Source organism: Sorex fumeus, unplaced genomic scaffold, assembly GCF_029834395.1.
Source record: "Sorex fumeus unplaced genomic scaffold, SorFum_2.1 ptg000054l, whole genome shotgun sequence".
NCBI classification, from domain to species: domain Eukaryota; kingdom Metazoa; phylum Chordata; class Mammalia; order Eulipotyphla; family Soricidae; genus Sorex; species Sorex fumeus.
Genome location: NW_026606111.1, coordinates 7,867,484 through 8,011,662, shown reverse-complemented (window position 1 = coordinate 8,011,662; position 144,179 = coordinate 7,867,484). Strand labels below are relative to the sequence as shown.

The following is a 144,179-nucleotide window of genomic DNA, read 5'->3' as shown; positions in this document are numbered from 1 at the left end:
TTTTTTTTTTTTTTTTATTGAATCACTGTGGGAAAGGTTACAAAGCTTTCAGGTTTAGGTCTCAGTCATGCAAATATCAAACACATTTCCCTTTACCAATACTTATTTTTTACCATGAAGAACCCCAATAAAACCCCACCCCCAACCCCTCCCAGTCCCTGTGAGGCAGATGAATTCTAGTTAACACTCTATCTGCTTTGATTAGATTCACTGTTTCAATAAAAGATTCACCACTATTATTTAGAGTTTATCCCCCCCAAATCAGACATGCTGAAAAAGCATTGTGAAGTGATTTGCTTTCTACAGCTGGGTTCAAGAAGTAAATGTTGGTTTTGGATTTCCGCTATTTTACCTACTGACCCTGGAAGTATTTCTACTGAAAGTCAGATAGTTAAGAAATTGGTTTCTGTGTTCTGGAGTCGTGGCCGTGCTGGAGAGCCGCTCGTGGGGGGCAACTGGTGGCCTTGGTAGGGCGTGAAGGGCGGAGCGAAAGGCCCCCCTTCCCATGAGGTTTTAGTCGCCCCCACACCCCCAGCTCATACCTGCTGTCCACAAGGCTCCCATGCAGTCGCCATCTTTCTTTCCAGAGGGAGGAGGGCGGAAGGGAGCAACACCCTTTCCCCTCCAGGCAGACAAGATGGCCTGGATTAATGCATAGTCCTTACACTTTTCTGCTCCAAGCTGCTGGGTTCTGCATTAGGTCCTTGTGCTTCTGGGGCTGTGGCTGTGCTGGAGAGCCGCTCGTGGGGGGCAACTGGTGACCTCGGTAGGGCGTGAAGGACGGACCGGAACGCCCCCCTTCCCATGAGGTTTTAGTCGCCCCCACACCCCCAGCTCATACCTGCTGTCCACAAGGCTCCCATGCGGTCGCCATCTTTCTTTCCAGAGAAGAGAGGGCGAATGGGACAACACCCTTTCCCCTCTGGGCAGACATGATGGCCTGCTGTCCACAAGGCTCCCATGCGGCTGCCATCCTTCTTTCCAGAGAAGAGAGGGCGAATGGGGCAACACCTTTTCCCCTTCGGGCGGACATGATGGCCTGGATTAACGCATAGTCCGTTCACTTTTCTGCTCCAAGCTGCTGGGTTCTGCATTAAGTCCTTGTGTTTCTGGGGCTGTGGCCGTGCTCCAAACTTAACTCTGATTTTCAGGGAGAAAGGTTGGGTGGTTTACTTCCCATTGATCACTTTGTATATAGAGAGATGTCGCGCGGCCGCTTATGCGGCCACGTGGTTTTGAGAAAAAGTCCTAGTTCCCGCATACTCGAGCTGTGCTTGTAGAGGCTTCTGGTCACCGGGGTTCCATCTGGGGGAGGCGGGATGCGGTACCTACCCCATCTGGGACTTCCCGGTGATCTCGGCTCTTTTTGGAACCTGTTTTTTTTTTTCCTCTGGGGTCTGTGGTTCCCGCCCTCCATGTGGTCCTTCTCTTTGGCTGTATGTTGTAAAGATGGCGCTGGGGGGCGGGTTGTGGGCATGACTTCCGGAATCAGAGGTTACCTGGGAGCTGTAGTCAAGGCAGATTTGAGAAAAAGTCCTAGTTCCCGCATACTCGAGCTGTGCTTGTAGAGGCTTCTGGTCACTGGGGTTCCATCTGGGGGAGGCGGGATGCGGTACCTACCCCATCTGGGACTTCCCGGTGATCTCGGCTCTTTTTGGAACCTGTTTTTTTTTTCCCTCTGGGATCTGTGGTTCCCGCCCTCCATGTGGTCCTTCTCTTTGGACAGATATTCTTTTCAATAAATCATAAATGACACCTCAGCATGGTACAGGGTCTAACCAATGAACAGTAATTCTTCTGTTGTACTACAGAGCCCTATGGAAACTGACAGGCCTATGCTACGTTAACTCATCTGCTGGGTTAAGCTGGGAACCCAAAATCTTCCTGGAAAAAGTTGGCCAAAAGAAGAAACTCTTCAAGTTTTATGAGACAGTAGTGAAGGGGCTACCTTTACTCCTAAAAGGTGCTCACAGAGGGCTAGAGCAATACCACAGTGGGCAGGGTGTTTGCCTTGCACACAGTAGACCCGGGTTTGATTTCCAGCATCCCATATGTTCGCCCAAGCACAGTTAGGAGTAATTCCTGAGTGCAGAGCCAGGAGTAACCCTGTGCACCACCGGGTGTGACTCAAAAAGAAAAAAATAGTATTCACAGAGGGCTGAATATATAGTACAGTGGCCAACCTGGGTTCAATTTTCAACACCCTATAGGTTCTCCTGAACCTACCAGGTGTGATCGCTGAGTGCAGAGCCGGGATTAAACCCTGAGCACCATAGGGTATGGCCCCAAAATAAAAGAAGCAAATAAACAAAAAGGTGGTTACAGTCAGAAGTGGGCTGGAGCGATAGCACAGCGGTAGGGCGTTTGCCTTGCACGCAGCCAACATGGCCGACCCGAGTTCGATTCCTCCGCCCCTCTTGGAGAGCCTGGCAAGCTACCCAGAGTATCTTGCCTGCACAGCAGAGCCTGGCAAGCTCCCCGTGACGTATTCGATATGCCAGACACAGTAACAACAAAGTCTCCAATGGAGACGTTACTGGGCCCGCTCCAGCAAATCGACGAACAACGGGAGGGCCTTCACCTTTACCTTTACAGTCAGATGTGATAGCAGATAGGGAAAACCCTGGAAGGTCTGAATTTGCCTCACTCTTACCTTCCTCTACTCTTTTTCTAGCTCATCTAGACAACTTGGCAGAGAAAAATCAAAAGTGTAACCACACAGAGACAAAAGCTTTGCAAAGACTTCAATTTTGGTAGTTTGATGAACGTGACTTCCTTGTACTCTCTGACCTGACCACTTTGGTTGGTATATCAGACATATGATGATGGATTATATCCTTTACCTACTGTCCAGCTTTTCTTCAGAACTTTATTTTTCCAGTTTCACCCTCATTTATATCAGCCTTAATTCTTCTAAGAAATTTAGGGTTGCCAAATATTCGTAATGGCCCTTCTTTCTCACTAAACCCTGACTGGTACAGTCTCTGGTAAGCGATCTTTATAGAGGACAAACTCCACACAGACAGAAGACTGCAGTGTACATGTTTCAAAACCACAAACGTGTGAAAACTTGACTGTTACCAAGTACCATAATTAAACCTAAATCTACATCTTCTGCCTGAGCCTCTGATTTTGTGTTGTGCATGCGAGATGTAATTTACAATTCATTTTTAAAGTTTTTATCATTTTTAGAGCTGAGCCTGATTTTCAATATGTAGTATCTACGCATGAGTTAAGTTAATGAGGTTACAGACTCCAGTTTTAAAAAGTAAATTAGTAATGGAGTGATCATCAACAACCTTCTTAAAACTTCAAGTTAGATCATATTACATCCTCTTAAACAAGGGCATTAGGTCATGAATATTTATAGTTTCCCATCAATGTTAGTCTCAAGTCAAAGTTTAAAATGCTCTAGATCTCATGGTACAGAATACTCGGGACAAATGTAGATCCCAGATTGGGCTCTGTGTAAGAATTCAAAAAAGTGGGCTTTGGTTTGGTTTGGGTTAGTTTGGTTTATCATGGTAACATCAAATAACATGAGATCTCTCCTCTTAACAGACTTTTAAGTGCAAAATATTATACTGTCCCTATAAACACAATGTGAGATCCTGAGTTCAATCCCCACCCTTTCATTGCACTTACTAAAAATATATATAATAAAATTTATTTACATATAATTTCATCTATCCACAATGAAATTATAGCTAATATTTTTATGCCAAGTGAAATGAAAGTTATTAGTAATTGATCATAAAATGTAAAATGTCTAGATCACGGTCATGGTCCTCCCGTTGTTCATCAATTTGCTCGAGCGGGCCCAGTAACGTCTCCATCATGAGACTTGTTACTGTGTTTGGCATATCGAGTACATCACGGGTAGCTTGCCAGGCTCTGCCGTTCGTGCGAGATACTGATTTCTATATGTTTGTGCTTATGATTTAAAACAAAAATGAGTTTAAGAAAGTGGAAGGCAGCCAAGATAGAAGGAGCCAAAGAATGGGGCTGCAGGTAGGGTGCTTGTCTTGCACATAGCTGACCCAGGTTCCACCCAAGAACCCAATATGATCCATCAAGGCTCCAAGAAGTGAGCCCTGAGTGTGGAGCACTGTCACGTGTAGCATTAAAACAAATAAAATAAAGAATACAAAAAAAATTTACAAAGAGAAGTAGAAAAAAAATGAAGATGTTGTGGAATATAAAATTACATAATATGAGACTGGCACCCAACGACAGTAGAGACAAGGGCAGGAATTTTGCTCCATAGTTGGAAGCCTGCCTCAGGAGCTGGGGGAGAAGACAGCTGGAATTGAGAAGGAATCACTAAGTCAATGATGGTTGGAGGGATCATTTGGGATGGGAGATGTGTGCTGAAAGTAGACAAAGGATCAAACATGATAGCCTGTCAGTATCTATATTGCAAACCATAATGCCCAAAAGTAGAGAGAGAGAGTAAGGGCGAATTGTGTCCCATAGAGGCAGGGGGAGGATTGGGATGGTGAGGGGGGGGGGGGATGCTGGGGAAATTGGTGGTAGAAATATGCACTGGTGGAAGGATGGGTGTTCGATCATTGTATGACTGAAACGCCGAAAGTTTTGTAACTGTATCCCACAGCAATTCAGTAAAAAGGAAAGAAAGAAAGAAGAAAAATGGAAATGAGCAATAAGTAGGTAAATGGAGATGCAAAGAGCTAACAATAAAAGCTTGCATATAGCAAAAAAGCAAGCTTGTGAATGTGTGTGTGCATGCACATACATGTGCATGCACGTATGTGTGTCTGCAAGTATGCACATGTTGATTATAAAGCACACATATCAGGGGAATTGGAGGATAAACATTAAAAGAGATAGACTCTTCAACCTACAAATGCTATCTTTTGCTCTGATGCTCATAAACAGACCAATCATATTTGGACAAGACCTGGAATACACATTGCAGGGAAAGGATTACCACTCACAAGAAAACTGTGATGGTGACAGGTGCTCTATGACACCTCTTACAGGAATCTTTCATATCCTATTTAATGTAAATAGGATTGAAGGGGAAAAACAAAGAAATGCATCATTGTGTTTCTGCAGTCAGAGAACTCCAGTCACAATTTCTTCTTTAGAGTGGACTAATTTTTAAAATTCCATCTTTACAATCTTTGATGCTAGAAAAATAACTATAATACGCAGAGCTTTTGTTGTTTGCCATTAATATCAGGTGCTGATGGAATGCTCAAAATTGCAGAAGTTATATAAGCAAGTACAATTTCTGCCTTTGAAAAGCAAAAAGCATTTCTCAAGACAAAGCTAAATAGCATAAGCAAAAGAAGCATGCATTTCTGAAGTTGTTCTGGTGTCAGATTACACCTACAAAATCAAAATGATATCACAATATTCTTGTCTGCTTTTTTAATTTAAGTCAAATAAACATAAATAATGACAAAGAAATCACAGCCAAGAGCTTATAACACCATAAACTATATAAAGGACACTTGGTTGGGTTCTGTCATAAAATTCCATCATAAAATCACACCTGCATGAAAAAAGTTTTTGCCAGTTTCTCTTTTTTCTCTTCAAAATAGCCATCCCTTCCAAAGGACATTCAGTTCAATGTCTGGGACTATCAGTTATTAGGACTTCTCAGCAGTCAGAAATCATCCAAATATATTTCCTGCTCTCTTCCAAAACTATAAATAAAATTTGTACACTAGCACCTACTGAACAAAAAAAAATGGGCTTAAATGACAGCCCTCAGGATTTAGGTAAATAGAATAAATATTTTGAAATATTTTGTGAGATAAATACTTTGTGGTAAGGGAAATTAAGATATTAGAAAGGTCATATTGAGAAATACTTAAGCCCCTTCTCTGAAACTATATAAACTAATTATTTTTCTCCATGATCCTAAAATCATGTAAAGTATGTAAAAGTACAGGCCCTCCCGTTGATCGTCAATTTGCTCGAGCGGGCCCAGTAACGTCTCCATTGGAGACTTTGTTGTTACTGTGTTTGGCATATCGAATACTCTCGGTAGCTTGCTGGGCTCTCCGAGAGGGGCGGAGGAATCGAACTCAGGTAGGCCATGTTGGCCGCTTGTAAGGCGGACGCCCTACCCGCTGTGCTATCGCTCCAGCCCCTAAAATCATGAGCTTGGTTAATTTTAGGGCTTCATGCATATAAAAATATTTAGCCAATTCAATGTTTATTAAATACCAAATCCTTCAATTCTTAATTAAATAAAAGAGGCATCATGCAAGAACTCAGTTCTTGTCCTCACCCTTCCAAGAAATGTGAATCTTTTATCACCATTGTTTAATTTATCAAACTCACCCATAAATATAATAATTAACAAAACCCAAAATAATTTAAAGATCTTCAAACTTTAGGTTGAGATCCAGATTCTAGTTACAACACCATTTTATTAGCTGTGTGATTTTGTCAGAAAATCAATTAACTGCTGTGAGTTTCATAGTACTCATGAGTAAAATAATTTTCCTCCCTATCTACATCACAGGCATGTCATCAAGATGATAGCAATAATGCTTGGAAAAGTGCTTTGTAAACTGTAAAACATAAATCTCATGATGGTGTCATTATCATTATATTATGACAAGTGGCTGTACAATCACATCCAAATCACAGAAAAGTAGATTATTCTCAGTTAATAAGAATATATAATGCAGTTTCAGTGACTAGCAGGCAAACACCAGCAGAATGCAGGCAGGGAATGGGAACCAACTGAAATGTTTACCCAAGTTGCTCTTGAACAGATGGAAACCACAAGGTCTCTGCCATACTTTATATTCTCTAAGTCTCCTGTGTTTCAGGAGACAACTTTGTCCCCTTCAGCTTTTCAGTTCTTGATATTGTTTTTTCACCTCTTTTGCTACTTTGAGAATCACTGTGTTAAAGTCTGCTGACACCTAACTCTCAAGAGTCTGGACACTTTTCAACCTTTGAGAGCACAGAATATGAATCATGATGCTTTTTAGTATCCTGTCTTGGGCCCATGAGGGTTTCTATGTAAATTCTGAATGTAGAATAGCCTATTTTGCCCTGTGGTGCATTGTTAATCTGGGAATCTTTAAATATTTTTAAAGGTAGTAGCATAACAAAATAAACTCTCACATATTTCTCCAATATTCCAGTTACAGTAATTGAAATTGTTTCAAAGTGTCTTGCAGGGGCTAGAGATAATATAGTGGATAAGGCATGTGCTTTGCGCATGGTTGGCCCTGGTTTGATCCTCATTATCATATATGGTTCCCTGAGCACTTTCAGGAGTTATTTCTGTGCATCACAGGTGTAGCAAAAAAAAAAAAGTTGGTACTGAAGAAATAGTACTGTGTAGGTAGGGCGGTACTGGAGAAATAGTACAGTGGGTAGGGCTCTTACCTGGGTTCAATCCCCAGTATCCCATATGGTTCCTGTGCACTGCCCAGAGCAATTCCTAAATGCAGAAGCAGGAGTTACACCTGAGCACTTTCAGGTGTGGCCCACAGTCCCCCGCCCCCACCAACATCAAAAAAATTTTGCAAAATATAAAATTTAAAAAAATAATTGCAAAAAAGCAGGTACATATTTTTATAACATATCTGGAGTGGGGGGAATGATGTATAGCAGGTAAATTTCTCTCTTTTCTTAATTGAATGCAATACAAATAAATTTTGAAGTACAAAAAAGATATACAAATTTCAAAACTCAACTAAATATTAACTAGGAGCATATATTACTAAGAACCTTAAATCCACTTTGTAACTATTATTTTTCACAATATTCATGAAATCTAATTTTAAATTTTGACTTTTTAAAATAATATTCAACTTAGGATTTCACTCGAGCAGGCCCAGTAACGTCTCCATTGGATTTCACTAAATTTTTCCACAGTTAAAAGTTGAATTCTTAAAACTAAAAAGCTTTTATATTAGTATGGATACTTAATTTATGAGTGTATACTTCTAATGAGTATAACTGAATCCATGATATCCAAAATGGCAGATATAAGCAAAAGGACCAAAAATAATTTGAGTTAATTTTCTATACACTATTATATTATAATACACTAGTTAGTTTCTTTAATTACCAATGTCTATTTAATGTATTATATTTTTAATTATCTAAGAGAAATCCCCCAGTGACTTTGCTATTTTTATTTGATATTTTAAGCACTTACATTGTAGTCTGTTCTTTATTTTAAAAACATGTGTTCTTGAAAGCTAACAAACCCATATGCATTTATGGCATGTTCACTTTATATTTTGTTAGACTGGTGCAGAAAATATTAGATAAATAAGAATAAGTTTTTTTTTTAAGGAAAGTCTAATGGAAAGTAATGATTGTGCCACAAAATACAAATGCTCTTGAAAAATCATATAAACGAGAATCCTCAGAACTGGAATGATTTAGAATATCCTCCCCAGAGAAAAGGACTTAAGTTGATCTTTAAAAATGATTTAGAGGGCCAGAGTGATTGTATAGCTGGTAGGGTATATGCTTTGCACAAGGCCAACCTGGGTTCAATCCCTGGCACCACATATGGTTTCCTGAGTCCTCCAGGAGTGACTCATGAAGCCAGCCTAACACTCAGGATGGGAGATGTGTGTTGAAAGTAGACTATGGACTGAAGAACATGATGACCACTTAGTACCCATATTGCAAACCATAACACTGAGAAGGGGAGGGAGAGAGAGAGACAGAGAGAGAGAGAGACAGAGAGACAGAGAGTAAAAGGGAATATGCCTGCCACAGAGGCAGTGTAGGGGGCGGGGGGTGGCAAGAGTGGCAGGAGGGACACTGGGAACATTGGTTGTGGAAAATGGGCACTGATGGAGGGATGGGTACTAAATCATTGTATGAATGAAACATAATCATGAAAGTTTGTAAATCTGTAACTGTATCTGACAGTGATTCATTAAAAAAATTTTAAGTCTGCATTTAAAAAAAATTAATTTTTAAGTGGATAAAGGACCAAACATGATAACCTCTCAGTATCTGTATTGCAAACCATAATGCCCAAAAGTAGAGAGAGTTTATGGAGAATCATGTCTGCCATGGCGGCAGGAGGAGGATGGGAAAGGGGGGGGGGGGGTATACCGGGGATATTGGTGGTGGGGATGGGTGTTTGATCATTGTGTGATTGTAACCCAAACATGAAAGCTTGTAACTATCTCACGATGATTCAAAAACATTTTTTTTAATTAAGTTTTTTTAAAAAAAGGAGTGATTCATGAGTGCTCAGCTAGGAGTAAACCCTAAGTACTCCTGGGAGTGGTAAACAAATAATAATTAATAATAATAATAATTTAGAGGCTACAATTTGTACAGCTATAATATATCATATGTGTGGCATGTTTCTGAAGGTCTAAATTTGATTTTTAGAAATTTGATAATTTCGAATCCAGAATAAAGGGTACTGGATGCAAAAGACGAAAAGGTCATTATCAAATTCTTGGATGAAATGTCAGCAGTCCAAATTTACTGGTGATAAGAGATTATTTTAGAAGATAATAAAGGATACTTTTGGCCTTGCTAAGAACAATTTTTATAAACTTGTAGCAAAGCATGTGAAAGGGAACCATTAGGAACCAAAGCCAAGGACAGACACGAAAGATTAGTGTTTAAGAAGTTTTATATGACAGATGCATGGGACTGAATAGGAATCACACTTAAGTGGGGTCAACAGTTTGGATGCAGTTATATAAACCTAATTGACTGCACTGAATATTCATTGAATATTCACTGAAAATTCACTGAGATATCTAATTGAAAGTCTTCCTTTTGTTCATCTATGGAAATTAGGACTTAGGTGGGTTTGTGTTGATAATTTTCCCAGTTAGCAGCATGTCAGGACTAAATTCCTATTTTCTAGGTATCTGGAAAATTACACTAGCCAAAGTTTGACAATAGAAATTGTAGGATTTTTTTGATGATAGAAATTGTAGGATTTGATAAAAGACAGGTTTATTGCAACAGCAATAAAGTTGAAAACCATTCAGCTCACCTGTGTGAGTTGAAATATAAAAGTGAATGGTTTAACAGTGCCACAATTAGCCACGAAGGACTTTTTTAAAACTAGGCTGGGAAAAAAAGGTTAAAAAGTGGAATTTCTTTGTTGAATTTCATATGATAGCAGAATATCTAGTAGACATGTCCCACAACAATTGAAACTGCTCAGAACTGACAGTGAGTAAAATTCTATGGCTCCCATTCAGACCTCTCTCCCGATTTCCATTATTATTAAACTTCTGAACACTTACTGGACATAAGAACCTACCATTTAGACAGATCCAAACTATTATCTCAATTCTTTGTCTTGATTCACATCATTATTCAGAATGATCATTCACTGAACAAATACTAATTGTCTCTGAAGTCAGAAATCTGTGACTCATTGCTATCCCATTCTTTGAGCCCATTGACCAAATCAGTGACCAAATCATGACTGATTTCTCTTCTTTACTATTTTCCCATTCTTATTACTACCACTTTGATTTAGATTTTTGTCTCCTCATAAGTGTTTTGGGCTGGAGCAATAGCACAGAGGGTAAGGTGTTTGCCTTGCACGCAGCAGACCCGGGTTCGATTTCTCCATCCCTCTCAGAGAGCCCGGCAAGCTACCGAGAGTATCTTACCCTCATGGCAAAGCGTAGCAAGCTACCCATGACATATTTGGTATGCCAAAAAACAGTAATGAGTCTGACAATGGAGACGTTACCGATGCCCGCTCGAGCAAAATCAGATCACAATGTTACTCCTGTACTTATTTCTTTATTACTTTTCTCATAGTCTATATAGAACTTAAGATCCTCACAGTATTATCTTAGGTCCTTATTAAAAGTTTTCAACAATGAAAAGATAGAGAAGTTAGAATAGAGGAGGACCACTATGACAATGATAGTTGGAAATGATCACTCTGTGCAAAAATTGAGTGCTGAAAGTAGATAAAGGGATTTACATAATAACTTTTCAGTACCTGTATTGTAAGCAGTAATTTTCAAAAGGAGAGATAAAGAGAGAGCAAGAGAGACAGAGACAGAGACAGAAAAGAAAAGTGCCTACCATGGAGGCAGACTTGGGGAGGGAGGTAGAAGGAAGGAAACTGGGAACATGGGTGGTGAGAAATGTACATTGGTTAGGGGAAGGGTACTGGAACATTATATGACAGAAACCCAGTCATGAACAACTTTGTAATTGTGTTTCTCACAGTGATTTAATAAAAAAAATAAAATAGTGAAAAAGTAGGGAATTATCTGGATGGTTAATTTGTATCTTGGTGTCTTCCATTAGATTAATTTGATCTTCTTGGAATGCCTGTTTTCCACATGAAAAGAGTCATATATTTTCAACCCCTTCTATCTAACAATTATTTTAATTCTGAACTTAAACATGACTTTATATTATTTTTCTGATCTTTCCTTTCCAGTAGAACTGATGTACTTCTCCTTTGTGTTATTCTTTAAAATCAGAAGTCAAGTCCTATTCAACATTGTGTCATTTATTTATTTATTTATTTATTTATTTCCTTTTTGGCAGAGCCTGGCAAGCTCCCCGTGACGTATTCAGTATGCCAAACACAGTAACAACAAAGTCTCCAATGGAGACCTTACTGGGCCCGCTCGAGCAAATCAACGAACAACAGGAGGGCCTTTACCTTACCTTACCTTACTTTTTGTATCACATCCGGCTATGCACAGGGGCTACTCCTGACTCTGCACTCAGGAATTACTTCTCGTGGTTCTCAGGGTACCATATAAGATGCTGGGAATCAAACCCAGGTCAGCCACGTGTAAGGCAAATGCCCCACCCACTGCGCTATTGCTCCAGCCCCACATTGTGTTTTTTAAAAGAAACTGGTTCACAAAAAGTTTCAGAGTGGGAGTAAATCACTGAAAAGATATATAATAATATTTTAAAATAAGTGTATAATATCATTACTTCAACAATGAAAAACTGAAGACAATTTTTTAACATTAATTTGATAGAAGAGACAATGTCAATAAAGGGTCAAATGTGAAAGACAGATAGGTAGATAATATCTTTAAAATGCTACAAGGATAGAAAAAGCTGTACTCCTATGTTTATTGCAGCACTATTCACAGCAGCCAAAATCTAGAAACAATGCAAGTTCCCAAGAACAGATGAGTGGATAAGGAACATCTTTAGTACATCTACACAGTGGAATACAACACAGCCATTGGGAGGGAATGAAGTCATGAAATTTGCTAATAGATAGACGAACATGGAAAGTACCATGCTGACTGTAATGAGTCAAGGAATAGGACAGACATAGAATGATCACACTCATTTGCATTATATAAAGAAACATACTAGTAAAGAATACTCAAAAATAATATAAATGAAGGCCAGGAGGACTGGTTCTTAGTAGAAAGCTTGCCATAAATCAGATAGAAGGGTTATTTCATAGAAGGGACTACTATGTCAATGATAAAGGGAAGTGATCACTCTGGACAAGAACTGGGTGTTGTAAGGAGGTAAAGTGCCATTCCTGATACCCTTTCAGTAACACTTTTGAAAAACCATAGTGCCTAAAGGGGAAAAAGAAAAGTATCTAGGGAAAAAGTAGAGTCAAAGTGACATCTGCACTTGTTTGTTCATTGCAGCACTCTTTACAATAGCTAGAATCTGGAAAAAACCTGAGTGCCTGAGAACAGATGACTGGTTAAAGAAACTTTGGTACATCTACACGATGGAGTTCTATGTAGCCGTTAGAAAAGATGAAGTCATGAAATTCACATACAAGTGGTACTATATGGAAAGTATCATGCTGAGTGAAATGAATCAGAAAGAGAGGGACAGACATAGAAAGACTGCATTCATCTGGGGAACATAAAGTAACAAAAGAGGAGACTAACACCCAAGAACAGCCGAGGTAAGTACCAGGAGGTTTACTCCATAGCTTGGAAGCCAGCCACACAAGCTAGGGGAAAAGGCAGCTCAGATAGAGAAGGGAGCACCAAATAAAGGGTGTTGGGAGGATCCTTCCAGGATGGGAGATGCATGCTGAAAGTAGGCTATAGACCGAACATGATTGCCACTCAATGGCTCTTCTGCAAACCACAGCACCCAAAAGGAGAGAGAGAACAAAAGGGAATACCCTGCTACAGAGGCAGGGTGGAATGAGGGGGCTGGGGGCTGGGAGGGATACTGGGATCAGTGGTGGTGGAGAATGGGTACTGGTGGAGGGATGGGTACTAGATCATTGTATAACTGAAACCCAAGCACAAAAATCTGTAAGTCTTCAACTGTACCTCATGGTGTTTCACTAATAAAAATTTTTTAAAAAGAAAAGAAAAGTATCTAGGGAAGTGGACACTAGTGAAGGGATGGGTGCTGGAACATTGAGTATGAATTGAGCACAGCTGAAACTCAATAGAAAACAACTTTGTAACTTTGTATCTGATAATGATTCAATAAAATAAAATTAAAAATCAAAATGCTGCATTGAAAATAGCGATTCATTATTACAACCATAGAAAGGTATTCAAGGTTAAATCTTAAACACTCAAATAAAAGAAGATGGAAGGAATTTAGTTGCTGTTGTGAAGAAAATTTTGCAAAATTGGACACAGAGATGAATTTTCACAGACTTTGAGCCAGCGAGGGAAACAAAATTAAATAAACCAAAATAAAATATAAACTAAAATACTCTTTCCTTCAGCTATGTAGAACCCTGCAGATTCCTACCCAGATTCCAGCTCCCTGCTGTGGCAACCTGAAGTAACTGATAGAGAAGTCTGTAAAGACTAAACCAAAACAAAACATCCACCCTGAAAGAAAAAAAAAAAACCTTAACCTTACCATAAGTTTTGCCTCTTACTTTGCATTTCCTCACACCTAGTATGGTTTCTGCCTCGGAGATATTGATCAAGATATGCATTAGAAATTACCATATGCCCTCAAAGACAAATGCTTTGTTACTTTAAATGATTACTTTAAGCGAAAAAAATTTTCTCTATTGAGAATAGCTTGCCTGGTCCGTGTGTATAAACTGAAGTCTGCTGTGGGTGAGGTGGGAGGTGAGGGAACTCAGAAGCTGCTACTCAAAATTGTGTGTAAGTTGTGTTTCCTCGGGGCAATCCTCAGTCTAAACTCTGAAAAACCAGGTTCTTCCTTTCTTCCTTAGGGTGATAACTCTTTTTAACAGTTTTACAATTAAGGAATTAGATTTTTTTTCTTCTTATGCCATTATACTTATGCTTCTTTAAATGTTCACTTTTGAAAATTATTGGTATTTCAGCAATTGAGTTTAATAAAAAGCTTGAATAATTATTTATAAATGAAATTATACCTTACCTGGGTTTGATAATTACTAGTTAAAAATATAGAGCTCTTTTTACTTTCACAAAGGAATAAATAACGTAGAACAAAAATTAATCAAACCATAATGTTGCATAGGTGGGGGGTGCTGGTATTGTACTTGGGAAATAATAAAAATTAAGTCCTGAACTAGCCCAAAGATATGAAGGCTACATCCCTTTGACATGAAAATCCTGAGCTCTTTCAAGTGGAGAAACTAAGGCACCATCCAGAAGCATAAATCCAAGGTCCCACCCAGAGAAAAATGGACCCTTCCGAAAAGAAGGTACAGAAAATCTGAGATTATGAAGAAACCAATAATAGTGCAAGGCTTTCCCGGTGACAATGTGTATATTAACTTCTATGTATATAAAATACAGGAAACACTAGTTGTGGAATTGTAGAAAAGTTCCTCAAAAATACTGTTGGGGCTTTCTCTTCAGGTGCTACTGTTCCTTAAACATGAGTTTTGGGGCTGGAGCAATAATACAGTGGCTAAGGCATTTGCTTTGCACGTGGCCGACTGGGGTTCAATCCTTGACATCCCATATAGTCCCCCAAGCACCGCCAGGAGTAATTCCTGAGTACAAAGCCAGGAGTAACTCCTAAGCATCACTGGGTGTGACCCAAAATGAAAAAAAAAAACACAAAAAACATGAGTTTCACTTAGTTGTCTCTATATCTCTTTGATCAAGGGTTTTTCTACTCTGGAGAAGCCCATGCTCTCTCTTGAACATGTACTTCTTCTCTTTCTCTCCCTTCACATCTTTCTAAGCAAGTTTCAATAAATCTATCTTGCTTCACTATTTCTCCTCTTCCTGAAATTCCTATCTGTGAGGGAAGGTGAAGGACCGAGAATCCTTATACTGAGGTGAGGACTGACTTTCCGTTCTGCAAAAAGAAATTCTTTGCTTAGGCCTGAGGCTCCCTGAGAACTCCAGTGGTTGGGAGGTTGGGATCATCTCTCACACCTTGCAGAACATGTGGAATTAAGAAACAGCTTGAAGGCTGCCTCATAAGGTTGGCAAGACATGAACATTTGTGGCATGTAGCTGCATACAGCTGACTTTAACAGTCTGAACCCAAGTGTTGCATTCCCTGGGGTGAAGTGGGGGTGGCCAAAATGGGTTAAGCAGAGAGGTGAAAACACTGTTTTCTCACTCATCCCTCACTCCCCACTTTATTGATCCACTGGCAAGAATGCCTTTGCATTTGGATTTCTAAGTATCATTTGTATCATTTGTCATCCCGTTGTTCATCAATTTGCTCAAGCGGGAGCCAGTAACATCTCCATTCGTCCCAGTCGTGTGATAGTGTAGCCCAAAGGCGTATTGGGGGCTCTTTCAGGATCAGGGTAATGAGACCCATTACTGTTACTGTTTCTGGCATACCGAATACATCATGGGTAGCTTGCCAGGCTCTGCCATGGATTTCTAAATAAGTTTTCTACACTTGATTATTTTGTTTTCTGGTTTTTTTGGGTTCTGGTTTTGGTTTCGATGTTAATAAAGTATGCTCTTATTGAATAATGTGTTATTTTATGTATGGGACGGTCTTCTCTTCAAAATACAGATACAGAAGATTTGACTTACTCCCATCCTACTTCTACTTCTATTCCTAATGTTTGCCCATGTCTCCTAAACATGTTGGTAAAACTTGTCTCTTATCAACAATCCTTTAAATTATAGAAGCTGATGCAACCTGGAATGTACATTCTACCTTATTTCTACAGAGGGCCTATGAGCAGACCTTTTTTATAGGTCCGTGATTCATATCTCCAAGCACTTTCAACAAGAAGTAGTTAGAAGATGACCTCCGTCACCCATAATCCTCTGCACAGTTGGAGTGCCCTTCATAAGAGGGGGAATTATATGATTATATAGGAATAGGAGTAAAATATACAAAGTACGGTTAGAAATAATGGTTCCAGGGAGACTCCATACATACTACTTCAGGGCAGCCTTCCTGTCCTTCTCTTCTCAAATAAAGTTTTTACTGAATTGGCCGTCTTCTCCCTGGTTTCAAGCTTGACAGTGTGAAAACAAGAACCTGGGAATACTGTAACAAAGTCCTTTATACATTACACTGACCATTTTCTTATCTTAATGAAACTAGAGAGTAACTGGGGCATACAGTCCTCGTTTTGACTAATTATATCAGATAATTGAAAACTATAGCTAAGAGACAGATCTTATTTCACCTATGCAGTAGATTTGAAAACACTGAATTCTTAAAGCGGGATCATTAAAGTGCACTGATCAGATAGCATATCCCTAATGTACTCACTCCCCTAAATAAAATTCACAGAGGAAAACAGGGAGGTCATGTCAGAGAAACAAAAGGAGTCTAGCATATCTGTGAGGGAAGGTGAAAGACCCAGAATGCTTATGCTGAGGTGAGGGCTGACTGACTTTCCTGCAAATAAAAGTCAAGGAATCTTAGAATTCTAGTGATTAAGGACTGAACACTGTTGCTAAAATTGGGGAATTAGAAAGATATGTGTGTTGTTATGGAGAGATGTTCTGTTAAGTTTGTGGACACAGGTACAAGAATATAGAATGGGTCTCTTCCTTGCCCAGTCGATTGAATTCCCAGGTAGACTGGTTACTAGCTAAGACTTCTGGGATCTTTTGAAGTAGGGGGTGAGCAGCCCCCCACCCCCCGGCCAACACACAAGCCCTGTTCTGCCAGAATGTCCAGCAGTCCCACCCACAGTCCACATTCTCCAGTATATAAATGGCCCAGCTTCAAGACTAATCTCGGAAAAGATGCAAAGTTACTGAATCATCCTGGTTTTTGATAGTCACATAAACAGTCACGTGACAGCTCCAAATTTTGCAATAGTGACCACCCTAGGAGGCGCATATCAGACAATTAGATCGGAAAGTCCACAGAAGCCCACCGAGCTCAATAACCAAAAACAGTAAAAGCTCAACTGTACCTAACAAACAGATCAGTAAATATTTAATGAGTTTATTAACCCCATTACAAAATGCAACAATTGTCACAAAGTTTCTTCTACTGTACTATATTTTGATAATCCCATTTTTGTCATTTTTTTGTAACAAGCAATGTAGAGTGAATTATTTTGTGCCTGTTAAGAGGCAGGCTTGAGGGGTAGGTGGGAAACTGAGTACATTGGTGAAGGGAAGGTCACACTGGTGGTGGGATTAGTGTTAGAACACTGAATGCCTGAAGCCACTATATTATAAAACACTTAATTTTTTTAATTTAAAGAAAAACAATAGGTCTCTTCCTGTCTGGATGAAAAAAGGGCATCCCACCAGAAAGACACCGGTTCTGCCACCACCTCTTCTATCTTTAGCATCACTACAGTGGGCAAAGTGAAAGGAAAAGGCAGCTCTAGAGACCTATCCATGAAATAAGAGCAGACGGATGACTTTGTGGTAACACTGCAGCACTGTCCTCCCATTGTTCATCAATTTGCTCGAGCGGGCACCAGTAACGTCATTGTGAAACTTCTTGTTACTGTTTTTGGCATACTGAATACGTCACGGAGATCTTGCCAGGCTCTGCCATGCACGCAGGATACTCTCGGTAGCTTGCCAGTCTTTCCGAGAGGGGTGGAGGAGTTGAACCTGGGTTGGCCGCATGCAAGACAAACACCCTACCCGATGTGCTATGGCTCCACAGCCCAACTTTGTGGTAGTGAAGATAATCAGTTATAGTGTTGAAGAAAAACTACCATGGTTTAGGAGTGTTTGGGATCTGCTCAGAGAAAAATATCTTAAAATTACCAACTGTTTTTTTCCCCTCCAGCACAGAAAATACTGACTTTGATGAAGTCCTGTATCAGACGGATATGATGCAAAGCCTTTGTCATGTAAACATTAATAAGCTTCAGGTGAGCCGATAATAGTACACATACTATGGCTCCTTTATCATTGGGTGCTCCTGTATCCTCAGTTAAGTTACCAGCATGCCACTGAAGAATCCATCATTCTCATTTATGGTCCCATAAAAACTACCCAAGGGTGTCTCCCATTGAAGGCATATACACATACTCCTAAAGTGATGAAAGTTTGTGAAGAAAATAATTTTTCTACTGAAGCACTGAAAAAGACAAGTATAATTTAATATATATATAAAGCATAATGATTTTTATTGGTTTACAATACTATACAATTTCTGGGGGATAGTTTTATACCACTACATGTGTATGCTCACCACAGCCACCACCAAATTCCAGTGCCAAGCTACCACCAAAAAGGAGTACATAATTTGAAGAAGTGCTGATTGCAATTAAAATTTCACATCTGATCAATCCTAATTTGCATGCCTGAGAATTCAGCTGTAGCAGAAAAATATGAATTGCTCATTCTTGCTAGGAGTAATCATTTGGGGAAGAAGCTACACTTGCTGATGGACAGGGTAAAGGACATGAGCCCAAGATGGTTAAATAAAACACATTCATGACAAACACAAGTAAACAGCAGCAGCCGAAACATATAGGAAACATTGGCAGTAGAATGATATGCAGCACCAGGGTCAGAAGAATCCCCAGCCCTGAAGAGTATCTGTCTATATCCTTTAATCCACCCCAGCACTCTGCCAGGATGGATTCTCTGCAAACTATAGACCAAATTAACATTCACTGCTTGAGTATCAAGGCATTCACTGTCCAAAAACTTAGGTAAATTTTTTATTGTTAAAGAGCCTGAAATCTTCAACAATACAACCAAGAAAAAATAACTTTCCAAAAAAGAAGCTAACATTGACTCTTGAGCGCACCATGGGAGAGCTCTTAGGAGAAATACTTTCACATATTGAAATGCCTTGCTGGCCAATAATAAAAAATAAAAAGAAAACAAAAGAACATACAGTACAGACAAAATGGGAAGAGAAATGAAAGTCAGGAAATTGCTTTATGAGACATGTGAACAACAAAGAGAAACAGACTGTATAAAAGCTATAAAGTAATAAATGATAAACTTTATTTTATGTATGATAAAAACTAAGAGACAACAGTCATTAGAGGGTTAACATCTGTATATTATACGAACAAACATACAGATGTTAAAGATTCAAGAAATTCAAGAATGTTCTGGAGATGCAAGAGGGACTTTGGCTCAGATGAAAAGAATTGGTTTGAGAAGAATAAGGAAATCCTTGTTTTGTTGTTCTGTTTTGGGACCATACCTCGCAAACTTCTGGGACTACTCTTCGCTCTGTGCTTTTGACTCTTTCCTTGCAGTTCTCAAGGGACTGGGATGGGGCTGAGGATCAACCACATGTAAGGCAAGTACCTTAACTTCTTTATTGTCTCCCTAGCCAAGGAGAAGGGAATTCTTACCCCATAAGAATACAGAAAAGAGCATAGGAATTGGGTAAAAATAGAAAAAAATTATCTACATAGTGGAAAACTACACAGAGCAATCAAATGGTCTCATTTTTTCTTAACATAAAGCTCTTCTCCAGAGAGTTGTGATATAGCCCATGTGAGCCTCAAACACACTTCTCTTTTCATTTAGTCAAAGGCCTGCACATCCCTAACCACTTTCCATTTCCCTTAAGCCCACAGATTCACAAATTGAGGGAAATATCATAGATTTTATTATTTCAATGGTAGAAGAAATTTTAAAGGAGTAAACTTCCATTTTTGGGGAGCATAAAAAGAATCTATTTGACATCAAGGATGTTTTGCTGTTTGTGGTATTGGTGGTAGATTTGGTTTGGCCTTTAGGGAACACCTTGCAGTGCTCAGTGCTGATCCTGATTTCAGTGCTCAGAGGCTACTCCTTGAAGCACTTGGGAGACCATTTGATGTGGGGTATTAAATCTGAGGTTCATACATGAAAAACATGTTCTTCAACACTTTGAGCCTTATACCTGGCCCCAGGGTTTGTTTTTTAATTGAGAATCAAGAATACTACATTTATCCCCAGACAAGTAATCCCCAGGTCCCCATATGCTGTGTGTGAAAAAGGAAAGAGGACATCTTCAGTAGAAAGCTCCCAAAGATATCCAAGCATAGAACTTCTGTCCAATTCCAGCACTTTCTACAGTCTCTAAAAAAAATTCAGATTTTAGTAGGAGAGCTTTAATAGAATTATATGCTTTCAACCCTTCAGAAGATCTCTTCTCTGACAAGAGATTCAGGGTATTACATCTCTACTTCAGTTAGTTCATTTCAAACTAGTTTCTGATATAAAGAGTCCAGCTCTACAGAATCACCTGTCACCTGAATCCAAGGCTCTTCATATACACTTTTTAAAGATCAGCAATGTCATAAAATCAGCAAGAAAACAAATAGTTCCTTAACATTAGTAGGAAATAGAGAATATAGAACATTTTAAATTACCATGAATAGAGAAATAAATATAACATTCCAACAAAGCTCCCACAATAACTGCAAACTTGTGGTTTTGAAGAGTGGGAGGGGGAGGCACTCATTAAAAAGAGGATAGGTAACAGAGGGCAGAAACTAAACACAGATAAAATTACTCCCAAAGGCGCTTGAAGATACACAGCAAAGTAGCAACAAAGGTTCAAAGGCAACATAATGAGGGAAGTTGAGGTGATTTGGGAGTAAAGGGGTTTGGGATCCTCGAAAAAGGGAAGGGGTGCACCGGTGATGGGTGTGGTGTTGGAATTACATGCATGAGAAACCACTACTTTCAATTAAAATTTTTTAATTACACCCAAAAGGAAAATATCAAACACTAAAAGTGATAAAATACTGAAAATAGAACATAGCAATTCAGAGTACAGGTAAGGGGCTAAAAAGGCAAAATAGAAAAAGACAATCTCCAAGAGACATTGTTTTGGGGGTGAATCAGATGGGTGACTCTGATATGTCCTTGAAGCACAATGCTTATTTCTTTAATTAAAATAAAGAAGAAAATATTAAAAGTTCTACAGAAGCAAAAAGAAAATAATAATCGCTCCACCTGCAACAACTCTTACCAACATCATTAAAGAGATTGAACTTTAGGGGCTGGAGCAATAGCACAGTGGGTAGGGTGTTTGCCTTGCACATGGCCAAACCGGGTTCGATTCCCAGCATCCCATATGGTCCCCTGAGCACCGCTGGGGTAATTCCTGAGTGCAGAGCCAGGAGTAACCCTTGTGCATCGCCAGGTGTGACCCAAAAAGCCAAAAAAAAAAAGATTGAACTTTAATACTTCAGGAAATAGCACTCTTGAATCTGAAACCTGTCTCCCCCAACAATCCCCCCTCCACCCCACACACACCAAATGCTTAGGGCTAGGGGAAAAATCTCTTTACAAATCTACTTTATAAATAAAAGAGAAAGTACATCTCAGTTGAACCAAAAAAAAGAGAAAATTCCTTCCTCTCCTTACAAAAATATAGTATCATGGTCACGGTCACGGTCATCCTGTTGTTCATCAATTTCCTCAAGCAGGTACCAGTAACGTCTCCTTCATCCTAGCCCTGAGATTTTAGAAAGTGCCGTATTCAAGGCTCTTTCAGGGTCAGAAGAATGAGACCCATTATTGTTACTGGCTTTTGGCATACTGAGTACGCCATGGGAAGTTTGCCAGACTCTGCCATGCGGGCAGGATACTTACGGTAGCCTGCTGGGTTCTCCAGAGTAAGAACTAGATAATATTTTTTATAATTTAAAAATATAGTAATGAGGAAGAACAAAATCAATACTTTTAACTGGATTAAATAATGTCAAATGAAAAATTTTAAATTAAAAAAGTAGTTTGATTTTTTTGCATTTCTTAATTTTTAAAACTAAGAAATATTTTAGAAAAATAAAGAAAATTAATGTGGGTCAAATAAAGATACTGAAATAAAAGGCAAATCACCTCAGAAAAGAAGAATAAATTCAAAAGTGTCCTAGAGAGAATAAATTCAAATATTCTGTAAAGAATGTTGTAAAGCAAAAACAAAAACCAATAGCATTAAAATGCAATAAGATAAAGAAGTCAAAGTAAAACAGTTAAAATGTAAAACTGGAGAAAAGGCCCAATTTACACGAAATTGGAATCTCAGAAGAAAAAAATTACCCCCCAAAATGTTGATTTTCAATGATGTGCAACTGAAACTTATCTAATATTATAATGCAATGTTACTTAATTAATAAACACTTTTTAAAAAAGAAATAAAAGTCAAAGCATAACCAAGAAAATATGGTTTATTATTTTATAATAAATAAAAGCATAACCAAGAAAGTTTGGTTTGTTTATTTATAATAAAGTCTTATTTATAAAAATAAGAGAAACATTTTATATATTAAAATTATCACTGTGTAAATAAGAAAACTAGATAAGACAATCCTCTTCTAATAAAACAAGTAGACTTCATAAACAAAGAGGAAAAAAATCTCAGGAAATATAGATAAAAATATGAAGTTAGTTATAAGTTTAATAAAATTTGACTGAAATAAGGCCTATCAAGAAAAATAAACACTTATCAAGAACAAAGTAAAGCAACATGAAACAGCAATCTCAAAAAATTTAAAAAGTGAAAGTAATATTTTGTATTTCCACCAAATTTTCTCGCTAAAGCAATAGAAAGTGCTTTATAATGTAGAGAAATTAAAAATTATAGTGTAAATCTGCCCTTCTTAAGGAGTAAAATACAACTAGAGAATTGGAATAAACATTGACAATGATATTACAAACATTTAATATACTTAATTGTACAGCTATAATTAAAACAAAATGGCAGCATTTGACTGAAAAATAACATGTGAGCACAATATTGTTAAAATAAATGAATATAGCTAAATAATGGAAAGATAAAGGATAGGAAAATGACAAAATAGAGTAAAATCATTAAACAGATAAGTGAGTGAGAAAATTCTTTTATAATTTAAAAATGAGAGATAAGATTTTAAATCATTAAGAGAGGGATAAAAGAGGCTATATACGGTACAAAACAAAGAATATCAGGGAAAATAAGGACACATCTCAAATACTAAAAGAGATATTTGATTAAAAACAACCATTTTGGGGGCTGGAGAGATAGGACAGCGGGTAGGGCGTTTGCCTTGCACGCGACCAACCCAGGTTCGATTCCCAGCATCCCATATGGTCCCCTGAGCACCGCCAGGAGTAACTCCTGAGTGCAGAGCCAGGAGTAACCTGTGCATCACCAGGTGTGACCCAAAAAGCAAAATAAATAAATAAATAAATAACCATTTGTGCTCATATTGATAATAATATACATGCAGAGGGCAAAAACAGATAAAAATTGGGCTGTACTGAAAGTCCCCATTTAAAATAAAATAACAAAGAATTCTAATAATACACTTCTGAAATAAGCATAAATATAAGAACTAAATTAAGCCAATTTGAAATGTCTTCTGCATTCTGTAACAGTGGTCCCTAAGCCTTCTGTAGATCTTGGCAAAAACCACTGGGGACTTTTGCTCTGGTAAGTGATTCTCCTTTTCCTCCAAATGGATGTCAGCTCAGAACTCTCAAAAACAGTCACCATCCATCTGTTGGCATGCCAGTCTCCCAAACTGCATCTAAATGAATAGAGTCCCTATTTCTATTACTGCCAATTTAATCATATGCATTTTTATTGCCAGTGAGATTGGCACGCATGAAAAAGAATGAGAACAACCAGTATTGGTGTGGACATGGGGAGAAAGGAGCCCTTATTCCCACATAATGGGAATGTCAACTGGTCCACCCTTTTTGGAAAGCATTATGGACTTCTCAAAAAACTAAGAAATGAACTTTCATATGATATAGCAATTTTGTTTCTTGGTATCTACCTCAAGGGCCCAAGAAAACTTTATGTAAAAAAGATACTTGTCTTTATGTAGCTGTAAGAAAAGATGAATATATGAAAATTTCATGTAAGTGGATTAACATGGAAGGTATCATGTTAAGTAAAATGAGTCAGAAAGAGAGGGACAGACATAGAAAGATTGCACTCATCTATGGAATATAAAGTAACAGAATAGGAGACTAACACCCAAGAATAGTAGAGATAAAGGCCAGGAGGTGTGCCCTATGGCTTGGAAGCCGGCCTCACACGCTGGAGGAAAAGGCAGCTCAGACACAGAAAGGAAAACCAAGTAAAGGGTGCTGGGAGCTGCCAAAAATAGACTATAGACCAAATATGATGGCCACTCAATACCTTTATTGCAAACTACAATGCCCAAAAGGAGAGAGAGAACTTTTGTTCTCTCTGTGGCAGGAAATGCCCTGCCACAGAGGCGGGGGGGGGGGGGGCGAGGGGGGATACTGAGATCATTGGTGGTGGAGAATGGGCTCTGGTAGAGGGATGGGTAACTTATCATTGTATGACTGAACCAGAAACACAAATGTTTGTAAGTATGTAATGGTGCCTGAATAATAAATAATAAATAAATAATATAATAATAAATAAATAAATAAATAAATAAGAAAGATACTTGTGTTCCAATGTTTACTGCAGCACTCTTCACAATGGCCAAAATCTGGAAACAACCCAAAAGTCCAAGAACAGACTGAGTCTGAAGCGATAGTACAGCAAGTAAGGCTCTTGACTTGCAAATGGCTGACCTGGGTTCAAACCCAGCATTCCATATGATCCCCTAAAGCCACAAGGAGTTATCCCTGAGCAGAGAGCCAAGAATACCCCCTAAGCACCACTGTATGTGGCCCCCAAACAACAAAAAACCAAGAAAAGATGACTGCATAAAAATTGTGGCATATACACACAACAGAATATTCCTCCGCTATAAGAAAAGAAAAATCATGCAATTTGTCACTACATGAATCAAACTGGAGGGCATCATGCTGAGTGAAGTCAGCTAGAAGAAATTCAGATACAGAATGAGCTCTCTCATATGTGGGGCAAACAAAAGCATAGTAAGGGAATAACAAATGACCAAAAGTACCAGAACCTAATAAATGGTCTAGGGGCTGTAGCAATAGCACAGTGGGTAGGGCGTTTGCCTTGCACATGGCTGACCCAGGTTCAATTCCCAGCATCCCAAATGGCCCCCCGAGCACCGCCAGGAGTAATTCCTGAGTGCATGAGCCAGGAGTAACCCCTGTGCATCTCTGGGTATGACCAAAAAAGCAAAAAAAAAAAAAAAAAAAGAGCTGGTCTACAGATCAGAGCTCCTCATGGCAAAGAGACTGGGAGTGGGGGTGCGGAGATGGAAGGTGGTACTGAGCGGGGCAGGGTGAAGGGAGAATCCAGGGACAATGGGGGTGGAGAGAAATGGACACTTCTCACACAGAGTGTGATGTTGAAATGTTATAGCCATGAAACCCTACCACTCACACTCTTGTAATATTGCAAAGCACAGTGACTTAAATAAAATATTTTTGTCAAAGAAAATACTTTGGATTGGGGCTTGCAGAGATAACACGACAAGGTTTGAACTCCAGCACCACAAGGTCTCTTGAGCACAAAGCTGGGCAGTACACTTGAGCACTTCCATGCATGGCCCCCAAATAAAGAAAGTTTTCAGAAAATGAACTCTGTTAATTTAGATTAAAGCTAATAAGTATCAGAGTGATACTTGTGTTCTTGTGGTTTCCAATACACACACACACACACACACACACACACACACACACACACACACACACACTTCTGCCTTATATAAGGCCTCAAAAGAATAGACACATAGTATGTCATCTTAGTTTCTAAATACTGTTCACTACTAATAGGAACAGAAACTTGCAAAAATACAGATTCCACGTAAGGGGCAGAAAAATTTTATTTACTTCAAACATCAATTTATGTCAAAAAGGAAGTACTGGGGAAAAAAGATGAAATAATACACACATCCCCAAAGGGGCAGGTCACGGGTCACAGTCCTCCCATTAGTCCTCCCATTATTCATCAATTTGCTCAAGCGGGCCCAGTAACGTCTCCATAGTGAGACTTGTTGTTACTGTGTTTGGCATATTGAATGCATCACGGGTAGCTTGCCAGGCTGTGCGGATGAGATACTCTGGGTAGCTTGCCGGGCTCTCCGTGAGAGGCAGAGCAATCAAACCCAGCTCGGCCGGGCTGAATGCATGCAAGGCAAACGCCCTACCGCTGTGCTATCGCTCCAGCCAAAAGGTCAAATTTGGGACAATTTGAATATGAAAATACAGTAAGAATTGAATTTAACTCCCAATGAATTAAATAGAAACCCATTAATCCATTCTGATGTTTCTTTTTAGACATGTCTGCCCTGTCTTTTCCTCTCATTTTGATTAAAGTTTTGGTGTTTTGTGAGGTTTTAAGTTCTCTCTCACACACACTATATCATGGCAAACCCTTGCCAGATTTATTGCTATTTTTCCTAACTTGTCACTTTTTTATTCATAAATTTATCACATTTATGCGAGTCTTTTTTCCTAATTTGTCCTTTTCCTTTAATAAATAGAAACTCTGCGTTGAAGAAAACACCAGATAATAGATGGACATTGAGAAAAATAACCATTTTTGCATTATGGTCTTTCAAATCTATTCCTTAACTTTTTTTTCTTAGAAAAACAAAAACTGAGTATCTTCCCCAAGCCTCTAGAAGGTCTCACGAAAGCCTAAATGGAAGAGAAAAGGAAAGAGAAAAGTAACAGTGAGGGTTAATGAAAGAGTCAAATTGCCTCCATTATGCCATAAACTATTCAGTTGCAGTAGGGAAGGGCATCAGTTGAGAAAAATGTGATCCTCTTCCACAGAGAAATTAATTACTTTCTTAGATTTGAAACCTTTCCAATGAAAAATTTCCTGTTGCCCTGAAGCACCTTTCTAATTAATGAGCTTTAGTTTCTCAGGTAAGCTCACGCTACACAAATCCCTTCTCAGTTTATAAAAGAAGAGTCATTTAAAGCATGAACTGCGGGCTGAAAGAACACGCGAGCTACACAGAGGAAATGAACTGACAGAAGAGTCCGTGCGTCCCACTCTTATGCCGTGAGCCAGACTGGCTGCGGAGGCGACAGGATCTTTGGCCCCCAGGTTGGCCCGAGAGGAGTGTGCGCTGACTCAAGGTACCAGTGTCTTCTTGAAAAAGCACTGCACAGTTAACTTCTAAATTACTGAGAACAATCATAGAGATCAATAGGAAACACCAACCTGTGAAGACATTTCCTACAGCATAATTTGAAGTCGAATACATGAAGCAGTGAGCCACAGAAAATCAGGTCTTAGCACTAATTAGAAAATTTTCTAAGCTTTCTCTCTCAAGAAAATCAGTTCATCGGTTAAAGGACCAATTTGAAACATGGTTGGTTTGCAAATTCTCATTGGGGCTAAAAAAATACATATCATAGCTCAATATCTGAACCAACAATTTAAAATAAAATTGTGACATTTATTAATTAATATTAACAAAATTATAATAGAGAATCGATTATTCACAAGTAGTTAAAAGCTGTTTTCCACACATCAGAATGAAGACAGCCTATGAGGCATAAAAAAAATGAAACACTCACTTGAGTTTCTCAGTTAATCAGAAAAGGGAGAAAAATCTTAATACAGTACCCAGAAGCATAACTTACTCCCTTAAACTTTGATTATATAACATTTAGTTTAATGTGGGTCCCCAGAAGCATAACTTCATCCCTTGTTCTCTGATTTTATAACATTTATTTGTAACAACGTTTGTCTTGTAATGAGCTATTAATCCCAACTAGCAATCTTTTTCTTTTTGAGCTTGATCATATATGACTAAGAGAGCTATAATATGCTAAAATATGCATATCCAGGCATGTGTTTGGTTTTATTTGGGTTTTTATTCAAATAAATAGTTTAGAGACCATTTCTGTTCTTCTTATCAAAAGATATTCCTGCTTAAATTCCACTCCCAATCAAATGCACCCATCTCCTTTGACTTTTGTATGTGTGGCTGACATTGATGTGACATCTGCAATACATCTGTCAAAAATAGCTCTTTTATGTAGAAATAAGAAAATAAACTCTTTGAGCAGATTGGTTGGATCATGTTTTCTCCTTCCACAAAGCAACAAAACCTTATTAAAATAGGTAGCCAGATTGCTAGCCAAACCATCTTTTTTTAAGGAAAGTCATACCTTTTGTCCTAAGTGACCAGTGAGATTTGTCTATCCTCCTCCTCCTCCCCCTCCCCCTCCCCCTCCTCCTCCTCCTCCTCCTCCTCCTCCTCCTCCTCTTCCTCCTCCTCCTCCTCCTCCTCTTCCTCCTCCTCCTCCCCCTCCTCTTCCTCCTCATCCTCATCCTCATCCTCCTTCTCCTCCTCCTCCACCTCCTTCTTCTCCTCCTCTACCTTCTCTTCTTCCTCCTCCTCCTCCATCTCCTCCACCTTCTCCTCTTCCTCCTCCTCCTCCGTCTCCTCCTCCTTCTCCTCCTTCTCCTCCTTCTCCTCCTCCTCCTTCTCCTCCTTCTCCTCCTCCTCCTCCTTCCCCCTCCCCCTCCTCAACCTCCTCTCTCTTCTCCTCCCTCTGCACACATTGTGATATGATTTGCATCTATTTCTTTTCCTTTCATTCTTCCTATAGATCCTGGTCATATCGTCATAAGTCTTGCACATTACCTTAGTCACTTCTCCTATATTCCCAAAGCTAATATTCTAATCCATTACTCAACTGTCCTTTCTTTAATTTCTAAATTCACTATATCTTCTCATTTGTATGAGACAAAGTTGGCATGGTTTATTTTTATATTAACTAAATTTTAAATACTTGTTACAATAAGATATACACATACAAAAACAGAGGACAAGTTGGTAATTAGGAGTTGTTAAGTATATGTGAGGACCAACTAAAGATCAGTAAGAGTACATCATTGTATTCTAAAGTCATTTTAAGTTTTTCCTGCTAAATACCTGGCAGACTGGAATACTAACATATTTTTATATAATTAAATCTATTTGGTATAGCAAGATTAGGGCAAGAGAGAGAGAGAGAGAGAGAGAGCACAACAGTCAAGTTGCTTATGTTGCATACAGTCGACCCTCTTATTTCCCCAACACAAAGAGGAGTGATCACTGCGAACAGAGCCAGGAGTAAGAGAGGAACATGCTTGGGGGTTCCCCAAACTTTTAAAAAATAAAGAAAAGAAAAATTAGAGAAATATAGACATGCCTAATAAAAATCTCCCATAATTCTACTGCCTAAGATTGGCATTTGAAGTGCTTTCTGAATCAGTCTACTGTTGCATCAAAACACCAGCAATATTGTTAACTCTTAGATAAAAAGAAACCTTGCATCATAATGTGAAATTCAGCTAAATACTTTTTCTACTGAACTACAGCATTAGTTCCTCAGGCACATCTTCTATCAATTAGGGTGATAAGCAGGCACTCAAAAGCTAGCTTTTCAATTATGTTTTCTACCTTTCAACTGAAATGTTCCTGTCATTGCATATCGTGTAGCAATTTTGAAAAGACTTCATCTTAGCAACCAAGTGATAACTTTAAAATCAGGAATCTGAACCAATTAATTCCTAACATTAATTACTTCTTTTAAAACAAAAGGCACTTTAAAGTAAGAGACTGCAAATATACTTTTTATCCCACTAACAGTCCTTATCTCTTTTTCCCCCAGCTCACAATTCTGTTGACAACTCATGCTCAGACTGAAATCATCATTCAAATCATAATTAAAGCATAATTCTGAGCTCTCTTTGTACATGCTAATTCCACAGCCACCAGATGTAAAAGCCACACAGAAATTCCTATAGAGTATTATTAACTTGCAAGGAACAGAATTAAGATGCAAAAAGTATCTTCTATAGCAAGTAAATATTTTGGTTTTAATTACATTATTACCTTGTTTTATGTTACTAATTACTACAATTTATTATATAATTGACTCTCAGAAAAAAGAATATTACCAGAGCAGATTTGCAGCTTTAAACTGAAATAGTATATAATAATTTTGCCTAGCCACTCAGTTCCCTTTAAAATATATTTTGTAATAGATTTGATAAATCTCTTTCTTGCTTGCCTACTAATATATAATGTTACCATATACTACAAGTTATTTGCTGATTTATTTCTATATAAATCACAGGGAAATAAAAATTGCATTTTAAGGCTAAGGACCATACATTAATCTGCCTTTATTCCCTAGCACTAAACCCAGAACTTGAACTTAGTAGGTGTTCAATTAATTTTATTGTGTAAATTAACGGATTAATCACATACTGTATTCCTTTAACTTAATATCATAAAAACATTATTGTTAAAATTAGTTTCTATTTAAGTCTTTACAGATTAAAAACCTGCAGCCTCCAGAGCAAAAAACTGAACATTAAAAATAATAACAGTTTGCCATAGATTGAAAACAAATGAACTCATTCTGAGACTCGGCAGTCATTCATAAGCCACTTGAGCCGCCTGCCCTTTTGCAGTTTATGACCTCAGTCAAGCCTTCCAGTGAAATAAAGCCTTGTGATCACTCTGGGGCCATCTATTGTTCTCTCTGTAATTTGTACCAAATTTTAAAGGTTATAAATACGTATGGTGAAGCATAGTTGCTGAGCTTTATTCATTCACATGTAACTTGCTTGCTTGCTTGCGTTCTAAATTAACTGTGAGACCAGGACTGGCATTTACTTACTTCATAATAACCTAATTTTACCTACCTTTGAACTTATGATGTTTTTCAAAAGGCCATGATTTATTATGTCCTCCCTGGTCACATAACAGTCAAACTCATCAAATTCAACTAAACCAACCCCATTCTCCTAGGAGTAGTAGCTAACAATAAAAGTGAAGAGTTGTTTCTTACACAAAACTACATATACTTGAATTCTTTGCAGATTAAAAAAAACCTGATAAATTACATTACAAATTACAATGAAATGACTGAAAATAAGAGTAGTTAAATACATAAATTTTCTCTGCGTGCCACTTATACAACTATTTCCATTTTTGTTGCTCTGCTTTTAGTTTAATTTTTCTTGAACTAATGTGCCCTCTAATGGTTAAAATAAAAATATAATAAGAATCATCAAAGAATGCCAACACATTAACTGCAAGGATTTTTTAAAAGTACTTCATTAACTTCAATCTATATATTCAGTATTTTAATACATATGTCTCTAATAAATTTAAAAAATATTTTCTGTACAATGCGAATGAGATATAGTATACATATCTTTATCAAACATCTAATATTAGTTTCTATTTTTTACAAATAGTACAAAATATTTTTTAATAATGTCTATAAGTTAAAATGTAGGTCAAGGTTATTCCTATTACAATATTGCAATTTAATTTTTTAAAAAATATATTACTTCGAAATAAATTATTTTAGGTTTTCCTTCATTTTTGTTTCTTTAATCTGAAGTGAAAATTCGACCCAAACCTCTGAAAGATACAAACATACGTACCACTTCAAATTTAAATACCTCTGCTGTTGTTTTACCCTCACAATTCACCCTCAGTGTTCGTGTTCATGCCTTTGGCTTAACTGTAATATCAGGAAATAGTTACCCTGTTAATGAGACCACTGCCAATAGCCCATTGAACTAAGGCGGGGACTTGGAAAGAAACTGCGTGAATGCTTTAGCATAGCTTACTAAATTCAGGACAATTATTGTAGCTCTGCAACACAATTTATTTCTAACAAGAATCTGATCAAAGCATAAAAACACATGCATGAAAACATATTTAATTTTCTTTATCTGTAGTTCAGGACTGAAATAAATAGATATAAAAAGAAAGTTTCAAGCCTAAAAATTGTCTCCCTTATTTAAGCTTTATTGTCAGGACCTTAGGTAATGTTCTAATCAAACTTTGATCATATAAATAGAGAAAAAATAAATTAAAAGTGATGATATAGTAATAACATATAATTGTTAAGTCCCTTTCTATTATTGATGTATATACATTTTTTAAAGAAGGCGGCAGCCTTTTCCCTGCCTCAGAGAGAAGACATTATTTTTCTTACTGCATACATGGGGAAACAGACATTGAGGTGAATGATATTGCACAAAGCACCAAATACTGCACAAAGATAATGACTGAAGCAAGATTAGAATTAAGTTGTATTCATGTGGTCTGCTGATTTTGGCTGGTGCTTTGTGTGGATCACAGGAATGCATGATTTTATTATGGGGGAGACAGGGGAGCACATTCCTAAATTAGCTTCTCTTTCAACAGCTAGTTCTATATGAAGTACGAATTATTTTGTACACTGTATTAATTGTGTTTTATTTCAAGTAAATATAAATCTATTGAAAAGCCTACAAACTAAAAGGTTGAATTCCTGGATTCTGGTTATGTTTATATTTCCAAACAAATTTGAACAAGGTATGAAAGATTTTCATTCTTGACTGCTCACCCTACAGACGAGCTTTCACTAAATAACCTAGGATGTCCCTTCTAATTTAAAACTGAAGAATATTTTCATAGTAAACACCTGTAAAAAACTATAAGTAGGCATTCTATTAATGTGCTTAAATTTATAAGCTGTTATTAGCTTTTTTTAAGATAAGTTTTTCTTTTACATTTTTATTATTGTACTGACCATTTTTAAAAGCATTCAGTAATATTCAAACATATTAAGGTAGGTAAAAATATATGGTGAGTGCACTTTTAAACTATGACCCCTGGGGAGATGGCTCAAAGAGCTGGAGTACATGCCTGGCATGCACAAGACCTCAAGTTTGATCCATGGCACTACATGGTTCACCTCTGAGCAAGGCCAGGTGTGACCCTGGTGACCCCCCCACACACACACAGATTAAGGTCCCCTCAGTATAGAAAAGATTATTTCATCATATGTTTCTACCTCTATATTTTGTAAATCAGAATATTTCTTCCCTATCGGACCATTATTCAAAAAATTGTCCTCACGAAGACTGACCACACAATAAAGACTGTGTTTACCAGTATAATGAATACAAACAACTGAGGTACAGAAGAGTAAATTACTAATAAAAAAGGTGAATGAGTATGTTCAAAAAGCCTTGAAGTAAAATTTAAACACAATATGTCAAAGAGATAAAAAGTGCATGTAATAAATATGTGTTTGTACCAGAATCAATATAATAACAAATTACTAGAGTCAGACAACTCTTGGTCGATGTGACTGAAAATAACTATCTAAAAGACTGACATAACTCACATTAGCATTGACAATATATTTCTTCCAGTTCTAGAGCCTCATAATTTCCTATTAGAAAGAGAGCTTGAAATCAAGCAATACTCAGTTCAATGATTCCTCTGTGATTTCTCGGCATAGAGAAATGTCTAGTAGAATCCTCGCTGAATGGCAGCCTGAATTGGAGATGGTGCCCCAAACCCTCAGTATTGACAAGAAAACCTCCCTTTGTCCCTATTCTCACTAACTTCCTTTCATCCTACAAGTAAAAGTCTTTTCCTTTTCCCAACCAAGGTTTTGCATATATAGCACATGCATGCAGAGGTCAAATAGATAGGCAGAAAGCCCCACTCTCTGCCTTTCCTTCTCATGGTGAGATGTTCCTTTTGTTTTTAACTGCTTGTTCTGGCTTCACCACATGATTATTATTTCTGCTTCCTTGAAATCACATGTAACATCAAAGCCTCAGGAAGCAGACTGAATATCATCAAGAACTGCAATCTAATGCTTTAATTTTTTATTATGATATCAAATTTGTTATGTTGGCCTCTAAGCATCTACTTCACAAGTTCCTTCATAACTCCCACAACCTGAGTTTTCAATTCCCAATTGCCTCTAAGAAAAGCTCTAAGATTTATTCCTTTAACTTGTAGTGCCACTCAATACTAGCCTCCACAACCACCAATGTTAGATGTGAATGGCAGAATAAACGGGTGGTTAAGGGGCTAAAGAGATAGTACAGTTGTTAGGGCTCTTGTTTTGCACATGATCAGTCTATGTTTGATCCCCCTCCCCAAGTGTGATCAGTGCAGAGTCAGAAGTTAGATCTGAGTACTGCCTAGTATGTGCAGCCCTCCCCCCACCCAAAAAAAGATACTCCAAATCTGAAGCAAAAATATGTGGGTGTATATCCCTTCTTTAAGTAACTAGTCTTGTGACATTGAACAAGTAATTTAACCTCTCTAGACCTCAGTTAGTTGATCTTTAAAACAGGAATGAAAGTCAGCGTCATCTTGGGGTCAGAGTGATAGAAAAGCAGGTAGGGCACTTGGCTTGTTTGTGACCACCTGGGTTCAATCCCTGACACGCCATATGGTCGCCCAAGCCCACCAGGGGTGATTCCTGAGTGCAGAGCCAGGAGTAAGCATGGTCTGAGCATGGCCAGGTGTATCCCAAAACAGGAAAGAAGGGAGAGAAGAAAAGAGAAGAAGGAAGGAAGGAAGGAAGGAAGGAAGGAAGGAAGGAAGGAAGGAAGGAAGGAAGGAAGGAAAGAAAGAAAGAAAGAAAGAAAGAAAGAAAGAAAGAAAGAAAGAAAGAAAGAAAGAAAGAAAGAAAGAAAGAAAGAGAGAGGAGCTGGAGCAATAGCACAGCGGGTAGGGCGTTTTCCTTGCATGCAGCCAACCCAGGTTCGATTCCCAGCATCCCATATGGTCCCCTGAGCACCACCAGGGGTAATTCCTGAGCGCAGAGCCAGGAGTAACCCCTGTGCATTGCCAGGTGTGACCCAAAAAGCAAAAAAAAAAAAAGAAGGAAGGGAGGGAGGGAGGGAAGGAGGGAAGGAAGGAAGTCGCCTCATAAATTTATTATGTTTATTGTTTTTAAAATAATACCTGAAAAATACTATCTCTGTTACATATAAGTGATAAAAATAAAACTTCAGAAACTATTTGAATGATAAATTTAACTTTTTCCCTCAGTCAAATGGCAGAACACTAAAAAAGCAATTAAATTAATTTTAATGACATAACCATCTGGCAATCTTAGTTGCCATTTTTTATCATCAAGGTGTTCATAAATCCTAGTTTCCAACTTTATACTTGTTTTCCTGGGTTAATTGCTAATAGAAAGGCTTTTTATTTTCAGTGTCCAGATTTGAAAAATCAAGTAGGAAATCACCCTATTGTACTGTAGAGTACAGAATGGTTCTTCTGTTTAAAAAATGAATTAGATGACCTCTGAGGTTATGTAAACAATAGGATTTTGTTAGAATATTTAGGTCAGTGACAGAAATAAGGATTTGAATGCTTTATAAATAAAATTTAAAATATTATAAAGTGGTATCATCATTGGTCAAAATGACATAATTTGAAGGCTTTTAATTTTTTAATAGAAAGATTCTGAACTCATATGTACAGAGACCTACATATATTTGGTTTGTTCGAAACAAGAATATCTCTGGCAATACTCCTTTACACTGCTTCAGTCCTTCCTCTCTTCACTACCTCTTTTCACTCCCTCTTCTCTTCACTAAATATGAGGTGAGGTGGAGACCAGGCAAGGGGAGAGAGAGCATCTCCCTTTCCCTTTAACTCAACTACTTATCAGAATTCCCCCAAAAAGCTGGCCAGTCTCCAAGCCAAACCTGGTTAGTAATCATAACTAAATAAATGTTAACTGAACCTCTTAAATACAGAAAAATAAGAATATAATAGTTCCCTATCACTACATGATATCTATAGAATGACAATATCAGATCTGAGAAGTAAAAACAATTTAGTACATTACTTATATTTTAAAGTACCGAAAGCTTTAAGATAGTACATCAGGTAAGGCTCTTGCCTGGCATGTGACTGATTATCCATGTTTGATTCCTGGCACCCTATAAGTTCCCTTTGTCTCACCAGGAATGTTTCCTAAGCAAAGAGCCAGGAGTAAGCCCTGAGCAAGGCTAGATATGGACAAAAAAAATTAAGTACTTAAAGCTAGAAATAGCTTATGAAGGATGACAGAACTTTTTAAGATTAGAATAATATATGCCACATTAGGATTGTTTTTATTTCTTGTCACTTTTTCATCATAGAGAGCAGCTTTTGTGAGAATATTATACTATTTATATCCACCTTTAAACTAATCACGTTAACTTATTATAAGTCACTGATTGATAAAATTTGTAAAATTTTGGTCAAATAAATATTATTTATAAAGTATATGATGCAATCAACATTTGCTTTTAAAGCAGATTGTTAGATAACAATTCACAATTATAAAAAAATTAAGATTTTTAAATACCTCAGTAGACACACAAAATTTAATCTTAAATATGAATCACACATAATTACTTGATTGTTGCAATGAGCTGAAAGAAAAAAAAAGGATCCTGCAGAGAACAAGAAATTGTGAAAGCAATCATGGAGGGAAATAATTGTTACATTTATAATTCTTTCAATTATGGATTATGGAGACAACTATACTACAACCTCTTCAGTTTCGAGACAGCATGGTGTTTTATATAATAAGGCTCTGAAGAATGCAGCTATCGCCAATAGTGTTTGCAAGCTAATTGTCTACCTTTGAAGTTAAAAAGGGCCTTTTGCTTTCTAACTTTTATTCCACTATATTTTAAAACATACATATTTTTCCCAGCTGTTTAACTTCCATGTGTGTTCCTAGATCCTTGGGTGTATAGTGAATACACATTTTCTAGAACTGAGCAATGATTTCACAATTTCACAAGAATAAGCACAGAACATGTTAAGTGTCCATTAAGTATATATGTTTATCTACCACTCCACTCTATTATAATTACATTTAACGCCAAAAAGAACTTCACCTTTAACCACAAGAAAAATTTAGTGAGTCCATGAATATAGCTAGCCTCTAATGTCTGGTCCATTTGCCAGAAATAGCATTATGAAGGATATATTGCCTGTTTAAAAATTTCTCTGGAAGAAGCTTGGCCTTATATAAATTTTGTTCTGGTGAGGGCTAATGTTTTCAAAGGTATCAGCCCTCAACATATATCCCAAGCAATGAGACAGTCAGCTTAAAAAATGATAACTTGGGCAAGGTGTTACGGCAATGGTCTTACACACTGATGACCTGAGTTCAATGCCAATGCCTCAAATGGTCCCCTGAACACTGCCAGGAGTGATCCCTAAGCACAGTGCTGGTCAGAAGAAGTCCCAGAGCACCAGCATGTGTGGTTCAAAAAACAAAAAAAGTAAAATAAATAGATGACAGTTTCACTGCTCTGGCCTATTAAAATGCAGAGGAAAAAAAAACAAGATAATGAAAATAAGCATCTGATGCTTAAAAGGGAGAACAAGAGTTAATAGAATCTCAAAAATTTGGCAGATAAAATTGGGGGAGGGAATCATTCATCTCAGGCTAATTTCAATCATCGGTCCCATTTGATTTTCCTAAAGTGAGATGTCAGCTATAATGTGACAACATCCTTTCTCTAATTTCATGCCATAGAAAAGAAGTGTTTATTTGATGTTTGTTAAGTGTCATTTGATGGGTAATATCAACACAGAAAGTGTAAAAGAGAGTCTATTATTAGAGACAACAATATTTGAAGCACAATACACTGATTCATGAAGTGAAATTTCCCACAGTGATATTACCTCAAGTAATTTGGTGTTTTGATTGGTTTCACTAAGACTATTTCTGATTTTTTTTTTCTGAATGATCTGTGCTTATATAAAACCATTTGGAAGGAGACAAATGCATTTCTGGGCTATAAGGTCCCTATCTGGTTCCCATTCCATCAGTGCCTACAGGGAAGTAATCCTTCTGTCCCTCTGAGAGTAAATCCCACTGGTGACCCTATACCCAACCTGTTCTGGACAGAGGTGCATTACAATTTCAGGGATATTTAAGGGCTCCCAGAATGTCTTGCCATGAATGCCAACACAGATAAATTCCCACCTTTATTGCAATTCATGTACATCAGAGATTGATTCCAGAAAGATTCTATTAAAATATGAATATTTAACCTGATGACCTGCTATCATCTATTATGATAGCAATACCAACTTTGCAATTTCATGAGCTTTTTGTTAGGAAAGGCATTGAAAAAAATGAAACTGATTTCCATTCACTCAAACATGTATTGTGATATTCAACTAATTGCCAGGACTCTCAAGATAAATAGGACAATGTTCCTATCTTTAGAGAGTTTGCTACCTGATAGGGAAGATGGGAATGTAAACAATCATATTATTACATATAGTAGATGGGCCTTAATGAGGAATTATTTGATAATAAGGAATAGAAACCATTGGACAACTTAAATAAGATATTACCATAAAGAGTTAAGAATGTTTAAAAAGCAATTTCAATTTCAAGAGAAATTCCAATAGGAACTGACAAGCCAACAAGAACAAAGACAGATCCTCACTGACTCTCTCTTAGTTTAGCTCTCATATAGGCTTTTATCTACAGTGTGTCCTATTTGCTACATAGTGAGGATAGGGAGATACCCAGGAGTGCTCAGGATGCCTGGGGGCCCCTCCCAGTGATTCTTAGCCAACCAGTCTGTAAGTTTGAGTGCCTGAGGATGGAGAGTTCCTTGGACCCTGGGATGCTGGGGATCACCTGGTCCATCACCACCAACCTGAGGGTCTCTTGGCTGCACCCAGCAATCTCTGGGTATCATGTAGTACCAGGAATCAAACCATGCTAGGGCTAGTAAGACTTGCACCTTAACCCCTGTATTCACTCTGTGGCCTTAGGCTCTGTTGGCTCACAGGTAGGACCACATAAATCCTTGTGACAATAAGACCTTATTATCCCAGAACCAGCTAATTCACTTTGCTTCTCTACATCCATATCAATTTCTTGGAATCAGAATCTGATTTAAACCTACTGTAGTCCAAGACCAAATTATATTAAAAGAAAGTACTTTGTAGGGGAAGGAGGGGTGAATCCATAGTACAGCTGGTAGGGTATTTGCCTTGCACATGACCAACCCAGGTTCGATTCCCAGCATCCCAGATGGTCCCCAGAGCACCACCAGGAGTAATTCCTGAGTGCAGAGCCAGGAGTAACCCCTCAGCATTGCCAGGTGTGATCCAAAAAGCCAAAAAAAAAAGGTGGAGGGGAGGAAAATATGGTGATCAAAGGAGATTTATTGTTGTCTTTTACACAGTAAGATTATTTGGAAGATAGGAATCTTCCAGAGAAACACAGGGGGAAATGAAATTCAAGCAGACAAAATGTCATATTCAAAAACATTGATGGAACAAATGAATCTATATAAAGTTGCATACTTTCCATGGCCATATACAAAATCCATAGCCAGGACACAGTTGATGAGCAGGAGAGGATAGCCAGGGAGGAAATGACTAAGTACTTTTTATGCTCTGCTACAGAGCATGATTTTTCTCCAGTAGCTGATGGAGGTGGGGTGTCAAAAATTTTAACCAGAGGAAAGACAAAAGCATACCTGTGTTTTAGGGGGGTGGGATTTCTTCTAACATCAGGATGAATAACGGACTGCAAATAGATTAGGCTGAACACACCACTTAAGAAGCTACTGCAGTCATTCATACAATAGATGGTGCAGTCTCAATGCCATGGCAAAGAGGATATAAAGGAGAGAAACAATTCAAGAATATTAAAAGCATCTAATCCTAAATGGAGTGAAGCCATTTTGGAAAAGCAAAGAAGTACAGGTTTTTATATGGGAAGAAGGAAAACCTCAACCAAATTCAAGAGGCAGACACAGACATAAGTACACACAGGAAGATGGATGTACGCAGAAAACATACTTTGTTACCTTCCATTCTTTCCTTGGGGTGTTTATTTGTATTGTCTCTGAATATTTTAACCCAAATAAATAAAGGCTGACTCCAAATCTTCAGGAGGTGAGCACAGGGGGTAACAAAATAACTGGTAATCAAATCTTAATCAAAGACATACTCTAGTTATCCCGTCATTTTATTAAAATGTCTGTCAGTTCAGCCTATCATACAAAGGGAGACGAATTTCATTCCCAATGAAACCTTAACTTACCGATGTTGGTCCTAGTTTCATTATGTATTTAATTAGAAGTTTCACTGTGTTGTTTTCCTTTCAATTCCAGGAATAAAAAGCAAGAAATGAGAAATGCGAACTTCTCAGATGATCCTATGACTTTGAAGCCACATATCTGAATATATGATCTCTTGCTTTTGCATTTAAAAGCCCTAGGGAGCAACATTATCTGACTGATTATGAATGCATATATTTTCATAAGAATATGCAATCTTAGCCAGCTCAGCACAGGACACTGAAGTGACTAAGTATCAAATTAAAGATTATTCTTTTTGTGTGCGGAATTCACTCCAGCAAGAAATTGAACAAGGGGATTTGAAATCCAAAAACAGTGGGACCACCTCCTGAGACATTATTAATTATTAGTGGGCCCCAGTCTTCCAGTTTCTTATCTCCCTATACACCCAATGTTCCCATTGCTTTAAATTATTATCATTATTTGTCACATGCCTTCAACGTGCTTGGTCTCCTGGAAGGCACAGAATATAAAAAAAAAAAAAGGCACTATACCTGCCCAGGGCTTTCTACCTAAATCACACAGCTATAATTTAAGTTTGAAAGTGGGTTGTAGTTGTCAGTTACAGTATTTTTCTAAAGGCTTAGAAGCAACAAAACAGAGCTGAAAGCCTATATGTTTCTGCGCCTCCTTTTGCCCTCTCGGGTCTTCTTTATATTCCACAACTTGGTCTACAAACTCAGAAAACACTATCACAGAAATACGCCCCAAGTCAGTAATGAAAGGCCATCAAGAGCTCAGAGAAAATGACCAACACTTAGAAACAATCCTGAGTGCAGGTCTGACTTCTCACCCTACTCCCTGCTGTCCCTCGTGGAGCCTAGATGCAAAAGGCAGGCCAAGCGATGAGAGCTGAGTGAGCAGTGAAGTTCTTCTTGCCTGTCACTATTTCATCCAATTCATTGTCCCTGCTCTGGCAGTGCCCAATCTCTAAAACTTCACTGTCCTTTCAGACCCCACACAGCTTCTCCCACTCTTGTGACAACTATCTTAACTATCTTGAAAGCACATATAGCACTGTAGCACTCTCCTCCCATTGTTCATTGATTTGCTCGAGAGGGCACCAGTAACATCTCCATTGTGAGATTTGTTACTGTTTTTTTGCATATTGAATACACCACGGCAGCTTGCCAGGCTCTGCCGTCATATGGGCAGGATACTATCGGTAGCCTGGTTGGCTCTCCGAGAGGGGTGGAGGAATCGAACCCGGTCAGCTATGTGCAAGGCAAACACCCTACCCGCTGTGCTATCTCTCAAGCCCAGAAACCACATATAAGAAAGAAAAATAGGGATACCCTTTTCTGTGTCCCCTGCATTCCCATAATTATGGAGAAAAGCGACACTTTTTTAAAAAAATGATAACTACAGAATAGGAGAGAGCTCAAAAGACTAGAGAAACACATGCTTTCCAGGCAGGATCCTGAGTTCAATCCCTGGCAGCCCATGATCTCCTGAGCACCATCAGGAATGACTCCCCTGAACAATGAACAAGGAGTTGGTCTTCCATACCTCCACGTGTGCACTACACACCAACAATAAATCAACTAAATCAAAGTACAGCCTTTGCTTCAAGGTGACATGGGTGATAGGGCAAACACAATCAGAACTCCACAGGATCAAGGAGATCCCAGACAAAACCCACAGGACACAAATGTGTATGAGAACAGTGTTCCCACCAACACTTGAGCCTATAAAAATATAGAGTATTGGATAAACATGGAATTGGGGTGGGGAAGTCTGTGGAAGGGAAAGAATATTAAGAAATGGGCTCAAGTTTGAGAAGTAAGGCACTTGCCTTTCATGCATTCTGTATGGTTTCATCTGCTGCACCCCATATGGTCTGCCAGATACTGCGAGGAATAAGCCCTGAGCTCAGAACTATGAATAAGCCCTGAGCTCATTCCAGTTGTGACCCAAAAACAAACAACAATAACGACAATAAAACTCAGAGTCAGAGAGATAATACACAGGGAAAGATGCTTTCTTTGCAAGCAGCCGACCCAGGTTTGACCCCAGGCACCCCATATGGTCCTCCAAGCACTGCCAGGAGTAAATCCTGAGTGCAGAGAGTAAGCCCTGAGGACAGTGTGGCCCCAAAGCCAAAAGAACAAGAACAAGAATGGCCTCACAATGAACAGGATTTACTAGAACATTTCCCCACCCTGTAGCTCCACTACCTCTGTAGCCACAAGCAAGCCTAGACTCTATCCCAGCCTCTGCCAGTGACCTTTGGATCAGCAATGATTTGTATTAAGTACAATCCCTGTTTCCACCTCCAAGCAGAGATGAAAAAAGGGAGGCATTCTTCCCAAATACACATAGGGGGAACCATAAGGTACAAACAAAAGCCAATCACTGAAAGTCATTTCCTAATGCAATAATCATTGCACATAGTGAACTATCTAAATAATTCCTGTAGGCATTACATTCACTTTCATTACTGATGAGATGAAAAGATAATTTACTGAGCGCCTACTATGTACAAGACATTGTGCCAAATGCAAGGCATTGTTAAGCTTAGAATTCCTAGAATTTTAGCATTCCATTCATGTCTGCTCTAACCCACCAATTTCTAAAATGTCAACTAGGTCTTAGTCCACTGATGCAATATGAACATAAGTTCTTATTCCTTCTACTTCTGGCATTTGTCTGAAGATTCTTGAATGAATGCATAGTTCTTCCCATACTGATCCTTTTCATTCTTATTGTTTGTACAACCAAAACCCTAGGCCATTTTCTCACAATGATTCTCAGTTGTTCAATCATTCAAATAAATGAAATCACCGTCCGAAGATAACTCAGTGACTCTGTGTTTTGTAGAGATTGTATAAAATTAACTTTCAAATGATTGTGTCCAGAGATAGCTCTGAGGAGATTAAAGAGAGCAAAGAGAGATGAAAACCAGAATAGAAATAAAATAAAATTAAAATAGCTAAAATCCTGAGAGTTAGAGATTCAATAGCTCATGTTTAGTTGAAAATACAGATATTTTGGGATGGGGGAATTGAGATGGGTGAATTTTAACTTAAAAAGATTCACAGGATCACTTTGAAATATGAAAAAACTGTGGTTCAATTAGTAAAAATCGAGCATACATGTTCTTATCTGGTACATATAGATACAGTAAATCTGAAGCTTTTGTACACTAATCGTTCAGTGCAAAATTGTTAAATAATGGACACCCATTTTATCTTCTAACCATTGCAAATATCTATTAAAATTAAGAATAACCAAGTGGGAATCGTATTTTTAGAACAGGTTAAATGATTTAAGATTGGATCAGTCCTCTGTTTTCTCTTAGCCTCCCAGACAAAGGGTAATATATGACTGTCAGATCTGGAATCCATAAATGTCATAAGCACAAAGCAGGATAATCCCTATCTGTGTTGGGGAGTAGGGTATGGCGGAAGATAGAAGAGACCAAAAAATTACATATAAGGAAAACATTTTATAATTTTTTGAATGCTGGTTAAAGGACTTCATCTTATTATATATTCTAGGTTCTGTACTGCCTAAGTTCTTTTCATTCAATTAGTGGTCAGATGTTATTCTTCCTTACAAACAAACCCCCTTTTTCCCCCTTCTTCACTGTTTCTATACATCTTTTACTTATAAGTTTCCAGATTTTCTTATCTTGAACTCTTCTTCCCTATTTACTCATATATGCAATTGTTTTCTTATCCTAAATAGGGTTTGTATACGACTAGATCAATAAACAACAGTAGCAGCTAATACAAGTTGCAAAAAAATAAAAAGCCATATTGGTGTATTTTCAATTTTTTTGAATTGGTTTTTATTTTCCTCAGGTATTTTTCTATCTAACTTTCTTTCTATTGTTTATAAGTATCTTTACTCACTTAAAGGCATATGAATCAACCTTTCCAACAAGAAGCTAAGCCCTGAGTTAGAAGCCCAGCGAATCCAGGATTTGCAAAAACTTACCGTTGCCTCTACTTTTTGATTGAGAGTAAGATTTGGGTCTGGATGAAGTCACCTATATGCCTCTGAAGAAACAAATGTCATCGCGACCTATTAAAGTCAACCTGAGCTAGGTAGCAACAATGAGCTGGGGATTAGCACTGACAGCTCCCTTAATGTGATTCTTTTGGACAGGGATTAATTTAATGTGTTGCTGTCAAATGAAACAAAAAACGAGATGGATTTACTAATGACTCTATTCTATACCACACACTTTTCCATCCCTGATCTATGTCAGGATGAATCTGACAGCAAAAGAAAATAATTTTTTTTTTTTTAATGAAAAGGAAAGGCTTTGCCTTCTCGACAAACTTTTCCAAGAAACGAGTTTTCCACTAGGTTCCCGAGAGAAAGAAGGGGCTAGTGGAGTGCCTGGGCTATATAGGGGGAGACTTTGAGGACAGTAGTGTTCCCCCCACTCTAAAGAACACCTCGAGAAGGGACCAGACAGGGGACACAAGCTTAACCAAAACTTGCACGGCGGCCTTCCCCTGTTAGGGCCTTGTTCTGGTGTGAACATAAAAGGTTGCCTTAGAAGGTTCCTACATGTGCTCTTCAACTCTGCCTCGCTCGGTCTCTCCAGGAGAGGCCCGCAAACCCGTGGGGTGCGGTCGCCTCGCTCAAAGCCAACTCCGCGGCGACGAGACAAGTGACAGAGAGGGGGCGAGTCAAAGAGCGAAGGTTGATCTTCAGCAGAACCGTTTGCCAAGTCAAATCTCCAGCCTCCTTAAAATAATTTGGATTCCTCTTTTGTTCTCCCTAACAAAGAAACCTTAATTCGCAGTTCCCCGCGAAGAAAAAGAAAAAAAAAAAGACAATGCAGACGAGCCATTTTCAAGGTGAAAGGTGGCTCGTCAATTCACCATCCTTGAATAATTACTCAGGATTGGCAGGCGCTCTTCATCGACTGGGGCGCTCACGACACGGAGCCGCGTCGCTCTGCACCCCAGGCCTTGCAGTGTTGTCGCCCGGGACCGTGTCCTTTTTTTTTTTTTTAACGCTCCCTTTAGGGAGGTGCCCGAGGGTGTTGGGGGACTGTGTCGGGTCCTAGGGGTGGACGCGAGTCCCTGAGTGTATACTAGGGACCCCTTCCGACCCGAGTTTGTCTCCGAGACCAGGACGGGCCGCCGGGGAGCTGAGCTCCGCCCCCGGGAAACACTGTCCGCACCTGTCGCCCCCAGCGGCAGCCACCCTCCACCCCCACCCTTCATCCCTCCCCGGGCACTTAGGCGCTGCGGCCGGGACGCGGAGGCTGAGCTCCGCAAAGGGGACCCTCGCGAGTGCGCGGCTGTGGGACCCGAGGGTGGGTGGTGCGGGGTTGGTGATGCTGATGGTGCTGGTGGAAGATGATTCTGGGCGCGATGCGCCGTGGGAATCAGAAGCGCCTCTCGGCTCGCGGGGCCCAGATGCCTGCTTGCTCCTCGCGCCTCCGCCGAAAAAAAAAAAAAAAAAAAAAAAAAACCTCGGGTCCGGGAAGCGACGCAAGAGAGAGACACCCCCACACCCCTAAAAATAAAAAACTCCCGTGCGGGCAGGTGGTGGCGGCTGGTCGCGCGCCCCCTGAGCAGCAGCGGCTGCAGAGCCCAGGTCTTGGTGTCCGAGCAGTGAGATTCTCGGCTCCCGCATTTAGCTCGCGCCTTTGAGCAGGTGCCTAACCTCTGGGGGTTGGCGTTTCCCGTTTGGTGAAACGGGACCCGAAAAAAAGAAAAAGAAAATAAAAACAAACAAACAAACAAAAAAAGACGGCCGCTCGGCCCTCCCGGGTGGTGGATGCACGCACTGAGTCGCAGCCCGCAGCTGCGGGCCCTAGCGGGTCCTCGCGCCTTTGGCCTCCAGCTCTGGGTGTCCCCCTTCTCCGCCTTCGCAGTCAGGCTGGAAGTCGTGTCTGCCCCGTCTTTGGCCTCCCCAGGGCGCTCTCTCCTCTCTCTCTCTCTCTCTCTCTCTCTCTCTCTCTCTCTCTCTCTCTCTCTCTCTCTCTCTCTCTCTCGCACCCACCTTTTCTTCCCTTTTCTCTTTCCTTTCTCCTTTTCCTCCAGTGCTCATAATTACCACCAATTTCACCCAAGACTTATTTTTTCCTCCTTCCTAGGCCCTGGGCTCCCCGATGCAAGCCTTCCTAATCTCCACCGTTCCATTCCGGGGGTCACCCCTAAAGAATCTCGGCAGCCCTGGGAGAAGTTGCTTACTTAAGTGACTGCGGTCTTAAAATAAATCCCTTTGCTTCTAACCAGCAAATTTCTGGAGTGCGGGCCGTAAGACTACCGTCGCGGGGGTGGGCCCTGACCTCGGGTGGTCCTGCCTTCTTTGTCTCTGCGACCCCCAAAGTCCAGAAATCTAGACAACGGTTTAGCAAACGTGGGCCAGTGATGAGCCGGCGAAACAGGGACGCTGAAACCAGAACCCGTTGCAGTTATTTGAGTTCAAGCTACAGAGAAAAACTTATTTTTGATGTTCAGTAATCGTCTGAGGGCACATTTAAATAAAGTCAAACCACTGTATATGGGCTAATGTATGGGATACAAAGACAGAGCGCAAGACCTACTCCAGTCATTCTATAAGAAGGACATCTTGTAATCTGTACCTACAAAACTGAGTTTTGATCAAGTACCTAATTATTGAGGTTGGTTAAAATCTCGGATTGCCTAAAAAGACCAGCTGAATTTATGCTCATTAATTGAAATATAAAGATGCCCGATGTTATTTCTTCATAACCACAAAAGCTACTCCTGTATACACTATTATAGGACATATCACATAAAAATATAAATAAAAAAAAGCAATAAATCCTAACCAAAGTTTGTACAGAACTTTTATCAAGGCAAAAGCTAAAAGAAAAAACTCTCAAGGCTAAAATAGGGAATTCTTAATTGCTTGCCAGTTACCTCAAACCTAAAAGTATCAAGTTTCCTTTGAAATTATTTTTCATTTTTATTAGAATCTAATTGAAGATCACCTGTAAAAGGTTTGGGGAAGGAAAACAAGTGTAGAAATATTAATTCCATGCATAGATTTTTTTTTTAAGAGTAAAAGAACCACAGTACCACCTTGTGGGGAAAAATTTGTTTTCACCTTCTATATTACAGTTGTTTTATTTCCCTTTACTATTGTCATACATAAGTATTAAGTAAAACTTAGAGGCATTTAAGGTATATTACCTTAAATATATCTATATTATATCAACGTAGATCTATATTAATAATTATCAGTACTATGTCTTCCCTTATTTTATAAAACACTAATAAATTCATGTCAAAATAACTCAAGTTTTATTAACTAGTTAAATGTAACAACATGGTATTTAGGAATTATGCTTCCAAAACTACAAATTGTCCCAGAAATCAAATGGCAAGCATAAGACAATAAATATAAATTTATCTGAAATCTTAATATTTAGCTAGGGTATTTAATTCTCTTTAGTATTATTGACATTTCAGTATTTGAGCTTTTTAAAAATGTTTGTTTAATTGTTTGGATCAAGAAAAAGTACATTCTTTGGTGAATACAAAGGGTTTTTTAAATTTGTTTGCTTCATTATCTCTAAGATTGACGTTTGTAAAACTGAATTTGTTATTTTACCAAAACTCTCTTCTCAGAGAGCCCAGCAAGCTACCGAGAGTATCTCACCGGCATGGAAAAGCCTGGCAAGCTACCCGTGACGTATTCAATATGCCAAACACAGTAACAACAAGTCTCACAATGGAGACATTACTGGGCCCGTTCGAGCAAATTGATGAACAACAGGAGGACAGTGTTACAGTGCTACAGAGCTATCAAAACTGTTGAGTCACTTCGAATATAGAAAATGGACATAAACTATAAAATTTGGATTTGAGGATTATAAATCTCCAAAGTCAAGAAATGCAAAACAGAAACTCTTTCTCTTCAGTAGTACATCCGGAAATATCTTTCATGACAGGGATGTTTCCTGCTCTATACGTGTGTTCTATAAGGCAAGCTAGAATTTCAGGGGTTACCTGTAAGCATTCTTTATTCTTTGTGCTATAGAATCACAGAGCTGGTATATCCCTCTGACCTTCAGGAAGGACTAAATCAAAAGCGTCCTGGGAAGAGACCAGTGTATTTCAAACTGTGTTCAGCAGAGCCCTAGGGGCTGTCAAAAGATGATAAGGGGAGGGGAATACAGAGAGGCCCCTCGCTCCCAGCTTCCGCCAAGTGATTCCGCTTTCAACATTTTCCCATACAGGAATCCTAGCTAGGCTCCAGGACTTTCAAAATGTTAGAAAACCATTCATCTCTCCTAACTTACGAATTGCCATAAGAAATAGACTGCTTCCTACTCCTTTGTTAACAAGTGCACTTTAAAAGCAGTCCACTGTGCTTCTACACACCACATTCCTTTCCTCTTTAAAAGTATCCCATTTCAAAATGTATACAAAATGCATAAGAAGAATTTAACTCAAACAGAAGCAGTGAGCAAAAATTATCAAGATTACAATATGAACCCACCCACTTCCTAGGAATGTACTCACACAGACACTATCTAGGAGCAAAAATAAGCAGGTGTTCCCACATGTGTGTGTCTCTGTGTGTCTGTTTGTGCTTTTAAGGAAAAAATGTATCAACTATGTTTCCTCTTTTAATAAATCAAGACATCTTTTTGTGCTCAGTACTTAACCACCTCATTCCCTGTAACTAATGTTCCACCATATATTATCCAAGATAGGAAAGTATATAATTTTTAAATGCTATTTCTATTGTTGGGCTAGAGCTATAGCACAGTGGATAGGGTGTTTGTCTTGCACGTGGCCAACCAGCTGACCCAGGTATATAGTATAATTAAAATTTTAGTTCCTCAATATGACATTATTAACCTACTTTAACACTTTAAGCAAAATAGAACAAGAAAGTTTAAGGTTGAGTTGTCTAATAATTTCCTTATAAAAAAACATGAATTCTTTTTAGATTTTCCCAATACTTGAATAAGGGAATTTATGCTTTTTGGAAAGCAATTTTTTTGCATCTATGAATAGTTAAGAAGTATATATTTTTCTAACATCACAGTAGCTTTCTATGGGAATATGCAGACAAATTTATTAATTCATAGGAGATTCTTATTACATCTAAGTTCTAATCGTTTTGCTAGATTCAGGTATGTATATACATATATATGTAAAGGGGATTCAGACATATATATAGGGGAAATAGTTACAAAATAAAAACACTTAGGGGGTTATAGTCATTTGTGATCAATCTATACTATATAAATAACGACACCATTTGTTTTTCATTACAAGTTATGTTAAACAGCAATAGGAAAATTAAACCATATATTTATGTAAACATTGGATTTTATCCTCAAAGAACTACAAAATTTTCTATCGTTTTAAGCTTTACCATTTAAACTTAATGCTGGAGGATATATTTTTAAACTATGTTCATTTCTTAAGAAGACCTAACATATAGATAAGTTACTTACATCGAATGAACTGTTTATTGATTGTTGAATCACTGCTCTCCGTTCATTAAATAATTTATTAATTTCTTACTAGTGCTTTGGGGTTGCTCTGGGCAGTGCAGCAACCGAATCCTGGGCTCCAGCATGCAAAGTTTGCACTCTAGTCCTCTGAATTATCTCCCTCTACCCTGGAACTTTCACTGCTCTATTGTACAGTCATTTTAAAATAAGCATAAAATATAATAATATATTTGAATAGTAAATAAGTTTTGTTGCTTGAATAGAACCAAGAACATAGGTGAGGCTAATTGTCTCTGATAGGTAAAGAAAATTCTGCATTGTTTCAAAATCATTGCGTATGACTCAGAAGAATCCAAATTTAACATATAGAAGAGAATTTGGGTATGTCACTGTCAAGTGTTTTAATATCTATCCTTTTAATACATATAAAAGGAAATAGGAAAGCTAAAGACAAGCAAGAGTATATTGTATTTTCTGTTGTGTCGAAGGACTAAAGGCTAGGATGAAGATATGGAAGATATGGCCTTTATCAATAGCTTTCTTTCATTTTCAAGGATGTCATTCATTTTATTTCATTTTTGTTTTGTTTTGATTCATTTGGCAGTGGGGTGGATTAAACCAGGCAATGTTTGGGGGCCATTCCCTGCTAATACTCGGGGGACCGCATGGTGCTGTGAATCAAACCCAGAATTACCATATGCAGACCATGTGCTCGAGCTCTTTGAGCCATCTCCCCAGCCCTCCAAGGGTCAAGGATGTCATTTATAACAGCAGCATTAGATATCAAGACTAAGCTAAGCTCTGAACCCCCAGAAAAGTCAGTCATGCCTAAATATGTCTAAAAGACAAATGAGATCTGGTACCAAAAGTCTATTTGAAAGAGAACAGGATGCTTCATAGAAAAATATATTTATAATTTATCTTTAGATTAGCAGGAGCGATAGCACAGTGGGTAGGGCATTTACCTTACATGCCGCCAACGCAGGTTTGATTCCTCTGCCCCTCTCAGAGAGCCTAGCAAGCTACCAAGAGTATCCCACCGTAACAGCAGAATCTGGCAAGCTCCCTGTGGAATATTCAATATGCCAAAAACAGTAACAAAAAGTCTCACAATGGAGACATTCCTGGTGTCCCCTTGAACAACACCTGGAGGACAGTGCTACAGTGCTAGATGAACAGAGACTTTGGGACTACCACTTAGGTACTATAAGTGTTAGTGTCACACAGAAGGATGATGGTGGCTAACTTCCCAAGACACTGGTAAGAATGTAAAAAGACAAGATGATCTGAGTAGGCAAGGAGGTGGGGGCAAAGGTGATAACCAAGGAAACACTGTTTTGTTTCTTGATGCTATTTTTATTCTGTGTCTGGTAACCCTAAGGAAATGTAATTTCAATGATGTAATACTAGGTCCTAACTGGGGTAAGTCATTATCAAGTGCCAAGTTCTTTCCTTCAAGATTTGGTTGACTTTAAATTTGGAAGCAGCATTCTTTTCTATTTGAATCATGAGAAGAGCAGAGAACTAAAGAAAGATATTTGAGGGATCATTAGTGGTGATACTAACTGATATAAATCAATGTCTTAAAACTATGATAAAAAAAACAACAGTGAAGTCCTACCCTCTAGAGATTCTGGAGACAGGAACTGACTAGAAAGATCATAAAGATACTTACTGCGACAATAGTAATCTTTTATATCATAATAGGTTTTGAATTACAATGGTGAAACTTAAGACTAAATGTTTGTGCATTTATTACATGCAAAATTTACCTCAAAAGAAAAAATGTAAAAATATTTAACTGTTTTCATGAATGCTCAAGTACTTAGGAAAAATGAAGATGCACTAATGTTGGATAAATGGCTTAAGTAGTTGTATAGAGATGTGATTAAAAAAAAACAAGAAAATGTTAACAGAATTTAGGTGTGTGGTAAATATTTGGGTATTCACAGCACATTTCTAATTTATAGCAGGTTTTAAAATTCATAATATATAGGGGTTAAAAATTAATTCCTTAGCTCTCAGCAAATACAAAGTCTAAAGGGTATCAGTCTAGGCTAAAATAGAATCTGGTTATACCCCCATTGAAAACCAATAAAGACCCAGAATGGAATGGGAACTGGCAAGAACACCATATCAGTTCATCTCATTTCCCCTACCTTTAATTTCCCTTGCATGTACTTAAATAAAATCTCTGGCCAGTAAGGTCAATTCTGGCCTTGTTAATTCAGCAATTCTGTATTAGGCAGTCAGTATGTAAAGCAATTACATAAATCCACTATATAACCACCCATGAACGCACACGTCACACTCCAAGCAAACAAGCTTAAAAGTTGACACACACTTGCCCATATTCCCAGTCTCATAGCTAGCAATTTTGCTGCCTGAACCTTTTCTGCCCAGTCAGCTTAGGATTCAGTGCCTCAAAGATGGCCAAACTTCAGGGACTTCCCTATTCCTTTCAGCTCCAGCTCCGAGACACTGTAGTTGTAAGAGTGGAGTGTCTGTTTTGGTTCCTGTTATCTCATCAAGTTTCTGTAGTCACTGTCCTGGTTTGATGTCTGAGGCCCAGACTACCACATAAATAGATGATGACTGTTGTACCAAAATGACCCTAAAGTTAGGCATCTAAAGAAGAGGGCTAGAAAGGGTCCCTGACTTGGAAGGCATGAGGCTCAAAAAAAAAAAAAAAGGATGAGACAGTAGAAGCTACATCTAAAAACCAGAACCACATACAACAAATATATTTAAGTACTGACAATGTGCCAGGCACTATGCCAGGCACTGAGTAATTCAGTGATGAACAAAACAAATATAGTCTCTGACTTCAGAGTCTACAGTGGTGGGAGAGGGTGTAAATAAACAACTAAATGACAGATACACATATACATATATTAATGTATTATAAAGTCTATGAAAATAAGGCTCTTGAATAGAATATTAAGGAGCTCTTGCTTGATATAAAGAAGGAAAAGACAGTCTGTCTGAATAAGCATCATGAAGCTGTGATCTTGTGAAATATCAGGAGGAAAAGACAGCCAAGACAGAGGGGAGATGATGCAAAGTTTGTGATACAGACTAATGTTGGCAGAAAACAAAGAAAGCCAAATTGTAGTAGCGGAGCAAAGTGGTGTATAAGTTGACCCATGCAGTCCTGGTAAGGTTGTTGGATTTTATTTAATTACAGCGAGAAACCACTGAAGGTCTTCAGGTGTAAGAGAAAAGTTAGTGTCATCTGCCACAGAAATAGCTATAGTTCTGGGTACCAAGTCTTCTGAAATAATATAAGAATGTCAACTCTAAGAGATCTTTAATTTTTATTTATGATTTTCACTGTTCTATTCCAATGCATAAAACTGTCAGATGCTTAGTAAAAATGCAATCTTTTTTTTTTCTAGTTTTTTTCTCTTTTTGGGTCATACCTGGCGATACACAGAGGTTACTCCTGGCTCTGAACTCGGGAATTGCTCCTGGCGATGTGCAGGGGACCATATGGGATGCTGGGAACCCGGGTTGTCCGCGTGCAAGGCAAACGCCCTACCCTCTGTGCTATCGCTCCAGCCCAAAAATGCAATCTTAAAAGAAAAATGTATCTCTGAGAACAACAGAACTCCTCTGTGATTGTTTTAATGGCTCCATTCTCTCTTAAATAGATTCAAGTTCCCCTGAAACCCAAGCATAGAGAGGGTTCATTCTCTAAAATACAACTCGAGACACTAATATTAATAGAAGAGAAAGCAATTTGCAGGTGTACATATGAAAAAATCACCAACAGGGCCAGGGAGCTAACTCAAAGGGCTGAAGCATATGCTTTGTATGTGGGGTATAAGGTTTGATCCCTGGTACTACATGATCATCACCCAAGCACTGATAAGAGGCAACTCTGAACAACCAGCCAGGAATAGCCTCCACCACTGGGTATGCTCCCCACCCAGCCCCACATACACACAATTCAAGTACAGAGTGTTAGAATCAAATCTATGTCCAAAGACTAAAGGCAGAATATGGTTAATAAATGTTTTATTAAAAGAATATATATTATGTGAAGGCTTAGAAATATATATTTTCTGTTGTGCTTCTTCAACGAGGGTCAAATTTGAGGTAAATAATCTAATTCATACATACACATGAAAATAGCTTTTAATTAAAAAATATTATCTTGACATGATAGGAAGTCAGTGACCATTTGCAAGAATTTTTTTGTTTTTCTAAGAAAGTTTTGACTTAATGTTTTTGAAGTTAAGCTGAAAATCATTGCATTTTGAAAAATAATTGTGGCAATTATTCATACTTATGTTACTATTTTCACAGTATAAAGAACAACTTATTAATAAAAATATTTTGTCTTGAGCATTTTTATATTTAATCTAAAGTTTAAAACAAGTATGAACATATTTGAACCAAATATTAGAATTTCAGCAAATGCAAACTCAATGAGACATTGATAGAATAATATAATGGACTTAAAAAATAAAATTGTATAATAATAAAGTAATTCTTGAAAAAAAAGAACAACCAAAATAGGAGAGAAAAATAAAGGGACTGAATTAAGTAGATGTAGCACATATGCTAAGTCAAATTGAGCTGCAAATCAATATAAAAGGACATACAGCGGTAGGGCGTTTGCTTTACAAGCGGCCAACATGGCCGACCCGAGTTCGATTCCTCCGCCCCTCTCGGAGAGCCCGGCAAGCTACCTAGAGTATTAGATATGCCGGACACAGTAACAACAAAGTCTCCAATGGAGACGTTACTGGGCCCGCTCGAGCTCGAGCAAACAGATAAAATGTATGACAAAGCTGAGTTTTGTAATGCAAGTACTAAGGAAAAATTAAACACATTGTGTAAAACGAATAACTCCTATTGTCACTGTCACTGTCCTCCCATTGTTCATCGATTTGCTCGAGTGGGTTCAGTAACGTCTCCATTGTGACAATTATTACTGTGTTTGGAATATCGAATACGTCATGGGTAGCTTGCCAAACTTTGCCATGAGGGTGAGATACTCTCAGTAGCTTGCCGGGCTCTCCAAGAGGGGCAGAGAACTCGGATCGGCCATGTTGACTGCATGCAAGGCAAATGCCCTACCCTCTGTGCTATCGCTCCAGCCCAATAACTCCTATTAAAAACTACTAAAATTTTCAAGAACAGTGTACTTTGCAAGAACAGAATGCAAATATAACTGGGAACAACAAAAAATGTCAAACTTTTAAATTTCCATAACATCAGAAATTTGAGACTAAAACATTCTAGTGTTATTTAGTATTATATCTTAATACTAGTACAGTGCCTGGCATACAGCTCTGCTGGTCAATGAATTTTTCCAGCAAAGAATGACATGCACAGTCATTCCACCATTATTTAAAGTGCAGAATTGGTGGCTCATTTGAAGAAAAACGTAAAACCAGTTAATCCACTAAAAAATTTATGTAAATGAATTTACAGTCAAATATAACCGACAAGATCCTGCCAGTAATATGTGGAATATATGTTTTCAGGCCTTGAAAAGAAAATGCCTAGCCAGTTTCTGGATATTATAGACTTATATTGCTACAACTAAGAGTCTATCTGAGTTGTCTGAAGAATATCAAAAACTCGTACTTCTGAGTTTCACTTAGAAGCAAACCCTGAGACAAGGATTTAGTGTATATGGTTTATTTGGAACAGTGATCCTGACAGGGAAAGGGGAAGGTGATGCAGAAAAAACAAGGTTGCTAATGCTGGGGACATGATTAACCAACTACTCCAATAAACACCACTGGGATACTCTGGAGTCATTCCAGCCCAGAGCTGGATAGAGTCTAAGTATTTATACCTCGTTACTGGGTTAAAAACTAGTGCCTGAAGGACATTATTTCCCACATACTGCTCTGCCCATGCATATGCACAAAGTAGGTCTTAGGAACTCAAGACAACAAAAAATATCATTGTTGCCTATTGGAAGTCAAGCAGGCATGCATGAAACCGGTAAAAGAATCCAAGTCAATATGGTTGGGTCACTAATAGTGTCTGCCACAGCAAACTAGTAATGATAATTGGTGTGTAAGTGGAAGATGCCCTAGAGTAAAAACAGGATTAAAAAAAAATTAACATCTTAGCACCAGACTAAATAGCCTTTAAAAAACACTAGACAATGGTGGCTATTATTGTCAACTCTCAGTAAATCACTATTGCCTAGTGAGTGAAAAATGATTTATGATTTAGCTATGAAGGAACAAATACACCAGAACATAGCCATAGTAAGGCACTTGCACTTAACTCTAAATTGGGAGGGGAGAGGTTCAACACCATGTGGTGCTTAGGCCTTATACCTAGCTCTGTGCCCAGGGACCCTTCCTAGCTCTGCTCATGCTGTCTGAGACTGAATTGGAGTTGGGCATATAATGAAAGCACCTTAATTCCTGTTCTATTTCTCCAGTCCTGACTTTGAATTTTATTTTATTTCACTTTAAAAACCTAAAAGGGAATAGCATTAACGTATACTTTCTTTTGTAAAAAAAAATTCATTTTGTTCATTTTCTGTTCTTCATTATTAAGAATAGAAATAAAAGTTAGACCCTAACAAATTTCCCTAATATAACCACAACTAAAATGTAAAGTAAAAATAAAATCTTAAGGAAATAGAACCATTTTACATCTAACTCGCTACATATTCTAAATCTCCCACATTCTTTCTCAAAATCCATTGACATTTCAAGGCTAAATTTTTAATCCATATTTCACATCTTATTAGAGTCCTACAGATCAATTTTGTTTCAAAAATCATTTGTATTCCACCTTAATATACTTCAATCAGAGATTAATTATCAAATCTAATGATAATCTATTTTTTAAATAAATTAAGCTAAAGACATAGGAAATAATGTATTCTTTGTTTTCCAAAAGGGATCAATCTGAGGTTTATTAAAGTTGATAATGAGCCCTTTATGAAAAAGGGCAAAAATCAATTCTGAGCAGAAAAGTTAAGGTAAGCAATATTATATGAAATTCAAAACAAAGACTCCATTTTGTTAGTTTAATAAATACCACATGTCAATGCAAATATGCTATTGTTTTTTAATGAAGATGGTTTATATTGATTAATAAACTTTTGAGTTATCTGGATCTATGAGAAATTTCAAACTTACTCTCATTTAAATTGATCAAGAATTGCTTAATTTAATATCAGAATAAAATTTCCCTTTAGGCTGTGAATTTCATCCAGTTTGCTTCAAGATAATGACATACTTTAAGCAATTACCATTCATCATGGAAACCAGAAGTATTTCATAGAAAACTTAAAAATATATAGAGATGTAAAACTTTAACATAAACTAAATTATAATATTTACTATTTCTCATCCTCTGCAAATTACCAATATCTACTTAATTCTGTTTAGTGTGACAATGTCATATTCAATGAACTCATTATAGTGAGATCATTTTCTTAAATAACCTGAGGATTAATACCTAAGGATAAATTGATGTTGTGCTCCTTAGAATGTTTTACTCTGCTGGAATTTCAACTTAAATCTCTTCTCCCTGAAACTAAAGAATATCACCACTCCACACTACCCCCAACTTGTATGAAAAGTTAACCTTAAATTAGTAAATAATCAAAGAAAATAATGGGAATATATAATATTAAAAAATTACAGTGATTTATTCCACCACATCAAATAAATTACATTTTTCAAGGAGAGCGCATATTCAAAAAACATTCTTCAAACAAGTAAGTTTGTTTGAAGAATGTTTAATTTTTAAAGGATTCCAATTCATTTAATCTAAAGGATTCCAATATGACCCAAAGTAATCTGATCATCTGTTTAAAAGAAGTCAAGAACTGGATTGTCTAACAGTTAGAACCAGCAGTAGACTCTAGTTCAATAAAGAACTGGATGGTCTAACAGTTTAAACTAGTAATAGACTCTAGTTCAATAATAATCTAGTCCTAAACTATCAGGTAAATATGCTCTCATAATATTACATAGAACCTTTAGGGTCCATTAAATTAGATGTCTTACTATAGATACAAAGGGAACTATCTTTTCAAAGAGTCTTTAGAGTATTCCTTACAACTATATAAATAGCTTTTGATAAACAACCCCTTCAAGCCCCCTTTTGTACACATTTTCTATATAATTGTCCCCTTCTTAACTATGTTCCTCTTTTCTAGCTCCAAACTCAGAAGAATTAGAATGAAAAACGGACCTTTTAGTTTGTGTGGTCTCTAGCAGTTTTAGCAAGCAGGCATAAAGATCTATCAGTTTGAGAGAGCCAGTAAAATTAGGTTTACTGAGTTTACAAAACCAAAGATTAGTCAAGATAAAAGTGTTCTTACTCAGATATATTGTCTCATGAGCCATAATAAAGGTCTTCAACTTTAGTCAAAGAAATGTGCTCAAAATCAGACAAAATCATTAATATCAACTCTCTTCTGGATAGAAAAATGATCCCAGAATTAAAATGTTATAATTAGTTCTTCAAAATAATTAAGTCACTTATTAAAATATGTTGCTGCTTATATGTGACCTTGGGCTTCTAATTTCCAACTAGTCAGTGAAATAGAAACTAAAGCTGTAGCAATCACATCTGAGACGTAACCAATAAGAATCACCAGGAGAAATACCCACTTGACTCAACTATAAGGTATAGTTAATTATTTCGTCACAAAATATTTTTCTATCTTATTTCATTCACGTTAACATTTTAGAATACCACATATTTTTCTATAAAGCTTACTATGTCCTTTCACATACCATTCACATACATTAAGATTTTGAGATAAATTGGCTTTTAATCTTTGACAAAATTGATGAGATTTGAATTTCTAGTAACACAAAATATTTTATCTTTAAAGGAATGCATGAAGCATAGCTCATTTAGTTCAGTACTGATAGCATGGTTAGGCTTCAAATATTACTATTTTACCAAACTAATTATTTGTTAAAACAATTCAAGCTAAAGTTATCAACATGGGTATAATAGTCTGTGCTAAAATTCTTCTGCAATTCAGGTAAGAGATTCCATTAAGGAATAGTTGTCATAATTTCACATCCTGAATGCCTTCTAATATTTCTTTAAATATCTGAAAACTGCATATTGATTTCTCAAACATTAAATGTGATGGAACAAGTGAACACTAAAGATAAAAACTAAAACACTGTTTGGGAATGATTTTCCATTTAGACTATTTCCCCTAACTTTCTGAATGCCTCTGGGCATAATTGAAAGACCCGGTTACTTTTCCTGTACCATGTGTTAAAGTTTAAGTGTGTTACATAATTGAATTGATTAACAATTTTTAGAAGATTAATTAGCATCCCAACAGAAATTTAAAAGAACTTTTCATTAATACCTTAATCTTGATAGTACCAATTTCCCTCTCAGAGCACTTTGAATTCCCAGAGATGGCTTCTAAATACGGAGCCTCTATTTACTTAATGGAGCTTTGCGCCACTGAGAGTAGCTCTGTGGGGTGCTGGGGAACTCAGAGGAAATGTGAAATGGGCTGCTTACGAATAAGAATGCAAAGTAGGCCCTCTCAGCCTTGCAGGTTTCAAGCACTATATATCCCTTACCCTGATTGCAACTTCAGCAGAGTGGAGTGGTTTGTTTGTTGAAATAATGAATAGTAGATGGCATCCATTTTAGTGGAAAGTTTTAATTTGTGATTCCCTGAGGCTGTGTGAAATGAAACACCCTTATTTATTCCCGTAAATGAAGCCAAAGTGCTTCTGGAATTTCTTCTGAGAAAGAGCATCTAAGAACACTGAGTTGACATATTAGTCTGTGAAATAAAACACTGAATGAATGTGCTATTGTAGTGAAAAAATGATAAATAGTATAGCACTATTTTATAGATTATTTCCAGAATAATGTTCTTGTCTGTTTCAATTTCTGCTTTTAAAAACTGATGCAAAGGTCCTTCACATTTGAATTTGCTCCAGTAGCTCAGAAAATAAAAATCTATTTGATTTTACACTAATTTTTGCTAAGATCAGTTATTTCTGAAAGCAATCATTAATTCCACAATAGTAACTTGTAACTTATTATTAAATTTCAATAACCAAATGATTCAAATTGCAGTGCTTATTTGGAAAGAAGGGAAATAAAACTTATCCTTGAAAAACTTCAAAAATGAAATATACTAAAAATTAACCTTTAAGTTGGAAACTTAAATTAACCAGGAGAATATACTTTCTTCAAACTTTTAAAGACAAAAGAAATCTCCATGACTTAGGGCCACTAGAGAGATAATACAGTGGGTAAGGCACTTGCCTTCCATGCAGCAAACCTGGGTTTATCTTGATCCCTATATATGGTCCCCCAAGCACCACCAGAATGATCCCTCAGCACATAACTATGCCCCCCAAACCCCCCAATAAAGAAAAAAAATAAATCTTGATAATTGATATATTATTAACATATCAATTTATCTATTGATTAAATCTACCCTCACTATGATATAGAAAATATTAACCCATTTTAGAAAATATTAACACATTGCTTACACAAGTATAAAGAAATTTTTTTAAATTTTATAATGTTCTTGTTCATTCCTTACACTCCAAATAAAAATTAAACCATTCCTTACACTTCAAATAAAGTGTTTACTTTAGCACTGTAGATATTATTATTATTATTATTATTAATATTATTTAGAAAAAAGTGTCTACATTTTAGGTCCTGTTGCAAATCCTGAGGAGATGAACATAACACTTACCTATCCCTATCCCAGTAATGTAATGAGCAGAGTTGGAGGAGAGAAAGGCAGAAAATAAGTAGAAAAGCAATAATTAAATAAGACCTGTCAAATGGATAACATGCTAGAAATAAAACATAACTGACTGCAGGTTTCCACCACTATCTGCAAGTTGAATATTACTATTAGATATGATTTGGTAAGTTTGGGGGAAGGAGAAGAGACTTGGGGTTGCTATTGCCATTCATTGATATGGAAAAAAATTTAATATTTTCAGACCCGAAAAATAACATACCAAATCATCTCAAATATAAACCCTTGAGTAGTAAAGGAAGCCTGCAATAGAAATGGAAGGGTGGGAGACCAGAAGAGGGCTATCACAACATCTGGGCTGGAGATTGAGCTGAGACTTAAGTTATTGTTAATCGCTACCAACCCAAGTGATAGAATCAGACATGTGTGGGAAATTTTGTCGGCAATTTTGAATACAGTTTGGATCACCTTTGGACCACAACTAATACTTAGTAGTAGAAATCTAACCTGCCCAAAAAACAAGTTTTATCCTAACACTTGCGAGGGCAAGAATATAAAAGGAAACTCACTTACTATATGTATAAATATTTGTATAAATTCTAACTCAAATACTAAACTGGTAAAGGGAATACATTCCATCTTCTTACCTTGATGTTTCTTCACTAGAATATAGTGGAATAAGCAAAACTACCCTCCAATTCCTCACCTTTCCTCCTAATCTTACCTCAATTATATGCTGTAGGAATCTTACACATGTACGGTTAATCTCATACAATACATAAATCTATCTCTCCAAATACATTCATGCCGGCTCCTTACAAAGCGACACCTCTTATCTAGTCCTCAGCAGAGAAGGCCCAACCTCAATGTGTATTGTGGAGTTTCTCTTACATTTTAATTCCATGAAGTACTCAATACTGAAATATTTTATTTTGGCTTTCTGTAACATCATAAATTTTAGTTTTCACAGACTTCTCTGGCAGTTCCTCCAATTCTACCTTTATATCTATTTTATTACCTATATCTCAGTTTTAACTCCTATTCTTCCTCTACACATCTTCTCCAGATGAACTCTTATTACCATGACAAATAAATTAGCATCACTAGGTCCAGATGTTCTTCTTTGTCCCCATTTTTTCCTAAGATTGCCTATATGCTAATTACAATTGGAAGACTCTCAAGTACCTTTAGCTTCACATGTCTAAAACCAGTTTTTTTTCTTTCCACAACTTCATTCTAGTGTTCTTTGATCTAGTAAATGGCTTGATTTCTATGCTAAATTGCAGAAGCAAAAAATCCTCCATATTGCCCTTTTCTCAATCCTTCCCCTCTCCACATCTGCTCAATAATTAATCCTCTAGTACCATTTCTTTAATATCTTTCAAATCCATTCAGTCATCTCTAACTCCTAAGGCCAGGTCAAAGCAAGAAGGAATATTGTATGATACTCTACAAATGTAAAAATAGCAATATTATAAGACAAAGATGACTAGAAAAGGAACTGAAGGTATCTGTTTGGGCTTAATTTTTTAAATCTCTATGCTTTTTCACATTATGTAATTTTGAAAAATAAATACATAGTATCAGAGGCAATGTCTTTTTTAACTGACAAAAGATATTTTATTTCTGTTTGTCAATATCTCCTTGATTTAAAAGTTTTAGGGGCTGGAGCCATAGTACAGTGGATAGGGAATTTGCCTTGCATGAGGCCGACCCAGGTTTGATTCCCAGCATCCCATATGGTCCCCCGAGCACCTCCAGGAGTAATTCCCTGTGCAACGCTGGGTGTGGCCCAAAAAGCAAAATATAAAAAATAAAAAATAAAAAAATAAAAGTTTTATTCTCTTAGAGGTGTTCACTATCACTGTATCACTGCAATCCCGTTGTTCATCAATTTATTCGACCGGGCACCAGTAATGTCTCCATTCGTCCCAGCCCAGAGATTTTAGTAGCCTCTCGTTACTCGTCTTTCCCAATGACCATATTGAAAGCTCTTTCAGGGTCAGGGAAATGAGACCCATTATTGTTACTGTTTTTGGCATATCGAATACACCACAGGTAGCTTGCCAGGCTCTGCCATGCTTAGAGTTGTTAGGCATTAAATTTGAATAATACAGTTTACCAAACATATGTATATCAATTAATATATTTTCTACATAGACATCAAAATTACATCAAATATATTTTAAATAGAAACTCAATAAGCTTTCTTTTCAAAACATCACTTTTTAATGTAACACTTTATACATTAAAATTCCTGTTTCTTGAAATTTCTATCATCAATTCCTGATCAAAACTTTTTAAAGATGATCTCTTCAAAGTTCTTTTTAAAAAATATGTATTAATGGATATGCACATACAGTGGTGGTCAGGGAACCATGTGATGCCAAGTAACTGAGTGGTGCCCAGGATGGAAACTGATACTCCCACATGCAGCATGTGTTCTAGCTCTTAGAGTCATCTCTCTATTCCCAGATTTCTTCAAATCACTGATAGCTATCATCAAGGAGAAACTTTATTCACCCAAAAAAAGGAAATAAGTGTCAACATTTTTTATAAACTTTTTAAAATTTATTAAGACTGTAGGTTTTTCTTTTTAAGTGGTAAAGGTAAAGGTCCTCCCGTTGATCGTCGATTTGCTCGAGCGGGCCCAGTAACGTCTCCGTTGGAGACTTTGTTGTTACTGTGTCTGGCATATCGAATACTCTTGGTAGCTTGCCGGGCTCTCCGAGAGGGGCGGAGGAATCAAACTCGGGTCGGCCATGTTAGCCGCTTGTAAGGCGAACGCCCTACCCGCTGTGCTATATTTTTTATTTTTAATATTTTATTGATTTATCACTGGGGTTAACAATATTATGAAATTTTAGGGTTTAGCTTCATACTTCTATATCTATAAAATACTCAGCACTCCTGCCACCAGCATTACAGAGCAATTTCACCACAAAAATCTCCCTCTGGTTATTCCTTCCACCCACACTTGCCTTTCCCTCTAATAAGCAACAGAGTTTTCATCAAGTTGAAAAGATAGTTTTTGACTATAATGTTCAAATTTCTTGAGACAGTATGAATGGATTTTGAAACCAGTTGAAAATTTTCATATTAAGTATTTCAGAAACAATGGAGGGATGTACATGCAATACTACAGGAAAACTGATCCACACAACTGAGTTGGTGAACAGGGTTTGGAATTGAGGGGCATTGGGGCTCCTGAAAAATCACGATCATCACGATCACGACCACCCTGTTGTTCGTCGATTGTCTCGAGCAGGTGCCAGTAACGTCTTCTTCGTCCTAGCCCTGAGATTTTTTTTTTTTAAAGTGCCATATTCAAGGCTTTTTCAGGGTTAGGAGAATGAGACCCATCATTGTTACTGGTATTTGGCATATTGGGTATACCACGGGGAGCTTGCCAGACTCTGCCGTGTGGGCATGTTACATTTGGTAGCCTGCCAGTTTGACCGAATTAGGAATGAGATGATAAGATGTCGCGCGGCCGCGAGGAGACTCTGTCTTGTTCTCTCCCAGGAGCTGAGTGTGATGATCTCTGGATCCTGGCCGTTGTTGGAGTTACACGGCAGTTGGTGGGTGTAACTGTCTAGTTACTGGCAGGTCCAGTCCCAAACTGTACAGGCTTGGAGATCTCAGCCCCGGGTCCCACACACCTGGGTTCCTCTGTCAGTTCTTTTATGCGTGAGGCTCATCCAAGTGTGTGGAGAGTGCTCTCAGTATGGCCTTGGCTGGGCCTCGGTGGTCTTCAGCTGTTGGGCCCTGGTGGAGACAGTCAGGCATAGGGTAGAAGACTCTGTTTTGTTCTCTCCCAGGAGCTGAGTGTGATGATCTCTGGATCCTGGCCGTTGTTGGAGTTGCACGGCAGTTGGTGGGTGAGTGAGTAAAATGGTGATGGGTATGGTATTGGAATTGTGTTCATGAGAAACCATTAATAGCAGTATTGTAAACCACATAGTCTCACTCAATAAAAATATTTTTGAGAGAAATTATTATTTTATCTGCAGAACACATCAAAACAACTGTCTTGCACCTGGCTTCATTGGGGAAAGGTAAGAAGATTAGCTACAAATAGAAAGTCAATTTATGTGATGTCAGAGAATTCCAGAAAATTCTATTCTACCTATAGACACACACACACATTAAAAGTTACATTGGAACACACCTGAAATTATCCTTCTAGCACCTCTCTGGGAAGCAAATGGTATGAAAAGAGCTTATGGGGAGTACAAAGTATGGAAAAAACTCAAATATCAAAGAAAAACATTAATCTAGAGCAGCATCTTCTTGAAAATCTCTAGAATGCTAAGGGAGTGGCCATCCTCAGCATACTGCAGATCTGAATACAGTAAAGCAGAAAACTGTTTCTTAACTTCTTGGGGAAAGTAGCATTTTGTTTATTTGAGCTAGTTCCGTTCTGGGAACAGGGAGTAAAGATAGATTCCTAGGTCTCTCTCGGTCTAGAATTGAACCTGAATACGCATACGAACATGAATATTTATTGCTTGTATACCTATTGTTCCCTGGCTTGTGCACCTGTGAATTTTCAGACTATCCTTCAGTTAGCAGAAACTCTAATTCTCAAAGTTCCTGCTTTCCTAAGTACCAGACCTAAGTTAGACAAAAGAGTTTTCAACCCTAAACCTCTTGTTCTCCATTCCTTAAGAATATAATTGCCTAGAGGTTTTTTTGTTTGTTTGTTTTGCTTTTGGGGTCACACCTGGCGATGCACAGGGGTTACTCCTGGCTCTGCACTCAGGAGTTTCTCCTGGTGGTGCTCAGGGGACCATATGGGATGCTGGGAATTGAACCCGGATCGGCCGCATGCAAGGCAAACACCCTACCTGCTGTGCTATCTCTCCAGCCCCAGGATAGGGTTTTCAATAAGAGAAAAGTTCCCTACTCTTCCAAAATAACTATTTAAAAAAATACTCTTGCTATGGTTCACCTTGTTATATGTCATATGGGAAAAGAAGTTGCCAGAACATACATTCCCATTTGGTGATATCCTCTGAGGTGAAATTTCAAAGAAAAACATACATTTTTCTTTTCATGTGCATAAGGTATAAATACATACAGCTTTCATATCATAAATCTCCTTTGAAAAAGTATTAAGAAAATTTACTTAGGGAGTAAGAAATATTAAAAGGGCTAAGAAACAGTTCTAGTAGCAAAGAAAACTAATATTGTGTGTACGTTATCTCATCAAATATATCTTAAAGTGGGGCCAGAGAGATAGTATAGTGGGTAGAGCATTTGCTGATGCAGTGGACCCAGGTTTGATCTCCAGAATGCCATACACTCCCTGGGTCCATGAGGAGTAATTCCGGGGTGAAGAGGCAAGAGTAAGTACTGCCAGCTATGGTCAGAAAACAAAAATAACAACAAAAATCATCTAGTTTGAGTATAAATTTTCTCTCTGGAAATTTGTGAAAACCTACTGATGACTAAAATTGTCATGACACTGTAAGAGTCAAGCTTTTGTCCTTAATTTAAGAAAATTAAAGAAGTTAGAGTACAAAGCGAAAACTGAACTGAAGTGAACTGTGGATTCAGCTCCTCCCTCATTTCTTTGGATTAGATCTGTATACCTCAGGATTCTTTGGAGGTAACAAAGAGGAAACTTGAAATAACCTAAACGAAAGGGAAATTTAGAATTTTTATTCACTGTTCGTAGGAATACAAATTAGTTGATATTCTGAAAACCAATATAAAGATTTCTCATGAAATTAAAAATACAACTACCAAATGATCCAGAAAGTCCATTCACATTTATTCAAAGCACACAAAACACTAACTTAAAAAAATATGTGCATACCTGTGTTCGGCTGGAGCGATAGCACAGCGGCAGAGCATTTGCCTTGCACGTGGCCAACATGGCCGACCCGAGTTCGATTCCTCTGCCCCTCTCGGAGAGCCCGGCAAGCTACCAAGAGTATCTCGCCCGCATGGCAGAGCCTGGCAAGCTCCCCGTGACGTATTTGATATGCCAAACACAGTAACAACAAAGTCTCCAATGGAGATGTTACTGGGCCTGCTCGAGCAAATTGATGAACAACGGGAGGACCTTTACCTATGTTCATTGTAGTATTATTTACAATGGTCAAGATTTGAAAACAGTGCCCCATGACAGACCAGTGGAAAAAGATGTGGTAAATATACACAAAGAAATACTAAGTCATTAGAAAGGATGAAATCTTGCTTTTACTTCAACCTGGAGACAACTGTAGGGTACTATGCCAAACAAAATAAGCCAGAAAAAGGTAAACACTGCACACATACAGAAGTGATGAGTATATAAACAGTAAAGGAATAGATGTCCAGTGAAAACAAACCTGATGACTGACTATAGAATTAAGGTTACAAATAGTGGTGGGAGAAAAGGGCATTAGACTGAAAAGTTCTGTCAACTGTGGAAAAGGGATACTGACTTTTGTGGTGAATGTGGTGTGGTAACACTGTAGCACTATCCTCGCATTGTTCATGGATTTGAGCGGGCACCAGTAACGTCTTCACTGTGAGATTTGTTGTTACTGCTTTTGCCATTTCAAATATACCACAGGGAGCTTGCCAGGCTCTGCCCTGCAGGCAGGATACTCTAGGTAGTTTGCCAGGCTCTCTAAGAGGGATGGAGGAATCGAACCCGGGTTGGCCACATGCAAGGCAAAAACTGTACTTTTGCTCCAGGTAACGCTGCACCCCTAAAAATATGAACAAATATTTACACTTTTGTAAATTAATGTCACCTCAATAAAAAATAAATTCTTATACATGGGGTTGAGGATATGACTCAAGCAGTAGAGCATATGTCTAGTATGTGTTAGGTTCTGGGTTCCTGGCACCTCATGACTACAGAGTAACCTCTACCTCTCCCACAAATGGTCTGCAAACAAATAGGAAAAGAATTTTTTCTAATAAAATTAAAATCAGAAGTTCAAACAAATAAAATATCTAAGTACTGGAATAGACAATGTTCAAAATCATGTATAAAATTCACTTTGAATGGCAGTATGTATGGGTACATGAATAAATGTATAAAGTGCAACATATATAGCAAAATGTTTACCATAAATAAAACATCTCAACTCTTCTGTGTTTAATATGCTTTAAAACAAAATCTTAGGGAGAAAATATGATCAGCATCATGGATAAAGTGATTAACACTTTGCCAGAAGGGTTATAGACTTAAACTGAGGGTACAGGAAACTAATCTTGTACTCCACAGAAAGGGAGCACTATAGCAGTCACTGTCCTCCTGTTGTTCATCGATTTGCTTGAGCGGGTCCAGTAATGTCTCCATTGTGAGACTTGTTGTTACTGTGTTTGGCATATCAAATACGTCATGGGTAGCTTGCTAGGCTCTCCGAGAGGGGCAGAGGAATTGAACCCAGGTGGGCCGGGCCAGCTGCATGTAAGGCAAACGCCGTGCTACTGTGCTATCACTCCAGCCCTTATAGAAAGGGAGAACTGGAAAACATCAGTCATTCATACAGAAGGTGGAACACATTGTTCCTTAATTCAGCAGAATCTCATCACACCTAGTTGCAGAATTCAGGAACCAAGATCAAGTTCTTAAAGAGAAATCAAATGAACACCTACAGTGATGACTATTCTGCTTTGGGAATAAAAAAGGTAAACATGGTTATTCCATTAACATAAATTTGCTTCCTTAAGAGTTGTTTTATATGTTGAAAAAGAGTCCCAATTTCTGACTGGAGAGACAAGGGTGATGAAATCATTCACAAAGACAAAAAAAAAAAGCACACGGAATAATCTATTTGTGGTGAGCAAAAACTTTTTAATTTCGTTCTGGAAATTTATGACTTAAAAGATTTATGGAGGGGCTGGAGCAATGGCACAGCAAACAGGGAGTTTGCCTTCTAAACGGTGAACCCAGGTTCGATTCCCAGCAACCCAGATGGTCCCCTGAGCACCAGCAAGGTTAATTCCTGAGTGTAGAGCCAGAAGTAATCCCTGTACATCGCTGAGTGTGACCCAAAAAGCAAAAAATAAAGTAAGATTTATGGAAATCCTTGAAATTTAAGGATTTATGTCACATTTAAATAGAGGAGCCAAAAGTTCCAGAAATTAGGAAAAGCCTGAGCACTGGGCAAGAATGGGTCATCTCACTCTAAGAATGTTTTATGTTGTGAAGACCCCAGGTACAATCATCTGGAGCCTGTCAAAAAGAAATGATTTAGAAGAAATGATTATTCCTTTCCTTAGATTTTCCATTCGCCAATCACTAAGCCTCACCACAGAATTACAAATTTTAAAATGACAGAATTCAAGAATTTGTAACAATTTTTAAATTAACAAGTCCAATGGCCGATTTGCATTCGCAAACGTGTTTATTAATGTTTCTGTACAGATTTTGGTTTGCTACTTCCTAAGTGGAAATTTTCCCTCTGGACCACATTTCTTTTTACTTTGCCCCTTACCAGTTTTTTCTTTCCTGAAATGCAATTTCACATTGAAATTGACCACTTGCTGAGTTCTGTTCCTAATCCTTAATTCTTAATATTTTGTTATTTTGGTGCCACACTGCTGATAGGGCTTGGGAGACCCTAAGTGTGCTTCTGATGGTACTTTGGTCAGCCAGTAGCAAGGCAAGTTGTATTATTTCACGGCTGCATTCTCTCTCCAAACTCAAATCTCCATCTCAAACCCCACTTTTCTTCAAGTCAACCTGCCTAAACTCTAGAAGCTAATTTCACTGTGTTGACGGCTCACATGGGTAGCAGTAGCCTCCTTTGAGACGTAGAGAGCTGTCGTTTATATGGTTGTTCCCTCTCTGAATCAGTCCCGAAAATGATAGCAAAAACACATTTGTTTGCAAGGCTATTGCTGAAGATCAAATGACGGATGTGGAGTATCTGGCATCAAGTGCCTGCTCCGCACTTGCTCTGTGTACTAACATAAGCGTCAACTTGAGGGAGGAAAAAAAAGAAAAAGAAAAAAACAACGGGGTGAATGAAGTCCTCTTACAAACGCCTCTGTAAGACAAAAAAACTTATTACTCCTTCGGCCAACAGCGCTGGTCCCTTCCTCCCCGCGCTCACTGGCTCTCCCACCGTCTTCGCAATCTGTCAGGGTTGTTGTTGGTCCTGAGGAACAGCGGCACTAGGCGCACTTCCTGGCTCACGAGCTCAGCCGACCCGGCAGAGGCTGAGGCGGAAAGATGACAGAAATTCAGTTCCGCCCTCCCGCTCCCGTCTTCCAGCCTCTCGGATAAAAAGGAGCAGGGCCGCGAAGGACTGAGTCCGCCCAGCCGCGGCGAGCACCCGGGTTTTTATCTTTCCCGCCGCCGCCTCAGGAACCAACCGCAGCGGATATTCCGTCAAGCTCCGCGCCGCTTCCGCTCGCTTTCTAATTACGTCAGAGCTCAGTTATCGCGGGATCCTCCGGCTGCGGCAGCTCTTCCCACAAAGATCTCGCGAAAGTTCTTCCAACCTTTCCAACGCAGCCTCTTCCCTTCCCTCACCCCACCCCAAATCCGTCCTTCCTTTCTCGCTCTCGGTCCCCAGAATTATTTCCCGTTTCCCAGGCCCCTCCCCCCCCAGAACGCACCGCCCCTCCCCACGTCTTCCTAAGAGCTCCCCACCCGCCTCCGGGTTCCGAGTCCAGCCCGGAACCGGAAGCTCGGTGGGCGGGGCCCGGCGGCGGAAAACGCAGCGGAGCCGGAGCCGGGGACTCGGCTGTGGCCGCAGCCTCGGTCCCTTCCGCCGATCGCCGTGGCTCCAGGCTGAAGGTCGGTGCGGAGGCGGGTGGGCGCGGGTCTCCCCGGGAGCGTCGGGGCGGCAGCCTCCCCGGGCCTCCCGGGCTCCGCGAGAGATCATGTCTACAGCCTCCGCCGCCTCCTCTTCCTCCTCCTCTTCTGCGGGTGAGATGATCGAAGCTCCCTCCCAAGTGCTCAACTTTGAAGAGATCGACTACAAGGAGATCGAGGTGGAAGAGGTGAGAGCGACCACCCGACTGCTTCCCGCCTCAGTAACTGGCGGACAGAGAGAGAGAGAGAGAGAGAGAGAGTGTGTGTGTGTGTGTGTGTGTGTGTGTGTGTGTGTTTGGGGGGTTGTCCCGGGGGTCTCTTTTCCCTCCGCCCCTCAGCTCCCCCCACCCCCGAACACGCAAGCACCTCAGGTTGACCCCGCCACAGCGGCGCAGGAGACTCCCCTCTGGTCCCCTCTGGAGTTTTGCCTCAAGTCCGGTGGTGCCCAGGCTTGGCGGGTTCCCCGCTCCCGCAGGAGGATGAGCCGGTGACACGACACGACACGGGGCGACTCTCCCGCTTCTCACAGCGGCAGGCGGCAAAGTCATCCCCGGAGCCCGTGGCCGTCTTGGCGTTTCGGGCTCCCGAGACACCCAGTATTGTGGTTCGGTGGCAGGGGCTGTTGGCTCCGGCCGTTCCCCGCGAGTGCCTACTGGGCTGGTCAAGTCCATCGCTGGGTCGAACCGAGTCAAAGCGGACACCCCCCCCCCCCCGCCCACCTCGGCCCCGGGTGGCTTTGGTCGCTGCCTGTGGTAGTGAGGGGGGCGTACCTGCCGTCATCGGGCAGGTTGAGTTGCCTGAATGATATGCTCGGTGACCCCCTGGGGTTTGTTAAGGAAAGCCGGTTCAGGTTTATGGGTTAATGATTTCGCTGACAACCAGAGTGGAATTTTCGAGCCAAATAGGCAAGGCTGCTTTTCCAAGTGTTACCAAGTAAGCTGTCTCTACGAATCCTGACAGTTCAAAAAGTAAAAAAGTGTGTGTGTGTGTGTGTGTGTGTGTGTGTACATCTCTGTGTCTGTGTTTTAATGACACGCTTGAGAAAGGGTTAAAAGAATTTTGGTTGGAAATGGCATTTTTGTTAACCATTTACCAATGGTGTATCATTTTTAAAAAGAGAGATCATAGCCCTTGGCATGATGTCAGACTCTAATATGTTCTATATTCTAGACTCAAAGAGATGTCTGTATAAAAACCCAAAATTGTTCTTAGCTAGTGGCAAGCAAAAAGTAGAGAACATTATCATTCAACAGATAAACTTTGGAAGAAAAATGGGTTATCAGATTTTGTTTTACTGCATAAAATAATCTCGGAGGGCACTGAGAACCACCTGGTTTTTTTCACCGGAGATATAAGTGTGAAGAAGACCACCTTTGGTAACCCAAAGGTTCATCCCATCAGCTGTGCCACATCCAGGTGATTTCCAAGCACGTTTCCTTTGACCTAAGCTTCCCATAACTGAATTGGGGATATTGATTTCATTTCGTCTCATCAGTATGACAGATTCTATTAGACTCTACCTTGGTGCCTGCACTATTACTAAGAAACCAGTTCCAGAGAGGAACAGTGACCTGCTCTAAGGTCACATTGCTAAAAGAAGTTCCAGAGTTTTGAAAAGGGAGGTGAAGGGGAAAGTGAGAGATTGTGTGTTATGTTTTTTTCTATGTTAAATTCTCTTTGCAGAAGTGGGTAGCTGGTACAACTTTCATGGGTAATTTTCTTATTTAAGAATAAAAATTCAGTGAGTCAGTTTGGAAGAATTGCGGTTTTTAAAATAAATGTTTACGTCTACTTTGTGGAGAGCTGCTATGCTTGTAGACTACAAATTGTTATATAATGATAACTTGTATTTATGATCTACCAAATGTTTTCGCGGACTTACATAATTTCATTATTACCACTTGAGTTTCACACACTACTTTCTAAAACTTTTTGTGATTCTTGTAATTTCAGAGAACTGAAAGTTAGGCAGGAAACCTGTAATCTGGCTGCTCTTCTCCCACAGCAATTTATTTTTTTAAATTAGGTTATTGTTTCCAAAGACCTTTCCGTTTAGTGTTTCATTCTTTCTTACTATATTTAAACTAGGTTTTGAATACAGTGCCATAGATGGGAAAAGGGCACTTAGATGATTTATCTTTGCTTGAAGACTCTTCTCTCAGAATGTCACCTGGCTGGTGCCTTTTTGCTCTTCAAGTACCACTTCAAGTATCACTTTTATAGTTACTTCTGAGCAACCTTGATCTTGTCAGTGCTATTAGTCCTTCAAGGTACTTAACAGTAACTAAAATTGTATATCCCCAGCAAAATGTGCTTTCTATTCATCTGTAACTCTAATGGCTGGCACCTATTACTATTTCATATTACTATTTAAAAAATTCTAGAAATATTTGTTGTCTGTGTAAGTGAAGTTATCATAGCATAAAATTGAGGATTTATTACCTGTCTGAGTCACTTATATTACATGTGATCATACTAGAGGTTCAAGTATTTTAGCTAAAGCAGTTATATTAGAAATAAATTATCCGCTTTCCAAAAGTTGATACCAGTAGACTCCAAATAATTAACTAGCAGGTAGCTTTGTTCAGCAAAGGTGAAAGGTGCTGTAAACCACATTTTTTGAACTTTCATATAACTGCAGCAAGACAAAACCACGTTCACGTAGTTGTTTTTAATTTTTTCATTTACATAGGCAATGCAGCATCCCTAGAGACAAAATGATTTTGTCTTAAAGAGAAAAATAGAAAAAATAGGCAGCTGTCCATTTTTACAGTTTTAGACTATACATATATAAGCAGGTGATAATAAAGAAAAAACTAATTTGTGATGTTTTGAATAAATTGAAGCTATTGATTTTTTTAGCCAGTTTTGGAAACCCAAAACTATTATTGAGGTCTTCTCTATGAAACTTAATGGCCATTGACTTCAGTAGATATCTGGAATGGTTTTCACAATGAAGAGGTGAGATAACACCACAGAGATAACTGTATTGTGTGTGTGTGTGTGTGTGTGTGTGTGTGTGTGTCTTAAAAGGTGACATGGGCATATTATTTTAAAGAACAGACAGTTATTGGGACAGATGTCTTAATGACAACTTTAAAGGACTGCATGAAAGTAATTTTTTTTTTAATATGAATAACCAAAACTTTACTTTCATGTTCTGAAGTCTGTCTTGTCAGCAGATGGCAGTTCTTCTCGGCCACAGTTTATTAATAGATACTGAAGTTCTGAAATAGTTGGAGGCTCAAAGTCATAACTAATAAATGTAAGATCTGTGCTTGTTTTGTCATGTTCCCGTTTTTTTAGCAAGGGCTTTGATAGCATAGCCAGGGTCCATTCACATGCTTCACAGAACAGGGTCAAACCAAACTGACAGCTATAGTCACTAAACTAAAAATAACATGAATTGGGGACAATTATGAGTTTGGGAGCTGGAAAGAAAACTTAATAAGCTGGTCTAGGATCTGCTTTGGTCCCTAGTCCCCTAGTGATCCCCCAAAGCACAGAGCTGTGAGTAGCCTCTGAGCAGTGCTGTTGTGGCCCCCAAACAGAACAACAACAAAAATTATTTCATAGTAAGCCAAAGCACATATGAGTATATCCTTTTCCTTTTTATTTAAGTATGTATTTTCTTTTTTAAAGTAACTTGACCAGGATGAAGGAATAGGAGTCTTTAATCCAAAGGAAATTCATGTTTAAAGAAATTGCGTTCTTTAAAACACACCAAATTCTGGTTTTGATTTTTGTGCCTTTCAACAGTAAACTCTGGAAATATTCTGTACACCATCTCATACTCTTGTTTTACTTTTAATCCAGAAGTTAAATCTTTTACTATATAAAACTAAAGTGATAGACCCAAAACCAAGAAGCCTAACCCATTGGAAAGGGAATGCATATCATAATAGAATTAATCTGGGAACATTTTAATTTAGAAAGCATTCATAAATTTAGAAGTCAATATTTCTAAATTAACTTCCCTTTTAAAACCAAAGTCCTCTTTGCATTCCTCTCTTCTATTTTTATAGATAAGAGATTGTGAAAAATATCTGAAATATTTACTTCTAGTTTCCCATTTTGGTGGATGTATGAGATGCTTTTAAATTTGATAGATAGTTTTTGAATATGCTTTCGGTGAAAATGAATGTGGGTAAAGCAGCCATTCCATATAATTAGAATAATATTGTGTCAAAGAAACTTAACCCTATTGAGACATAAATGCAAGCCTAAAAGCATATTTTCTATATGAACTTAGAAATTGGTATAAGTAAATAGTGGCTTTCTTACAGTGATTCGGAGTTGGAATGCTAGGTTTCTCATTGTTTTCCTCAATTATTGGCGTATCTAAGCTTGCCCTTTATGATGATCTTTCCTACTGACTTAGCCACGGGTCAAGAAAAACATTGGCTGGCTCATAAGGATTATCCTTTCTCCTTGTCCTAAATGGTGCTCCGGAAAGCTTCCACTAGTGTTAGTCACAGGGGAGGGCTCTTTGGTCTGAGACAGGGCTGCTTAAACTTTTTCCACTCATGATCCCTTTTGCCAGAGAAATGCTCTCAGACAAGTCATGTCAAAAACACCTTAGATTCATCACACTTTTGATTTTGAATTCATTTTGGTCAGTGCACATTCAGAAACTTTTTGGTATTGCCAGATTTGTCGCCACCCACAGTTTAAGAAACTGGTCTTAAGATTTCCTCTGAGAATACTTTCTTACTACTTACTGTGTCTTTAATATAACCTAAATACTGTCATACTTAAACATCAAGAATCATTTGAAGGTCTGTCTTGTTGAAGCATTGCTATGCTCTCTGCTTTATTCTTGGCTTCTGGTTTGTTTGCTACCTTACTGACTGTTCCTTGTCAGTTTTTGCCAGTTCCTTCTTTACTGCTAGTGTTCTGGGTGTTGAAGAGACTTCAAATCCCCTCGTGTATAAATAATGTTTGGTGGTCTCATCCAATTGATTGACTAGAAATACCGATTAAATGCTGTGACTCTCCCAGGTTTGTATCTCCTGCCTGATTTTCCCAGCCTCTTGTTTGGACTTTAAAAAAAAAAAAACTGCACTTAAGAAATCTATTTAGCATCTTGAACTTTGTGTGACTAAAGTAGAATTTTTTGTTATTTATTAGGTGAGGGGTGTTGGTCCACACTTTCAGCCATGCTCAGGGCTGTTCCTTGCTCTGTGCTCAGGAGTAACTCCTGGTGATGCTCAGGGTAATCCTAGTCATGTGGAGATAAAGCAAGCGCCATAAAGCCTATATTGCAATCCAAGTCTTCATTATTTTTTTTAACTGCTTGCACCATTTTTAAATCTCTCATTATGCTGTTGTTCAATATAGACTATCTTTGATTCATATCTTTTCTTACCTTATTGTGACAGCATGTAGATCTTTAGCAAACTTTTAATTCTGAAACATTAGATGTGCCCATTTGTCAGGCTTTACCTTGCCGGCGAGATACTCTCGGTAACTTGCCAGGCTCTCCGAGAGGGGCAAAGAAATAGATCTCGGGTCAAGCCGGTCGGCCGCTTGCTAGGCAAACGCCCTACTCACTGCTATCACTCCAGCAGATGTGCCCATTTGTCTATCCCACTACAACCTTGTCCTCACCACTCTTTGCATTTTTTTGCTTGGGCTACTGTTAGAGCCAATGACTTGTTTTCTCTGTGTACTCTTCCCTACAATACGTCCTTCACATAAGAGCTAGAATAATTTTTTTTTTTTATGTAAAGCACATCACACCTTTCTGCAAGTGTCTCTGGTTGCTTTCACTGTACTTAGACTGAAGTCTAAACTCCTTGTGATGCAGGGAGCCATTCAAGATTCAGTCTATGTCTGTCTCTCTTCCCGTATCTCACACTATTTTTCTATTATTCCACTATGTACTGCCCACAGAACACTCTGAGTATTTCTCTAGGTCACTGAAATGTCACTGTTCTGAACAATGCCTTTGCAGAACTATCTAAAATTTGGGAGAGGAGGTGTGCATACATATATGCAAACACACACATACAATACATGCCTTAACACGGCACTTAGTAAACTGCTGTATCCTTTGTAAATTTATATTGCTTCTTTTTGTTTAAAATAATAGACAATGTGTAGACATAGAGATATGTATTCCTTAAAAAATATAAGCAGTAAAAGGATTTGGGCTTGATTCATGATGTCATGGTTTCCTAGGATGCTGCTATAGCCAAATATTAAATACCAAGTTCAAATATTGTTGTATAGGAGAGTCTTTTTTCCCCCTCAGAGTGCCTTATTTTGTTGGTTCTTGTGTCATTCATATATCAGATTAGTAACTTTCTCAAGTGCCCTTCTCATTTAATTTAGCTCGAAGTGTCTACCAGAGTCTTTGTCATCTCATCTTACTGTTTTTCATGTGACTTTTGGGTGTTATCATGCTGCTTGGGATTGAACCCATGGATTCACACTTGCAGTGCATGAGATCTGCTGCTGAGTCATATCTCCAGCCCTGCACATGGTTTTCTTTTAACATTTTTGTCTCCATTATCTTCTCTCCTCCCTCCTGCCCCTCTCACTAGAAAGTAGTTTTTATGTCAACCAAGGCTTTTGTCTTATTTGTTGCTACAGCTCTCGTATCCCCAACAGTAGCTAAATATAGTAGACATTTGAGAAATACTCCTTTAAAGGTGTAAACAAGTGGACGTCATTGTTTTCTTGGCATAAGCCTCACTCTCATGCCTTGAAAGCAGGACACCTTCCCTGTTTTCCTCTGCTTCTGACTAGCCGTCCCCCTTGGAGTGTCATTAATCATCTGAAATTCAACTGGGCGCAGCTAGATCCCTCTACTGAATCCTCAACATAGGCTATAGCACTGCTCTTTAAAATGTTTTAATTCTTTAATTTTTTGTTTTCCATTTCTCTCGGTGTTTGTATTACCATTTTCATGTCCTGTTGGGGCTGTGGAAACCTCTATGTATCTCTACTATCTCTGCTGCCACTGTTTGTATACATTTATAGCTCCCTCTGTTTTATGAGGCTGCCTCTTCAGCAGGATCTCGTGAAGAGTTCTTTCTGCGCTCAAATTCTTAAGCCTAACCTGGAAAGGGGAGGGAGTGACTATGTCTTTAATTACTATCCTGAATTCTCAACTTTGGCCCTCTTCAGCTTATATGTAAAAATTTGTTCAGGTATTGTTCAGTTTATTTTCTACCTTGCTTTCATTTCAAGAAGGCAAAGGAAAAATTTTTTTTTTTTAATTTTTATTAGTGAAACACCATAAGGTACAGTTGTAGACTTACAAATTTTTGTGCTTGGGTTTCAGTTATACAATGATCAAGTACCCATCCCTTCACCAGTGCCCATTTTCCACATCACGGGTCCCAGTATCCCTCCCACCCCCCATCCCTGCCATCCCACGCTGCCTCTGTGGCAGGGCATTCCCTTTTGTTCTCTCTCTCTTTTTGGGTGTTGTGGTTTGCAAAAGAGGCATTGAGTGGCAATCATGTTTTGTCTTTGTTTTTTTTTTTTTTGGTACCCTTAATTGCTCTACATTTATACCATTTGAAAAAATGGGATTTTTTTTATGGGGCCACACCCAGAGGTGCTCAGAGGTTAGTTCTGGCTCTGTGCTCAGTAATTAAACCTGATCAGCTATATGCAAGATGAGCATCCTATCCATTGTACTATCATTCTAGCCCCTGGGAATCCACTTTTTTGATACACAGAACTTTATTCTTTAAACACTGATTCTGTTGTCATCCTTTAAAAAAAAATTCATAGCAAATATCCTATACATGTGATTATTTATGTAATCTTGGGTTCTTGGACTTTATTTGCATTTTAGACCCCTTGCTTTATCATACATATAAAATGCCTAACAGCCCTCATTGGGTGTGGAAGTTTTAAGGTCATAAACTCCCATCTTATTAGAATACACCTGTTTCATATTTCAGAATGTTCAACAGAACTTACTTTCTCAAGCAAAAGGGAAGTTTTTTATATCCTCATTTGCCCATTATTTTGTTTCCCATGTTTTTAAGTAAAAAACTCAAGAGTCACAGGTTGGGAGATGTGTACTGAGAGTAGACTATAGACTGAACATGATCACCACTTAATACCTGCATTGTAGACCACAACACCCTAAAGGAGAGAGTGAGTATAAAGGGAATCCACCTGCCACAGAGGTGGAGGGAGGGGGTGGGGGAGGAATACTGGGAACACTGGTGGTGGAGAATGGGCGCTGCTGAAGGAATGGGTATTCGATCATTGTATGACTGAGACGTGAGCACGAAAGTTTGTTAGTCTGTAACTGTATCTCACAGTGATCCATTAAAAAATTAAAAATTATAAAAACAACAGCTCAGAGTCAAGCATCATCTTATCACTAGGTGGCACTTTTGCTTCACAATTAGTCATATGCACCTAATAATTTTTTGTGGCAGTGTATAATCCACAAGACAGATGTTTGGAATTTCTGTATGGATTTTCTTAAAGATGGGAAAGTGAAACAGGAACACCAGCCTAAGTGCCAGTTGCTTTTATGTGTTTGTAAATACATGGTTACAAATAAAATACTTTGTTATGTCATAGTAATATATCATAGTAATATCATAATGATAGGCTACTGTCCATCCATACTTAGCCTAAAGTTGCCATAAAGTTGAAATTTGTTTTAGGGCCTGTTGTTTCAATTTTGTCTGCTGGGGAGGCATACCTGGTAGTGTTTGTAGCTTACTCTTGACTCTCTGCTGAGACATCACTCTTGGCAAGGGGTATAACCCAGGGTGGCCTGTTCAAAGCAAGTACCCTACCCACTGTACTGCTGCTTCAGCCCTAGTGGTTACTGGTTTTTGTTTTTTTTTTTTTTTTTTTTGCTTTTTGCGTCACACCCGGTGATACACAGGGTTACTCCTGGCTCATGAACTCAGGAATTACTCCTGGTGGTGCTTGGGGGACCATATGGGATGCTGGGAATCGAACCTGGGTCTGCTGCATGCAGACCCTCCCTGCTATGCTATTGCTCCAGTCCCTGTTTACTGTTTTTAAAAGTATTAAACATTAATCGTTTTTTTTTTTTAATGTATTGCAAGTTTCAGACATAAAAACACTATTGTGAGAGCAGTGAAACTCTTGGTACTCATTAGTTAGCTTCAGCAATAACAGTACATGGTCAATCTTTTACTTTTGAATAACTTGACAAAATAAGATCTATTTTACACATAAAATTCACCCTTACCCAACTGTGCATCTGTCACTATAAGCCAGTTTTTAATCATGTTCATCACTTCTTTCATCATTAATATTTACAGTCAACTCCAGTTTCCACTTTCAGCCTGAGGCAACCAGTGATCAATCTTCTCGGTACATATTTGCATTTTCTGGACATATTAATATCACTGTCACTGTTATCCCATTGTTCATCGATTTGCTCCAGTGGGCCCAGTAACATTGTGAGACTAGTTTCTGTGTTTGGCATATCAAATACGTCATGGGTAGCTTGCCAGGCTTTGCCATGTGGGCGAGATACTCTTGGGTAGCTTACCAGGCTCTCCGAGAGGGGTGGAAGAATCAAAGGCAGAGCAATTGAACGTGGGTCGGCCCCGTCGGCCACATGCAAGGCAATCGCTCTACCTGCTGTGCTATCGCTCCAGCCTGGACATACTAATATAAATGAATCATATAATATGTTGTCTCTTGTAGGATAACATTGCCACAGGGAGCTGGGACTTATCGGTTACACCCATCACAGTGCTCCCAGAGTCACTCCTATTCCTCTGTTTATCTGTAAACTCTTCTCTGTGCTCTCCTCCCCAGCCAGTTAATCACCTTTTCTCCCTGATCAGATTCTGTTAACTTGTAAGATCAGATCCTTCTAAGGACACTGAACTTGTATTGTAAATTATGTCTTTTGCATAGTTTACCTTAAAGCAATGTCCTTTCTGTATGGACACAGGAAGACAGTTAATATTATGCTTTGTAAGTTGGGAGTTGATTGACTCCGAATAATATTTACTCCTGGGCATCTGCTTTCTTGACTCAGTTGCCCTTAGTTTCTAGCACCCCCAAAGCAGGGTCCCAACGAGGGACTGAATGGACCCAGGGCAAGTTGTGAGCTACCCTGGCATCAAAATGGGCCAGGCCAACGCGCCACAATACTCAACTCTATGTTGAGGGCATGATCGTGGACAAATGATGTCATGATCCAAAAGTAAGTAATGACGAGACTAGGACCCTACTGGGGCTAGGAAGACTAACCTGGCCTGAGGATGCAGAATATTTAGTGAAATGTCCTCAGGAAGAATGAAACTATAAGTTTATAATCTCTTAATGTGCTTATACAGAATGACATTGCTGGAAATATTGGAAGTTAGATTTACTACAACTATTTAAGTAGATTACTAGCTGAGGAAAGAACACACCTTTGTTAGGATCCTACCCTTGAAGTGATCTCCTAGTAATCTGGAATAATCTCTTTAGATGAGATTTTATCCTTGAGTTAATCTCCTTGAGTGGTTTTACCTCTCTTTGTTGATCCCACCTTTTTTTCACCACCCTACGTGGTTGCTATATAAACTAAGACTGTAGGATCTGAGGTGGAGGCTGAGGCTCGGGCTCAGGCTCAGGCTCGGGCTCGGGCTCGGGCTCGGGCTCGGGCTCGAGCTGTGGCTCCAGAGGGCAGAGTCAGAAGTGAGAGGGACTCAGGCTTGAGAGAGAGAAACAGAAGGGAGTGAAGATTGGAATAAACTACAATTGATACCGACCAGCTTGGCCCTCATTCCTCCCTTCGCCTACCTCACCATCAACCTCCCCGGGGTGAGGGGAGCGATGTGAGACTACCGAATGTAGGCGGCGGGAGAGATAGAGCACCGCTGGACTTTTGAAAACACACATCCTCTGTGTCTGACTTCTTTTACTTAGCACAGTGTTTTTGAGGTTCATCTATTCTGTAACATCTATTATTGTTAGATAAGTTATAATTCCCTTGTTTAACTAATATCACACTTCATTGATTTCACAGTAACCAGTATTTTCTCATCTATATTTTTATCCTTTCTATTTTCTATCCCTGATGAATTATAGAAAAAAAAACCCTGTTTAATTGTGCTGCTTTTTATTGCTCTTAACAAATATAACAAAGAACTATTACCCAAGCCAGTTTTCTAACAAAGGCATGTGCTCTCTTTGTTTTTTGCTAATTAGCAGTAAACTACTTTTCAAATTATGGTATTTAATTGCTTTCTAGATAATACTGTAGCTCATTTAATAGAGTTTACCATATTGTAAATGTAAGCTATGCTTTGGGGAAACAGTTTTACAATTCTTCCAACTTTGTTACCATACTAAACCCTCCTCTCCACCCCTGCCCAGGAACCACTTGCTCTCCACCACAGTTCGTTGACTATCTTAGCCTTTGTCCCTCTAGTGATCTCCCTTCTGAGTAGTTCTGAAGCATGGGTAAACACTTATATGTAGTGAGAAACCAAAAAAAGTCATGACTTCATTTGGGGGAGGGCAAAAGATGGGGGCCACATCTTGTGGTACTCGGTGACTGTTTCTGGCTCTGTGCTCAGGAGTGACTCCTGAGTGGTGCTCCAGGTGCTCTATGAAGTTCTGGGATTTAAACCAGGGCTGGCTGCATGCAAGCCTTATGTCCTGTATTATCTGTCTAGCCCCTGTATGGCTCATTTTATTGAGTTACCCAATTTATAAGTACATTCTGAAACTGAACCTGCATTATATCTGAGGTATACTTTGATTCCAGTGTTTCCTTAAAGAGACAATACTCTGCATACCCCTTCCATTCTGCCCTATCCAAGTTACTGGAATGACCCACAGAGGCCATAATAACTTAAGGTAGTATTACGTTAGTGGGTACTTTGTATTTGTTTGCTTAAGGAAGGTAAGTTTCCCGGGGAGCACTGAGCAGGGAGCAAGGCCAAATAAGTTTGGAAACATCTCCATTCATAAAGCTATTTTTAATTTTATAACTAAGATAGCTTAATATATTCATTAGCTATTGCTGCTTTTTGTTTTTCCAAACCTTCATTTATCGTGCTTGGTTGTTTTTTTTTTTTTTTTTGCTTTATGGGTCACACCCGGCAATGCACAGGGGTTACTCCTGGCTCTGCACTCAGGAATTACTCCTAGCGGTGCTCAGGGGACCATATGGGATGCTGGGAATCGAACCCTGGTCGGCCGCGTGCAAGGCAAACGCCCTACCCACTGTGCTATCTCTCCAGTCCCCTATCTTGCTTGTTTTTACTTTCTGTTTCCAGAATTCTTGATTTTGTTTTTGGTTTTATTTCAGAAAATTGAAAGTGTCTAAACCACCTATTTTTTGTTGTTGTTGTTGGGTCACATCTGGTGGTGCTAGAATTAACTCCTGGCTCTTGTGCTCATGATCAGTCCTGTGAATTCAGGGGAATATACGGGATGCTGGGGATCAAACCTGAAACAGCTGTGTGTAGGATAAGCATTCTACCCGCTCTACTATCACTCTGTCCCAAAAACCATACATTTTGTAAGAAAGAGAAGAATACTTTACTATATCTGTACTATTTCTGCTTTGGGCAGCACCTAGCTGCTTAGTGATCTCTGCTGGAGGGGCTGTGGGGACCCTCTGTGTGCCAGGGATGAAATCCAGGTTGGCCAGAGGCCACAAAGCAAGTCCCTTACAGCTCTTTTATATCTCCAGCCTAGTTTTCATCTCCGTTTATGAAAATACATACTTCTCAGGGGCAAGTGAAAATCCAAATAGTGATTTCTTTGTAAGTCTTTCATATTGACTAATTGCTGTATGTACGGCTGGATCTATTTGTTTTCTGATTTTTTTTTTCTGCTTTTACATAGGTTGTTGGAAGAGGAGCCTTTGGAGTTGTTTGCAAAGCTAAGTGGCGAGCAAAAGATGTTGCAATTAAGCAGATAGAAAGTGAATCTGAGAGGAAAGCTTTCATTGTAGAGGTAAGTTGTGATTTCGTTTCTCATTTCAGGTGTTCTGTGAGTTGGGGGTAAGTGGGGTTTCTGAATGTCATTCTTTATATACCTGAACACCAACAATCTTTTTAAACCAAATTTAATGACAGAAGAACAGTTTTCATTTATGCTCTTAATTCTTATGAAAAATTAGGATTGATGAGACTTAACTACATACAGGAATTCATTTTTGAATTAAAATGTACTCTCATTCATAGTAATTCAGATCTATTTCAGGGCATAGAATTTAAAGTTTAAAATAGAAAAGAAATGGTATTCTCTTATAGTATCTAAAATTACGAGGGAGGATTTTATACTTTGGTTTCTGACTTTTAAAACAGTTGTCTAAATGAAGACTTTGTTGTTTTCTTATTTCCCCTGTTTTCGTTATTGTAGCTGTAGTGGAGCACTGCCTGCATACTTGATCACATGGTACTCTGGCTCTCAGGTGATCCAGGAGTTACTTGACAGTATGAAGTGGTGCTGGGAATCACATATAGAGGGCAGATACTCAGCCACAAAGCCACATTTTCAAGCACTAAACATGGTTATTTTAAAGAAAAATTATTTAAGCTTTTCTCTTTTATATTGAGTTTCTTCACTTGTTTTTTCGTTCATTTAGTGAAGAATTCAGTTATTACCAAATTATTGTATTTTTAGGTTTATTTTAAATACTTTTGTGCTGGCTTATATATTAGGTCACAGTATTTCATTAAATAAGAAAATTTGAGTCACATATCAACCTCACTGATCAATGAGTAAGAAAACTCTTAAATGTTCTGAATTTATATCTGACTTTATTTAATCATAATTTCAATATATATATCATGATATCTTAAAATATATTAACATAGAAAAATAGTTTAATTGTGATATGTAGATTTGTGATTAGGTGGATGGATTTAGAAGTTCTGAGTAATGTCTTAATGTCATATGAAGAAAGAGAACTAGTAGTATATATGTATACATATATATAAACATATACATACACACCTTAGTAATCTGAACTTCGTCTTGCTTACTCAAGATTTTTGTATATAATTTCAATGTAGTCATATTATGTTATAGTTTCAAAAAAATTTAAAAATATGTGTTAAATGTTAGGAATAAAAGCGCTTTCAAAAGATGAGTGAGGAAAAAAAAATCAAGTTTATCCATATATGTAATTTAAAGAGCCTCCTATCAAATTTTTGTTTCCCAGAGAGAACTACTTTGATCTCATCCCTTAATTGTATCTGGCATTCCCCAATCCTGAGACTGTTTACCTTCTTTATAGAGTCAGTCTCTAATTTGGGGGATGAAAAAGAGATAGTTACTGAACTGTTTGAAATCAGGGAAGGGATCTTTTAAAATCCTAACTTTAACCCATGCTCACTCTTTTTTAGCTTTCTTGCATAGGTTCTACCACTACTTCCCAGTCTTCTGGAGCTTCTGTAAGATAAACCAGGTTGCTTTTCCATTTTTGTCATTTCCAGTTTAGGAATTGGCTTTTTTCAATCTGTTGTGTCAGATTTTTGCTTTCTTTTAATATACTGTTTTCTCATTTCATATTCTCTTCATCCTTTCTAATTTATGCCTTGCAAAAAATTCCCCAACTCTTATTAGTGAGGTTTGGGGAGGGAGCAGGAAGAATACTTCAGTAATATACTCCCTGAAGTTTTTTTGACAAAAGTTATAATAAGATGAAATATAAATATATGTAATACATGAGTATAATAGCAATATCCTTCTGTTAAGAGCAAGATTTCAAATGTTGAGTGCAGAAAGAGAAAGCTTTCTGGTAGCAGTAAATAATATGAGCCGGCAATACAGCTTAAGTAATAGAAAAAAGTGAGGAAGGAGCTGGGGGCAGAGGGCAGAAAAGAATAGAGTGGGTTGAGCAGAAAGAAAGCAAAGAGCATTTTGGGGCAGGGGTTGGGGGTACCTTAATAGATATTTAAGATGTTGTGTAAGAGAAAGCCCAGCTCCCTCACAGAACTCAGTATGAATCATTAGATGAAGCACAATTGAAGTTGGAAGTGGAGGAACCATTTAAGAGAGGAATTCTTCTATTCTTTTTAGAACAGTGACTTTGGTCAGACTTACTAAATTCAAGAGATGTAAGTAGGGAGTAGGGAAGAGAGTACAAGTGCATAGGAAGTGTGTAACATTAAATCAGACAGGCTACAATTCAGACCCTGGCTGCCGCACATATCTTCTAAGTTCCAGGACCTGACATTGAATAAGTAGATTAAACGATCGCTATGCAGATGATGATGGCAACAATGACATGGCTTCTTTGGGCATGACAACAGCTTAGTTCACCCCTGGTACAGTCCGAACTTGGCTGGCAAAGTTAATTTCTTCTCTGTATTGTGTGTTGTTCATAAATCCTGTTCTAGGCTCTGCCCATTGTTTTATTTATTTGTTGACGTGTCTGTCACCCAACTAAACTATGAGAACTGGAAGTCAAGTTGCTATTTTGGCTAGGGCTTAAGACAAATGAACCTATCTGATAGTAAATTGTTGAATATCAAACTAATGCTTGGTATAACCAAAAGGTTTTAATGTACTGTGAAAAGTTTCTTGAAAGTTAGCTCTTTTTCAAAGAAATCTTCATTTGTTACAGCTCCGGCAATTATCCCGTGTGAACCATCCTAATATTGTAAAGCTATATGGAGCCTGCTTGAATCCAGTAAGTTAGTTGATTTTTTTCATTGTCATCTGTCAGTAAGAAATGACATAACAGGTTTATGGTTTGTGACGCTGTCTTAATCTGTTATTTAATATGTATTGCTGAACAAAAACTGTAGTACTTTGCATAAAGTTTACATAATATTTGAGGTATGGATCGTCTAGCAATACTATATAAAGGACTTAATAGGCTTTCTTTCTTTTTTTTTTCTTTTTTTGTATGTGGATGTTTGGACCACACCTAGTAGCATGCAAGGCAAGCACTTGACACAACACTATATTATCTCTTTGGCACTTCTTTTGAGGTATTTAATATCATGTGATTATGCCTACTCTTGAGCCTGTAAAAGAAAGTCCCCAAAACATGTGGATCTTGGTTTTTCTGTGCCTTTACTCTGTGAGAGAAGTCATATTCTCTAAGAGAATTTTCTTAGTGAACTCCCAACAAACAGGTTAGAGATCAAGAGATGTCCTTTTCCTCTGTATTTCATTTCGCATAGTAGATGTTCAAAATTATTTTTAGTGCTTTTAATATATCAGCAGTTGATTTTATAAAATCAGAGGTTGAACTTGGTCTCCCCTAAGGTCCTATATCACTGTGGTTAATTATTCTGTCATATATTTCCTTTAGGTGTGCCTTGTGATGGAATACGCAGAAGGGGGCTCTTTGTATAATGGTGAGTGTCATTAGACCTGTCTTTAGTAGAGTGAAATAATTGAAAAGCTTTTAATATAAACCCTAGGTTACTTAGTGTTCTCCACAATTTACCCTCAGAATCCCAATGGATCTAATTAAAAAGAGTAACTGTTAAGTTAAAGATCAAAAGTGAAAAGATAAGAATGCTGCATTAGGATGTGAAACTTAGAAATCTAAGTATATCAGCCTTTTAAATTGATGAAGCTTCTCATAATATTAAATGCATTTAAGTAAACTTGCTTTTCAAATAGATTCTTAAACCTCTTCAAAATTCTAATTTTTAGCTGAGCCTTCTCACCTCAAAACTAACCATATCTATAATTCACTTCCTTAATTTTTTTTCAGAAAATAAAATGATGAAAACTGTAAAACTTTAAACATTTTTGTAATAATGAAAGAAATCTATCATTTAATCTTTATAGAACAAAGAACAAAGCTAACTCCCTAACAAACACCAGCCCTACATGCAAATGTGTTCTTTTGCACCAATTTTATTTACAATTTTTATTGCTGCTCCTAATTGTTAGTGGATATCTAATACCCATGCTTTATTTGATTGATCTATTTCCAAAGTTTTTAGCTATTGCAGAAAGTATAATTAAAAGCATCTTGATGCACATGACTATGTTTCCTTTTGTACTGTTGCTCTTGCTCCTGATATTGTACCATCTCCTTTGTAACTTACATTATATGAAAAATTATCAATCTGAAAAGGTGCTGTAATCTACATAAATTTAACTTAAGTATGTGTATAACATTTAAGGCCTACTATTAAATGTTAAATATGAAGCAATTATCCACTTGAGACTTTTAGATCTTTGTATTTAGAAAAGAATACAGAGCACATTGATAAAGCATATGTGTAGACATGAGCCCAGTCATGTTCTCTGATTATGTTGCAGTCACCTTGTGTCTCCTTTTGTTATAAGCAATAAAGTTCTTTTTAGTTTGTGCCTTTCTTTTGCAGTGCTGCATGGTGCTGAACCATTGCCATACTACACTGCTGCCCATGCAATGAGTTGGTGTTTACAGTGTTCCCAAGGAGTGGCTTATCTTCACAGCATGCAACCCAAAGCTCTAATTCACAGGGACCTGAAGCCACCAAAGTGAGTCCTAAATATTAATTTGATTCCCACCTCTCTTCTCTCTCGCTCATTCATTCACTCTCCCTCTTTCTTGCACTGTCTTCATTCCCTCCCCTACACCCCATTTCCATTTAAGCTGAAAGTTGCAAATGCATTTCCCTTTTGGCTTGGGTCAAGCATGGTAGGGTTGGTGGGGCGGGGAGGTGAGGGGCAGATGTTTCATTTTGGTACGAAATAGTTGGCTCTTGATTTTTATTTATATTTTTAACTTTTGTGGTACTAGCTACTAAGCCCAGCCCTCATATATACAAGGCAGGAACTCTACTGTTCATTTTCATCTCTGGTCCCAGGAGTTGGTTTTTGTTTCAACCTTCATTTTTTCAGTCAGTTATCTAACCTTGCATTTTAAAGTGTTCTCATTAGTAGGATTTTTTTATATAATCTTAATTTTATTTTTAATAATTTTTTAGATTGACTTCTGGTCACTGTTATCTTATAATCTTATTTTGAACTGCATTATATGTATTGCTACTCCTAGACCATTCCATCAGAGCAGAGACAAATCGGTCTTGTTCCCTGCAATGTTCTTCACAGCTAACATATCTACACATAGTAGACATTCTACAGGAATTTACAGAGTGGTTATTATTTGCTCCTTCAGAGCAAGGCGAAAGGCATTTCTGGCATCTTGGTAGGAATTGAAACTATTCTAGATTTTTCCATATTGAGAATTCTGGGACTTTGAAAGAATCCAAATTCCCTAAATAAGTACTTTAAGTGACAGAAACTTTAGGATAGGGGTTTGTTCTTATGGACAGTCAACAGAGGAAAAGCGTGGTATGTATTTTCCCTTTTCTCTCAGTTTTTCCCCTTTTTCCCACTTGTGGCAGTTTTTTTTTTTTTTTAAATTCCCCATATGCCTCCCTCCATACACCACATCAGTCCTCACATAAGAGTTTTGCTCTTAGGAAATCAGTCCCAGTATAGATTTAAGTATTCCATTTTCTTAGTACTAGTTTAAAACATTGAAGCATTCCTCCTGGTTAGAACTTCTCACTTTCCTGTCTAATCTGATGCACTCTTGTAATCAATGTTCTCACTCATATGCCTTATTTCTGCTCCCAGATTGAGACCTTTTCACCTCTTACTAACACAGAGTTATCAGAACAAATCAGAACAGACTCCTAAGAACTGCAACAAACAAACTCCTAAGAACTCAGGAACAAATTGATTCATAATTCAGAGGATACTGGTGAGTGTCAGGCACCAGTATCCTTTTCTCCCAAGGAGCCAGCAGCCAGTAGAAGCAGCTCCCCAGAATATATCTTCAGTATTTGGATACATATATGGGAATAGGAAAAGGAATGTCATATGGGAGATTGTTATGGGCCGGGTTTAGGATTGGCTCCCACCCATATGCCATGGTCAGGCAGTGATATAGCCACATGTAATTCTTCAGAAAGCTGAGAAATAATGCAATCTCCTAAGCCAGAAGGGAGAGCAAATAAGGCATTGACTAGTTCATGTACTAGGCTAAAGAGTCTTATTTTGGTTTACTACAAGGTCAGTAAGACCAAAGCAGATTTGTAAATCTTGAAGCCACAGTATGGAGTATTTTACAATCTAGGATATATATGCATATTCATGCACATAGAACTAAAACAATTTTTAATTGATATTTAATATTAGTAGAGGTGATTCACCTAAATTTGTTCTATTATTTTTCCATTGTCATTTGTGATTTAAGTTTCTAGATCAGTGTTCTCAATTCTGTGGTCTAGATTTAATGACTAGGTTTTTGCATTCATTTTGTCAAACCTTGATTGGTAGATTAAATGCAGGGGCACATAATTTGGGAAGGTATTTGATTATTTGTTGTCTATCCACTCTCAAGACACCATAATGTCAATCTGTAGAGATTTTATTAACCAGTGTTTGTTTAGTCCAAAAAGATAAAAACATTTATGAGAGTTTGGAGAGATAGTACAGTGTGTAAAACTCTTGCCTTGCAGTGACTGACCTGGATTAGATTTCCACATTCCATCTGGTCCCCTGAGCACCAACGGGAGATGATCCCAGAGTGATCCTTAGTGAAGAGTCAGGAGTAAGAACTAAGTACTGCTAGATGTGACCCAAAAAACAAAAACAAATAAGGTAAATACATTTAGGAAAAGTTTAGGGATTTGTAGCAGGAGACAGAAACCTTAGAATCTGGTAAAAGTGTCACAGAAATTGCATAGTAACATTCTGCTCAAGTGTTTCTATTCCTTTGTATATCTTTAATTATGAATGTGATAATGCTCTTAAAGTTTTTTTTTTCTTCTCCTTTTTTTTTAAACAGCTTACTGCTTGTTGCAGGGGGTACAGTTTTAAAAATCTGTGATTTTGGTACAGCCTGTGATATTCAGACACACATGACCAATAACAAAGGAAGTGCTGCTTGGATGGCACCAGAAGTGTTTGAAGGTAAATGGCACAAGCATCACTGATGATCTGCCTTGCCTCCATGGAAACCCATTATGTATTTGTGACGTTGCCATATTGTCAAGCTTTCCTATCTGTAAAATACATAATTATAAAATATTCATGAATGTGTTGGGAGGTATTAAATAAGTATAAATTTAGATCTTAATTTGAGCACAAAATTTAAGTTGTCTAGTACATTCTGTGCAAGATCAAGCATATGTTACAGTTGAGCTTAGTTTCTCTTACATTTACCTTAATTACACAGTCACATTTTTATAACGTCCAAATCAATAATCAATCATGATTGTTTGCAGGCATTTATACAGATTGAGGGGCAGAGTAGGAGGGGAACACAACGACATTTGAATTAGCCACCATACATGTCCTAGTGTTCGAATTCTTATTTGAGCTCTCCTATAATGTACTTTTGACATCGTTTAATTCTACATTTTTCACATTTTTGTTGGCTATTTCATTGGTTTAAATTACTTTCAAATATAGTATTGAAGTGCCTTCTACAAAGTATTGCTAAGAATAAGAAGACTTAACGATGTTCCTTAGAGAAAATATATGCTACCTAATGTTCATTGAGGTATAAGTTACAGTTGCCCAGGAGTTTAATATTAATGAGCCAATATGTTTTACACAGAAATGCATAAATTAAGAGTATTGGTCAGTTGACAAAAATGTTGAGAAGATACTCAAGGCAGACTCGCTGTGAATTTCTGCTAGGAGCAGATGATTCAGTATTCACAATTCAGCATTCACAAAATTAGAGATTAACTGCCAGGAATAACAAGAATCAGTTGTGCTTTTTTTATTGGTTTCCCAGTAATGAAAATTGATAGTATAACATTTAAATGAGTGTGCATTAGTATAAATGCAAGTGATTGGGCAGAAGTTTGTTGCTAAGAAGAACAAATAAATGATATTTACTTTCTTTTCCACTTCCATATGTCTGATGTTCTAAAAAATACAAATTTTCATACTAGACATTTATGTAAATGAACCAAGTTATTTTTGAAATGAGAAAAATTGAAGATATGATACATATATATATTATATATTAGTAAGAATGCCCATAAAATTCGGATGTATTCAATAATCAGATTCTGGTTATAGCAATTTCTTTTATTTTTGATGAATTAAAAAATTTTTGTTTCTTTGCTTTTAGCTACCTCAGAGAGAGAAATTTTCTATGCATCTGGTCACTTGAATGGAGCTTTTTGCAATAAAATTTATTTTTAAAGTTAGTGGACAAGTGAGTGTTAAATTATACAAAATTGGAAAATGTTTTCAAGTTCATAGAACATATATAGTGACATTGTTTTAAAATTATTTCTATACCTTTCTGTGAGTTGAAATGACAGTATTACTATAGTATGGAGAGAGTAAAAGATTTTTTTATATAAAAGAATCCAGAAATAAGAGTTACTGTTACTTATTCATAACAAGGCTTTCACAATTAGGTAGCATCCCAAATATCAGCACCTGTAGTCCAATTTAGATGTAAAGGTCATTATAATGCTACATTATAAAGCACTGCTGAATGGACTTTTAGTACACTTATTAATAATACATCAGTATCAGACACTATAGTAATTGTTCATTCTTATAGAGGGTTATTTCAGGAGAGTGTATATTTATTGTCCCTACTACCTGCTATTTTACTAATCATAAATCTTACTGTTTCATCTATATGCTATAAATTTGTTCCCCATAATTTTTATTGCTTACAGCTTATTTTTAAGTTTGCAAATTAAGAATTTCATCTCACCAGATACTGAAAAATCTTTATACTAAATCAGAAATTTCTTGTGCTTTGATAGAGTAGTGCTATCCATCAAGAAAATGAGGAGGGGAAAAGAAATTACAGAAAGAAATGTACTAGTGTTTGATATTCTCCCCACATAGAAAGTCTTGAAAAGGTAAAAAATGACCAGCTAATGGGCTGCAGAGTTAGCTCAACAGCCAGAGCAAATGCTTTACGTGCAGGAAGCTTAGGTTCCTTGATTCCTGGCACTCTGGTTCCCCCTTAATACCAGAAACAATTTAGAGCACTGAGCTTTGGAGTAACTACTGAGCACCATTAAGAGTAGCCCAAAGACCAACTTTCTAAAATAGATTTTTAGTACATAATTAACACTGCATTTTTTAGAAATTATACTTAAAAACTTAATGGTACTTTAGAGATAGTAATTATCCAGCTACATATATTTTATACAAGATAATTTTTCTTAAAATTTATAAAGCTGTTTCTATAAATCATATGGGAGTATAATTCTTAACATTGTGCCTCTTTTTCTTTAGGTAGCAATTATAGTGAAAAATGTGATGTCTTCAGCTGGGGTATTATCCTTTGGGAAGTAATAACACGACGGAAACCCTTTGATGAGATTGGTGGCCCAGCCTTCCGTATCATGTGGGCCGTTCATAATGGTTCGTGAAAGTTTTTCATACATTTTGTGTGTTTTCTATTTGAAAAAAATTGTATTTATCCCTAATATTAACTCCTCTTGAAATTAGGAACCTTCCTACTAATGTCACCATCTGGGTAATTGCATAAAGCTGACAGTTCTCAGGTCGTGCATGTTTGGTTCACAAATACCAAAGATCTGCTTCTCATAAGACTCATTTGGAAGTCAGTGAATATACCACAGATAACATTTTTTTTTTTAATGAAAGCTGATTTCTCAAGACATTTTGAGAAAATTTTGAAATTAACCATAAGTACCGTTCAGGAAAGATATTGGGAACCTTGGGGCCAGAAAGATAGTACTTGGCCAACCCTATTTTGACTCCAGGCACGGTATTAGTCCCCTGAATACCGCCAAGAATGATCCCTGAGCACGAGACAGGAGTAAGCCCTAAGTACAGCTAAACATGCCCCTAAAACCAAAAATAAAAACAAATAAGATATCAGGGACTAGAGAGTAATTTCAAGTGGTCTTAGTGCATGTTTTAAGCGTAGTACCTGGCACCACATAGTTCAGAAGGCATTTCTGGGCATTCATTTATTTATTCTTTCTTTTTTTTTTAAACTGTATTTTAACTCCATGATTTGCAAAGTTGTTTATAATGCAGTTATTACGGGCATTCAGTGTTTCAGTACCAAACCCAGTATCGGTGTACCCTTTCTTCCACCGTTGTTTCCAATTGGATTCGCCTGAGTACTGCCCGGTGTGGCCCCAAAATAACAAGAATAACAACAATAATAGAGAAAATTCTGAATTTGCTGGATGGACCCAATCACTCATTTTTTCATTATGAGACAGAATTAAAGAAACAGACACTATTCAGAAGAGGTGGGAGAAGGAAGGCGCATAAAAAGCTGATTGGTGCGGAAGGAGCTGGATTCTTGACTTTCTTGGGCATCTCCTTTCCCCCCATTCTTAAAATGGAGAAGGGGTCGTCTGTGCATTCCTAGAGGGCAGGGGCTTATCTGCTTCATCTGTTTTGCCCTAGGACAGCTCAACTTGGAAAAGGTATTAACGCCCCCCCCCCCCCCCCAGCCTGCACCCTTTAGCAGTTTATATTGCTTACCATAATGAAATGGCTAATGACATACATTATCAAAAAATACTTCAATGAAAGAAAAATTGTGAAAATTGTTAAATCTCACCATGGGATCACTAAGTCCTTGTCTGAGAGTTAACTGAGCTGTTAGTTGCTCGTTGAGCCTTCTCTCTTATTAATTTCATTTACTGAGTATAGTTGGCCTCTATGTTACTTTCCCATCTAATCTGGTATGCTCCTATTGAGATGACATTATTCTGGAATTTGGAGGTGTTGTACTCCAGGAACTCAACAATCTGTAGAATTGGGCCGATGAGTTTGCATGGCAGTGGCTGTGTGATATGGGTGTGGTTGCTGGGGCTTCTGGAAGTATGGGGGTTTGCTGGGAGGCTGCCTGACTCTACTAAAAAAAAAAACCCAAAGTTTGCAACCTGAAAACTGGTGTGCCTGTGATTTTCATCAGTCTGGTATCTACAGACATTCGTCATGAAGCAGTAGAGATGGGCTGTTGGCATGATTGCAGCTGTGGGCTGTGGGTGCAGCTGCTGGGACTGCTGCAGGCCAGGGTCTCTGCCCACCCACCTCCCAAGAGCATTCCAGAGTTTTCAGCTGGAAGAACAGTGTAACTGAGAGATTAGTCAAGAATCTGGAAAGCTGGGCCTATGAGATTACATGGCAGAGGCTGTGAAGTCCCATCACTCACATTCTTCTTCATAAGACAACCAGTAAGCCGTTATTGTTAAAATGATACAGCAAATGAATTAATCTCAGCCTGTCACCATACTACAATTAGAATTGTAAGTTAATATTTAATAGCCCAAATGCCCAAGAACAGACGACTGGTTAAAGAAACTTTGGTACATCTACACAATGGAATACTATGCAGCAGTTAGGAAAGATGAAGTCATGAAATTTGCTTATATGTGGATGGTCATAGACAGTATCATGCCAAGTGAAATGAGTCAGAAAGAGAGGGACAGACATAGAATGACTGCGCTTATTTGTGGAATATAAAATAACATAATATGGGACTGACATCCAAGAACAGTAGACAAAAGGGCCAGGAATATTGCACCATAGTTGGAAGCCTGCCTTGTGAGCTGGGGGAGAAGGTAGCTGGGATAGAGAAGGGATCACTAAGTCAATGATGGTTGGAGGGATTGTTTGGGATGGGAGATGTGTCCTGAAAGTAGATAAAGAACTAAATGTCTGTCAGTATCTATATTGCAAACCATAATCCCCCAAAGTAGAGACAGGGTATGGGGGGGAAATTGTCTGCCATAGAGGCAGGGGGAGGGTTGGGAAGGGGATGGATACTGAGGGCATTGGTGGTGAAAAACGTGCACTGGTGGAGGGATGGGAGTTTGATCATTTTATGGCTGAAACTCAAACATGAAAGCTTTGTAACTGTATCTCACAGTGATTCAAAAAAGAAAGAAAAAGTAATACAGAATGGATGAGACGAATTCAGAGCCAAAGAAAATTTGCACTTGCAAATTTTGCAAATTTCACTTGTAAATAAAAAATCAATAAAATGAAAGTATTTATAGTCTTCTCTTTATGGGAAGGTAATATACTTAGTTAACATCATAGATGATGTCATAAAAGACAAGATTTGCTCTTCAAAATCTTAAATTACAAGATTTATAAAATAGATCCATTTTTGGAAATACGTCCGTTCAAAGAAGAACACAAATTTGTGGAACCATTTAGATGGCTCAAAGAGCTGGAATTCATATACTTTCTTTTAACCCTGGCATCACATGGTTTTACCAGTACTACCAGCACTCTAGGTGTGGCCCAGAAATCAAAACCAAACAAAACATATACACCATCTTTAGATAAATATATTCTGCCCTCCCTCTCTAATTCCAATTATAGGTACTCGACCACCATTGATCAGAAATCTACCTAAACCCATCGAGAGCCTGATGACTCGTTGTTGGTCTAAAGATCCTTCTCAGCGTCCTTCAATGGAGGAAATTGTGAAAATAATGACTCACTTGATGCGGGTATAATCCTTCTTTTGAGGGGTTTGGGATTAATGGGAATTTGTTTTAGATTATGTTTTAATGAGGTATCAAAGCAATAGGGTTATTTTCCTATTTCTTCTACTTAGAACTTTTTGGTGTTTTCTGAATTAGAATGGTGTTTATAACTCATGATCAGAGAAAAACATTTTTAAAAGAAAAATCTGGTTCTCTAAAATGGGAATCCACCACCACCACCACCACCCCCACCCCCGGCCAATATCCTTAACTTAGTGGACACGTGTGTTTATTTCCTGGCTTAATGCCTCGTGGTCAGTATGGTAAAAGTTAAATTGTCATCTCTAATGTAACTGTAATACTTGCTAATTTTTTTTTTCATGTATGTAGGGTAATAGAGAAGTTGTATTCTTGAGCACATTTAAATGTTTTTTATCCTTTACTTTTCCCTTGCATATGTTAACCTTTTAATTTGCCAGTTAAACAGTTAGGACTTTGTCCTAGGACTTAAGGTTTTTTAAAAGTAGAAGAACCCTTTTTAAATGATTATTAAAATAAGTCAAACACTTTTAGAATCATATGATAAATTTGGGGCTTCTAATTTTTACCAAACTACAGACTATATCAATTAATACCTTCTATATAGGAATACCTTTTATATAGGAAGGTACCTAAATTTCAAAATCATTTACTCACTAGAAAAATCTTTAAATTTCTTAGATATAGACTAAATAATTTCCGAGATAGCCAAAGACTTAGTTATTCATTCTATTCAGAATAGCTTATGCTAAACATCTTAAATGAATCTGGCTAAAGCTTGCCAGCAAAGTTTGGGTACCAGTTATTATAGAATCCTGAAAAAAAAAAAAACAACTGTGTGTCAGGTGATAGTTGTTCAAATTATAATTGTGCTATAATGTGCTCTAATTTGAGAAAAGCAGCTCTTTTTTATTTTTCCTTCCTTACTTTCTTTGTCCAGCCGATAGCACAGCAGGTAGGGCGTTTGCATTGCACGCCAGCCACCAGGGCGACCCAGGTTCGATTCCTCCTCCCCTCTCAGAAAGCCTGGCAAGCTACTGAGAGTATCTTGCCTGCATGGCAAAACCTGGCAAGCTCCCTGGGACATATCGGATATGCCAAACACAGTAACGATAAATCTCATAATGGAAACATTACTGGGCCCACTTGAGCAAATCGATGAACAACGGGAGAACAGTGCTACAGTGCTACTTTCTTTGGCAGTTATTTTCAAAACTATGTCTCCAAAGTCAGAGGAAAAGCCATGCCAATCCTCTTAATATTCAAAATATCAGAGCTGATGTTGTCTCAGAGACATCTAGTTTTTCCAAATCATTATTTCAGCAATATAGAAATTGACACCACTGCTATGAGAACATAAGTAAGTTTCATGTAATGATAATGTATTATACCATTTCATCCACATTCTGTAGATAAATATTTGCTGTTGCCTTCAAAACTCTCCCAGCCCTGTGTAAAATCGATATTGTAATTGCAGGACATTCATTGGTCATTGTTGAAATTTTGAAGAGAGCACATTATTGTCATCTGCGTAAAATTTTTAAAATGATTAATATAGTATCCCTTAGGGAAAATAAAGCAGCAGTTTTGCACCACAAGGAAATAATTCTAATGTTCTGTGCAAGTGAGTTTTCACATAATTTTTGTGTATCAAATAAATTTTAAATTATAATTTTTCTTTTTATATATATATAGTACTTTCCAGGAGCAGATGAGCCATTACAATATCCTTGTCAGTTTTCAGATGAAGGCCAGAGCAACTCTGCCACCAGTACAGGTAAATAGATAGTTCGGGAGATTTTTATTTTGTTGTTGTCGTTCTCTCCAGTCCTATGAAATTGCAATCAAGAAGCAATGAATGATAACCTCGTTTGCATTTTAATTTCTTCATTTCATATGATTGACTGCAATTTTAGTTTCCAGGTGCATCAGGCTTCATGAAGATACTCAAGATTAGAGAGTTAGTGATGACGTGCTTCTAGGTCTTTGAATTTTTGCATTGTTGGATATTAAAATATTGTATATAGTAAGAGTGTCATTCTTTATTTGAAAAATAATTTTACACAGATAATGCTTGATCTAAATTTATTCAAAATTATTGCATTATATATGTTTTTTATGTCACTGGAGCGATAGCACAGCGGGTAGGGTGTTTGCCTTGCACATGGCCGACCTGGGTTCTATTCCTCCATCCCTCGGAGAGCCCAACAAGCTACCAAGAGTATCCTGCCCGCATCGCAGAGCCTGGCATGCTTCCCATGGCATATTCGATATGCCAAAAACAGTAACAAGAAGTCTCACAATGGAGACGTTACTGGTGCCTGCTCGAGCAAATCATGAACAACGGGAGGATAGTGCTACAGTGCTATAGATGTATTTCATAAACTTACCATGAATACCCTGTTGGGGGTGGGGGGTTATAGAAAAATCCACAGAGTCTTACTTAAGTAGCTATCAAAGTTCTCAGTTTTGGAATTAAGTGATAATGAGATTTGTAATTTCCACCAGTAAAAAAGATTATAGAAATAATACTTAGAAAAAAGTATACTTCTTAAAAATACATTGGATTTTATTCTAAGGAATTGAAAAGGTATATGTGTGTATATACATTTACTCTGTACTTAAAAATAACTATATTGTTAGCTGTTTTAGTGTTCGGCTATGTGGTCCCAATTTCAAACTTAAAAATTTAAAGACTTTCTCTGAAATTTAGAAATTTAAATTTTAAAGTACATTTCTGTTAAATTTTATTTACTTGCTTCTCCTAATCACCTCTAAAATCGCTCTTCATACTGTGACCTCTGTTGTTTCATTTTTGCTGCCTTTTCATTCGCCCTGAGTTCTTAGATTCTTCCCTCATCCTCTCACGCTCTACTGGTCTCAGCAGTTTTCTCTCTATCTCTTGAAGCATCAAGTTAATTTTTGTTTTATTTTGGTTTGGGGTACACCCTGCAGTGCTCAGGGCTTACTCCTCCTGGCTGTGCAGTCAGGGGTCATTCTTGGCAGGTTTTGTAGGACTTTGTGGGGTGTTGGAGATCAGATTCAGGTTAGCTGTATGAAAGGCAAATGTTTTACCTGCTATACTATCTCTCTGACCCCTTGAATCATTAATTTTATCCTAGCTTCTCACTTTTGGCATCATTCCCAGAACATGTGTAGTCAATATCTGCATTCTTTAGCTTTTCTCATCCCATTCTCTTGTGACTTTTACCACAACTCCAGAATTGCTCTACTTTAAAGAGAGAGAGGGGTGGGAGGGAGTGTGGGGAGGTAGGGGTGGTTGACACACAGGACATGACTTCCCCAGGGGTGTTATGAGCCACCAGGATACAACCTGGTACTTGAGGGTTGTGTGCTGCTGGATTGTGTGCTTGTCAACTCAGGGCCTTTGACAAGCAAAGCAAGTGCTCCAGTTTTTTGACGTATTTTCCCAGTCCAGAATTGCTCTATCGAGGTCACCAAGACCTCCTCTTTACTAAATACATATGTATGAACAAATATTAATAAAAGTTCTCTGTTCTTGCTCTCAGTAGCCTTTGACACAGTTTATTACTCTCTCACTGTACTTTTGTATAATGTATCCTAAGAAATAATCATTTTTGACTCTTAGAAGAGTACTTAGATGTTTTGGTTTCTTGGGGGAAGGTGAAGGGAACTCTTTAATTTAAAATGAATTCATTGGAATATGTTAATCTTAAAAATCATATCTATTCTAGTCTTGCTAGATTATAAAAATGTTTAAGTTGCATGTTTTTGGATGAATTCTCAGTTTATAGTCATAAATATTTTTACTTTCTAGGTTCATTCATGGACATCACGTCTACAAATACCAGTAATAAAAGTGACACTAATATGGAACAAGTTCCAGCAACAAATGATACTATCAAACGCTTGGAATCAAAATTATTGAAAAACCAGGCAAAGCAACAGGTTTGTTTTGTTATTTAAATGAAAAGTCGTGTCTCATTAGTGCTCATAATATTAATAACTGAAATTATTACTCTTTTATATACACATTTTGAGTCTTCTCCCTGAAGCATACAGAAAAATTTTAATAAATACAATAAGATGTCTCTTGCCTTTGATACTAGATTGTTTTCTCTTCCAATGATTGTTGTCTTTGATGTTAAAATTATGCAAAGTGGGTGTTTTTTTAACCACACTACCCAGTTGAAGGGCTTTTCCTAAATATGTTATTTTATGCAGTTCAGTTTATTATATTTTCTCTGTTATTGGTTTAAAAGTATCCTGTGGAGTGTTTCATTCACTTGGCCAGAGTTAATAAAAATCACTATTAATTTGGACATACAACTCCTAACTCCAGTAATAAACCATTCCCTAAAGTAAAAATCTGAAACTTGCTCTACCTTCCCCCTTGCAGCTCCCTCTATATGAAAGTTCCCTCATGCAGCCTAGAACAGAATCAATAAGAATCCCAGTTGGTATATCCCTCCTAAGCTGCTCAGGATTTTTGATCTCAAGAAATTCAGTAATTCAAATTGACCTGTAATCTTAACAGAGTGAATCTGGACGTTTAAGCTTGGGAGCTTCCCGTGGGAGCAGCATAGAGAGCTTGCCCCCAACCTCCGAGGGCAAGAGGATGAGTGCTGACATGTCTGAAATAGAAGCCAGGATCGCTGCAACGGCAGGTAAAGAGGAACTAAAAATCTAAGAAACTGAAAATGGTAATATCAGGATTTGGGGTTTTGTTTTTGTTGTAATTTTGTTGCGAGGCTTGGCAGTACTCAGGGCTTACTCCTAGTTTAGGATTGCCCTGGGAGCTTCTGCCGTGCAGGGATTGAACTGGGGTCAGCCACATATAAGGCAAGTTCCTTAACCCCTGTTTTCTTTATCCCCTCTGTATTAAAATTTTTTAAGGGGCAAAGTAGACTTAAGACATATTTTTCATGCTTTTAAGAATTGATAAGTTTCAAATGCCATATAAGGAAAATATGTCATAAAAGTTTTTGGATTGGGACCAGAGCAGTAGATAGCTCAAAGGACTGGAACACATGTGTTACATGCAGGAGCTTCGGAATTGATCTCTGGTACCACATGTCTCATGAGTTCTACCAGGTTTGGTCCAAAGAGAAAACATGAAAAATTATTTAGGTCAGAAAATATACTTTCCAAATTACAGATCTAATCAAATAGAATTTTATTAAGCAAGAACTGGAAATCCAAGTGAGAAATTAAAATTAGGCAAACCTGGAATGTTTTGGAGGATTTTGAGTGACTCTCCTAGAATCTTTTGCTAGACTCAAATATTAGCAAATATTTTGAGGTTAGCAAAAAGTGTTTAGACCCAAATATGATTAGACCTTACTTATTTCTCCCTTTCAAGAGTAGAAGTAACTGAGTTGATTGTAGTTAATTATTTAAAATGTAAGATGAAAGAGCATGGGTATGTTATTCCTTCTTGGAAAAGGCTAACTTTTAAATGCAGTATGTCACTTCATTGAGTGATTCATTATGTAGGAACTGATTGGCACAAAAGAGGTGCGTGCTTTGTTACTTGAGCAAAGTGACAACCTTTCCTAACTAGATTTTATTGCTATAATGGAGCGATAGCACAGCGGTAGGGCGTTCGCCTTACAAGTGGCCAACATGGCCGACCCGAGTTCGATTCCTCCGCCCCTCTCGGAGAGCCCTGCAAGCTACTGAGAGTATTCGATATGCCAGACACAGTAACAACAAAGTCTCCAATGGAGACGTTACTGGGCCCGCTCGAGCAAATCGACGATCAACGGGAGGGCCTTTACCTTACCTTACCTATAATGCTAGTTTAATTTTTTTATAGTTTCTCCAGAAATGGAGGGAGCTGATTATAAAAATAAATGTGTTTCTGTGTATAAAAATTGGGAATATAAATAAACCTCTGAAAAAGTGTCCTATAATTGCCCCACTCAGAGATAACCCAGTTAACATGTTTGTGTGGTCTGTAATTATGTGTGTGTACACTTGTGTATTTGCGTTTATATTTTTTTAACTTAGCTAACCAATTGTCTTAAAGACACTTTGTTGTTATTTGTGTTTTCTCCTAAATAGAACATTCTCCTTTCTGTGAAGTTCTTTTCAGGAAGACGTTGTCCAAAGGATAGAACTTCATACTGTTCTTGGTTCCAACTAGTCATAATCACTGATTTTTATCAGTTGTCATTAGAATCAGTTAAATACAACAAGATCCCAGTTTATAACTTTATTCTTTACTCAAGCAGATCTGGAGGCTTAGAGGTATCCTCCAACTTGGTTTTTATAACTCTTCGTCATCACAGTTAGGCAGCCAAAGGGAAGAATTAGGATATATTTATTCAGGCTATTGTGAAGAGCTCTCTAAGATGTCACTCCTAACAACAACTGCTTTGATGTCATTTACCATAGTAGTATTATGGTCATATGACTCTTAAGATGAGGAAGGATCTCTTGTCTTTTCATCTAGGAGGATTGCTCTTCCACATAAGAGGAAGAATCAAGATTGGCAGGGTTCTAGCAGTCTCTGCCACATAGATTTTTAGGATTGATTAATTTAAATTGTTGCCTACTCTCAAGCTCTTCTTAATAGTGGTCTTTCATGTTCTGTGCACTGAGGGTATCTCAATGAAGTTTCAAAGGAGTAGTACATAAAGGACAGTCCTTTACCCTTTTAAATTCAGGGATATTATTCAGAATAATCCTGCCAAACACTGACTGCTCCTCTAAACCAGAAAGCAGTATAATTTTGTCTTTGCTAGTATTGATTTTTCAATCAAGTAGTGATCCATGATTGATTATAAAATATTTCCTTAGATTAAAGAAACCACACACATTAAATTATCCTGTTTTTATGTTTACATGTGTAGGACAAAGGTTTTTGAACACCTTTTGAACTCTACACAATTCACATATTTAGTGAACTGTCTCACTTTTAAAGGTTCATATTCTGCATGTTCAGTACTATTCACGGTTAACAGAATGTATCCTAAGCTTTGGAAATTATAGTAAATAAAGTCTGCTGGAACTGTGTATAAATGTAATTGTATGCATTGCATATTTTGATTCAGTAATTATTAATCGATGAATTTTACTTTATAGCACACTTCAGGAAACATCTAATTTGAACACGTTACACTATGTGTAATTTTTAAAAGTCATGGCAGCTTATTTCTTATTAACTCATCATTCTTCCCACTTTTACCACCTCATTGTACATCACTGGTTACACTTACAAAGATTGTTTCTACGAAGATGTTTGAACTTTACTTTCTTCATCACTCTGCAGCTTTGTGTGTGTCTGTCCGATTTTCTTTCCTGCTAATTAAAGCCAGTATGTGAAACATTGTGTGTTGGTAGTTTGCTCTTTAATCATGCCTTTCCCAAGCATGGATGAAAAGTTAGATTGTTCTGCATGTCAGTCTGCATGAAGTGTTATTAACATAACTATTTGAAAATTATTCTGTTTTCATAATCGTTTTCTGTGTTACTATTTGTGGTTGTTTGCATGTATACTGTATATATGTGTTTTTGCAGCCTATTCCAAGCCTAAACGGGGCCACCGTAAAACCGCTTCATTTGGCAACATTCTGGATGTCCCTGAGATCGTCATATCAGGTATCATAGACCACCTGAGTTGGTCTAGTAGCTGCGGAACCGGAGTAATGATCCCTGGTACTTGCAAAATGCTTCTTGCTCCAATTTTTTAGGATGTGAAAATAGATACCTTGCATGCAGTAACATGGGAGACAGTTTACGTTTCAGGTCTCCAATGAAAATAAAGTAGGACGCAAAATAAACCTTTCCACAAAACAAACATCATCTCAGAAATCTGATAGAACCTCCTCTCATCTTTAAGTGAGCAGGATACAGATTTTTTTCCTACCCAACAGAAAGAGGAAACACTATTTAAAACTAAAACTATATGTTGTCTTTGGTTCTTTTCCTTCCTTGTTAATACTTTCTGGTTTCTGTCTAGGCTTTCAGCCCCAGACTCTTTCTGTTGGTAGCAAGTAAAATACAAACCTGAGAAAAGAGTTGCTTAATACACTTGGCTTCACCTAGAAAACAGAACAAAGTGAAACTGGTAATATTCAATATTTGCTGTTTTGCATGGTATCTTGTCAAGAAATCATAGTCGGGGCTGGAGCAATAGCACAGCGGGTAGGGCCTTGTACCCAGCTGACCTAGGTTCGATTCCCAGCATCCCATATGGTCCCCCGAGCACCGCCAGGAGTAATTCCTGAGTGCATGAACCAGGAGTAACTCCTGTGCATCGCTTGGTGTGACCCAAAAAGCAACAAAAAAAAAAGAAAAAGAAACAAAAAGAAATCATAGTCAATTCTGATTCTTCTATAAATATGAGATTTTCTGTAAATATAAGTATCTTTTTATACCTCACACTAAGTATTTAGTATCTCAAATTGGTAAATTGCTTTTATTTTTTATGGTGATCATTTCATAGGTGACTCTAAATTACCATTATTTGATCAGAACTGAATGTCATATGTGACCTTCAGATATTTATCAAAATGATCATTCCTTTCTCCCAAATTTTGACATGGAAGTACACCATTTTTCCCACATAAATTAGTTGATGTGATTTGTGTCTTCTTCAGCACTCTATATTCTGTGTATGGTTGTGCTTTTTGGCAGAATATTGTTTGTAGTTAAATACCTAATGTTTCTCTTAGTAAAATGAAAACTGCAGATAAAGACCAAATATATTTTTGTTAATAAGGATTTTATCAGCAGTCTTTGAGTGCTTTACAAATAGTATTTAATAAATCTTCCTTATATTAAGTGAATAAACTGTTGAGGTGTACTAACCAGAAAATAAAATAAAAAATATACACTATACTTGTCTTAGGATCTGTTGTATAGATCAATTTATTTTATATTAGTAATTTTTGTCACTCATCGGAGTAGTTTACTTTATGGCATTGTCATTGTTGCTACTCGGTACAGTTGCTCTATTTCTCACATAATAATTTATTTTATTGAATCATAGCAATTACTGGAATTTTTAAAAGTCTGAGATCATTCTACCATTAAGGTTGAATGGTACAGTGTTTAAAGGAACAATTTGACTAAAGAAGTGGCAACATTAAATTTATAGTGTTGAGGGCCAAAAAGAGTACAACAAATAATAGGTTGCTTGCCTTACATGCAGCTGACCTGGGTCTGATCCCTGTCACCACCCCCATATGTTCATTCCCCCAAGCACTACCAGGAGTGATCTCTGAATTTAGAACCAGGAACAAACCCTGAACACCTCTCAGTGTGGCCATAAGGAACAAAGTAAAGGTACATACTATTAAACTGTTACTACCTTAAATACTTAAGGGAGTCAAGAAAATTTAGCAAATACCTGCATGGTCTCAATCTTGTTCTGATGGCTAAGAATAAAGAAGGCACATACTCAGTGTCATAAAATCAGTACAGTAGAAGAGCGAGGGAGAGAGAAGAGGGAAAAGGATAATTGGTTCTCAACAGCATGGATTTATGCCGCCCCCCCCCCCCCTCCATGCCCAAACATTTGGAATCATTTTTGGTTGTTACTATCACCAGGCACCATTAGCCTGCAGTGGCTATAGTCAGGGATGATGCCAGACTTGCCACAATGTTCCTACTGTATCCCATAACCAACCCCAAATATCAACAGTGCAGATATTGAGAAACTGATTAGGTGTTTTTTTTTGGGGGGGGGGGTTGTTTGTTTGTTTTGTTTTTTGTGTGTGTGGCTTACAAAGTAGTTTAAATTGTATCATCCTGTTTGGCCTTTATAAGTAAGCTAGGTTATCAGCAAGCACTTTATCACTGAGCCACATCCCAGCCACATCCCAGTTCTTCTGACTCCAAATCAAATCTGTTTCCTCCTCTTCTGTTTGAGTCAGAGAAGTGAGGATAATTCTTCCTCATTTCTCAATGCTCCCGTTAGGAGAGCTCTTTAAGCGGATATGCTCTTTTACAATTTTAAGTACATATGGTGTCAGTGAACTCTCATTTTGCACCTAAATGCCTGAGCAACATTGCTCAAACGTAAATAGTACTCAGTAATTTATAAAGTGTTCTTGTTAGATTGTTTTGCTTCTAGATGTCCAAATAGTAACTTAATCAATCTTGTTCTAATAAAAGATTGCAACAGAAATCAAAAAGAACACAGACAATAGATAACTGATGACTTGCTATGTCAAATTAAATATTTCTGGGAATATCTCATGTTGTATGTGGCCATCTTAATTACAAAGGATAACAATTTAGTACATTCTAGAATTTTTTTTCAAAGTGGAATTCTAAAAGTCTGTAAATACCAAGCAGTATTTCTAAACCAAACTGGTATCATTAGCAGTTGATCCCAGTTGCAAATATTTTCCAAGATATGTTGAGAATAACCAATTTTAATGACACTTTCACCAGTAATAATATACTGAGCACTTTAGTATCCAAAAATATTCTATATACTTACTGGCTATGTACACATATAAACCATTAACCTTTTTTAAGGTGTAGCAAATTTTAAAGCACACAAAATATATGCTGTTACTTTAAGGAACTTTAAGAAGTCTTTATAATGACTAAAATGCCTAACTTACTCCTTGGTTGCCAAATTCAAATCTTGTTTCATTTTTGCTCTTCAGCACTATTGTACACTATCCCATTATTCAGATGAATAAAAGCAAGGATTCTATGTATGGCCAACAATATTCATCAGTTTAATATTCTCTTGAGTCATTAAAAATTAACCCTAAATTAGCCCTGGTTTTCCTATGTTTTCAACTACACAATTATCTTCTATGTTTAACCCTGACACAAAAGAGTAGTCCCATTTTGGTATGAAGATGTCCCTCCCTTCTCCTTTCCCTGTCCACTGGCTCTTAAAGAGTTAACTAGGTAGTCTGGCTTGTTCTTATCAGTCAAAACACAGTTAAAGAGCACAATTTACAGTATATCTCTTTTAACTGCTCTAGAGATAACTGCTTTTCACAAACTGGAAGTTTTTGATAACGCCATGTCAGCAATTCTCTCCGGGACCTTTTTTCCAGCAGCACATGTTTTCTTTGTTTTTGTTTTTTTAACAAGTATTCTTTAGTTATGGGGGGGGGGGGGGACGCTGATGTCACACCTGGCTGTGTTCAGGACTTATTCCTGGCTGCTCAGGGATCATTACTCATGGTGCTTGAGGAACCATATGCAATGCTGGGGATTGTACTGGAGTTGGTTACATGAAAGGCAGATGCCTAAACACCTGCTGCCAAGTTTTGGCAGTCGAAGACCTGGTTTTCTGAAAGGCCATTTGGGGTATGATATGTATATTTTTTTTTACTACCAAGAGGAAGCAGTTATTACTGATAAGTTTCTAACCTATTTTTGAAATCCAGTTGTTTAAAATGACTGAAGGAAGCTCTACTAAGAGTATTTTTGAAGAGGCACTTTGTCCTTCTGACATTAATAAACAACTGTATACATCCTTTTTTTTTGTGATGTGATATTTATTGCTGTTACTGCTTTTATTGCTATTTTTAAAGTTTTTTATACATTACAGTTCTGTTATAATAATAAAACTTGCAGAGTTTATTACAGAATAAAATATTCAGAACACCATTTGCAGGTTTCAAATTTTTTGATCAGACATCATTAGACATATTGCCTTTTTGTTATTGTTGTTTTTTATGCTATCATGTGTAATATAGGTATGTACATACCAAAAAACCATAAAAATGTAAAATAAATGAGTTTCAAAATTAGCATTCAGTTGCAGGAAAAATTCAGAATCAATCTAAATTTACTGAGAACACACCCAGTAATTATCATTTGCAATAACAGGAGTTTGATGTATTTTTACATTCATATTTCTAAATGATGACTAAAACTTAATATTGGAGCAACAAGTATTTGTTGATTGCAGTCCTTTTTTGGCTTTGTCTGAACTGTTTGCCAGATGGTTTCTGTGATGGTTATGCTAATTATAATGCATTGCTTAATACTGCTTGCTTTAACTCATGCTGTAGCTAGAATATTTCTTCTCATTTTATGGCATTTGTTAACTGTCAGTTCTTCTTTGATTCCTTAAGGTTTTACTCTTTTTCCCTCCTACACCACCTAGATTTGAATTTTTTGTTGTTGTTATTGCAATGGTGATGTCATGATTTCTAGACACATGTACTGGATGGTTCCCTGGATTCACAAATGTTGCTAATCTGAAAAGAGGATTCCAAACACTTTACAAGTCTGTCTCATCTAACCTAATTTTAGACTGATTGTGTTAAATGAAATGTGCCTCAAATTCTTACTAGTCATGGTTGGTGGGTCTCTGCTCTTTTGTCCTCCAGAAAGTTAAAAGTATTCACAAAAGTATCTTAGTGTTCCTGATTCAGTAGTACTTAGTTTGCTATTAGTTTACTTGTAGTGGAAAGTTGGAATTTGAAATAAAATAAAATTTGTATTGAGTATGCAGAAATTAAAAATCATAACCTAAAATGGATAAAAAGGGAGATGAATATTCAACACTTTCAAGCATGGTCATAAATTTGAATTTTTATATTTACAGCATTAAATATTGTCTGTTGTAAATTATTTGTGGTTTACATGAAAATAATGGAGGGCATGTGTTTTTAGATAGTAAACTATGTTGCTGATTGATTTAAAATAATCAGCATGGTAAGTCTGCAACTGTACCTCATGATGTCACTATTAAAAATTTTTTAAAAAATTAAAAAAAAATAATCAGCATGGGGCTGGAGCAATAGCACAGCGGGTAGGGCGTTTGCCTTGCATGCAGCCAACCCAGGTTCGATTCCCAGCATCCCATATGGTTCCCCGAGCACCGCCAGGAGTGATTCCTGAGTGCAAAGCCAGGAGTAACCCCTGAGCATTGCGGGGTGTGACCCAAAAAGCAAAAAAAAAAAAAAAATCATTATGAAAATATAAAAAAGCGTTTTTGATGTTTCCAGGAATCAAATTCTGGACTTACGCATACAGAGCATGTACTTTGCTATTCAACCTCAGACCCTGAAAATAGAAATTTTTAAGAATGAATTCTTTCTATTCATCATTCCACAGCCATTTAGAGTACATAGTCTGAATGCTGACTAGTAATTGACAAATTACATAATTTAGCCTTCAAAGCCAAAAGAATTTTGAGTATTGTGTCAGCTGTTACTCATAGTATTGTGGTGTTTCCTCTTGAGACAGCTGGTCTCTCATCTTAGAAGATAGTATATAAGCAACCCTCTCTATTCCCACATAGAAGTGCTGAGTTGAAGTTGTTATTTAATTCATTTTGCTAACATTACATTTGTAGAGTTTTTTCATAAACAATCCTTAAATACTACCAACACAGAAGCTTCTAAGAGAAAGAGAATTAACAGGAATTCCTTTCAACAAGTTACCTATTTGTTGGCAAAAGCATTCATCTGATGTAGATTATCAAGAGTTGTTCAAATAAAATCAGCAATAATTAAATAAAATTAGCAAATTCTGACAGTATTTTAATGGGATTAAGTGTGACTTGGTTTTTAAATTAAAACCTAGCATCCTTTTAGGCCCTGAAAAGAATAAGGTGTTGCTGTTGGTTGGTCAGTCATGTCTCACAACCTGTTAGCTGTCTTGATGTAGCAGCTGTAACGTAAGGCCCTTGAAATAGATGCCGTCATCACCCCAGCCCCCAAGCATTCATCTATTTAAATACATGACAGAAGATGGTGGAAGAGCGTTCAGCAGCTATTTGTGTGATAGGAGTGGTTATTGTATTAGGACATATTTTGTTGTAGGCCAGCAACTTTTGAGTTAAAATGCTGCAGCTGTTTCTTTCCTTTTCTTACATCTCTCTTTCTCTCTCTCCCTCTTTTTTTTTTTTTTAACAATAACTCACTCTTTTTCCCACAAATATTTTGTATACAAGCAGGGAGCAACAAATTCCAACTTCCTACTGTAGTCGTGCCACCTTTTATAGACTATTAAACTGTGTTTCACTGTTTCACATTTTTTATTTTTTAAAAGGCAACGGGCAGCCTAGACGTAGATCCATCCAAGACTTGACGATTACTGGAACAGAATCTGGTCAGGTAAGTGTTAACATTTGAATTCTTGTAAATGTTATTTAGAAATAATGAGCATAAAACCAGTAATTAGCTATGTTTTGTCCTTTACAAAAATAATTTTGAGTTAACATTATAATAGAGATTATTAGCACTTGAAATTAAATAGTAGAGAAAATTTAAATGTCTATATATTATTTAAATTTAAAAGTTCTGATAGTACATTGAATAACTCGTGTACTGTATATGGTTTTTACACATGCTTCAATAAGGAAGTTTTCAGCTATGTGATACAACAATCTATCATTGTCAACCAAAGTGAATTATTAGTTATCAGTTGTTTAACTTATTAAAGGATTAAATACTTCCCAAAGAGAGATTACTCCTCTAGAATCATCTAAGGCGCTCACATATTTGGAGGATTCTGACATCTTTAAACTTGTCATTCCACTGGATTTTATATTCACTGGATTTTTATTCTTATGAAATACTCTTAATATTTACTAAGCAGATGAATAAACTCTGAAAGGGTTTCTATCTTGGTTGCTAAGGGTTTTTTTTTTATTTTTCATTTTCTATTTCTGGATGCCCTTTGTTTTTTGCTGTTTTGTAGATTGATTTAGGCAGTGCCAAATTCAAGCCATTTCTTACTAGTACTGTTTTAAATAACTTTATAAAAATCAGTGGTTTTTTGTTATTGAAGTTAATAACCGTGATAACATTCATTTACATCACTTAAAATGAATATGAACTAATTACAATGTCGATTTTGTTATTAATCTGTTTTTAGATAAACTGAAATCCATTAATTTTGTGTGTAGCATACTGCATCTGACATAAAAAATCATCACAGTTTATTTTCATGTAACATTACAGTGTTGAATATTATAAGCAGTGTGATTTAACTTGATTTTTATCCCAGAAGTTTTTATTTATTTTTATAAAAGGTTCTTTGTAATCAGTAAGATTTGAGAGCTCTTTATAAGTCATCAAACTGACTAACTTAATAAAAGCCACTTAAATATCCTTGCTTTTCATTTATGTCTGAAAATATTTTTCTTACACTTCATGTGTATAGTATACAAACACATACATATGCACACACATGCATAAAATAGGTATTATATAGTTTATGTTACTAAGTTACCCACAAATCTTGATTTTGCTTATTAAAGTAGTTCTTCATACATGTTTTTATGAGATCCTGGAAATTCTGAATGGAGGTTCCCACTTTCTCCTCCTCAGATACTTAGTTTTAATCATGGTACTTGGTAATAGTTTGACATCTGGTATTTGCTTTGGTTCCTTAGAGCCTTTATGAGCTCAGCCTTCTTGACTCTTTATTATCATCACTGCATTGATATTTGCAGTTAAGAGACGCACTAGTCAAGTGTTCTCCCTTTGACTCAGACTGAGAAGCGTGCTTTAAGACAATTCAGGAGCGTCTACTAGTTGGAGTGCTTTTCTCTGTACTCCAGAATAAAGCATTGCTTTAATTCAGCATTCACCTCCTCCTAACACATCTTCCTTATTTCCTCAACAAGTTCAATAGTAAGATTGTTACTGTTACCATTTTTGTTTATTTTACATGGTTGTGAGACACCAGAACTAAGGCAGTCCAGGTTGTGGACACGCATTTGTTTATGTTCTCAATGGACTATTCAAAAAGAGTTGGAGTAAGGGTTAGTTTGATATGGAAGTAAAACCTAAGACAGGTGATGTATAAATTTTGTGTGACTAAGTTTAGGCATTGATGTAATGAAGATTACTTAAGTATTATAAAATTTAAAATGCAAAGCACCTAGTTAGGGGTGAGAATAGTGAACAATAATCTTAATGCACTATGGAAATACTTTCTTATGAAAATTTTATAAATACCTAGTAAGTCTTTTAAATTACTCATGAAAAAGTATAAACAATGAGTAAACAGATGCATGGGGGTGGTGTTTATTTAGTCCATGAAGACGGAAAAAGACCATGAAGAAAAGAATCTGTTCGCCTAGACAATCATCAGAGTGAGAGAGAGAATTTACGTATAAAGCTGAACATTTTATCTTTTAGAAGAAAGTAAACTGACTGAAGCTTATACTTTGATGCTCACATTGAGCCAAAATAAAAGGTCATAAGATTTTCCATTTATAAAGTAAAACTAAACTCATTTTTTATCTCCATTTCTTTGTGAGTAATGATCAAAGCAAATTTCTTAAAAGTAGTTATAAATTATACAGTGTAAAAGATTGTATTCTCACTACATAAAAATCACTTTTAAATGAATTGAGGTTTTAACTCAGGAAACTTATTTAGCACTCATAGTACATCTTGACTCCTGATACTTAGAAAAGCTACTGAGGGCCAGAATGATAATACAGCAAGGAGAGTGTTTCCTTGCATAACGGCCGACCTGGGATAGATTCTGGAATTCCGTGTGCCCCTCCCCCCATACACACACCCCATGAGCACCACCAGGAGTAACCTTTGAGCATGCCAGGTTTGACCCAAAAACCAAAACAGAAAGAAATGCTGCTGAGAAGGGAAAGACAGTCCCTGCTGTCCAAGAATTGATCCTACAGTGAGTGTTAGAAGCCGGATGTAGACCCGGAGAGACAGAGATTCCGAAAGGTTAAAGCACCTTAGCCTTGCAATGAGTCAACCCAGGTTCAATCCCTGGCACCACACATTGTCCTGAAGCACCACCAAGAATGATCTCTGAGCAGAGATCTCTGTTCTGATTTCTGTTCCCCCTTCCTTCCCCCAAAAGAAGCTGGACGTAAACATCCTCTTAAAACACCAGCAGGTAAGATTAGACTGAGACTAAGATAAAGTGAGTTCATTGTGCCACCCACAGAAAAACATTGCCCTTTGTTTGCTATTGGAGGATTCCTAAAGATTGGCCCAAGAAGGACTAGTGAGTCGCCATGGTGCTTATCTGGACAGATAAGCCCAGATCAGTTAGAGAACTACAGTAATAACAGCAGCCTCATTTTTAATGTGTACCAACTCTGCCAAGCCTTATTAATATGTATTATTTTAATCTAAACACTATAAATTTGATACACTTATTTGATGGATAAACTGAGCGTTAGGGAAACCTCCCTAAACCTTCTAATTTTCTTACGCTGCAGACAGTTATTATGACCAAGTTTGAAATCCAGATCTGATTCCAAAGACCACAGATCATACTCTTGTAATTTTATCTTGCATATAAACTATATAAACTTAGAAAACTAAATGCAATATAATCATAGATCACATAGTTTTAAAAGTGTTTTGACTTCTCTAATTTTGCATTGCTTTTTACTAGTTTTCAGTTATATTGTCAATAAACAAAGCCAACACACCTTGATAATAAATTTCTGCAAATGACAGTGCAGATAAACTTTTCACATTAAGCTACTTTTGTTTCACTCATATAATCATGGGTGCCTGCATATTAAGAATTTTCTTCATTCTGACTTTTTTTTAAGATCTCTCATGGATAGGGAATGTAGTGTGAAGATCACAACAAGAGGACAGAAGTACACATATTATTTCTGCATGGAATTGAAAATCAACTTTTATAATCAGAGATGTGCCTTTGAGCATGTGTCTTAACTTCTGTGGGCTTTAGCTCCTTATCTGTTATGGGGACCCCAGTATCTATATCTAGACCTTCTTATATGCAAGTTCCAGATATACAGTAGGTAATTAATACTTGCCATGTGCATATGCAAATACTTGTATATTGTGTGTCTCCAGGCTCTTGCCACTCTCTAACTAGTGTATATTACTAAAAAGAAATAAAAGGAAAATAGCAATTGGAATGATCCCATTGTCATTCTAGTCTTTTGGCGGGGGAGGGGGGACCTCACCTGGCTTTGCACAGAGGACTATAGACAGGGCCAGGATTCAGTCCAGGGTTGTAGACACAGCAACATGCTTGGCAAGTGCCTTAACCTTTTTTCACTATCTCTGCCCTGGCACACTATTTTTAAAGTTTTGGGGACTGAAGAACAGCTCAAAGAGTGTAGTGCCTATCCAAGGCCCTGCATTTGATCCTCAGACCAATGCATGATAACCCTTGTAGCCGAAACACCAAATTCTCAGAACCACACTGGAAATTGCTTCCCAGGTCTCCATACACTTCCATGGGAAACCCCAACTAAGAAACTAAAAGGAGGCCAGAGTTGGCTCAAAGAGTAGAATGCATGTTTTGGAAGAGTTTTAGCTTCCATTCCCAGTACTGCATGATCCCCTGAGCAAATCTGAGGCAGGGATGAAAATGGGGTGGGGGTAACACCTCAGATACCAGAGTGGATTAGTAATCAAACACCCCTGGTATGGCCCCAGATTCCAAAAAAATGGGGTGGCCAGGGACTTTGTCAGAGATTCTAGAACATACTTGCTTTAAAAGCCTTGAATCAGCCATCAGAAGATGTATCATAGCATACATTAATGTTTACTTAAGAGACATTATTTTGTTTGCACTTTAGTTTTCAGTTTTCACCTTTGTATCTGTTAAAGCTTTTTATCAGAAGTTTACAAGAGTTTCAAATAATTGTGATCCAGGGTATATCTGTCTTGGAAAACTGAAAGATGATATAAGATAATAGAACTGCAAAATTTCCTTGTGGTGATCTATATAGTATAGCTGGACTTAGATTAAATCTGTACTTTTAGATTAGAATGTCTTCAGTAGTCATACGTAGATTTAATTATCTATGGCTATGATGATGCAGAAAGCACCCTTATAAATCTACCTGATATTTGAATAAATATTTGAATATTTATAGTATTCAAATGTTACTTCAGCAAAAATATAAATCAACATTTCATCTCTGTGTTATGTCCTGTGTAATTTTAGCAACTTAGATTTCCAAGTGTTGTAAATAGCATTTAAATGTCAGTCTAAAGTAGCACTCACCATAAATTCTTAACTTATGAAAATATTTTCCCAGTCTTTCAGGTGAGACATGAAAAGCAAACCTTTATTTTTGTCTGTAAAGTAGCTCCTAGTTTCTTTCTATAAATATAGAGATAAAAGTCCTTGTCAAAGTCCTGTCCTGGTTCAGGTCTACTTTGCCACTAAGGGTTATGTCTGGCCTAGAATTCTTTTGCTACCTTAGAATACTATTGCAGCATTTTTGTACTTTCTTAATAACCACTTTTATGCTTTTAACCACTTTTACCTAAAACCTAATGCTCAATCAAGTTTCTGTGTACCTCAGATGTTGGAATTTATGTGAATGGGGGAAGTGATAATTTTTTAAAAATTGTTATTAGTGAAACACCATGAGGTACAGTTGTAGATTTACAAATTTTTGTGCTTAGGTTTCGATTATACAATGATCAAATACCCATCCCTCAGGAAATGATAATTTGACTGTCTTGAAGGACTTGTATTAATTTGAGAGCATATATTGGCCTCAGAATTCTAATATTGATTTTTTAAATAGCAAATATAAAAGTTTTTCCTTATAGGTTGGTTGGAAGTAGTAACATAAAGAGGTTTTCTTTATTGAAGTTTTGTGTATTGTTAAGCAAATAATTTTTTAATTCCATCACTGTGAATTACAAAGTTACAAAGAAGTTCAAGCATATATGTTCCAACACCAATACTTCACCATTGTCTACTACCCTCCATCAGTGTCCCCAGTTTCCCTCCTGCCCCCTAGTCTGTCTCTATGGCGGGCACTTTTCCCTTCACCATTGTCTTAGTGTTCCCTTCCCTAACTTATACCCCCATGCCCCAAATCCTCATCCCAGTGGCAAGCTTCCTACTGAAGACCAGTTCTCCTGCTCTTCGTTTCTACTGCCTTTGGGCATTTGATATTCCCTTATGAAGTTCCTGTATATCCCACACGTGGCAGAGATCATTCTGAGACTGATCCTCTCCCTAACTGGCTTCACTCAGCATGATACTCTTTATTTTCCTACTTAGACATGTTAAAGTATCATGTTACTCACTGGTTGGAATATAAAATTTACTAAAGACTTAAATCTTAATTCATAACTTTTTTGTGACTTTAAAGAAAAAAACTCTTTCAGCTTTTTGTTTGTATCTTGTTTTCTCCTTTAGTTGTGGTTGTAGTGATGAATTGTGTGGGTCGGTCCCCACCACTTGGCTACACTGCACTGGATTTTTGATCACACAGATTTTTTGTAACACCAGGATACCAATGGCAGTGCCATGGGGATCTTATTCAGCAAATGGGTCTTGCTATGAATTAAGCTCATGGCCTCACAACTGACTGCAAGGCAAGTAGTTGCTCTGCCACTGAGACACATCCCCAGAGCCAGGACCAGTTTTGAAACTTAATTTAGTTGACCCTTTTATTTGTTTTATTGCTATACTAAAATCTCACGAATGAGCACAAGAAGTACTATCTAGGAATATCTTGGAAGGTAGAAGATGAAAGGAAACAAGGAAGATTTAAACTCAAGGAATACTATAATTCATACCATACCTAAAAACTGTTACTTTAGTAAGTGTTCAGTGACCTTTTTTCTTTCTTTTTTTTTTTTTCCTGTGAAGTGAGATAGTTTTTACTGAAAATTCAACTTAGAAAGATGGGGGTGAAGAAGGAAAGGAATACGTGTTCAAGAGAGAACATGAGCTTGCCAGAGCAAGCAGACAGCGTCATAGGGACAAGTAAGCTAGGTAATGTGTTCAAGGGAGAACTTGGGCTTGAAGAGCCAGTGACCTTTTTTTCATACACAAAATTTGTCTCCATGTGTTAACCTAATTCTTATGTGTTTCAAATCTTGTTTTATTTCTCATTAATGGTACTGTTTCACATGTCACGGAGATATTTCTTTCTTAAATATTGAAATAAGGGGATAATCAGCATAAAAGTCATCTGACACGGAGCTGGAGTGATAGGTACAGCAGGATACAGCAGGTAGGGCCTTACTCGCGGCTGACCTGGGTTCGCTTCCCAGCATCCCATTTGGTCCCATGACCATCACTAGGAGTCATTCCTGAGTGCAAAGCCAGGAGTAACCCCTGAGCATAGCCAGGTGTAACCCAAAAAGCAAAAAAAAAAAAAAATTACTGACACTAGAACTCTCTTCTGCCAGCAGAAAAACTGCTCCTGATTTCCAAAAGAAACTAGAACTGTGGAGCCAGAGATGTAGCCCAATAGTAGAGCAGATGCCTTGCATGTGTAAGGCTTTAGATTTGATCCCCAGCACCTCTGCTCCTCCCAAGTACTGTTGGGTGTGACTTGCCAGCCCTCCCCGCCCCCTCTCCCCCTAGCATACTGCCATAGCAACAACAAAAGAAATTACAACTGTGGTTTAATCAGCATTTGCTTCTTAAATTGAGACTTGTTTTCAGTCAGAAAGGATTAAAAGGACTCAGGAATAATATCAAAATAGCCATTCTTACTTTACCAAGGGTAACAATATCCTAAAAGAATTACATGTTTCTCTCTTTCTTCTTTTTACTGTATATATCTACATGTTCTGGGTAAGTAAAACTAAGCACCCAGCCTTACATGAAATTAACCTCAGCACTCACTTATCATATCTTGTCATTTTATTCAAGGAATGTTTGTTGTGTAGTTATGATATTGATGTCTAGTATTAAAGCATATATTATCTCTGTCCTTGAAATTTTAACACTAATGCCTAACACAAAATCAAACCTGTATCCTTCAAGGGTTTTATTTTTCTTTATTGGGGGGGGTGTTTTGTTTTGTTTTGTTTTGTTTTGGGGGCCGTACCCAGTGGTGCTCAGAGCTTACTTATGGCTCTGAGCTGAGGGACTACTTCTGGCAGAGCTCCAGGGATCATATGGGGTGCCAGCAATCGAACCCTGGTTGGCTGCTAGCAAGGCAAACTCCCTACCCACTGTACTACCACTCCGGTCCTACTTCAAGGGTTTTTAAATGTGTTCTCATCTTTTAAATCTGATAGTAATTCTGTTGTTACTCAGATGTCTATACCTTAATTATAACTCTGTAAAATTGGCATTTTTTTCTTTTAATACTTTTACTATATAGATTCATCCTTGTATTTAATAGTATTCTAAATGCAGTTTTGCTCTTCCATCAGCAAAAATGTTTTCTTCTCCCTAAATTACATGGTTTAGTGACTCTTATGGTAGGAGTCTATGAATCGTAAACTTAGTTTTTGCTTATCTGAGTTATTTTTGACCTCGTTCTTCACATTTTTGTTGGTTAAACAATTTCAGGCTGGAAATGATTTTAAGCAGTTTGATGATACTCCCTTTCTTTTGTCTTCTATTGTTAGATTATGACAAGTATTTTGTATATGACTTTTCCCTCTATAAAATTCATTTACAAAATTTTACTCAGCGTTATAGATTTTGTTCTCCTCCCCTTCCCCCTCCCCCTTTTTCCCCTTCCCCCTTTCTTCCCCCCTTTTTCACCTCCCTTTCCCCTCCTCTTCTCCACCCCCTCTCTCCCCCCCTCCTCCTCCTCTTCCCCCTCTCCTCTCCTCCCTCCCCCTCTCCTTCCCCCTCCCCTCTCCTCCCCTTCTCTCTCCACCTTCCCCTCCCCTTCTCCTCCCCCTCCCCCTTACCTCTTTTCTCTCCCCCCTCCTCCACTTCCCCTCCCCCTCGCCCATTTACCCTCCCCATCTCCCTTTTGTACTTGGGATATATTGATTTATTTCTATCGACCATTCTGGAAATATTTTTTTTCTACATTCAGTGGATACACAGTCCTTTCTCCAAGAGCCACTATCCCATAACAGACAAATTTACTAGCTAACTACTTTTGTTGATCTTTTTTTTTCCCAAGTTTACTCTTTCCCTTGGGAATGAAATCTTTCTTGGATTTTACTTTGAAGCAGGGGAATCCTTCCTCCTACAGTTGCCTAAGACTATATTCTTACTCTCTGGCCCATTATCTGAGTGTAGCATGCTGTCAGAACTAAAGCTCTAGAGCAGACCAGATCATTTCATTGAAATTTCCGGACCTAAAATATCTCTACTTCCCATTCTATTTTATTTCTGATTTCAGAACATTTCTCTTTCTTGCAGATTCATCAGTTTTTGAAAGTTACCATTTATTTGTACAACTAGGCTTTCAAATATGTTTACATTACTATTCCTAGGATACTTATCTGGGTGAGGTTGTTTTTTTTTTTCTTTAAAGATTTTTTTTATTGAATCAGTGTAAAATAGACCCTTACAAAGCTATTCATGATTAGGTTTAAGTCAGTGTTCCAATACCCATCTCTCCACCAGTGTACGTTGCCCAGCACCAGTGTTCCCAGTTTCCCTCCTTCCCTCCTACCATCACATCACCCCTCAGTTGGCCTCTATTGCAGACACTTTTCTTCTCTCTCTCTCTCTCTCTCTTTCTCTCTCTCTCTCTCTCTCCTTCTCTCTCTCTCCCCCCCCCCCCCCGTTTACCTACTTTTTTTTTTTTATGGAGCGATAGCACGGCAGTAGGGCATTTGCCTTACACGCAGCCAACATGGCCGACCCGAGTTCGATTCCTCCGCCCCTCTCGGAGAGCCCGGCAAGCTACCTAGAGTATCTCACCCGCACGGCAGAGCCTGACAAGCTCCCCGTGTCGTATTCGATATGCCAGACACAGTAACAACAAAGTCTCCAGTGGAGACGCTACTGGGCCCGCTCAAGCAAATCAATGATCAACGGGAGGGCCTTTACTTACTTACTTTATTTTTAGTGAAACACCATGAGGTACAGTTGTAGATTTACAATTTTTTGTGCTTGGGTTTCGATTATACAATGATCAAATACCCATCCCTCCACCAGTGCCCATTTTCCACCATCATGGATAATATCCCTCCCACCCCCACCCCTCCCATCTCACCCTGCCTCTGTGGCAGGGCAATCCCTTGTGTTCTCTCGATGAGGTTGTTTTTAATCAAAAATTACCTTTCTTTGTTCTTATCTCTCCAGGTGAGCAGTAGGTCTTCCAGTCCTAGTGTCAGAATGATCACTACCTCAGGACCAACCTCAGAAAAGCCAGCTCGAAGTCACCCCTGGACCCCTGATGATGCCACAGGTTATATTTTATTTATAATGCCACATTATATTTCATTGTTATAATTATACAGTTCATCATATGTGTTTTGGTTTCATTTGTATCATTATATCTTTTTAAATGCGGGCAATTAATAAACTTTAAAATGCTTTTTCGATACTGAAGTGGAGACCAGTTGTACTCCATGCTTTTCCTCATATATATCCACGTTTTTTTTTGTGGGGGGGGGGGGTTGCCCAACTATTTATTTTTACTCAATATTGAATAACAGGCTAAAACCCAAGATGTTCAGTTGGTTAAGAAATATTTTGATAATAGATATAATTACCATCATACCTTCTATTCCATAACTTTTGGTTTGGGATTAAATAAACCTTCCAGTTTCAGTACCCATCAGCCAGCTACAGTGTTTATAATCATATTCTGTCTTAGTTACCTAAGGCCTTAGTTATGCCATGATAAAATGGAAGTAACACTTTTCCTCTTAGACTGAAAGATTTAAGAGAGAATGGGTAGAAAGCATCAGCAAGGTAGTTATAATCGAGTAGCAATTTCCCACTACATTGCATCCACATATTTTGAAGATTTTTTTTTAATCTATATCTGGGTAGGAAGTTAGCATATTCTTGATACTTTGGTCTGTGATTGTCCGTTAAATGATAATCCCACCAGGTAGCATAGTAAAATCATTACTTTTTATTTTTTGTGGGGGGCAATACTCAAGGGCTTACTCCTGGCTCTGCACTCAGGGATCACTCCAGGCAGGCTTATGGCCAAGAATCAAACCTTGGTTGACTGCATACAAGGCAAATGCCCTACCCACTATACTACCTCTCCAGCCCCAAATAAATAAACTTTTAAATAACTAAAACCTGCACAGTAGTAAAAATAGGTTTTTTTTTTTTTATCTTGGTCTTTTGTTTTAAACGTACAAAGTATCATGAGAGAAAAAAAATTTCTGACCTCTGATGTTTTGAATAATTTTTTACTGGTAAGGAGTCTTCATTTCAGTTGCACAAATATTCTGCTCACTAAACGTTAAAAAGCCTGCTCACCATTATTAAACCTCTCAGCTTGAATTAGCTTTCTAGTGAAAATACTAATATTGAAATCTACTGGTCTAAAGGTTTCATCATGGGCCAGGAGGAAATTATGTCCCTGGACAATATATAAATACTCAGAATTTTACTTCTATAAAAATTATTTATGTGTTATTATATCATAGAGAGAAAGATGATCTCTTAGACCTTGGAAAATTAAGCCATTTGGGATTATATACAAAAATCAATCATATTAATAGTGGAATTTCAAATAAACTATCCAGCTTTACAAACTAAAATACTTGCTTACAAATATTTAAAGATATTTGGCATGATTTAGTCAATTTCATAATTTAAAAAAATTAAGAGAGTCCTGGGTGGTTTTTGTTTGTGTCATGTAAGAACTATGTTTAGCCGGGGCTTGTACTCACTAGCTTTAGTAAGTTTAAATTTAGTGGTGGCAAAAATTCCTCCCAGTTTCATCCCTAGCACAGCAATCCTAGTACCGTCCAGAACAGTTCACTATTGTTAGTCTTCGTGTTTCTCTGACTGGGGCCCCTTTAACCTTTTTCTCTTATTGTGTTTCCCCCCGCTCTCTCTCTGGCATAATCCTGCTACTATCATGCCTTGGCCTTCATTTTTCACTTGTGTTGTCTGGGATATCCTGGGGACTCTGTGACTGCTGGTTAAGAAATGCTATACTAGAACATTCACCATAAATCAGTACATGTACAGAATGCATTATAATGTTTTGTCATTAGTCTTCAGGTAGTATCAGCTTTTTTTTTTTTTTTAGTTTCTAAACCATTCAAAGACACAGTACTCTCACATGGTAGCATTTGCCAGACCACAGGTACTCTATGTGGCAAGACCTTTTAACTTCAACTTAACATATCTATACATTTCGTCAACATACAGCTCACATTTACTTGCTGTGTTTAGCTTTCATGTAATCACCCCCCTTCTCAACCTCTCTCATTTATATTTTCAGTTACCTAAAATACCACACAATACCAGTAACTTAAAATCATACAAGGACTAGGTTGTAATAACAACTAAATTTTATCCTTTCCTTGAAATCTGTTATAGGTATATAATCATTTTCAAATAATATGGATTACAATTTAGAAGCTGAGATTGTGATTTATCATTATCACTGTCACTGTCACTGTCCTCCCGTTGTTCATCGATTTTCTCAAGCGGGCCCAGTAGCGTCTCCATCGTGAAACTTGCTGTTACTGTGTTTGGCGTGTCGAATATGTCACGGGTAGCTTGCCAGGCTTTGCCATGCGAGCGAGATACTCTCGGTAGCTTGCCGGGCTCTCCGAGAGGGGTGGAGGAATCAAACTCGGGTCGGCTGTGTGCAAGGCAAACCCCTACCCGCTGTGCTATCACTCCAGCCCATCATTATCACATTTAGCTTTATACTTTTTCTCGGAAAAGCTGATAGAATAAATTGTAGAAAAAGAAAATCTTTTTTTGTTTGAAGACTCACCAAGGAGCAGATTAAAAGTACATGCATCTAGTTAGGACTAGAGAGCTAAGTCAGTGGGCTAAAGGATATATTGTATTATACAGGATTCAGTCCCCATTACCACATGGTTCCTCTGAGCATCACCAGGAGGAACCCCCAAGCACAGAACTGGGAGTAGTTGGGTTTTGGTTAATAATCAAAGCCTGGTTAATTACTAGACTTCTTTAAAAAAAAAAAAGAGGGAGCAGTTCCTCTTTATTTTCTGAGAAAAATACAACCACTGCACATAAAATGTACTTTTATTTATGATGTAGTGGAAATGAAGAAAGAGATATACGAAAGAGATACATAGGCGTAGTATAGGGAAAGCAGAGTAGCCAGAAGTCACTGAAGAGTTTCTCCTTTGCAAGTACATTAGAAATAGAAAGTAAGTAGAAATGAAGACATTAACAGTATTCATAAAGTTGGCATTTTAAATATAGCATTATGGTATATAAATACAACTTTATTATTAGTTGAAAGAGATCAGTTAGGTAAGATTAGGCACAATCCTTGATATTTTTTTTCCCTTAAATTTTTATTAGTGAAACACCATGAGGTACAGTTGTAGACTTACAGATTTTTGTGCTTGGGTTTCAGTTATACAATGATCGAATACCCATCTCTCCACCAGTGCCCATTCTCTACCACCACCAGTCTCAGTATCCCTCCCACCCCCCCCTCCCCCCATCCCCCATCCCACCCTATCACTGTGGCAGGACATTCTCTTTTGTTATCTCTCTCCTTTTGAGTGCTGTGGTTTGCAAAAGAGATATTGAGTGGCAATCTTGATCGGACTATAGTCTACTCTCATCACGCATTTCCCATTCTGAGAGGAACCTCCCAACACCCTTTATTTGGTGCTCCCTTCTCTATCTGAGCTGCTTTTTCCCCTAGCGTGTGTGGTTGTCCTCAAAGCCATGGAGTAATCCACCTGGTACTTATCTCGGCTATTCTTGGGTGTTAGTCTCCTATTTTGTTACTTTATGTTACCCAGATGAATGCAGTCTTTCTCTGTCTATGCCTCTCTTTCTGACTCATTTCACTTTGGCATGATACTTTCCATGTAGTACCACTTGTATGTAAATTTCATGACTTCATCCTTTCTGACAGCTACATAGTATTCCATTGTGTAGATGTACCAAAGCTTCTTTAACCAGTCATCTGTTCCTGGGCACTCAGGTTTTTTCCAGATTCTATCTATTGTAAACAGTGCTGCAATGAACAGACAACTGCAGATGTCACTTCAACTATACTTTTTTGCCTCTTCAGGGTATATTCCCAGGAGTGGAATTGCTGGGTCAAATTGGAGCTCAATTTCTAGTTTTTTGAGAATCGTCCATACTGTTTTCCAGAAGGGCGGAACCAGTCAGCATTCCCACCAGCAGTGAAGGAGGGTCCCTTTCTCACCACATCCGCGCCAGCACCGGTTGCTTTTGTTTTGGATGTGGGCCAGTCTCTGTGGTGTGAAATGATATCTCATTGTTGTTTTGATCTGCATCTCTCTGATGATTAATGATGTAGAGCATTTTCTCATGTGTCTTTTAGTCATTCGAATTTCATCTTTGATGAAGTTTCTGTTCATTTCCTCGCCCCATTTTTTGATGGGGTTGGGTGATTTCTTTTTGTGGAGTTCAACCAGTACTTTGTATATCCTTGATATCAGCCCCTTGTCGGATGTGTATTTGGCGAATATCCTTTCCCATTCTGTGGGCTGTCTTTGTATTTTGGTCATTGTTTCTTTTGAGGTGCAGAAGCTTCTTAGTTTAATATAGTCCCATTTGTCTGTCTCTGTTTTCACTTGCTTAGTCAGTGGCGTGACATCTTTGAAGACACCATTAGCTTCAATATCATTTGCCGATTTTGTCTTCAATGTACCTTATGGATTCCGGTCTGATGTTGAGGTCTTTAATCCATTTGATCTTACTTTTGTACATGGCGTTAGGCAGAGATCTGAGCCCATTTTTTTTTTCATGTAGCTGTCCAGTTTTGCCAGCACCATTTGTTAAAGAGGCTTTCCTTACTCCGCTTCACATTTCTTGCTCCTTTATCAAAGATTAGGTGATCATATGTTTGGGGGGAGATGTCAGTATATTTAACTCTGTTCCATTGGTCTGCTGTTCTGCCTTTGTTCCAGTACCATGCTGTTTTAATTATTACTGCTTTGTAGAGGAGTTTGAAGTTAGGAAGGTTGATTCCTCCCATTTTCTTTTTCCCAAGAATTGCTTTAGCTATTCGTGGGGGCTTATTGTTCCATGTAAATTTCAGGAGTGTTTGCTCCATTTCTTTGAAGAATGTCATGGGTATCCTAATAGAGATCGCATTGAATTTGTACAGTGCTTTGGGAAGTTTTGCCATTTTGACAATGTTAATCCTCCCGATCCATGAACAGGGGATATTTTTCCATTTCCTTGTGTCCTCTTTTATTTCCTGAAGCAGCGTTTTGTAGTTTTCTTTGTACAGGTCCTTTACTTTAGTTAAGCTAATTCCTAGGTAGTTGAATTTCTGGGCACAGTTGTGAACGGGATTGTTTTCTTCATGTTGTTTTCTTCTCTCTCACTATTTGCATATAGGAAAGCCATGAACTTTTGGGTATTGATTTATAGCCTGCAACTTTACTATACAGATCTATTGTTTCTGGGAGTTTCTTGGTAGAGGTTTTAGGGTTCTCTAAGTATAGTATCATATTATCTGTGAATAAGGAGAGCTTGATTTCTTCCTTTCCTACTTGGATGCCCTTAATATCTTTTTCTTGTCTAATCGCTATTGCAAATACTTCCAGTACTATATTGAACAGTAGTGGAGAGAGTGCGCATCCTTGTCTGGTCCCTGATCTTACGGGGAAGGCTCTTAGTTTTTCCCCATTGAGGATAATGCTTGGTGTAGGCTTGTGGTAGATGGCTTTAACTATATTGAGGAAAGTCCCCTCTATCCCCAATTTGGCGAGGGTTTTCATCATAAACAGGTGCTGGATCTTGTCAAATGCTTTCTCTGCATCTATTGATATGATCATATGATTCTTATCTTTTCTTTTGTTGGTATGATAGATTATGTTGATTGATTTCCAAATGTTAAACCATCCTTGCATTCCCGGGATAAATCCCACTTGGTTGTGGTGTATGATCTTTTTGATGAGTAGTTGAATTCTGTTTGCTAGTATTTTGTTGAGAATCTTCACATCCGTGTTCATCAGGGATATGGGCCTGTAGTTTTCTTTTTTTGTGGTGTCTTTGTTTCCTTTTGGTATTAGGGAAATATGGGCTTCATAGAAACTGGGAGGATTTCTGTTTTTTCAATTTCCTGGAAAAGCTTGAGAAGAACTGGTAATAGGTCTTCTTTAAATGTTTGGAAAAATTCGCTAGTGAATCCATCTGGACCTGGGCTTTTGTTTTTGGGAAGACTTTTGATTACAGTTTCAATTTCCTTTATGTTAATAGGTCTATTCAGGTACTCTATATCTTCTTGATTCAGCTTCAATCCTTGATATTTTTGTGAAATAATGAGACTTAGTCTTTAGTCAAATAGCAACAAATAGATAGCATTCTATATCAAGGAAACTCAGGGTGTATGAGGTGGTTTTTTAAGTAGTATCTGTGCCCCTCCCCCACGCAAAAAATATCTCACCATTGAGGTGCCTTAATTGTTTGAATAACATAATCCTTGGACTTTTTTCTCCAGAGCACTGTAAAACTTGTATTTTACAATTCTGAAATACATATCAGATACAGGAAATAGTTTAATTATATATAATATGAAATATTTAAGAAAGTAATAGGAGTGGAAATGTTAAATTGAAGAAAGAAATTTAAGGCCTCATGCAAAGAAAACACCCTACCCTCTCCACCATCACTCCTGCCCTGCTACTCTTTCTTTATTGCAGTCCAGTGTTTAGTAAACGTGACTTATGCAACCTGAAATATCAGCTTGACTGTTTAATATTAGCCTTTCTTTCTACTTTTTATTTGGTATCAGTAGTATTAATAGTAATCACCATTATTATGTGCTGAATGTTTAACATGTGCCAGCATTATGTTGTTACTTGCAAGCACATTCTCAGGAAAGAAGAAAAAATTATCATTCAGCAATAAATTAGATTACTGAGCCATCAAACTTTTTTTTTTTTATTGGCTACAATGTCTTGTTTTTATGATCTTATCCCTACCACTCTTTCATGGAGTTAACTTATCAGAGAAACAGCTCACTTTAACTCCTTTATTCCGGAGCAGTGGAAAAACAACTTTGTCTGAAATAGAAAAATCTGTGTTCACAGATGCTTTTTGGAACTATAGTACATACATGTATAATGCTAGAAAGATACCATATTATGTTCCTCATGCAAATTTTCAGGCTAGTTTAACTTACGAAATACAAACAAGGCTGAACAATTTTATCAAATCAACTTAACCCATTGACTAGGATATGACATTGAACCATAATTGCCCTTCTGCTCATTTGTGTAATATACTCCCATCACAAATATTTTTCATTTTTTGTCGTGATTCCCTAATAATGGGCAAACTGAGGGCTCACATTAAAATCCATACAAATTGAAGGTGACCCACTGGAAAAGAATGCCTTGCCTCTTTCCTGCTAAAGTATATTGCCAGAACTGACAAAGCCTTACAGTAAACATAGCATATTTGAGAAAAGAAAGATGCAGTAATAGTTAATACTAAATTTAAATTATAAAGGTCCTGTATTTCTGAGTTTTTTGGTTTTTTTTTTTAATTTAATAATGCCAATGGCAATACCTTTTTATTATGTATTTTTACTTGGAAGAAAAGTGATGCATCCTTTCTTGCTTGTTTTACAATTATGAGATAAAATACATGCTTTAATTCCAGATACCAATGGCTCAGACAACTCTATCCCAATGGCCTATCTAACACTGGATCACCAATTACAGGTAAAGTAGTGCTTTCTCAGTGAATATTTACTTTTTTCCTTTTAGAGAATTTAAAGTTTAATTGCGTGCCTATCTTACTATATGTATTCATTTTTAATTAAATATAATTAAATATGCTTTTAATTGACCTTAAATTTTTGATATACTTACCTACTTTTTATTTCTGGCTCACACTTGACTCTGCTCAGGGCTTACTCTTGGCTCTGTGCTCAGGAGTCACTCCTGGTAGTATTTATGGAACTAGGTGTATGTATTGTTAGGATTGAACCTGGGCTGACCACATTCAAGACAAGTGCCCTACCTATTGTACTCTCTTTGGCCCAGCCTCTTAAACTTTTAAATAAACAATTCTTTAATCAGATTTTAAATTGGCAAAATCCAATGTTATTTCTCTAGCAGCCATTGTAAAATACATCTTTGTTCAAGGTTGCCAAGAATTTTTCTGCTCTTTCATTTTAGTACTTTTAAATGTAAAACTCAGTATAAACGTAATAGATTTTTCAATTTAAACACCATGATTTACAAAGTTGCTCATCATACAGTTTTCGGGGATTGTGTTCCAAAATCAGTCCCACCACAGTATGACCTTCTCTCTACCAATGTCCCCAGTTCCCCCACTTGCCCCTAAGCCTGCCGCCTTAGCAGGCACAAACAAATTTGCTTCATATTTACACTTAATAAAGATATTTTTGACACATTATCATGTTCATGATAACTGAAAATAGAACTAATACACTTCAGTGTTGCCTCCAAGTATGAAAATATCTTTTGGTATACTATAGTTTGCCAGCGTGAAGTGTAGAACCAGAAGCAAAGCTCTACAGTTGTGTTTTTTTTGTTTGTTTGTTTGGGTTTTTTTTTTTTTTTTGCTTTTGCTTTTGCTTTTGCTTTTGCTTTTGCTTTTGCTTTTTCGGTCACACCCAACGATGCACAGGGGTTACTCCTGGCTTTGCACTCAGGAATTACTCTTGGTGGTGCTCGGGGGACCATATGGGATGTCGGGAATCAAACCCAGGTTGGCCGCGTGCAAGGCAAATGCCCTATCCACTATGCTGTCGCTCCAACTCCTAGTCATTGTTCTTTATTACAACAAAAGTGTTAGAATACTAAGTATAAATTTAAGTTCTTTACTGACCTGGACGAAAAGACACTGAAGCTTTCTTGATTTATAGCACTTATAAAATATTCTTGCTTTAATGCTTTAACAGTACATCACAGTCTGCTTTAACTATTAACTAGGTATTGAAATTTTATTTAATTATGTTTGACATTCCTCATTTTTTTTCAGCCTCTAGCACCATGCCCAAACTCCAAAGAATCTATGGCAGTGTTTGAACAGCATTGTAAAATGGCACAAGAATATATGAAAGTTCAGACAGAAATTGCTTTGTTATTACAAAGAAAGTAAGTTATATTTTTATGAATAAGGACACAAATATCATTATTTTGAGAGTGAAATATGTTAAGGTGCTATATTGTTTGTAGGTATAAAAATGTTATAGTATCTAGAATTACTAAACATTTCCAACCTGTGGATTTGATTTATGTTCACACTTGTTAATTAAGCAGCTGTAGGCTATTTTTCAGAAAAAAACTCAATTCCTATACCTATCAAATAGTAGTACTAAGGAAAATGAAATGTTGCTACATAACTATATGGTTTTGCTGTTGGGTGTTTTTTTGTTTTGTTTTGTTTTGTTTGCGGGGGGGTGGGAGCGGATGTGAATGGTGCATACCCGGCAGTTACTCCTGGCTCTGCCCTGTCAGTGCTTGCCAGACTATATGTGGTACCAGGAATTAAACCCAGATCAGCCACATGCAAGGAAGGCACTCTAACCACTGTACTTTTGCTAGGCCCCATAAGAATATGTTTTATGTTCTCAGATTTTTTTAATTTAAAAGCTGCTTATATTTTATTATTTTTTGTTTTTGTTTTGGGCCACACCCTGCAGTGCCCAGGGGTTACTCTTGGCTCTATCAGACATTACTCTTGGCAGTACTCAGGAGAACATATGGGATGCCAGGGATAGAACCCAGGTCAACAGTGTGTAAGGCAAGCACCCTATCTGCTGTATTACTGCTCCAGCCCGTATATTTTATTATATTTTTCCCTTTATCATCAGTAAAATAATTTAATATACTAATCATTAGTATCTTAGAAATAGTTTCTCCAGGTATGGATTTAGCGGAACTGGTATTACTTATTTGCCCGTTTTGTTTCATATTTATTAATGTTTAATAGTTTTGAGAAATTTATACTCGGATGTTTTTCAAAAAATTATGTAGACTGCCTTGATCTCCTTTCTAAAGAAATATAATCCAGTTTTCATAATGGATTATTTGCAGTCCTTTCGCTTTCTTAAGCGTGATCCACATGGAATTTTATACCTTTGAAACGGATTTATAAGAGTAGTAGAATTTTTTCTGTCAATTTTAATCTAAATAAATGCAATTTGTACTTTCCTGAGTAATTTATAAAGAGTTTCTAAAAGGGAGCTGAGGATGGTTTTGTTACAATTTGCTGATAGAATGATTTAAGCAAATTCAGCTTGGTATCTTAAGGTCGGGCTGGAGCGATAGCACAGCGGGTAGGGCGTTTGCCTTACAAGCGGCCAACATGGCCAACCCGAGTTCGATTCCTCCGCCCCTCTCGGAGAGCCCGGCAAGCTACCGAGAGTATTCGATATGCCAGACACAGTAACAACAAAGTCTCCAATGGAGACGTTACTGGGCCCGCTCGAGCAAATCTTAAGGTTAAGCTAGATAGAAAATTAAATATTAGTGTCTGCAAATTTTAGAACTAATTATGAAGCTTCTGGTGTTTTATATTTTTAAAATACTATTTCTCATTTTACATATTTAACATATCTTCTTTATACTATAATAATAGAGGAGCTCCTTACTGGAAAAAATTATAAATTTGGGAGAGGTGAAAATTCTTGACAGTTCTAATGAATCTTAAATACTTTTAAGAGAGAAATACTAGGAATGTATTTTGTTTGAGGTCTTTTCATTTCTCAGTTATATTTGGTTGCCTTGATTTTAGGAACTCAGGCAGTTTATCAAGATTCTGAGGGTATTTTTCTGAAATTGTTAAAATCACTATTAAACTGTAGTTTAATAGTGATACTCTGTATCCACTTTTAAAATAGGGAAGATTCAGGGCCAGAAAGATACCCCATTTGGTTCCTGAGCCCACCCGATGGTCCTTGAGCACAGAACCAGGAGTAAGCCCTGAGCACCACTAGGTTGGCCCCAAAAACCAAAAAAAAAAAAAAAGAAAAGAAAAGAAAAGGTGAGGGTAATTTAAGTTAAATAGCATATTTTAAAGACCTGATAAATAATCTGTAGCTTCAACTTTGAAATGTACTTAGATGGGATTGTAATCCAAAGCGTGTACAGAATTTTAAAATACCAGATGTACAGAATTTTAAAAAAATAGAGTGAATAGCAAAGCTTCACGGGTTGTTCCCCCCCCCCCCGTGGAAGACAAAGCCTTTCCCAGTGTCTTTCTCCTTCCTGCACAAAAGCAGTAATACCAAGTTAAATTTTCTAAAACTGTTTTCATTTGTTTCAGTCTCCCCAGGTTGCTCAGGGATCTCTAGTCAAGCTTGGCCTGCCAGACCTCAGCAGTTCATTGTGAGGGCTGAGGGTATGGCACTGCTCAGACTTTGGTGACCGCCAGGGAAGTGGGGAGTGGCTTATCCAGGCCAGCTGAGCGGTGCTTGAGGGACCATGTGTGCCAAGGATCAAACATCTGGATGCAAGGACTAACTATACCATCTCCCTGTCCTCTCGAAACTTTTATTGTTCCATTTTATCTGTTTTCAGTGCAAGTTGTGTAGTTAGACTAGAAGAATGGGTAATAGTTGCTATTTCAGCCTATTATAGTTGGATCTATGTCTAAGTTGCCTAACTACAAATCCTGAATGAAAATCTATTGATTGTGTATCCAGCTAGTAAGTCATGAATTTTTCCATCATGTGTAATACTTTATTGTGTGCTATTTGTTTTTAGGCAAGAACTAGTTGCAGAACTGGACCAGGATGAAAAGGACCAGCAAAATACATCTCGTCTGGTACAGGAACATAAAAAGCTTTTGGATGAAAACAAAAGCCTTTCTACTTACTACCAGCAGTGCAAAAAACAACTAGAGGTCATCAGAAGTCAGCAACAGAAACGACAAGGCACTTCATGATTCTCTGGAACTGATTAATTTTGAAATATGCAAAGACTTTTTTTTAAGGAAAAAAAACTCTTATATTGACAATTAATGAGTGTTAGCTTTTTTGGCGTGTTCTGAATGCCAATTGCCTATATTTGCTGCGTTTGTTTCATCATTTGTTTTCCTTTCTTCTGGTGGAAATACAGTTCACTTGTCTCCTTGCATAAAATGGGGGCATCTGTGACTTGAAAGAGCAGCAGTTCTCAACTTCAAAGCAGACGCAATGAACCATGGTTATATATGCATGCTCATTGTGTGGAGGCTAGTCTAAAATAACAAGGGGTATCAAACTAGCTGCTATGTGCAAACATTGCCTTTTTCTGAGGTGGAACCTCAAGAATTATTTGTTCTTGTATCTCATCTCAAAATAATAATTTTTTTTTTGTCTAAAAGATGGTATATGCCAAGTAAAAAACAGGGTATTTTAAATCTAGAATAATTGGTGGTACATTATAAATGCACGACCTGTAGGGATAGTTCAGAGTGAGGGCTTGATGCAAACATCCTTGGATCAGTACTGAACTTAGTTCCATCCATAAAATATTTAAAGGTAAGTGATAGCTGCTGTATTTAATAAAAGCATATTTCATTAGATTGAGAGTTGACTGGTAGCATTGAACAAAATGGAACTCTATGGTGTAAAGATTTTTAATTCTGTGATTGTGTGTGTTAACTCTGTAAAGCTTTTATGACTCATTAATATCTCTTAAATGAAATTAAAAGGTAAATGAGTACGATCCACCTTAATTGATCCTTCCTTCCTACATTAATTATTGGATTTAGTCAGTATTTGGAAAACTAAGAAGTATTGGGATATGGAACTAATTGCTCCAGCTAAAAGACTTGGCCTTAGTTTTTTTTTTTAATGTAATATTTTAATATCAAATGATTAAAAGCCTGACAGATCAGAAGTTAGGAAGTTGAAGAAGTAAATATAAACTCACCAAGTATGATGCTGATAATAGAGTAAATGATTTTCTTTTGCAAGCCCCATTCCGGAATGCCTGCGGCCTTTCAACTCTTTTAAGGGAATTTTAACACTTAAATAAAGAAAATTTATATTGTAAACAGTATCTTTGCTACCAACTTTGAAAATAAAAGTAGTGATAAAATTTCATTGAAATAATAGACTATATAAGCTCTATTTTTTCAGTTGGTATTAAACCACATTTTGATACCAGTACAGGTTGACTTTTAAATAAAGATTTCATCGACCTCATTTTTATAGCATTAATATTTTATGAAAAGAAATTTTAAATGAAAGCATTATTGCTGTGACTATTAGAATTATATCGTGATTGTATTGTAGTTTTGCTCTATTTCAGATAAGCAAGTTGATCTAAGAAGTTTGTCAAAACTATTCTTAAATTGCTAAAGCAGGTAATTTTTTCTTCCACTTTCCCTCTTTCACTGAGTTTGAGCATATATCCTTGTATACAAGCAATAAACATAAAGGGCAGTTTGTACTGAACTCGGTCATTTTTAGAATCCTTCATTAGAAAGTTTGGAAAATAAAATGTCTGCCATCACTTCGCACTTAAGATAAAAGGAGAATTATCCTTCCAAAGTATTTGATTACTTATCTGAAATTATGTTAATTTAATAGTAAAATTAAAATGACACAGAAAAATTAAGTCTGTACTAAAGAAAAGCAGAACTCATTCAGAGCACTGCTACTTGTTTGTACATCTGTTACTCCATAGGAGGGATTTAGTGTTTCTAGAGACTTTTCTAGTTACCCCAAAATATATCTAGGCATGGAAGCTAAGAGTTGAATTCTCCAGTAGGATTTAGAATGATAGATCTCAGACTTTATTCCTAGTTAATAATGTGGCTTTGCTATATCATTATGTAAAGGAAAGTGTTTTTTTTTTAATTGTTGTTACTTGTAATCATGTCATAAAAATATCTAAATAGATAAATGGAAGAAAATGGTAGTTTTAAGTCATGGTACCAAATGAAAAAAAAAAAGAAAGTTCATGAACAGTTGGATATTCACAGTAAATTTATTGGAAATTTTCAGTATTTCATTTGCCCAGGACACAAGTACAGTTCACCCTTACTTGGTTTTTAAGTAATTGCATTGCCAACTCATACTTTTTAAGACCTGATTATCCTTTGTGATGAGCAGGAATAACTAAAATCCATAGCCAGTTGCATCGATGTTTTCACTTATCAAACCTTCAAATAGTTGTTTAAGGGGAGCCAAATCTTTTTATTCCGATTTTACTGTTTATTCGAACTCTTAGTTTTTGGAAACAAATTGGTTAAAGGCCCCAGTCCAAAAAATTCAAACACAATCTTGAAAAAAGCCCTAATTGCATTTCTTTTTTTGCCTACAGGGAAAGAAAACAAAGCTTTTATCTAAACTAGAGGGAAGTACTCCCCAGCAGTAAAAACAGCATTTTTGAGTCAAATAAAGATCAGTTAAGAATTATTTACCTTATAGCAGCACAACATATTGAAGAGAAATTTAAAGTTGTTTACAAATGTTTGATTTTTTTTTTTTTTTGCTGAAGTATTATAGAGTTTTGAATGTATTTTTTCCTCCAAGTTTCTTTCTGTTCCTAGCTTCACCCTACCTGTAGCCAGAGACCATATAGGCCTTTCCTGTGAAACAATAGTTTTTTTCTGTAAGTGTATGTGTTTTTCACCTTCTCTCTTAAGATAGTAGGAAGCTCTGCTTCTCCCTCTGTTATTGGAACATTTTATGTAAGATGATGCAGAAATCCTTGTGCATACTGTATAATTAAAGGGAGCTTTTTAGATTTATTTTTGTTTGTAATAAAAATCAGATTGTTATTCTAAACTTGTTTACAAAAATGGTGAATGATTTATATCAAGAAATGAGCTGTGAGGTGTTCTACTGCAGCAGCGCGTTTGCCTTACACAAACTTTGAATAAAACTGGAAATGTCAGTATTATAATACTCCACGCTATTGTAAGAAAGTCAGGGATTTATATATTTATTTATTTATTTATTTAGAGGCTAGGTAATTAGCCACTTAACACCTCATCACTAGTTCAAATCTTTAGTTAAAAATTTGACTTGAGGACCAGCGCGGTAGTACAGCAGATAATGGCGTTTGCCTCACACACTCCAACCTGTATTTGAACCCCGGCACCACATATGGTCACTCTGTGCACCACCACGAGTGATTCTTGAGCACAGAGCCCTGAACACTGCTAGGTGTGACCCCCCCCCAATATTTGATTCCACAATTTTACGGAGTCCTCATTTGTTTGAAGTATTATGTGGTATACATTTCTAAGTGACTTTTTCATTATAAACTGCTTGTAGGACTTTAAAACTATATTTAATAATTCATTCCTTTATCCAATATCTTAATTCCCCAATCTATACATAATGCACACGCATTCAGAATGCCATTCATTTAGTAAATCTTGCCACTGATGTATTCCTTTAGGAAAATTTTATGGAAGACTTTATTTTAAACTAAGGTGCTATGGCTGATACCAAAAAACAGCTCCGTTTCAGACACAATGTTTGATGGGTTTTTCCGTGTTCACAATAAAAAAAAATAGATTCATCATCATCTGTTTAGTTCTGTGTGTGTATGCTCACACACACCTGGGATCAAACATAGGATCTCACAGCATATAAGACGTGTGCTCTTCCTCTGAACCACATCCCCATCTGTCATCTTTTTTGCTTCTTTGGGGGAGGGGTCACACCTGGAGATGCTCAGGGGTTACTCCTGGCTCTGCGCTCAGGAATTACCCCTGGCGGTGCTCGGGGAACCATATGGGATGCTGGGAATCAAACCTGTTTGGCCGCGAGCAAGGCAAGCGCCCTACCCACTGTGCTATTGCTCCAGCCCCCATTCGTCATCTTTTTAAGCAGAATCTTCTGCAAGAATTCTCCATTTTCATGTCAGCCTTCCATCTAAAGAAGAGCTCAGAAACGTTTTTAACTGGGAACAAAGGAAGGGGAGCATGAGGTGACTTCAGATTTACAGGCACAGGGTCTATGCTTTGTCCACCATCTACCTGTAGCAGCAGAGCTGCTGGGAAGACTGCAGATCCCCCAAGGATTGAACCTGGCGCTCCTGCAAGCAAGAGCTTGGGGGGCTTTCAGCTCTTTTTCCCCCAGCCCTGAACTCAAACTTCTTCAACTGGATTGTGACTACCCCATAGGGATTTGTGAATGGGGAAGGTTTGTTAGGGGAGAGTTGGCTATAGTGAGAGGTTTCTGAATGCACAGCAACAAAAAAATAAGCTCAAAATCAATTGGGTACTCAATTTGGAATTGCTGGCAGTGCTCACTTATGTTCCACTTATCTGATGAAAAGGGGTTATGAATGGGAAAACTTGAAGCCATGCTCTAAACCGGCTTGATACACTGTCATATAAAACAGTTCTAAGGAGTTTCAGCTTTCACCTTCACTATCATGATGGACACATTCTAACACTCTCCTGAAGAGGTACCCAAAGTAGAACTAATGATCACTTAACTTCCCGTTAATCGTTGATTTGCTCGAGCAGGCGCCAGTAACGTCTCCATTTATCCCTGTCACGTGCTAGTGTAGCCCAATGACATCTGTTCGCTCTAGGAACATGAACTAATGATAGTTGGGGGATTTTGCTCTGGGCCTCTCCGACCATGAGGGGCCACCAGGGTTGTACCTGGTGGGGCTTGAGAGGCCATGCAGTGCTGGACACTCAGCCCTGGACCCTGCTTATCTCCAGCAAGTTGAGCTATCTTCACAGCCACAAAGGAATATTTTGAGTCTTGGTCTCTAAAGATTTGCTCTCCATTTTATAGTTAATTAAAGCTTAAATAGGGTTTGTCTCTTAGTTTTTGCTTTGGGGGAGGCTGTCTTCATTTTTATTTATTTATTGGGTTTTGACACACCCATCAGTGCTCAGGACTTGGTTCTGTGTTCAGGAATCACTCCTGGCTGGATTTGAGGGACGCTATGGGATGCCAGGGATCAAACCCAGGTCTGTCATGTACAAGGCAATTCCTTTTCTGCTGTACTATTGCTCTATCCTCTGACTCCTCGTTTTTTAATTGGGGTATAATTTTACATAACCACTCATTTTTTTTTAAATGTGCAGTTTATTGGGTTTAGATACGTGGACCTGTGAAGGACAAATAAGATCATGACCCCCTCAGCAATTTCTGCCCTTATACTTCCCTGCCCTTCCTTCTCTCCTGGTCCCCGACTCTGATATGCCTCGTAACAATATAAATTGCTGTGTAGTTTCTAAAGTTGTACATAAATGAGATCATAGGATAAATGAGATCATAAAGTACTCTGCTTTATAAGATTTTTTCCCCTCTTGAATCATTGCTTACTTTTTTTGAGAGGAAATTTTATTTAAATCGCTTTTTCCTAGCGCTTGAAATGTTTTTAGTATCAATCTTTGAGAGAAAACAGGATTTAGGAGACCACAGATATGTCCAACACAGCCTGCTTGATTGTGCAGTGTTGTCACTGAATTTTTTAGCAATTTACAGAAACTTGGTATACTGTGTTCATAAAATCCCTCGTTATTTTGTTTTATTGAGGGTGAGGGGGCCACACCCAATGATGCTCAGTGCTTATTCTTGGCTCTCTGCTCGGGGTACCAGATGTGGTCCCAGAGATTGGCCTGAGTTGGCTGCCTGCAAGGACAAATGCTTTAACTCTTTTACTATCTCTTCAGTTCCTAAATTCACTGTTGAATCATTTTGACTTTTACTCAATTTCCTACAAAGGTATTTAACCAGATTCTCATTAAATGTATTGACAAGCATACTTGGGGTGGGGGTGAGGGACTGGTACCTTTCTTGTTCCTGTTACATGGACTAGGAGTAACATGAAGAGGTTTATTCTCTGAGCTTTGTGGGGAAGTGATTTTATGCTTATATATTTCTGTATAGGGCTGGAGCGATAGCACAGTGGTAGGGTGTTTGCTTTGCATGCAGCCAACATGGCCGACCCGAGTTCGATTCCTCCGCCCCTCTCAGAGAGCCCGTCAAGCTACCGAGAGTATCTCGCCCGCACGACAGAACCTGGCAAGCTCCCCGTGACGTATTCGATATGCCAAACACAGTAACAACAAAGTCTCCAATGGAGACGTTACTGGGGCCGCTCGAGCAAATCAATGATCAATGGGAGGGCCTTTACCTTTACTTTTTTTTTTATATTTCTGTATTATACTGTTAGTATGCTATTTAGTTTTATTTTAAAATTCTTAACATATTTCTACTCATTCATGTTTAAGTTTTATGTTTGAGGAAATAATACTGAGTTTAGTGACATGACCTGGTCCTTTCTTTCATTTTTTCTCATCCATATAAAAAAATCTCTTAATGCTTCAGACCATGTATGTCATCTTTCTGAATTCTGTATTCACTGCTATTTAATGACTTAAACAATATGTTATTTTTTTCTCAGACAGTGTGAAGTGATAGGATAGATCTACTTCTATGAATTCCAGCCAAATAAGGTAAAGGCCAGAAAGACCAATGAAGGAGAATTTTAACACTCATATCAATCTCTCAGTGCCTAATCCATGTCCACCCTAATCACCATAAAGGCTACAATAGGAAGTGTCTTTATCTATCTATCTGTCTGATATCCATGTGCCTAATGAAATGTTGGGCATTCAGTTCAAGGGTCAAAAACAGGACAATGAGTAACTTGCACCTTACTTCCTTTGGAATGGAACTATGCTCCAAACTTGGGTAGCTCAGTCCTTTAAGATGAGTAACAAAGGAGCTGGAGCGATAGTACAGCAGGTAGGGTGTTTGCCTTGCACATGGCTGACCTGGTTCAATCCCTGGCATCCCATATGGTCCCTCAAGCACTGCCAGGAGTAACTCCTGAGTGTAGAGCCAGGAGAAACCCCTGAGCATTGCTGAATATGACTCAAAAAAAAAAAAAGATGAGTAACAGAAATTTACCATGAGGGGAAAACATTTTACAAGCTTAGAAATACCACCTTAAAGAAAGAAATAGGAATTCTCATCCAGTATATACTATGTTTTAGACATGTCTTAAATGTTATCCTAGCCTTAAAGATAAACAGGGCCTTAGTGTTGTTAGAAAACATGTCCAGCCAGCAAATAACTCACTCGAGTACAATCTGACACTGACACTGTCCTCCCATTGTTCATCGATTTGCTCAAGCGGCCCCAGTAACGTTTTCATTTTGAGACTTGTTACTGTGTTTGGCATATTGAATACATCATGGGTAGCTTGCCAGGCGGGTGAGATACTCTCGGTAGCTTGCCGGGCTCTCCGAGAGGGGTGGAGGAATCAAACCCAGCTCAGCCAGGCTGGCTGTGCACAAGGCAAATGCCGTACCACTGTGCTCTCGCTCCAGCCCTCAAGTACAATCTAAATGACCTAATCTTAAGGGTCTACCAAAAAATCTTGTTCCACTAATTTAGAACTTAGAATGCATTTGCTTTTGGACTTAAAGGAAAGGAGACTGGATTACTAAATCCATTCATAAAGGTACTTTTGATCCTTGATATAAATGATAATGCCATTGAATAGAACAGTTTCAAGGAAAATTATTAGAGAAAACAAAAATGAACCGAGATTTTAAGATGTTAGCATCATAATGGTTTTCATTCGGTCTCTTAACCACCTGAGCACCTCTAGGAGTGATTCCCCCCCCCCCCCCCATCCCCAAGAATAAGGTTTTTTGTTTTCAGTGCGTTGAAAAAAAATTAAAAATCCTCAGGAAGAGGGGATCATTATTCTTTACACTTTACCACTTTACTCTGTTTGATTGGCAGACGGCATCCCTCATGACAGCTGACTGGGCTAGGGTCCTAGTGTACCTGTATCATGAGTACGGCTAGAGCCCTTACGTTACTATACGGAGGTTGAAACTCATTTCATTACTGGGATGCCACACCCCGCATCCCAGCAAATAAGTATGGACCTTTGAGGAGTAGATTCCAAACACTCCTTTAGGTTCCACAAGAGTAAGCACTGATTCCACTATTGTTGGGAAAAGATGTATGAGAATGCTAATATGAGTGAGACTGTCAATGGCTTTAAAAGGTTTTTTAATTTATGGAAGACGGGGTCTGGGCAGTAATGGTGGGGGCACCCTGTGAAATTCTGCTTTGAATGACAAGATACACTGAGAGGATATAAACTAATTTTCCTGCTTCCACTGCACAAACTTGGAAACTGCCAAGACTGTAGAGTGGATAGGAAAGGTAGAGTAGCTGCAAGTGTATTGAATCCTCTCATGTCTAGTATAGTGAAAGCTAAGATGATTCAGAGAAGAATAGAAGATGCAGAGAGTTTTCAAAATCTTTGGGATGATGACTCATGATGCTTTTAGACAAGTATATATAGGCTGGAAAGGAAAATGTTTAAATTTTCTTTAACTTTTGAAGATATCAAACTCTTCCATTAGCCCCATTCCTATGCGGTAAGCTTGGAAAGTAAATGTAGGAACTAGAAATTGTTTTAGAGGAATACTTCAGTGATCAGATTTATCACAGGATAGATTTAAAACAAAAAAGATTAAGAAGCCAATAGTCAAATGAATTATAATGAAACTTTCGATTGCTCTATAAAATAATAATGACAGATATCAGATTATTTTCAGTCTTATTTGTGAGGCCAGGAAGAGAAGGTATTCGGGGGCACTGCTGGGCATAAACCGGGGTAATACCTTAATGCCTGTACTATGTTCCATGCTTTCTGTGCTTTGTCTAAAAGTATTAAAAGGATCTTTCTCTATGTTTCTTTTAAAAATTTATCATTTTTTGAAAGGATTGATGTTGGAGCATTGTACACCTGAAACTTAATCATGAACAGTTTTGTAAAAGAAAAACAAAAATGTTTACCAGTTTTTGTTTTTACACTAGATAAGAACTGTGATCTATTTTGAATAGTTTGGTGAAAGATAAAGATAATTGTTCATTTTTTCCATATAACTGTTTGTATTCCACCGTTATTCTTTGAAAAAACTTCTTTATTGAATTACCTTAGGATTGGGGTGGGGGGATGCTGAGAGAGGGGCTGTTGGAAAAGTTTGTTGCATGCCATATCTACAGTGCCAGGGTTCAAACTTGGTCTTCCTTCATGCTAAGCATGTTTTTTATCCCTTAAGCTATTTCTTTACCGCCCACCTTAGCACCTTTGTTGAAACCAACAGACCATGTGAGTCTGTCCATGGATTCACTCTCCTTTCCAACAATCTATATTAAACTGTAACCTTATAGCAAAGCCTGAAACTTATCATATAAGTCTCAACTTTATCCTTTATTTATTTTAGTAATTTTTAATCTAAGGTTCAGTATCAGCTTGTAAATTACTACCAAACAAAAACAAATTTACTAGGATTTTCTCCAACCTATAGGCAAAGTGTGAAAGAACTGAGATATATAGAAATAGATATAGATTAAAATTAAAGAACTATAATTTACAAGGTCATTCGTAGTTGAATTTTAAGCATATAATAATATTTCAACACCAACCCCACTACCAGTGTCAATTTATCCCCACCAGTGTTTCCATATTCCCTCCCCATCTCCAACCCCTGCTTCATCCCTGTCTGTCAACTTGATAGTACTGAATTTTCCAATCCACGAACATGGTGGTTTTCTTCATTTAAATATTTTCTTATTTCTCAGCAATGTTTTATCATTTTAGTGTAGAGATCTTGAATATTTTAATCTCTTTATTCCAAGGTAATGTGGTGGTTTCTATTGAAACTAAAATTATTCCCTTAGACAAAGCGTTTCCACTTGGAGCTACTGTAGGATTTAGAACATCAGTATATAGGACATAAATCCCAAGAAATTACTTGAAACTGCATAATGGAAAAAAAATGTCTGCCAATAAGGAATAGATTATGATGTTGATTATGATAAATTGTGTAGTTTTTTTTATTTTAAAAGGAATGAGTTGGGTGGGCAGTCATTGATATAAGTCACTGTGTGATCTATTACATGAAAATAGAATGATGAAGAGCATATATAATGCTATTTGGTCAATGACAACATAAATATGAATGTAGAAAGTACTGGGGAAGGAGACTATTAACATTGACAATCCCAGAAAAGGGAGACAGGGAGGAAAAATCATTATTTTCTTATCTCTTTCTGAATTTTTTTTATGTTCAGTGAGATAAAGATAACTTTGGGAGTTAAAATTCTAAGCAGGTTTAAAGCAGAGTGATGGAGAGTAGAGACAGAACTCTAGAAGATTACGTTGCAGAAGGGATCATGGGCGGTGGAGATACAAGTGGCTATTGGTGGGAGGTGATTTGTATCTTCTAAAAAAACTTGCAATAAGAATGTACAAATTATGTAACAAAGAGGAGAGTGAGAGAGTAGGGGTGCTTGCCTGTATGCAGCCTGCCTGAGTTAGATCCCCAGCACCCCAGATGGTCTCCCCAACCCCTACCAGGAGATCCCTGAGCACAGGGCTAGGAATAAACTCTGAGCACCTCCAGATGTGGCCCCAAAACCAAAAAGAATGTACAAATCTGTCTTTAAAAAGTGACTTCCATTTTAGAAATAACTTTTAATTGTATTTTTAAAATAGTGGTATCAGGGTCGGAGAGACATATAGAGGTCATGGCACTTTCCCTGTATGTATCTGACCTTGGTTCTGTTCCTGGCTCCTCATGGTCCCCACAAGCACCACTAGGCATTTCCCCAACCTCTCGCAACACACACAAAATGGCAGTGCCAGAGGATTAGGGCTTCACAAAATGCAGTTGTAGGCACTTATGGAATATAAACTGATCTACAAAGATCAGTATTTGGGGGATAATAAAAAATGTTCTTTCCTAATTGAACTGTGATTATTGTGGTTTGTAAATTGTGTAACATCACTTGATCACTTGACTTCCCATTAATCATCGATTTGCTCGAGCAGGCACCAGTGTCCATTTGTCCCTGTTGCGTGCTAGTGTAGCCCAATGGTGTCTGTTCATTCTAGGAACACGAGGAGCCTCAAACCGATCGTTCAGGATCTTGATGGAAAAGTCTGACCATCTGGTAGGTGGGCTGCCACGCGGTCTATTGACGTCCCCTGGAATCCAGTCAGTAACGGCTCTAGTCCAGTGGTCGTCTCCAAATCTCACTACGTGTCCAGCCCATCTGATTTCTGACGCCTTGGCAAATGAGACAGTGTCCCTGACTCTTGATCATAGATTGGTGGTCGGAACTCCGGATTCTTTCTCTCATTTGAGTGAAACATGATACTCCAAGCATAACTCTTTCAATTCCTCTTTGGGAGACCCGAATAACAAATAGTGTTCTCATCCTGTTTTCCTAGCACCCAGGTCTCTGAGGCATATGTTAATGCAGGAAGAACAGTGGAATCGAAGAGATGTGCCTAGATCCAGAGGTTCTTTGTCCTCTTAGCTATTTCTTCGATGCTCTTGAAGGCATTTCAAGCCGCTCTCTTCCTTCTGAGCAAATCAGGTGCCAGGTCATTCATCATGTTGACTTCTCGACCTAGCTACACATAACTGTTGCATTCAGGTATGTTCGTTCTGTTGAGAGTGAATGGAACATCAGGAACGAGACTGTTTCTCATAAACATTGTGAGGTTCAGCTTTGTGAGTAGTCTGACCTTTCCACACTCACGGTCGAAGTTGGCCAGCATTTGTTCTGCTTGGCTAATGCTTGGTGTTATTTGAATGATGTCATCAGCAAAGCGGAGGTGGTGTAGTTGCCGACCGTCTATCTTCATTTCCATTCCTTCCCATTCCAGTCGTTGCATGATGTTCTCGAGGGTGGCACTGGAGAGTTTCAGTGAAATGGTATCACCCTGCCGAACCTCTCTTGACATCAATGATCACTTCTTTGTAGAATGGTGAGATCCTGGTAGTGAATCCATAATACAGCTCACGGAGGATCCTGATGTATTGAGTTTGAATGCCCTGATTGGCTAGGGTTTTGATGACTGCTTCCATCTCAACAGAATCAAAGGCCTTCTTTAAATCAATGAACATTAGACAGAGCAGCTTCTTGAACTCCCGAGAATCCTCAATGAGCTTGGTTATCATGTGGATATGGTCCATCACGCTGAATACTTTTCGGAACCCAGCTTGCTCGCACGGTTGTCCTTCATCTAGTGTTCTGCCAATCCTATTCAGGATGACTTGAGTGAACAGCTTGTAGATGACAGACAATAGGAAGGATGGGTAATAATTGCCAATGTCGTGGATGTTTTCCTTCTTGTACAGTAGTACAGTCCTGCTGGTTTTCCATTGGGACGGAACCTTGCATTCAGACAGGTAGCGTGTGAAGAGCCGAGCCAGTGTATTGATGAGTACTGATGGCAGGTTCTTCAGGTGTTCAGGTCTGACCTTGTATGTGCCCGGTGCTGTTAGTTTCTTTACCGACGAAATGGCATGTCGGATTTCGGAAGGGAGAACATTGGGAACGACATATCCATCCTGCGGAATTTGGTATGTGGGCAGGTGGACATGGCTATTGAAGAGATCTGAGTAGAATTTCTGGATAATCTTCTCCATTGTCCTTCTGGAAGATGTGATAGATCCATCAGGACATGGGAGGGCAGTCATTCTGGTCTTGTAGTTAGCGAAGGACAGGCGGGCATTATGAATGTTTTCCCAGATTCTGCCACATCTACCAGCACTTCTGTTCTTCTCTCTTTGAGGTCTTTATCACTTCTCTGCACTGCTTTGCGAGCTCAGATGTTTGCTTCCGGTTGCCTGAGGCTTGCGCCAAACCACGCTGGCAAATAAGCTCAAGAGTTTTCAAAGACAGGCGTTTTTTTGTGGCTATCTCTCTCTTGGCATTCCTCGCCACAATCATGGAGGGGCTGAACCAGTCAATCGTATTCCTCGTTAATGTTGTCAACAATGGCATCTTCCCATGTTGCCGCAATAGTGCCAAAGAGCTCCCAGTTGGTGGTCGTTCTGGGAGTTCTCTTCTTAAACTTTGCAGCCTTTCCCCCCCCCCACTCTGTGAAGTAGAATTTTGCATGAAGGAGATGCTGGTCCGATCCCGTTTGGAATTTTGGGACAACAGCAACATCGGTCAAGCAAAACCATGGATTGAATATGATGTGGTCAGTTTCGTTGTGGAACCGCCCACTGGGAGACTTCCATGTCCAACATTTAGATTCGGCCTTCTGGAACTGTGAGTTACCATGGATGGTCTTGATCGACATGATGAACTCAGACAGT

The 144,179-nt window shown here is 37.9% G+C and overlaps 1 protein-coding gene and 1 pseudogene across 2 annotated transcripts; both read left to right on the top strand.

Annotated features, from left to right (window-relative positions):
- The first annotated feature begins 17,946 nt into the window (after positions 1–17,946).
- Positions 17,947–18,962, top strand: LOC130033632 (eukaryotic translation initiation factor 3 subunit H-like; annotated as a pseudogene).
- A 50,885-nt stretch (positions 18,963–69,847) lies between these two features.
- On the top strand, positions 69,848–132,890 carry MAP3K7 (mitogen-activated protein kinase kinase kinase 7). Of its 2 annotated transcripts, XM_056125160.1 has the most exons (17): positions 69,848–70,148; positions 82,780–82,890; positions 85,511–85,576; positions 86,207–86,252; positions 87,240–87,378; positions 89,699–89,823; positions 92,134–92,262; positions 95,221–95,351; positions 97,062–97,143; positions 99,166–99,296; positions 99,886–100,015; positions 102,873–102,953; positions 109,338–109,402; positions 119,253–119,358; positions 126,735–126,796; positions 128,085–128,200; positions 130,814–132,890. In XM_056125160.1, the coding sequence occupies exons 1-17, from the start codon at positions 70,029–70,031 to the stop codon at positions 130,992–130,994; spliced, it is 1,821 nt and encodes a 606-aa protein (XP_055981135.1). In that variant the 5' UTR covers positions 69,848–70,028; the 3' UTR covers positions 130,995–132,890. The 2 variants fall into 2 exon arrangements, with proteins under 2 accessions (XP_055981135.1, XP_055981136.1); XM_056125161.1 differs by lacking the exon at positions 102,873–102,953.
- The last annotated feature ends 11,289 nt before the right edge of the window (positions 132,891–144,179 follow it).

Bases quoted from the DNA above. Each gene is read 5' to 3' on its own strand.
- MAP3K7 (XM_056125160.1), top strand. From the start codon at position 70,029: ATGTCTACAGCCTCCGCCGCCTCCTCTTCCTCCTCCTCTTCTGCGGGT. The intron at 82,891-85,510 runs GTAAGTTGTGAT...CATTTGTTACAG, and splicing joins GGAAAGCTTTCATTGTAGAG to CTCCGGCAATTATCCCGTGT. The intron at 86,253-87,239 runs GTGAGTGTCATT...TTTCTTTTGCAG, and splicing joins AGGGGGCTCTTTGTATAATG to TGCTGCATGGTGCTGAACCA.